This window comes from Spea bombifrons, chromosome 6 (assembly GCF_027358695.1).
Source record: "Spea bombifrons isolate aSpeBom1 chromosome 6, aSpeBom1.2.pri, whole genome shotgun sequence".
Classification (NCBI taxonomy): domain Eukaryota; kingdom Metazoa; phylum Chordata; class Amphibia; order Anura; family Pelobatidae; genus Spea; species Spea bombifrons.
The window spans coordinates 8,461,329-8,605,507 of NC_071092.1; the positions used below are offsets into that span (position 1 = coordinate 8,461,329).

Sequence of the window (144,179 nt, forward strand, 5' to 3'; positions counted from 1 at the left end):
CATCTGTTTTAAAAATCAGCAATTGGCGAGCACAGAATCTTTTTTGCACCTTTGTAGGGTGCTGGAGTCCATATTACCCAAATACGTATCCAGGCATGCAGGAGGGAATGGGGTTGGCTTCGTATAATTCATCTTCTAATCGATGAGTTGACTTGAACCCACAAGTTCCAACATTGGCTAAATTATTCTGTATTAATACTAGATCTACAAAGGAAAGAAATGTTCTTGGCGTGACTCCTTGAGAGCCATATTGGACACCCAAGTTCTACGTTGGGTTCCATATGGAAATTGTCTCTCTACACCTTAATTACTGATAATTATTATCAAAATGTGTAAACTAGGTCTCTATATTCTCCATAGCTCAAGTTTAATCAATGATTCTCGATACAACGATAATTAAGGTTGTCCATAATCATCTGAGGGTGAAAAAGCGGATATTTTTGTGCCATTTCTCCCTGACCGGCTTCTGATGGAAAACAATTACTTGAATTTCTGAAAGCCCGCCGTGCTGAAAAATTGAAGGAAAAAAAAAATGCATGATTATTTCAGTGTTAAATACTGAAACAAAAGCTTCAAGCGGTGCGGCTTAAGCGCTCCTTCTGTGTTCAATCGCACAGAAAATCTATTTCAGTTAGGACCAATTATTGTATTTTTTGGGTAAAATCCTACTAATATTTCATGGACTGCTCTCTAAGCCATTGGGTTTAAAAAGGCTAAAACAAAATGTTTCTGTAAATCTGTGATTGTATTTCTATAATCTCTGACGTAATCCAAGATGCCGCTCTTTCAGCCAATTATAAAGCCGTCGGGGTGGGAATCAGCAGCTCGGTAAATTCCCGTGTAGTTTCCCTGTTTTAAATCTTGTTACGTTACTAATAAAAAAATAAAAATAAAAGAATTTCAAGCTTGGTAGGTTTATTCCTGATAATTATTTGTATTGCAGTATATTCATATTAAGGCATGGAATGTCAGAATTGTGCTCCTTTTAAAGTTAGGTAGTAAAAGAGGGCTGAATATTATCTTTCTTGTAATCCGAGCCAAGACTTGCTTACAGTCGTTATTTATACTATAATACTTACTATAATCCTTCCAGCCGTCTGCATTGCCCTCCTAGACCCCTCTTATGTGTGTATACATGTCTTGTTCGTACCAATGCATCTTCTTTGACAATATACTCTCCCCATGCTCTATGCTGCCCCCTAAAGCACCCCTGTGGTCCTGCAGCTATACAGATTTCTCTAGCCTATATAACGCCCCACGGGCCCAACACTGGGGGGGGGGAAGCACATGCGCAGCCACTTGTGATTGGCTGTTTCTATTTATTCATTGTTGCCATTAGAGAAACTGCTGATTGGCTGTCCTTGCGTACCAATGTCAACCACTGAATATTGTTAATGTGTATGAAAATACTGATCGGACCGTGCATTTGGTCTGATATGCTAATGTATGCTAATGATGCCCATGTAGAATAAACACTTTGACTGGAATATTAAATAAATGGTGACTTTTTTTTTTAGAATGCTTTGTGATATCTTTGTGAGTTGTCCTCCATGAATAGAATGGTTGGGCCATTCAATGGTCATTTATCTACACTTCTGCTGAAAACACGCAAGAACGTTTCAGGAACGCTTGTTCACCTTTAGATGTTGTCTTAAAATGTGCGCACCTGTCCCCATGAGGAGATGGTCAAATGAGAGCTGTTGGGTGACTCTTAAGGCCCAGTATCCAGTTGTATACAAATCCCATATCTGGTGGCTGGAAAAGAGTTATGGGCTCATTTTGGTTAAAGGCGCTGTCTGGACCCCATTTTTTTTTTAACATATATGTATTGGAGTTCATTTTGAATACAAAGTGCAGGTTTTGGTCTGATTTTCTCGCTCCCCTTGGCTGCTTCTACTGAATCCAAGAGGTGTAAGCAGGAAGCACATTTCAGTACGCAGGAAACACATTTCAGTACACTTCCTGCACGTGCTCCGTGTCACTCATATTAAAGTATCTCTAGCCAATCACTTGTATGCTAGTTGAACATCAGAGTTTAGTTACCATACATTTCATTGGCTGCCGCTTCTTCACAGGGCATGTGCAGAAAACGTGCTTAAATAATGCTTCTTGGTTTCCATCAAAGTCCCATTTTCTAAACCCGATAACTAAAGAATGTTTGCCGATTGTCCCAAGCAAATGGACTCCAACATGAATTCTACACAAAAATAAAAGGTGGACCGTTAAGAAGGATAAGCAACTCATTCGTTTGAAAAAACAAAACTATATGGTTATAATCAGATAAACTCATTTACAAAAGCCAGTGCATAGATAGCCTGTAATGGGAGCACAGAAACGAGGACTTGGCTGCATCGTATTCCAGACACATGTTATATGTGGGACCTCCCCTCCCTAGGGTCCTCTACATCTGCAAATACATTTCCTTAATAACTTGGCTGTCGGTATAGGGATCCTGCTGGTGGAATGCTCCTCTGTATCTCCATCTTCTTTCAAGTTAAAGTTGCCGCTTCAGCCAAAGGTAAGGTTAGGTGAACAGAATTTGGACACAAGTAACTCGGTAAATATTATTTTCTTTTCAACCCCCTGTTGCTTTGGAAAGTAAAACTTGGATGTTCTCCTATTCATCTGTATTGACTTAGACCCATGAGCGAAAGTACCCCTTTTATCACAGGTCTGTCGTGTTACAAAAGTAAGTTTTACCTGCTTTTCTATAGTCCCGCGTTCTGTAATTCTAGTGATACGTAAACTTTATGAGTGAGTTCATTAGAGGTGGCTTCCTCCAGTGGGTGGATGAAATTGGCTTAGTCTTAGTCATGCCGTCAGCCCACTCACCTGTCCTGATATTGCAGTCCTAGGAGAATAGCAACCCTTTCATTAGGAAAAGATGCTATGTTGTCCCAGTTTTTTATTCCAACAGGTTGTTTACTCTGCTAGATTGATACGTTGTGTCTTTAGTTGTGTTGGAAATATCAATCTGTTCAATGCCTCATCGGTACATTCTTGATTGAACTAAATAGAACCTTTCAAGACTTCCGATCTGTTGTGTTCTAGGTTGCAGATAAAGGGGGTAAGTGACTATTTGCTATGTATTAATTACCCTTCCAGGACAAGAAAATATACCTATAGACGTAGGTTTGAAGGGACTTATTCAACGACATAAAGGAACTGGGGAGAGAAATCCGAATCAGTGGCCACTCACCTGAAAATGGGGCTTCTGCTCCACTCAAACTCCCCCAATATTGTGGATAGGCTTCCACTTGGTATTTATTAGATATGCCCCCAATCCAGAAAAACACGCTAGTTTTTTTTCTGTTAATCTCATAAAAAACATAAATTGAGTTAATACTGGAACTTGTGGAAGGGAGACACTGTCAGCAGATGGCACCAATGCTCCAGCTAAAGACCAGAAATCTGGAAATGCATTTGGTTCATCCTATTAACCCATTCTTTACCAATTGTACTGAAAATATTGATGTTCACGGAACATTCAAAAGTTTGCCCTCCAGGAACAAATTCACAGACTTGCATTCATCACTTTGTCATACATTTGGATAACATATTGCGCAACAATCTATTATATTTTTCATTTAAAACATATTCTAAATAAACGGGCCAGAGAATAATTAACTCTTTCATTGGTAATCAAAAAGCTCTTATTTTTTTCTTCATGCAGTGAATAATTCCATTTCTTAAAAAAACCCTAACTTTTCAAGGTTTCGAAGATTGTATTAAAAGAGTCACCTGAATGAAATCACCAAGGACTATATATCATCAACTCAATGAAGTATATGGGTGTTTTAACTCTTTATTTATTAAAATGATTCTTGAACAATAAAAAACACAGTTCTGTCTGATTTCTTTGTTTCTGTCCTGGTTACCCTTCTTTGATCTTTTTATCTACTGGAGTTTTTGGTTTGGTACAGACTCCCATCCCAGAACCCTTTGCGACTGCAGCTTTGAGAGGGTCTCGGCCTGTGAGTGAGGGGTCTCTGACAGCTTGCACTGTGTTGTATATTTTCAGAGGGCTGAGGAATTTTCTTCAGCTGGTTCCAGACTCCTTTATCCGCGGGAAGCTGGCATCAGGAATAATTTATACTGAAAGCTCAGCTCGCATAATTCCACAGACTCCTGGCAGGGGTCTAAGAGGAAATTGAAAAAAACGAGGACGGGAGATTCACCCATTCTTGTTTTCTTTGAATGAATTCGGAAATATACCGTATGTTGATTTGTTAACTCTATATGCTTTAGAGATGCAATAACATTGAGGAAAAAGAGGGTCCCTGGTTCCCTCCCCCATGGGGTTATTAATGGAAAATATATACCAGGAGTTTGCATCAAGTCATTGCAGCTCTGTGTGGAGTATTTCTGAGTTTCTTTGGCACAGCATAACTTTTTTCTTCTTTGTAAGTAGACTCTATCTGTGAAATCGGAGGGTGAGAGAATATATCCACTGAGCTAATACACTTACAAAAAGGTTTGAGAACCACTCAACATCCACTTACTAGCCTGCCCTACAGTATGTCCATGATGAGAAGCATTTCAAGTGTCTCCATCGACATAAGTTCTGATGTGGACCACAAGGGCAGTCCAGAACCGCTTGCTCTACACGATGGAGCCAACAACCCAAGACGTCCGTTCATTTTTGTATCTGAATATACATACGCATCCTGAATTCCATCTGTTGTTATTTACACGCTCTTCCTTCCAGTTTTCTCTTGTCTTCATAATTACACATGGCTAGCGTTTCCATTTCATTTGAAAGTTAGGTTTTAAGTGAACGTCATGCTTTTTGCTTTCAAGCCGGTTAAGCATTGGGGATTTCATTCCCTTTTCCTTTTGACACATAAGTATTTTGTTCTATTACGCCAAAGTTTAGTGTAGTCCTACATCTCTTTAAAAATTACCTACTGCGGCATCAAGGTGGGGGTCCGAAAATATCTCAGACTGTTATGTGTTACTCCTATTGGAAGCAATGGGGGGGCAATGTTTAAGTAAACCTCAGACCACATTTACATGTTACATTATATTGGAAGCAGACAATTCCCGGAACAGAAAGAGATTCTGATTTACTCTTGAACCACCACTGTTGTCATCTGTTATCATCTGAATACTATGCAAGCTTCTAATAACCTTCTCACGCGAAGACTCCCAGGTATGATTATGCCTCGTTAACTAATAAATCCCGTCCCCATGGAAGTTTTCTCCAGATAAGCCATTTTCTGCACTTTCCTAGTTTCTGTTATCAAAGACGTGTCTGGGGAAAGTTTTTTGGGGAAGGACACACTGATCTGTTCTCCCACATTACCATCCAGATGCTGAAGTATTTGGGAGCTGTTTGATGATTTGTTTTCTTTTCATTACAAAGAGGATTATTCACTTAGAGCGGAATTCATCCTCCAGGATCAGCCAAAGTCCTTGCTCAGGAGATTAACCCTGGCTTTGTGATGGAATCATCCACTTACTAGCCTGCCCGGGCAGGTGGATATGACTCGGTGTAAAATATAGGTGGGCAACTCTACTTTTTTGAAAACAGATGAGCAACTCATCGTATATGCTTATTATTAGATAGCTTCGAGCTTTGTGTGGAATAACTCAAAGAGAGGGACCATTAAGCAGTGTGAGGTTGGTATCCTACACAGGATTGAGTGCTTCCGCTATCATATATCCAAAAAAACGGCTTGACGGCAGGTGCAAGGACACCTGGGGACTCCTATCAGCCTCGATAAACATAGAATCTTGCCCATTATGCTCTACAAACCATGTTTTAAGCAGAATATACGGGGATAAAATGTTAACAAGGACATTGATTAATTATAGGTTTTTGATCCAGTGGGGAATCAGAATGCTATTTTGGAGACAGGAAAGAATTCCCCCTTTTGGATACACAATTGGAAATCGCTTCAATATGGTATTTTTGCCTTTTTTTCTGGATCAGCAGAAGGGCAAGGATAAATCAAAGGTTGATGGACCTGTGTCATTATTCTGCTTAAATTGCTATGCTTACTTTATTATATTTTTTGCTCTTTGGCTTTTGTATTATGTTCATTATAAGCCTTTTGCTTCATGTGTGTTTCATTTATCTCTGTCCAAAAAACCATTCCCTGGATGTGAGCCGCTACTTCAATGTCTAAAAGGGTCGTGTCTCAGATGGTCCTCTCTTACATGTCGTTGCTTTCTCTTATAGCGAAGAGCCTTAGTACTCCTTACAAATTTAGGGACTTAAGCAGCTGCCTAGGTGACCTGCATGTTATTAACTGCACCTTTAGTGTTCGTGTGTAGGGTATCCCAAAAGATACACACCCTGCACATATCTGTTTCATATAGAATCTATATATTGTGAGCATAAATGTTATCATCTGTCTGCATGAAGTTTTGCTTTCTTAACACTTCTCCTGATTCCCCCACCACACATCGACCCTTTGCCATCTGCTTCCAAGGTTTCTGAGACTCTGCGGGGTTAAGTAGCGAATATAGTTAAACTGTTTTTCACTGTGTTGTCATTTTTCATGGGAATTTAGTGGGCAAGATAAGGAGGGGTTTCTAGGAACGGAGACTCTGATGATCTTAACCTTCAGCCTTCATGAGGATAACCTTGCTTGATGAATAAACCGCAGCCGTTTATGAGTGATGGAGCGCCCAACTCTGGCTTCCAAACCTTGCACGTGTGGTCATTGCTGGCACTAATTATGCAAAATTCTTGGAATAAACCTACATGCCTATTCAGGAGCACGTACACTATTGGCCCTACACACACACACACACACACACACACACACACACACACACACACACACACACACACACACACACACACACACACACATATATATATATATATATATATATATATATATATATAGTTCTAGCAGTCCGGGACACCTTATAATTGGAAAAAAGCTCCACTCCAGCCATCGTATGCATAAAGAATCATCTTTGCTCCCTTTACAAATACATGGAGGGACTCTGCGGAATCCCCCCAATAGGCATGACTGAACCTTTAAATTAATTACATAACAAAATCTTTGGCCCCTGTATTAAAACCACCCCTGCCCATGGGTTGCAATTTGGGCTACAGTGTTGCAGAAGAAACAAACTTAGACAAGTGAGCGATGAGAGAGGAATCAACTTTGTTTCTTAGTTACCATTTTGCATTTAGATGAAATGATATAATATCAACTAAACATTCACAGAAGCTGCACATTAATTTCTGACTTCTGCAAGGAAAGAGACAAATATTTCTGAGATCCAAGTCATCAATCCTTGATCCGCTAACCCCATCATTTATGCCCTTTTGGTCTCTAAAATCTTGAATGCACTTTAGTTAACAACTTTGCAAGAGAAGATGCACTGGACGCAATACTCAGTGTGACAGACAAGGTCACTTTACTCCGCTGACATCAATGGAGCAGATGGGGAAGATCTGCTTAACTGAGCCTGTAAATGAGACAGTGTGCGGAGGACTCCTCGGCTGGAGGTGACAAGCTGCTTTTTATAAGTTCTCAAGGGGCAAGCATAAGGTCTGTAATTTATGAACAAGAGATGAATAAAATCACAGATGCTTCTTTGTCTCTTATAAAAGCAGTGAATGTGGAAAGAAATCTATTTCACCAAAAAAGAAAAACTTTTCACAGTTAATCATACCGAGGGAATTTCTAAATGAACTGGTCCTGAAAAAAAACAAACTGATTAGTAGTTCTATATAGACATTTCCCTTTTATACAAACTGTTTGTTATATAAATTGACATGGAAACCCTGAGAGGTGTATTCGATGGTTGGAAGTCTGCAGTGTAAGTTGGGTGCAGTTGGCCAAGCATGATGCACATATGATGAACATTATCTTACTGATTTAAGTATGCATTATACAGGGCTAGGCCAGCCCATTTTGCCGACGAACATCGCCAGGATAAGCCGTTTAAAATTCCCAGTGAAGTCAGGTCAATACATCTGCAAACTCTCAGTTGAGTCACTTGTTATGACCCTGATGAGTACCTGCAGTTGGGGGATCAACTGCAGATCTACTCCACAAATCTCCATTTAATTCAGCCTAAATGTTCAAACCCAAGCAAAACTTTTGCCAATTCAGTTAAGGGCCAATTTACCAGCACACTGAACCAAACGAGGGCTACCAGAGCATCATCTCCCAGCCATATTTCTTTTATTTCATGGCATTAATGCATTGGCTATGCCTCTCAGGGCCTTCATGCAAAAGAACTGTATTGTATAACTTGACACAGTAGCTACAACTTTCCTTCCCAACATTCCCTTTGGATTATTGTAAATCACTGTTCAGCTGATCTGGCTCCTAAACGCATCTCTTTTTTATTGTGATTACAAAAAAAGTGCAGAAATCAGAGCCGGATAAAGTGGTGAGAGTAAACATGCTTTCTTCCAAATCCTGGATTGCTGTCTTCTGATATTTGATAATGAATAAATTTTTGCCTGCGATCATTAATCAGGATTTGTGGTATGCTGCGTCCAATAACCATTGCTTTCTGTCTCCATCTAGCTTTCTTATTCCTGATCTATATCCCTTTCATTAATTATGGTTTCATTCATCATAGAAATAGAAATGGAGCACAGGACCGAGAATGTATTTTGTGACGTCATTCGCCTGTGCCCTATATAATTGCATTCACAAACTCCACAAAACACCACTGGCATACTACATCAGCATTTGCTTTGGAGTACTGAAGGAGTAAATTGATTTATTTGAAGCAAAGCTACCTGCCATTCTCCTTCCAGGAACATTTTGCCACGAATTGTGGCTCATTTCCTAGTGTAGTCCATAAACATGACATGATCCAAGACGGATGAACCACAAATTGGACAAAGACTATTGCAAATGTGGCTCAGACGGTTGCCTCTGTCCAATAAGCCTCATCAATGACCACCAGTCTGTAGGAATCTGGAAAATCTAGAGTTTGGAATGCAGTTCAGTAGAGAAGACATGTATGTTCACATATGTGCCTACCACAATATATTGTAGACCGGGTTTTTATTAGTTGTAGTAACGATTATGTTAAATGGAGTGCACCTACTGCCAATTTAAGGGTTTAAGGGGTGTATTTTTTTTTTTTTAAGAAAAAGTACATTTGTACTAGGTGTGCTTCTATAGGGTCTCAGATTTCTACCCTGCATTATACAGAATACTAAATGTACAAACCAGGCGGCCACACACAACATCTAGCTGCCCCGGGGGCAATAAAAACAGAGTTATGTATGTAGCAGATTAATGGTTGATGGGTTTCTTCAAGATTCCTAATTCCTGATGGAATGATACAATATTTCCACACAGTCTCTTCAACCGCAACCAAAAGCCATTTCCATCACGATTAATGTTATTCTCATCATTCAAGATACTAAGTAACAGTGTTACTTACATAAATAGTAACAGCAAGAAAAAAACATAAAAAAGAACAATCAGATGTGCAAATAATATTTTTTTGTATCATAAAAACTGATGGCTTACAGTCATCCAGGAAGAAAAGTTCTGGTAAATGACAGTTTTAAAAATAACCTTCATACCCGGAAAACAAATGCACACACAAATCAGTGTTGGGAAGTAACATCATACCGAGCCATCATACTGAGTCTAAATTCTGACACAATGTGAAACTCAGACAAATAAACATTTCATTGGATGCTGACAGAAAACGAAATTCAATGATTATCAGGACTTTTCTTTTGTTCATAACAAAAAAGAATCCCTAGCGGCATAGAGTTATAAGGAAGAATATATGTCTTCCCTCTTTCCATATATAGCTCCTCTGTATTAGTACTACAACATGACATCATACATGACATCATCAGTCCCAGAGCAGCAACAGCGCAAGGAACAAGCATACCTGGGAAACTTCAGGGTTTGACCTTCAGTCTCAGGTATTCCCCCCAATCTCATGGTCTCAGGCTGAAGGGGCAGAATCTCACGGTGACATAGTCTGAAGGTGACTCCTTCCTATTCTACACTGCTGGGATATATATAAAACTCCCAGTTGGTGCTTTTACTACCAGTGTCTTGTGGTTGATATCCCTGCTTGAATGCAGGTGACTCAATTAAGTGTATCTTTAAATAATGACAAGTCAATCTTTCCATGAGCCATGGTCAACACATTTGGAGAGTCACAACGTAGAATCTTCATGATGGTCTATTAAAGCGTTAATATTTCAAGAGCCTCAGGGTCAGGTCATTTAGAAAGTTCCCAGGTGTGGGAAAGAGTGATCTATGACATCATATGCAATGGACCATCAAAGACAAGGATAGAACGCCAATGACAAATGCTAGACAAATGTTAGACAATGAAATTCCTGTGGTTACTGAACATCGTGGTCTTTTGCCAGCTAGCCTCAAGCTTTCCAATATAGTAAGATCTTTACCTAGTAAGGCTGAATTATATATCTTAAAAATGTAATTTTTCTGAGCTGATTTTCATTGATTTGGTTTCATTTTTATGCAATGTGTTCTTTTATATGTACATAGAAACACAAACCTAAAAGATAAGTGGCCACATCTGTATATATAGCTGGGCATTTATACACATCTCATGTGCTTTATGTGTATTTCCTTGATACGGAAGTACTCTCATAGCACTGGATATAAAATGAATTTAAAGAAGATGGTAGGAGATTTTTCTCTCAGGGCCGGCCTTCACAAGGGTCCCAGTGGGTACATGGGACTCAGGTGGGAATTTGCCACCCCATAGCATGTTCTTTCTGGTGCTCATATGCGTTCAACATTATTATTATTATTATTAAGGAGTTAATTTTTTTCTTCCGCTCCTCCTTGCTATATCACAGGCATCACTAACCCTAGGCTCACTTCTGACACTCCAAGACTGACACACACTGACAGTAGCAGACACAAATACAATACACAAATTAACACACACTAATTCCATCCATATATATATATATATATATATATATATACGTATATATAGGATATATATACGTATATGTATATGACTTACAAGCCCCACCTTACCTCTCGGAGTCCTATCTTTCCGACCTGCTGCTGCATCACAGCTATAGTGGGATCACTTAATGCACTTTACGGGCAACTTTGTTACCGGGTGCCTAGGAGCAGTGCACTCTGGCCAAACAGAATGGCCTGACCCTCCTGCTCTCTTAGGTGAGCGACCAGGAAGGCTGGGCCCCTCTGCTGGGCCGGGTCAAGGGGGAACCAAAAATGTGAAAACGAGGGCAACGGAGAAAGGAGAGCAGAGGTGATCCATGCTTTGGAACAAATGTGGATTTGCCTCTTAAAGCCCAGATTGAGATCAGTCCTTCAAGCCATGACCTCCCAGAGGTTTCCCTCACAGGGGCTCTTTCTCTCCTATGTGCTGATGGACAAATCTTTGTGAATCCAGTGGCAGCCATTATTTTGGTTAGATTTATAGCACTATTAAGCTGATCTAAAACCCCAAAGAATTTGTGTATAATGATTTTACTTGGAAATTAACTCTAATGTTGTAATATAATAAATAAATAATAATACTCATCTCCTGTTTTCATTTCTTTAAATGTGTGTGCCTGAAACAGCATTAAAAAACAGAAGGATGGTGGGTGAGATTTTTTGTGGTTATGATTTTTGTAGTGGCCAATTAACAGTGTAAGGGAATAAGATCTATGATCTGTTATTAACTGAAAAGGGGCAAGAACATGGTTAAATCATGGATAAATAGATTGAAAAAGGGGACTCTTTGAATAGCTAATGAATATGAAGAGATGCGGTAAGAGATGGAGAACCCCAACATGCTATAGTATGCATTAAAGTGCATATGATGGCTGGGGTATCCCTTTAATAGCACACATATGGTGATTACCATAAACTCGGTCTTGGAGATGTTGAGCTTTAGGTAATGGAACACCATCCATGATACAATTCCTGAAAGTTAGAAGTGAATGGTCAGGAGAAGAAATATACATTTGGGTGTGGTCTGTATATAGGTGGTACACTAACATACTTAAACACACACAGTGACTTACTAACATACTTACACATACTAACACACATAAACTAACATAATTACACACATAGTAACACTGACATGGTTGAGGGCGGTCTTGTTTGCCAATCTTAATATGTAATAAGTCTCGGCCAACTATGCCAATGCACTGCCAAGTGTCTGATAGCTCTCCTTTGCTTTGTTTACTTATGTTGAACAGGAAAGCTCCATCTGTAGAAAGAATGTTTCCATCCGACCGCACAAGGATGCTAATGATCTCTCTATCTCGTGTCATCATCTGCTGTTCTCAGATGTCCTTGGCGCCTCCACTTGTTGAACACACTGCTGTGAATGCAGGTTGGCAGCGAAAGTGTCAGACACCATGCCACCTGTAACTTTTGGCTGTGTTCTAGGATTAAATAGAATACTCCATACACACACATAAGACAAGTTTTATTCAACGGACATGCTTTTATCAGAGCAGTATACACAAAAAATTAAGGGTCAGGCTACGGATTAAATTCAGCACTGGCACTCTAAGGCCAATGGCTGATAAATTATGTATGTGCAACTGGAGCCTGGATATATGCTTATGTATACTAGTGACAAGTGACAAGGTACGTGGGAGTCCCACTATGGTCAGTCCAGGCCTACACTCAGCTTTAAAACCTCTTATCGTTTCACACTTTCATACAACTATTGCTTTGACACACTCAGCCATAGAGTCTCTTGTCTTGTGCTTGGAGTGAAATGGCTATGGATATTGTACACGTAGCCACATGAGCTGGTCTTGCAAGTTCAATCATGTGCATAAGAACCTCGCACACTTAGCCACACCAGCTCTGCTCACACATACACTCAGCCAAGGCCTCTTCTTAGGCACACTCAGCCATATGGCCTCTTCCCTGGCATTAATTGAACAGCTGTCAGAGGCTTATGCCAAACCACAATGAACTGGGTTTCTCTTCGCTCTCTTTCCTATAATGACTTACTGATGTATTCCCGCAGAGCATTTACAGAAACTGTTATTATTAAAAGCAGAAGACTGCAGATCCAGGACATAAATTGCCATGAGTAAACCAGCGGCATGAATTAGTGCTAATTGTGTGTGCTGGCCTGTAAGGTTCTCCTTGGCTGCTCATGTCTCTCAGTCCATCCATCTAACTGTGCGCCTGTTTTCAATTAGCAAGGACAGAGAGCATAAACCAGGTGCTCGGAAAAAATCTCAGCTTTCTAACTTCAAAAGCATATTAAATGCCCCACAGGTGGCACATAGTTCATCTGCCCCGCCCCCCCATGTGAGTTTATGATAAAGGTAGCAATGTCCCTCTCGCTATTATTCATTTCCAGCAACCACGATTGGCCCTTATTGGTGATCTTATTGTTCTGACAGAGTTGAATGTTCTGAATTAACCCAAACCAATTAAACATTTACTTGTCATATAAATGAGTTACCCACATACATGAAGATCTCCACGGTTCTGTGTAGGGGAATTTAGTTGTATACACCATATACATGAACAGGTTGGTAGTACTATCTCTGATCTAGGGTAGAATGTTATTAACATACCATTATGTCAAGGAACCATAATGTGCTGTAAATATTCTTTATTCTACAATTCTTGAAACAAAACAAATCTACGTATAAAGTACAGGGTCTTATTTTTTTTCCATTCATGTTTCTGCTGTGTTTAATGCTGTTTTGGATTCAGAAATAGCAGATCAGCCACAGGGAATGAGGTCCGATTTGTGCCTTGAGGCACAGCAGAGATCTGGAACCAATAAGTATATTAGCTTGTAGCAAGGTTTTCTCTATCATTAATGTGTAAAGCTATAGCTACTGCAGCAACTAAGTGACTACACTTGTGCCATTCTTATAAGAATGGGAACTGTATACCTAGATGGATATGACCTAAGCCCCCCGTCAGCATTAAATGAAGAATACCTTAATATTAAGGTGAACTTTCTCACCTTCGGCTTGGGATCCATACTTTTGTGAAGTGGAGATTTGTAGATACCTTCCCATTGTTGGTTTTTCTACTTGTGTGTCCATTTTTATAACTGTACATCATTTGTGCATACCTACCGCTGATGTAATTATGTTCTTTTTTATCTGTTGCCTCATTTTGATCCTTTTCTCCTCTCCCACAGCTCTGATCATTTGTTATAATCGGAACACAAAAGTTTTAATATTCAACCATCGGCGGAATTTATACTGGTCATATATCTAAACCAAAAAGATCAATTTAATGCAGCCTAACCATCTGTAGCTTTTAGTTCCTCTATCATCGATCAAAATGAAATCCTTTTACCTGGAATTTTTGTTCTCTTTCTTATCTTATTGTCTAGGAATGCATTCAAACTCGCTAGTCTTTGCTTTCTTGGAATAGGAAATAATAAACATCACAAGACTTAAAATTTCCATTGAACAAAAAAAGGAATGCATTTTCATACATATGAGCCTTTTTCTGTATGTGAAAAAGGCAAGGTTAAAGCACCGCCCCGAGGAACATTCCAACACATGTTTAAATTAAGTGTTTTATGCCCCCAAGAAATAAAGTAAATATTAAATATCATTGCTCTAGGGGAATGGTAGGGAGCAGGGATGGTCAAAATGATGTAAATTATGTTAGTCAGCACTGATAAATAACATAGGGCCCCAAATATGATGTGTTATCGTGCAATAGGATGAATCATACCTAGAAATAGATAAGGAAAAATCAAGAATGTTCCTTGTATAAGTTAGAGGTACGTGGAAAACTTACTTTACATGTAGCATTCAAACACAAAAACTTTTCACATGCTGAGTGCTAATTGGCCGAAATTTGGTCCCCTTTACAAAACAAAATGGTCCATCGGTAACATTGTGAAACATGTTTATATTTAGAGTTAAGTGTTTTATGACCCCGACAAAGTAAATATTGAATACTATATCTTTTGGGCAATGAAAGCAAGCCTGGACTGGCCACCTGGCACATATACGTGCGCCCTATCATATCAAGCCGTAAACAACATTAAGCGGCCCCTATGCTTGAAGTGCCAGGGCCGCCTCGTGATCCCCAGTCCGTTCCTGAATTGTAGGAAGCAGGCATTTTCAACATTATGTAAATTATGCTAACTAGAGAAGGGTGCAGTTGTAAATATATGTAAGGCAGGGCCCTAAATATGATGTCATGTATTGATGTGTCATGTATGATGTCATGTAGTTGAAGAAATCATGTGGGTGGAAATTGTCGCGAAATGAGATGGGCAAACATCAAGATTTTTTTAATTTAAGTGGGAAGTGCAAAAGCCAGGTCCAGCAGTAACGTACGCAATGTAATCATGTATCTCCTCCTGAAGGCATGGGATCCAACTGTTATCCTGCATTTATTACACCAAATTGTTCAATGGGACCTGTGGGGTATGAGGATCAGGGGCTGCGCATGTGATTGGTTTACTGTTAAGGGTTTGCAATCTTTCTTTTATGGAACGTAACATAGAACAGTGTACAGTAATTATAAGATATGATCACATTCTGCTGAATCCCAGTCTCTCGCAGGCCCCTAATTACTGTCTGGTCTGAGAGCTGCAGTATGGCAACAATTAGACAGCCTAAATTTAAAATGGCCAATAGCTGTTATTATGACTTAACCGGTTCAATACTAGGGGTGGGAAAATCAAAATGTGAAGTCGAAATGTGTATTCTTGTTACATCGGTATCTAAGAATAGCAACGTTAGTAACGTAACATAGAAAATATGTTTTTAATGACAATGACATGGAATGACTACAGTGTGGAAAGAACATGTGGAGGGTCGTATATGGAGAGTGACCCTAACACAACATTTTATAACTGCTCTTATATCTGCTGCCGGCCATTCCAGTAGTTGGTACGGTGATAACGCCCTTAACTTTGCACCAGAATTCCTTTTTTTTAAAATAAAACCTATAATATTAGAACCATAGAGGAGTAACGTTGCTTGTAATATAGTGCAATGACTTCCTCCTCCCTGTGCAGTGAAATGGTTAAACGCATGCAATTTGATGAAGAATAAAAGCAGCCTGTAGGGGCTCCAAGTGAGAATACAATGTAAAAAAATGTTGTTTACTTTTCTGCGTATATAAGATTTAGTATTTAGTATTTTAATTCTAGGGTTCTTCCTCTATGAGATAATGAATCTTTCCCATGTCCTTATTAAAATTCAGATAACGAAACAAACTTGGAAATAAATTATATCCCAAACAAGAGGAACGGTAGCTATAATTATTTAAATGATCTCCACAATCAATACCTTTTGGGATTGTATGTTACACAACATGGCGTAAAGGGGATTTTTTTTGTCTCAAAGTGGGACACAACCTTCACTACCTACTCCATATAGTAATCTGCTAATGTACTATTGTATACTATTAGAATTAATAAAACATAATGATATAATAAGTGATGTTGTGCGTCACAAACTTAATCCATTGAATCTAGTAAAGGCGTTGTGTTAAATCCCACATTGTTTAACACAACGCTTTTAGTAGATTCCCTCATTGTTTTCTCTGTCTTTGTGAATTTGAATGTCAGGCCTGAGATTCTAAGCCATATTAATGAGCTGATAAAGACTTAAGGATATTGGAAAGATATAATAATATATTGTTTTAATTGTAGAAAAATCAGCAAGCCACGCACTCTAATACACAAGGATTAAAGGCATCAAACACAACGAGGTGGTTTGTAGCAAATTGTAAAGAAAATGTGGGCAGCACTTTTGTTTCATCCGAGTCTTACATGTAATGTGATGTAATTTTGTAGCATGTGGAGTTTGGCAACAGTTGTGAATGTAATGTGAAGTTACTCCGTTGGGCCAGGCTGGGAATGATTTAGCGACCACCGGCCGACAAATTAGGTACACGTGGCTTACGGTTTTATACTCACTCACTGGAGCAGTAGATCAGGTAAGTACGAGGTGCTTTTGTCTATTGGCCCACCGGGCGTTTGACCAGTGATGGCGTGTCTGGGCTTTTCTTGGATGCAAACATCCTTCAGCTGCCCCTTTTTTCTTTTTCTTACTTTTTATAGAGACATCGGTTAAAGGGGGAGTAATATTCTATTAAGTATTGTCAATACAGAGATGGTGAATCCAAGGGCCCCGACCCTAAATAAAAATCTAGCCTTCTAGAAAACCATGGATTCCAATCCCTTGGTCCCCCACCTACATATGAATGGGAAAAAGATTAGAAAAAAGCAGTGAGGAACTCCACAATATTTAGAGCAATGGGTTAACACAAAATGCTGTGCCACAACCCCCTTCTCTGTATGTATGTTTAGGACCTAGATGGCTGCATCACTGCAGATCTGTGACAGTGTGAGTCACTTTATGAATTAAAGCAAGGTCCCAATGTTGAACATCAATAAGCCGGTGATATTTCAACAAAAAAGGCAAGATAAGAAATAATTAAAGTTTAATTAAAATCATTAGCAGAAGCTATTATTAGATCCCTGCCTAAAGTTCAAGTAGAAAAAAAAAATATCATGCAGACTCAGATTTGCAAACAAACGGAGGCTAAAATAGTGACCTTATCGGTCATCAAAGTGTGAACAGAAACCTTTAGGCGAAAGAGAAATCAAGAAATGTGGCTGATCTCTTCTTCGGCGTTGAAGCATGATGATATCTCGTGCAGATATGCGTGTGAATGCGGGTGCGTGTGAATGCCATAATAAAAGCAAATTTAATTTATTAAAAAAAGATACTCCATTTGAGTACATGTAAAGAATTACAATTAAAAGATAGCAAAATAGTATGTTGTAAATAGAAAAGCTCCAGGCATCCTTATCAACCAGATAACCATGGTAACCAAACAGTTTCGGTCCAGACAAATATTGATGGTAAATGACATAGCAAATATAACAAAAGTGTTTATCCGTGATACAACAGAATATGCGTCCTTGTTACATTTATATAAATCATCACGGAAAAGGAAAGTTTGTAGGTCTCCATAGTAACATCCATTGACGCTATATATATAAATAAAACACAATAGAAATCATTATGATGGCAAAAAAAAATAAAAAATATTGCACAGTTGAGGTTACAAATGCAAGTCGGAACAAACAATTGTCGCCTTCCTTCCTCAAGAGGAGGCAATATAAAATGTGGATTTAACACTTTGCCTCTGGTTTATTTATACCAATTACGGTAAGTAAACAACTGCAATAAATGAATAAAAATTAGGGACACTGAGGACCTCGGACCATTTGACAACTCTTCAACCCCTTCAACCGCCCTGTGTGCGGGGTGCTGTATGCAAGAAAAAGTGAGAAGATAACAAGACTCAAGTAAGGGTTAGCACACTTAGCAGCAGCCTCTCAATCTCTTATCTCAGGTTAAGTTACGCTGTCACTCTCTACAGAATTCCAAAGTAAGCTGGCATCCTTATACATAAAGAGGATCTGTCAATAGAAAAAAAAGAACTGCTAACCCTTCACTTTTTAGATTCCATTTCAGTATTTCCATTCTCTTCTACATGGTTTGGGCCCCTTAGTTCCAGTGAAGTTCTTAGTTACAGTAATGTGAATACCACAGCCTACAAAGACATGTTGGACAATTCTATGCTTCCAACTTTGTGGGAACAGTTTGAGAAGGTCCTTTCTATTCCAGCATGACTGCGCCCCAGTGCACTAAGCAGGCATCATAAAGACATGGTTGGATACGTTTGGTGTGAAAGAACTTGACGGGACGCACACAGAGCCCTGACCTCAACCTCATCAAACACCTTTGGGATGAATTGAAGAGCTGATTGCAAACCAGGGCTTTTGGTCCAACATCAGTGCCTGACCTCACAAATGCTTTTTTGGCTGAATAGCCAAAAAATCCAAACGACCAACTCCAAAATCTTGTGGAAAGCCTTCCCAGAAGAGTGGAAGCTGTTATAGCTGCAAAAGGGGGGACCAACTACATATTAATGCCCATGGCTTTGGAATGGGATGTCCAACAAGCCCATTTAGGTGTGAAGGTCAATTGTCCACGTAGTTTTGGTCATATAGTGTATCAGGGGAACATACTAGTTATTGATAGTCCATTTCTTTAATAATTTTTCAGTCCCCCTTGTGAAATACCAATAGGTAAAGCAAAACTTTGAAAAATATACAAGTAAAAAAGGAATAGGAGTCGCTATTAGATACCACATGTCTTCATTTATCTACAGTATATGCATGTATGAACCCCCACCTTCCAGTAGTATTTCCATAAAGGGCTACAATTAAGAGGTGAGACTCTGAGTATTGGCAGATCTCCCAAACCGGCTGTCAGGTGTCAAGCTGTGCTTTTATATGTGCTATTCAAAAGATGTCGGATATGATAAACGGATAAAATGCTATGTTCCAGCACTCTTTGGCTCTCATTCTTTGGTTAGTTTTCCAGATATATTGTACGTTTTTCTGGAGTCACACGAAAAGATCGCCACTGTTCATGCATCGATTTTGAGAACTCAGGAGTTACTTCTTTGAATGTTGAATCAAACTTTTCACGTTACAGGTAACAGGAGTTCAGTTTAAGTTTCTGTGAAATACATTACTCACTTTTTGAAGGTTTTAACTGCTTGGGGTCAAGGGATTGACTTGGGATTGTGGGTTAAGTGTTTCGAGTCCCTGCAATATTTCTTATTTTATCAGAAATGGAAGGAAAGTGGCAGCCAAGACTCCAATCCATGAATCATTGGCGGATAAACATCTTTTTAATCCAAGGCTCTACGCAGGCTTGAAATAGATGAGGACATTTGGCAATGGGACATCAACCTCTGCATGAACACGGCGGGAGAATGGTTTCTTGGAGGTCATGGAAATGAGGAATGTGCGTTCCTGGTAATAAACAGAGTCCATAACGTCATGGAGAGGGATTGTGGCCTCTTTCCATTCAAGGTAACGTATAAAAAGTGCTTGGGCTTTGACGGATTGGAATATGATGCACAATTGGAAGTGACAGATGCCCACTAAAAGCTATATCAGGGCATACGGACCACATCCACGCGACCCATTAAGGTATAACTATAAGTACATTTTTATTAGATATATACACTTTGCGTCTGGGCTAGGGGTATCAATTCTGATGAAGACACTTGTAATGTAACAAGGCTTTCGGCAACAAACATTGTTGGCCAAGAAGGAATTGAAACACCGCTGAGTGAATCATATGTAGGACCACTGGCTGTGATCAGTGAACGTTATATACATAATTTGTGTCCTCTGATGCCTGTAAACTTCATTGCAGTAAAATATTTCTTTGTGATTGCTACAGCTCCCCTTAGATTAGATTAATTATTTTTTTATCTGTTTGTATTTACTTTGGTGCACAAAATTCAGATGAAGCAGAAGACCTGACAAGGTCAGGGGTGACAGAAAAGTGGGGTTCCTTGCCGGAGAATATGGCATTTTATTATTTCTCATTTTGTAAAAACGACTGTAAGCGTCTCTAAGACGGAGGAGGAAGGCTTCATTGATGTGCCGTGATAAACTCTTCATGCCAGTTGTGTGTGGGAAGATTTTCAAAATAGTCCAACTGAATAGGATTTAATTTCGGAATTACTGGTACCTGCCATTCTTACTCTAATACAGAATGTGCGTCTTAATTTAAACTGTGCTCATTTAACCCTGCTGCTGCCATTTGGCAAAACATTGAAAATATACTGTAGATTATTCAATTGTATCTATTATTGCAGGTTTGGTAAGAATATTAGTAGGTGACTGCCTTTAATTGGGGGCATGGACCCTTGTTTCAACCAGGATACACACCTCAAAAGGGACACTGCAAGCTTTCTGCTTTCAAGTAGAAATTTGTGTTTTTAACCAAACTAGGGGAATATTGGACCTGCTGTACATCTGCTGAGTGAAAGTACCCATAGCGTCAGTGCGGTTATTTGTGAATATCTGTAGTCCCTGATTCACTTTTATGTGAAACAGAGGTAATCAGAACTGCCCCACTTTCAAGCCCCAGGCTAATTCTGCCCCTAGCACCCTTTCTTGCATGCAGTTTTTAACATAAGAAAGAACCTCGTAGAGGTGCCCTATACCCACCCCATATGAGGTGATAACCATACCTGGGAACTCTCCGGGTTTGACGGGTGAGCGCTGCTCCTGCAGGTCAAGACCCCAATCCTCCCCCAACGTCAGTGGGAACTCCCACCAATGTCAGTGGGACCGCCCACCGTCGTCAGCGTGCAGTTCTGGCCGCGTCTCACAAGCGAAGGCTGCGGGTAGCTGGAGCCCAAAAGTTCCCAGGTATGGTGATAACCCTAAAATGCACGGGTGCTTAAAGATATCAGGTATTGGTCCATTATCCTAATGTACTAAGACACAATTCCAACTCATGAGACTCGATACCTTTTCCCTCCTGCAGAATGTCCAACGCCAGGAACGTCAAATAACATAAAATATTCATCGCAGGCCGTTGTGCTAAACTGGCCTTATATGGTCTCAGATCCCATTTGATGCAGCCCGAAAAATAATTAGCCAAAACCTCCCGCCAATTTGCACTTGCTCAGTGACTGAATGTTAATTTTTTTGGCAGCTTTCATCTCAGAAAAGAGTGCGTTATAAGAAAGAATTTACGCAGAAAGGTCCCTGGTAGAAAATAGATATACGTGCGGCAGCTGTTGTATAAGGGTTAATATAAACAGTTCCTCCACACACAGCAATATCTAACATTTGATATCAGTGGAGGTCTAAATGAATGTTACCATCTGCTCATGTAAACCATGTTTCCCAAGACAATAGGGAAAAGTTAATTAAAAATATAGTTACAGGCAACCAGGCCTTTAGCCAATAGGGTACCATGTGGTGTCTTATGCCATATCCTTGATGTCTGTTGGGAGGAAGCAATAAGTCTGGATCTTCACAGCATATTCTTGCTACTATATGACTGGACATGCTACATCTTCCAAGATTGGCCCATGATCACAGATTTACCTGTCCATCCAACTAGCCTCCAGTATGATCAGCGACTCACGTGTTCACAGAGCTGTATGTATGTATGTTCAAAAGTTTTTATGAACTTACCAAGTAGTGTATAATCTCTGCCATTGGAACTCAAGTCCATGAAAAGGGGAGACACTTTCATAAAGATTATATTCTACTGGAAGAATTCTAACAGACCTTATGAAAACCATCACTTGCCTCCAAGGCTGGACTAGGGACGAGGAGGTGGCTCTGGCACTTTAAGGCCAACAGCCGCCTATGACGTATGGATAAGAGGCAACATGCTACGTTTTTATGCTCACGCAACGTGCGGACGGGTACATCCAGCCTGTATCTGCACTCTGTATGAAGAGATGTTGGCCAGTGGCATTGGCCCAGCGCACCAGATGGCCAGTCCGGACATGCTTGCCTCAATTAACACAAGTATGCAAGCAGAGACTTTAGCTGTGATATACCAATAAGAAGGTCACTGATCGGGATGGTCACACATCATTTCTCCAAAAAGGAATCACCTCAGGACTGTGTGACCCTGAGAATCTGCCTATTTACCCTGACACCCTGAGATTGGTGTAAAAACCCCTCGATACAATGTTTTTAAAGTGCTCCTGCTATATAGCACTTTCTCAGTCCTAAAATTCTCCTTGTACTGGAATCACAAGTTCTGAAGATTTATTATTCCGATCAAAGCATATAATCCGTAGATAGCTGCTTTGTCAGTGACCTGTAGGGCTAGTCTAAAACTAATCAAAACTCCCAGTTCCAATAAAAACAAACACCCGATAAATGAGAACAGACAAATAATTAATCCTCTGTTTGCTTTGCCTCTTTGTTGATTGCTAACGAGCAGCTTCTTTTCATGAAGAAAACAAACATCAGGTTCCCAGCTGTGTGCAAATATCACAACATCCTGCGTGCAAGACCCTGATAGGGTTATTTATTGTAAGGAAGTGTAGCCAACGTTTACAAGGTAATATAATTAAACCAGTAATTATTTTTGGAGTGTTTAAATATAAACTAAGTAAATAAGTATAATATTCTTAAAACATACCTCCCAAGTGTCTTTTGAGGCCCAAATCCATATGTCCCTCTTTTCACCCCTGATCGTCCTCTTTTCCAGGACCTCAGAATGTTGGCTGTATTTGATTGTGTCACAAACATGTATTTACATGTATTTACATGTAATTACATATTAAATTACCCAACCCATCCTTGGTGGTCCAGCATGGAGCAGGGGGGGATCTGTGCCAGAAGCACTGGTGTATTGAAGGTCCTCGCAGCTCCCACATTGTGGGGACCTCCTGTTCAGAACGGGTCATCAACACCAAACCCATGTCACCGCAGGCTGGGCATGCCCCTGGATCTACAGGCCCAGTACGCCCTCTGAGCACCGGGATATGACGTCATTTCACGGGGCTCAGACATTGGAAGCATAAGAACTGCAAGGGAGGGAAAGAAGAGCTGTCCCCACCCAGTGGACTACCCACTCCTGAACTAACAAAGGTTTGTAACTATGTTAGTATGTTGTGTAAGTATGTTAGTGTGTGTAAGTATATGTTAGTGTGTGTGTGTTAGTATGTCTGTGTATGTGAGTATGCTGGTGTGTAGTTGTGTGTGTATCGGAGGAGCTTGAAGGCACCCATTGTCTTGCAGGGGGTCCCAGCATTTTTTGTAATGCCACTGGACAAAATAGATTGATATTCTTACACCCCATGTCCAGTGTGTAGTGTGGAGAATATAAATCTCTCCCCTCTCCACACTGGAGCCTCATGGTATGACTTCTCCTGGCATTAAAGGACGTCCATTTTTGTTTTCTTGATCAGATTCCTTCCAATACAAGCAGCCTGTCAGCCTTAAGGAAACTAAGCAGTTACATTTCAAAAAGCAGTTGGTCTGTATTAGTTGTTTGGAACCCTGGCAACCTGAAAGATCAGTTTCAGAGTTGAGCCCATTATGAGAAATCGGACAGCTTTACTATTCCTTTAAGAAAACACAATTTATTAAAATTTAATATGACTCATAAGGAAAAACAAAAATAGATTTCATAGTTGAACCATATAAGAATAATAAGTAATAACGCGCAGGACATTTTAGTATAACAGACAGAATCCTCTGCCTCCTGCCAGCTTATCCCAGGGGTTCTGTAGAAATGTTCAGCTGTTACCCTGGTTGGCCTTTTGCCCAAAATTTATGTGACATCTCTATGTATTCTAGAAACACATTATTTTCAGAGTGCTTGCCAAGACTCGGATACCAGCGCTGGTTTTTCATCAAGGACGTATGGCTTTGACAACCCAATTCGTATTATAGACAGTTGTTTTTTTTCTTATAGACAGCCATGCGAGGCTTGCTGCAGATTTATGAACACTTCTTTATCACGAATGAGACTTTAGTTTACATGGGACGGCAGTCAGTAAGCAGAGGTCCAAAGCCTACACAATGATAAGTGACGGAGCAAAATCAGACGAATGAAAACTTTACACAAGTTTATGAAAGTCTGTCCCAAAGAGTTATTATTGTTTTCTATCCTTATATAAAATAATTTTAATAACAGCAGATTTTTATAAATACATCTGAGGATTATTAAAAAGGTGTATGATGCCAGCATGTTACAAACAGAGGACGAATAATGCCACGTATTTCTTTAACAGAATTACAGAAAGCGTAATTATGAACTTGTTTATCTAGATTTACACATAGCCCTAGCCCATACTCTTAGTACTTTCATGTATCGAACACATGCTAAGGTTTAAAACCACATCTACTATTCTACTATTCCCCCCTCGTCGCAATTAACATAGTGCAGCATCAGACAAGTCATAGTTCTTCACCTAGACGACAGACAAGTAACTCCAGCCTTTCATGATTCTTTGTCCTGATATAAAGGAAAGGGATCAGTATTAATTACTGTCTGCTTCAATTTATTTCTTATTCTTTGAAACACAATGAATGTGGGAGCCGTGGTCAGGGGACTTGCTAATGATCGTGGCGTCTAAATTCTCTTACAGGGTGGTTTATGTTCTTATATGGCTTGCAGCCTAGACTGACCGTATATTTAAGCACGTTAAGGTTAAGGCCAAACTTGGCTGCATATACATCTGTCCATCGTTCATGAAAACCGCAGTTTTTTTCGATATTGAGTTGGTTGTCAAGACCGTCGAGTTGTTGATTAGGTCAGCTGGTGGTCAACTTATTGCAGGTCAACCCAACTTATATTTTCTATTAGATCTCAAACAGACATGGAGACGTATCCTGGCCTACACTGACCAGGCTTAGCTTTAGAGCGGCAGATCCAGGGGGCTGCACTAAAAGGCAATGCGGCAATGAGCGGCGGTGGGAACTGCCCCGGGCTATGCCTAGGGCAGCGCCAAAGGTAAATACTGCACTGCCTGGAGCTCTGTCGATCAGAGGCCAACATAGTTTGGCAATATGTGTGTGTCTTGTAGAGTTGACATTCTATATTATATATTATATAAACTGAACATCGCCCACCAATTTCAATGCAGCGAAAGCCATATCCACCTTGACAATCCACCTTCACATTATTGCTATACTTTCTCCAAATAAAACAGCTCAGTTTATTTTACAAATGGAATAATGACTACTTTATGACTACCAAGGAATATAATTTTGACAAAGTATATGGTGTTTCTTAATAAATTAAATTTAAAGGCACTTTGTAGGACCTTTACATAATATGCATGGTGAGCGCCAAAATTGGTGATTCGGGATATGTCAAACATATATATATACAATCATAACACACGGTTACAGTACATGTTTCTATAACATTGTATCATAATACGTGCTATTATGAAACAATGAAATCATTTTATGATGGGCTAGCTTTCCAGCTATGACCCTTTACTTTATAAAGTAATAATCCTTTGTTTCTAACAAAGTGGTATTTCTAGTTTTCAAGAGAGAACTAAAACATTTTCTGCCAAGAGTTTGTTGGCTTCTGGTCCTTGTGCAACCCAATAAAACCACCTAGAAATCCTATGTAGTTAGGAGGGCAAACGTATGCCTCTTTGCTATCTGTACATGATGAGAAAGCCATGTTATTTATTTTAATTTAGAATCTCTGTTCTTAATATGGATGGGCGAAGCCCTATGGCAGAGCTGGACAGGGCCTGTCCGTGAGAACTCCAAACCGTGGTGCCTATGCTTAAGCTGGGCTATCCATGCATTGTGGCAAGTTTGTAGCCCCTGGGGACTGGAGTCTTGTAGCCCTTCTGTAGAGTCAGCATCAAAGCTGTATGGAAACCTTATACTTTGTCTTTCTGTGGTATGAGTGGTCCCTAGAACGCATAGAAAAAGTAAGGTTGCCATAATTGTTTTTGTAACTAGTGGCCAACCAAGCTTATTAAAGGATATCTGTGACTCATTGTGATTGTTAATGGAAATTAATGCACAGCTCGGAGCTAATGATTGATTAAAAGTTAAAGTCTCTTGGATAAGCCAAGTTCCCGGTTTTGGTCACATTGTGCACAGTTTGCTCCTTTTCAACCAAAAGAACCAAAAGAACATTGGAAACCTAATTAACCAACCATTGTCCCAATCATAGAGCCTGTCTAACAGCAAAGTATATACTGTAAAGGGTGGGAGGACAGATATACATTCATATATATGGATACCTATTAACAAATCTCCTTAATATAAAGGTCTGTTTGAAGGGTGTGGTTCCGAGATATTTACTACTAAAAATGTTTTCTTGATAAGCACACATCTATATATATATACCGGTATATATATATATATATATATATATATATATATATATATATATATATATATATATATATATATAAAACCTTTCCTGATCTGTTGACTAATGTCGCTATTTTAAATGTCATTCCAATTTTAAGCGTACTTTTCAAAGTAATTACAAGAGTGTGGAAGATTGATGATAGAGCCCCTTCAGCAATGATACAGCATCCCAAATATATAAAAATAGTGCCACGTGGGAAATTTCCATGTCAGATGTTTAGTTATGGGGACGCACAGCCAAAATACTAACAATTTTTGGAAAGTACGCTGGAAAACATAAAATATCCTAAAAGAATTTAATATAATTAAAATAATGGGTAAGCAGAGGGTGATGGGTAAGATTACAGTGCCGTAAAAATGTTAAAGCAACGTAGACCATGATTATTTGGAACATAAAAATATTTTTAATGTGTCCATTTATCTCTGCATACAGTTTCTGGATGAAGCAATAGGAAAAGCACTAATCCCGTCTCTTGTGGTGATGAGAGATTTCAAAGTGGTCCATGTTGGGGGAATTGCACCACAAATGTATGCATGCAATTTCCTAGCTCTCGTCCATACATTAAACCAACGACGTCAGGAAGAAGGCAGGAGGTAAGTCCATGGAAATGCTGCTCAGAAATTTAGCTTAAAGGAAGGATATGAATCTAGTCCCTCCTTTGAACTTTATATATTCCAGGACACCATTCTAACCACAGAAAGGTTTATAACATGAGATGAATTTCACTACTTGGAATCCAGCTGGTGGATCTTACAGCTGGTGGCTACTTTGAAGTCTATATATCCTGCCTTTGCTGAGAAAACCACAGAAAAGTTGAGCAAACCCCGTACAATGCATAGCTATATTAAGAGAGAGGAGTTTTAGGGAAACCCATTTGTTAACTATGCATTCTATATGGCCAGCTCAGCCATTCTTGCAGTAGGAGCTCACTGAGGTTTGCCCTTGATAATGCCGAGTGATTTCAAGGAGTTGAAATAGTCAACTGTCCTGCAAACCCCCTCATTAGTGAATAGAGCCCAGTTTGGGACTTGGGGGACCCAGAGGTGGCTCTTAAAAAAATAAGCCCTAGATTTCCATAAAACACATTTGTTACAAAAATATTATAACTAAAAAACACATTATACCAACATAAAATTGTAAACAATCTATGTATGTGGACTGGTATTGTTTTCCAATATTAACCTTTTTTTGATCTGTATAATAAAAAAAAAACCCCAAAGATGAATTCCAAATAATCTTTAGTACATTTCTTAAGCAATGTTCCTAAATCTATAGATACCAGTAGTTGTTTAAGGTTATTTTTGGTTTGATTAAGCCATATAGCTCTGAGTAGACTGTACAATCCGATAATAGATGTTAAATTGTCACTGGAACGACATATACATATTTTTTCTTTGGAGGGTATTTTCCTTTCTGCTTAAAGTGGAATATATTTTAAACTTCTTTTTTTTTTACCATGTTTGTCGTGAGATTAAAAAAAATGAATATATAAGAAAACTATAACAACGGTTACGGATGAAAAAGGAGGGGACGGGGTCTGTTTGGGGAAAAATTGAAAACTTGGCCTTATTTAAACCACCTTGAGGCTATATGAGAAGTCGGGACCAGGAATAGCATTACATTGGTAGAACTGACTCATGGGATGTCTTAGAATTGTTTATCACGGGGGGATGTAGAACAGAACGCTGGGTGATCCTATGTGGGTGGGAGCCCAGAAATCATATCTCCTGTGACTCCATCGGCCCTAGAGACACTTAACTAAAGACCTTTCACATGACTTTGTGTCTTGTTTACACAGCGGACACCACTAAAGTAAAAATCATGAATATTATGGGAACAGAGATATGTTATAATATTTGCAAAAGATTGGTCCAGATCCTCGATGATATAGATAAATATTCACTATTCTCCGAAGGGATAGTAGCTCTCAGATGACGACCCTTGGGCTTGTCATTTAAAAAGATGACCATTTTTGTTGGCCATCAAAGTACTTTGGGAAATTCTTCATTTATTGAGTTGATGGAGCGCTGACTCTGGCGAGCCTGACAGCCTTAAGGCATAAAACTGCTGTTCTGCAGCAGACGGAGTTGAAATGATTTGCTTTCACAAGGGTAGAAATGTGAAAAGACGTTTTTGAAAATACACGGAAAATCCTTTTTGGCGTATATATATTTTTCAATGTATGAAGTTTAAAGCATGCAGTGGGAACAGCATTTAGGTATCCCTTTCGATGTTAAGGATTGGTATATGGCGTTGGGAAATGTGAAGGGTGGATCTCGGTGTAGAAACCACCGGGAGGTAAACCATAAAGTGCTATTCCTTGGGTACAGAACACACCTGGTTGGCGAAGATGGATAAAGGCTGCTCCGATAAAAGCTGCAGAGACTGCTCTGAACTGAGAGACATGTCTCATATTCTCATATTCGGTGGAACTGTAAGAAACTGACGCCCTTCTTAGAAGAGGTGTTTAGACTGCTAGATCACCTGATGTTAGTTGACCCAAAGATGGCATTTCTGGATATGTCCCACCCCAAAAAAAATCCACTTCACAGCATGGAAGGCTTTCTTGCCTCGGTTCTGTTATATTCTTTTATTTTTTCTCTTTTTCATGTATCTGAAAACCAATAAAAAGAAGAAAAAACAAAACATGCCGTTTGATGGTGAGAAGGGGCCAAATTGCATTGATGAAAGTTTGAGAAACTAGCGTTTCTCTGTACCTTTTTGAGAAGCTCTCTAGATGAACTGAGTTGTGAAAAGGCTAAAATTTAAGTTTATTAGTCAATTTACCTTTTGGCCAGTGGCACTGGAGCTTACAATGCATGGCGACCGGGCAAAAGCTGCATATTTTACTCTATTCCATTCAAGATTTAGTTAGAAGTCTTTAAAGAGTTAATAGCATAAATACTCAGGTACACCCTCAACAATAAAAGAAATAAGATCGCTCGCACCAGTTAGAAGGAATGTTAATTTAAATATAAATTCAACATAAACATAAGTCAAATGGAATTATAAATTATAAATGAATTTGTTTCTGACTGTTTTTGTGTGTTTTCCGTCGCTATCGCACAAAAAGAGACTAGCTTTTGTTTTCTAGGTAGTAGTGAATTGATTTAATATGGAGTCCTAGCTACGAGGAGCTCCCTATTATCTGCTCTCCCCTACGTTGATTGAATTATCATATTCTCTCAGAATCCGACACCAGATCCGAGCAACAATTCAAATTGTTGATTTCTTTTCAGCTTGTACATTGGGAGGGAGGTAAATCTATTCCTCGTGTACCAAGTATGCAAAAAATGAACTCTCAGAATGCTACACAAAACGAGGTATACATGAGGAAAATTCATTGTCGGAGGTTTGCTTTAAAAATTCTCGGCCTGTGGCATTTTATGGCACAGTCAGCATTATCTCTGACCTTTTCTGCCTTGGAAAGGCTGCTTTCCCCTATAAAATTCAGGAAAATGTGAAATATTTTTTTGCGCCTTTCATAATTATTTTATTTATAAAAAAAAATGATATGACATAAAAATATTTATGGTCTAATGATTGCTGCCAGCTTGCCATTAAGTTACAGTTCCTTTTTAATGGATACAACCACTATTCAATGCGACTTGGAAGACATATCGAGGTAATGCTTCCCAGCACTTACTAAATCGCCCCCTTTTATGATGCCCAGGGAGAATATTTTTGGAAGGGCCGCTATACAAATAAACCAAGGACGTTAGCGTGTTTCTTAGTGTTACCATCTGGTGGCTGCCTTTCTATATCTGAGTGCCAGTATTACTCAAACATCACTTCTGAATAAAATACCGCTATTTTTTTTTGTGATAATCCCACAGAAATGCCAACCCTGCTCTCGTGTCTGTATGTAAACACTGCAGTTGTTTAATTTCCATGGGCTAGATTTCCCTCCCTGGCAAATAAAACCTTAAATCTAGCGCCTCGTGTTTCCGAGAAGGAATGAACGACGCGGACAACTAACTTGTGGTTATAGTCGTAGATGCGAAGGCTTGTGGTTATGATTTATACATAATTATGAGTCATACTTGACGTATCATTCAGCTGAGCTAGACTGAAACATTTTCCCCCACTTATTCAAATGTCACAAACGCAACCGCATCTTCGTGGACAAACCTCAAACTCCAATATCAGTAGCGGATTTGTTTTATTTTTTCTTGAATTAGCATGGAAATTAGGGTTTGCTTTGCACAGAATGTTGAAATAACCACTAAATATTAGTTAAAGCTGTTAGACCAAATCCATCATGTTTGGCTTCAACAGGCATAAGGCTCGTTTAGGTGTTTCCACAACGAGGTTTGTATCAGCAAATATTTCCAAGGATTAAGCGAGAGAATGATAGAAGGTGACAGATTCAGTGGGCTAAACTTATTATAGATTAGATTATTTTTCCTTAAACCCATGTTTAGTGAGACTAATATTATTAAAAATACATTACTGCCAGAAAAAAAGGTTTTATCTTCAGATCATACGGACACGCTAGGATATCACCCAAAGCAACGGATGGACAGAATGGCCGCAGAATTAGTCACCTGACCTGGAAGTTACCACGTACTTTCATTACCTCCTCCAACAATCATCTTCAGGAGCGCTTGATGGTCTTCAGCTTAAAAAGCTTAAAAAAACCCAATTTTTTTTATTGTATACCGCAATAAGAGCAAACAATGAAACTAGAATGAGACATCTAAAGTGAGATGCTACGTCACGCGGACTATTAAACCTTATGCCATGGCCACTTAATCTGCCCAACTAGGGCTATAGTCCTTAATGGTGTTAAACTATTCAACGGCTGATTGGGCGGGTGCCGCTAGTAGACTTCATGAAAGGTTCTTATTGAAGGGCCGGATTTAGGATTTAAATTGGCCCTGGGTTTTTAGGGCCAGTCGCAGATGAGTGGGAGTAAAGGTAAGTTGCCTGGTTAGCCAGATGACCAGTCCAGGTCTGCCCAATTGTGCTAATGTGCTCTGTGAGAGACACGTGGAACACGCTATGAAAAAGTTGGCCAGCGCTCTATAGGACTTTCGGTGGGATGCAGAGAATTTCAATTAGCGGAGGCGATGAGAACAGATTTTGTTAACAAGCAGCTTCCGCAGGTATTGACTAATGGAAACATCAGTTAAGCCAACGGCTAAAATCTCCTTGGACCGATTTTCAGTATTTTACAGCAACATTTCAAGTTTCTGCTCACGTCTAACTTTTACACGGCTTTTTTTGATAACATGAAACCTGAAAGGTTTGTTGATGAAAACGATAACCCTTCTGCACGGGTTATAACATGACCAAGAGTGAGAAATTCAGTCTATTCCAAAACATAACTGTTTCTTGTCTGCCTTGGAGATGTTATTTTCATCCCGGTGGTTCATGGCAAAAATATTAAGAAGACAGATGATATAAATAATATAAGACAGATAATAAAATAAGAATATCGCAAAACAACGAGAAGTAAGTTCATGTAATGGTTACGCATCTTTAGTTAAGGCTGATATATTATAAATGATTTATGAAAAGTGGTTATTGATTACTCAGTACATCTCCTCGGGCAGGGAAATAATGTGGTCTGGCTTTAAAAGGAAAAATACTAATGCAGTTAAAACATAAATTCAGGTAAGAGGCTAGAAGCCTAAAAAATTAAAGATGTAGACAAAACAAAAAACGAGAAGGCATTCTGTAGAGCTCCAAAGCACAGAATGGGGTATCACATGGGTGCCTTGCAAACGGCAGTAAAACCAGCTATACGTGGCTATATTTCTTCCCTACGTCTCAGTTTTCAGCTTGGTCTTAATGTGTAGAGCCCGGTACAGTAAATCCCTTCATAGAAACAGGATAGGGAGAGGTGACGGAGTTTGTTACATGAAGTCACCTCCACTGGCACCTAATAACTGCCTGAAGAGCTGAGATGGTGGCATCAGGTGATTGATCGTCAAGATGTAGGACATGTAGGTCACGTAAATCCAGGAGAAAAACAAACAGAGAAGAGTTCGTCCAGAGTGGTTAAGGGGAAAAACGGGAAGCTTTTTGGTGTAGCTCCTTATGTCTGTAAACGTTTATTTATTCAGCGCTAACAAGTATGCTTGGTGCTTTACAGAGGAGGTACAATAAATGTAGTTTTATAATAAGTATAGTAGCCAACCGGGCTGTATGAATGGGAAATAATACATATGAATGCATTAGGAAAGGTGGTCCCTGCCCACCGGGTATTTGGCTGGTGTGCCAGTTGGCCAGTCTGGGCCTGCCTTCAAGATGGTGGCCGATCTCAAGGCAGAATTTCACCTCTTTTGTAATATGAGTCTACACAATGGGATGCTATAGAGTATTTTTGGATGACTGCTTGGGCTACCCTTTTAGATAGGATGGTTTCCACTGAAAGTTGAACAGGCTTCTTTTCAATGCTTAATATTGAGACATTAGAGAACCCACAAGGTTGGATATAGGATTTCTAGGGCAAGATAAAAACACAGAAAGAAACTATATAAAAATATCTTCACCAAATCTCCTTTTCTCTTCCCCAATACTATTGTCCCTCCAATCTCTTCTTTTTCAGCAATTCCCCCAAATGATGTTGCCCATTGTATTGAGGATACTACGAGGGGCATTGTTATTTCTGGAAGCATGAAGCTCTCCAGCATAAATAATTTGTGTTGTGAGAGTTTGGTGAAGGTTCACGAGAGTGCAGACAGCAGTAGTGTTACAAACCAGAACATACTGATATAGAGTTTTTATTATCAGAAGGTTGCCTGCAGCCAGTGCCATTCTAATTAGCCGGCTATGTTGAATACAGTCGCAAAGGAGCAATTGCAGACTTAATTCCTATTTATATCATGTGCCTGAGTCACCTCATTCAGCGTCTTCACAGTAAAGTAGAATTAGTCATAGAGCAATGAGACTATCATGCTGTGTTCTGCAATACAAATATAAATATATACATAACATTCAATGCCGTTTGGGTTATTATTAGCTGGGCTATAATTTCTACCATGGCATAAGGGGTTTATTAACTAAACAGTAGGCTGTAAGTAAATTGAAACCATGCAAGGGACTTCCTCGCGGTATCAGGGTCATTGGAAATTGCAAGGTGTCATTATAGCCGGGAGGCAGGGGTTATAAAAGAATAAGGGAAAATTATGACCGAAGCTGGGGAAGGGATATTACATTCTGTCCCTACATTGCAGGTGTCCAATCGGAAAACACTGGTGTTGAGAGTGTGGCAAGAGGTGGCAAGTGGCTGGAGACATAGACATGGTCACCCACCTTACCCAAGGAGCCATCCTTGTGGGGCTCAGCCTCAGAGCACCGTGAGGTGGCCACATGGGAATTGGGATGGGGGTCCATTTATTTGATCACTCTCTTGGACGGTTAGAGGAGATCAGAGGATCTCCCCAACTGGCCCATAATCTCCACTTCCAAAAAAGAAGGCCAGTGGGGCAGCTACCTGGGTCAGCAGGGCAGTGCCACAAAATCAGCCTGGGGCAAAAACTGGGGCTGTTATGAGGTATGATATTCCGGCTAGTGATGAGTATGGTTCCCCTTCAGCGTTGTTTGTTAGGAGAAATCTATCAGTCTCCCTATAAAAGTCCTAGTCTTTATCAAGATAATGGTGCTGTCATTTCTTCTCTCCTTTATAGAAAAAAGTTACTTTATCGTTATACGTTACAAGTAGCGGAAGCCGTAAAGCCTCTGGGCCGACCCTCAAGTTAACTTCTTCTGCTTATCAATCATCTTAATATACTCCGAACTCTCAGAACACCGTTCTATGTCCGGTCATGCACATTTCAAATCGCATATGAACCAGGCGTAAATCTATTGAAAACTGATTGGCATTAGGGAAACAGGGCATAAAAATGAAAATGCAGGACACCCCGGAGGCATCAGGGGAAAGTTGGAGATGTACGGTGCACTTTATCCGAGGCTCAGCACCCCGGAACCAGTACATTAGATAACACACCGAGTGGTCTGTATTCTCAGAGATAAGAAGCTGCGTGGGGAAAAGCGTGATTGAAGATTTAGAGCGTTTCTGTTTATGTCTTTCGGTTTGCCTGTGAGTAGTTAGTTCTCTCGGCTCCGGGGATTATCACCTGCAGGGCACTTTCCAGTACAAAGGCTCTCTTACAGTTTCCGTCTACCCATGCCGCGTCTCCATATAATGCCGGGGATTATTTCTAAAATGGGAATAACAAATCTCAAATCTTCGGGGAAAGGATTGATCTGTAAGAAATAATAGAGTTTATTCGCAGACTTGGGCTACCGTAGCCGCATGTACCTTCAAGCTTTACAAAAGGTATAGAATGAAACAACAATGACCGGAGGATTTGCCGTGGACTCCTTATGTCGACGTTGAAAATATTAAAAGCAAAAGCCAGAGATCAAATATGGAATCGATCTCTGAGGTCACTTTATGGGACAGTCAGCTATCGTGAATACTTGTAGTGAGGCATACTCTGTGCCAGATTTACTAGCTGAACCTTTGATGATCCAGGACTTTGCACATGGCTTTGTTAATGTGAGTGAAACCGACGTTCCCTCTAAGGTGAGAAGTCCCATGCTATTTAAAAATGTACTGTGCAGGCTTACTATGAAATTGTGTGATTTTATTAAATAATGGAAAGATGGATAGAGGGAACATTTGGTGGCCATGTGGTCATTGTCCCGTCCACTCTTTCTGGGTTGAGAGGTTGAGGCTAAGAAGCAACATCACGTCAGTGAAGCAGATAGCAGATCATCAAATTCAAGGCTCGTGGCGGTGAAGCAGACGTTTAGCCCCTCAACCGGTTTTTAAAATGAACGGGAATTATCTAATCCTCTGCAACCTACGAAAATGTATTATATTCTAACCCGTACATTACGTACTTTTTAATCTTACAAAAGGCTATTAGCAGAAACAAATAGGAAAGGTAATTCACGTTTAGTTTAATGAAGAATTCCGAGATAAGAAATGATTTTAATGAAGCGGTCTTGACTTTATCAAGATTCCTTTACAGGTAGGATGAGGCCATAAAGTTAGTTCAATAAAAGTCTTGATGAGCGTTTCAGATTTGTTTTGTATGGTATTTCAGCACTGGGGTGTAAAAACGAGTCTAGATGTGGACCTCCTTGCCCTCTTGTGCCTAGAGGGACACCAACCACTCCACTGACTCCACTGACGAGGCCAATGAAGGCTGAAACGTACATCTGGGGTTGTTGGTTCCCTCGACCAGGGGGAGTTTGTCTCACATTTTGCTTCCGGACTGCCTTTGGGGCTAAAAGAGAGCACACATTGTACAGTGCTGCGGAATATGGTGGTGCTATGTAAATCAATTAATAATACAGAGACATATTTATCTTTCTGGTACAAACAGTTACCGTTACACTGGGAGGGAAGAGAGGGGCTCTCCTGGATACCCCACTGGATAACAGGGTTTGGGGTCCCAGAGCACCTCTCTGCAGACAAGTGGGGGAGGCATATGAATGAGGGAAGGGTAAGGGGTCCAAACAATATATATAGTCCAAATAATATTACTATTATTTTGCCTTAAAATGGATCAAAGCAATTTAAGAGCAGTAAAAGAAAAAGAGACTGATAAAAAACCCTTTAAGTTAATAATTTGTATTAGCTACAATAGAGGTGGGGGTACTTGGCTTTGCATGCCCCCTTGGGCCAGAAGGTGCGAGCCCTCCCTTTTTCCTCCTCTATTTCTTCTCATTTATTCTACCCTTTCTCCCATCTCTCCTTCTTCTCCCTGTCCTCTATCTTTTCTTTCTCTACTAAAGCCTTAAATACATAGGTAGCTGGGGGGGGGGGTTTGGTGGTTTAGTTATAAGTACGGTTTTCGGGGCTTTTTGTGCAATGTATCTATGTTCTGCTATTTTCTCATAAGACAGAAACAATTACCTTGATAAAATAACTAATTAGCGCCCCTGCCTTCTTCCTGTTGATTTAATTTGGTAGAGAATGGGCAAAATAACAAGGAGTGTAACAATCAATAACGTGCAATTTATTTTATTTATTCAAAAAACGGCGACAGCAATAACAACAAATAAGTGTGCGGCGTGGCTGTTTTAAAAGGCAAACAAATAATCTCGACAGAGATTACGGGGGAGATACACAGAGAAATCATTTCATGCCCTGATGAGTTTACAAATAAAATGTTGTCAAGGAGCACAAGTGATTTACTGAGATTTATAACACAAAGTAAGAAGGAACAGAAGTCAACGCAAAACATGTCGCGTCACACAATAACGTTTTATATTCTGGGAAGCTGTTATTGCTGTGATACCTCTAGAGCTCTTGTTATTCTAGAGCGGTCTATTTTAACCTGCAGTATGTGCGCCCGTCTGGTACTTAAATGTGATTTTTTTTTAGCAGTCAGCATGCCTGGATTGGCCACCTGGCACACGGGGCAAATGATCAGTGGGTTACTGGCCGCCGGCGCCACCCGATCTACCGCTACAATGTATTCTGGTTATACAGTGGGTGCAAAATGTAGGAAAATAAAGCATAACTGGGCAAGTTGGCATTGGCTGAAGCTGGCTCAACAAGAGGGGAACATTTAGGATTTTTGGTCCCATTACGATCACCAGCAAAGATGTTTCTAATGTTGCAGGTAAGTGGGGTTTGGTGGCCAAGCATTGTGGAAATGAGGCAAAATTTTGACAAAAATGGGTAGAAGGAAGGTGGAGCTATGCATAAACAACCCTGTCTGGAGAGAAAAGACAAAGCCCTTTAATGTTGGCACTTGGCTATCAAATCAAAACTTTCTGGTCACAGTGAGAGGCAGCTTATGGCAGTCCAGGTGCCATGAGCATAGCTGGGAACTCTCTAGGTTTGATCCGGAGTACTCTTGAGAGTTCTGGAGAGTGCTGCTTCTCCAGTTCTCTGGGTCAACACTCAAATCCTCAGGGTCACATGAGCGAGGTCTTCACACAGCCCACTCCCTGCCCATTTCCCCTTTAAATGGGGGTGTTTCCCGTGATATCAACAGAAACGCCCCCAGCGTCATTGGGAACGCCCACTGACATCAGTGGGCAGTCCTGGCCGCGTCCTGCAAGGACAGGCTGCGGGTAGCCGGAGCCCACAAGTTCCCAAATACGGCCATGAACTTCTAGTCATCTGGTCTTGGCTACATTGTCTGATGCTTCACACATAAAAACCAAAAAATGTACATTTTTGGTAGCGGAAACATGGAATACATGGCTCAGGATGGAGGGGAAAATAAGTGGTATTATAAGTTGCAGGTTGAAGGGCACAACAAGGTGGGTAAGCTGCGAAAGGCATGAAATATGACTTAAAGACTTACAGAAAGCATATATGGGGTCTGGCATACATTTAGATATAACAGAATAGTTTTGCACCCCACCTTTGGGTATTCAGTTTGCCTAATGGCCGCACGAGCCCTGCAGTGGATTCAAGTATTAAAGCAGGCACCTTGATACTATGGGATTTCTAAAAGAGACGTGTTATTATAGTACAGGAGCGCGAATGTATTTGGAGGACGCCGGTGGCTTTGTAGCGCGCTCGCTTCTAGGCTTGTAAATTGCATTCATCATTGAGTCAGACAGATCTCCCTGGAGCTCACGCACTCTTCATGAATCTTTAATGATGACCTTTCCCAGGCTAGTAGCTTTTCATTGGTTATGAAGGATAATTTAACAGCACATCTCTTTATCAATCGCATATTTTGGATTAGGCGGTGGGTGGGAAACGCATATTCAACATCATCACCAAAACCTCAGAAAATAGATTCCGTTATCCCCCCGAAGGTTCGCACCCGTGTCCTCTCTGCGAGTTACAAAATATTTTTTGTTGCTCAGGATGCTAAAAGCTGTATTTAAAATGCAAATGATATTCACAGTTTCTTCCTTGTTTGTAACACTCAAGCATATTGCTAAAAAAAATAATAATTTAAAAAACAGCATTCCCTGTGAGCCAAAAGAAGCAAACAACCTGAATCTACCTTGATCTGACATTGCGCAATTTACAGTTTGTGGGCTAAGGGGGCAAGTAGCCACACATAAAACACTTTGCGGATGTGTGCTAAGAAACATAGAATAAGAACCATTCGACCTACCTATTCTGCCCATTTTTCCTGCAGACTCAGACCTTAATCAGTCGTTGGTCTCGTCTTAGATTCAAGATAGCTTTATGCCTATCCAATGCAATTTTAAATTCTCTCGCTATATTAGCCTCTACCACTTATGCTGGGAACCTGTTCCATTTATCTACCACCCTCTATGCTTCTAGCTCCAGTGAAGAAGAGCTACTCAGAAGTCTTGAAAATAACAGAAATAATCCACTGTGGATTCCCTAATTAAGGGTCATGGAGAACAAGATTCCTTTATTCCCTTTTTAGTTGTAACTGGAGAGGCTTATGGCAAATGTATGTTGCAGGGAAGTATCAAAATCCTTGCTGGACTGCATGTTGTATTTTTTTAGGCATTCTTGATTAAAGACCCCCCCAGGTTATATTACTGAACAAGAAAAATATGTATGTTTGTTGTATTGCAGCAAATAACTGGTTGAAATGCATTTGCAGGGAAGGGCTGGCACCTTCTGGCCTGGGGGGGGCAGGTAAAGCCAAGTGGCCCTATCGGTTCCTTGCACACTCTCACATTGGCACAAACTTACACACTCACCCTAACACATACTCCCTCTCACACACATTCATGCTCACACACATCCATGCGCACACGCTTACACATTCATGCTCACACACTCACTCTAACATACATACAGTAATACATACCTCCTCTACATTACCCTTTAACTCACTCCCTCTTTCCCCTCAACTGCAGCTTTCTTACTGGCTGCCCACACGCTGCGCGAGCGGACCCCCTTTTACCACAGGGGCACGTAACATTGCATTGCCCTACTGTATTTTGCAATTGTTCATTAAGGGCTGGTCCAGCACTTTATGAATAATTTAAGACTTTCAAAATGTAGTCTTATATGTCAAGCACAAATATATCATCAGAGCATGGCTGAGGATGACATGGTGGTGATGGCACTTTAAGGCCAGCGGCTGGCGGATAATGTAAGTGCAGCCGGCGGCCGGATAAGTGCTGCCGTGTGCTACGTTTTCATGCTCGGGTATTACGCGCCTGGGCATATTGTGCTAATGGCTGCACGCTGCAGCACCATATCTACTGCTGGAGTGGCAGATTGGGTGACTGGCATTTGCCCAGTGTGCCAAATTGCCAGTCTGGGCCTGCACATCATGTTGTTATGTTGATTTTGGAAACAGACGTAGAAAACAGTACAGTACAAAACAGCACACTGCCAGTCTCAGTTTACCTGGCTTCTTGCATTTGTCAATCCTTTAGCTTGTTAGCTCTAGTGAGCAACATCTTCTGTCTCCAACTGATTTGCACATTTCCTTATTACGTATAATCCCATTTATTTTTGGCTCCATATCAATGAAATATAATGATAATAAAAAAGACTTTTCAATGTGACACATTCTAATGGTTGGAGGCTGCCGTTACTGCAAGCTATTCTTTTTTTTTTTCATATTACAAATGGTGATGAGGCTGTCCTTGCCCTCCCCACCAGATTTTATAGTCCTGTTCTGTTTGGAGTTGGCCAGTGATCCTTAAACGAAAGCAATGTTTTACAAAATTACGTGGAAAGGAGTTTTCAAACATATCAATCTAGGCACTCCTGAGAAATGAAAAAATGTAGGGTCATTTCCAAGGGCAGATCTTGCCCCTTCTTGATAGATATATGTGAAATCGTATCTGAAGGTTTGAGGCTGCCCCCCCCAAGACATTCTATTCTGATAAGAAGTAACTCATTTGTTTCTGCAGAATAAATATAACTACTTCACTATGTGTCAGCGATGTTTTCTTAAGCTTTGAGCTTTTTCCTGCAAAAGTATAATTTGATCTGTTTGGTTTCTACTATGTATCCAATCGTTCATGTTATATGAAGGCGAGTGAGCGTGCCCAAGAGACAGAGCGGAAAATCAAGATTTTTCTTGGCATAAAGCTTTAAAATAAATGTGGTCCTATATAATAAATTGTGATACATTTAAAGTTACTGGGTTCCAAATCATTTTACCATATTAGCTTCTACCACTTTTATCTACCTCCCAATTAGAACTTCCTTACATTACATCTAACCCTCTGACCCTCCAGTTTTAGATTTTGGCATTTTGTTCTAACATTTCTCCTCCTTCGAAATAAACTTTCCTCCTGTACTTTATTTTAAATGTTTCCATCATGTCTAACCCATTGACTAATTGGGTGATCGACTCCCTAATTGACTTCCAGCCATCCAGACCGATGTCCGGTGTTAGGCTGTTTCTAGTCCAAGTAGCTTCTCATCAAGGTGGGAGTTTACGGGCAGACAGCCTTCCAGCAGACCCTGATCTAATCGCCAACAGACTTGTTTAAATCCCCTTCGGCGGCTAAGTATTAAGCTGAAGTCACGGAAGTCTGCGGAATAGGATATGTTTTTGATATTTGCCAAAGGCGATGATCCAGAGACTTCATATAGTGTTTTATCTAACAAGGACAGTCAGGCTTGGACTGGCCATCGGCACGTCGGTCAAATACCAGATGCCCAGGCTGTTCAGATCTCTGTTCGCATGCGTGGCAAGAGCTCCAATGGATTTCAATCAGAACACTTTTCTGCCTCTGATTGGCTGGTCCTGACAGCCAATTAGTGGCAATAAATGCTAGACCATTGAGTTGCAGGAGGGGAGCTGCATCTTCTACCGCAGGTAATTTTTATGTTTTTAGCACAGTGGGTTAAGGTTACTGCAGAGAGTAATGTACGCTTCTTTAGTGAGCTGTCAGCATACCTGGGAACTTCTGAGCTCCGGCTACCCGGAGCCTTCCCTGGCAGGACACGGCCAGGACTGACACTGACGCCCCTGGCGTCAGCGGGGAAACACCCCCATTTAAAGGGAAAATGAGCAGGGAGAAGGGTCAAGACCCCGCTCCCTGTAGGATTCGGGTCTTGACCCGGAAAACTGGTGCTTCACCTGGAGTTCTCAGGTATGCCCTGTCAGGGATAGTAAACTGTCCCTTCAAGAAGGACACTTGGTATGCATGAGCTTTAAATACACACAGATATTATTTATAACGCGTCTGTTGCTCTTTGCCTCCGTTAAATCGTGTTTTTTGCCATTGTGAACATTCTTCCTGTCACACCGGTCTCTGTAATGAGCGGAATGCGGTTCTCAGTGCACAACACATGATTGCAAACCGTTTCAACTACACTTCCCACGGTCCTCTGCGCGCCGTGCGTGTGACGTATCACGTACAGACCCGGCGCGCGCGAAAATTCGGAGGCTTTGGCTGCGCGTCTTGCTACGGAATCTATGGCAACCGTCCCAGTACCAGTCCCAGTACCGGGCCCCGGTGGCAGGGGCCAGCAGCACGTGCAGGTGAGGAGGACCACGTGAACTGCATGTGCGTGCGAGAGCCACGTGAACAGAATGAACACCCCGGTATAAAAGCTGAGCTGTATACACACAATGCCCCAGCCTGCCTGATAACCACTGTGTGCCCCCCCCCCGTATACCGAAAATGCTGAATTAACCCTTTATGATAGCCCCCACCTCACAGATACTATGGGGAGCAGGGCTTATTTTACCCTAAGGGTACTAGTCGGCTTACTGTGGGTGCCATGGTCTCCAAGCATTGCCCTGCTGGAGAAGTGGCGCTCCCGGTGCCCCCCCCCTATCGGTAGGATTCAGCATTGACTTTGTTGGGGTCTCAGCGCGCACCGGGGTTCACTAAGTAGCGTTTTGCTCCTCAGCGCATCATTGTAAAGTTTATAAAACTGTAACGATTTGTCTACTCCTTGTATGTGTGTGAAGCGGAACTCCAAAAAGTGATAATAATGGAAACCATTAATAAAGCAGCAGAAATTATACAATCAGGTGTGGTAGGGAATGTTTAAGGAGCCGTGCTGCATTGCTTTAGCGATGTGTCCGTTACTTGCCTACAAAGTCGCCCAGCTAATGCCCGCTCACGATGTTCTGGAGACCGGTTGAGGTTATGTTGAAAAAGTGGTTCTGGTGGAATTTCCCGAAATTCTTGTCACTAAAGAAACTAATGGAATAGTCCTATAAGCAGGAGGATTCCTTGCTATGGTTGCTATGGTGACAACACAAGCCCCCCCCCCACACACTTTTTATACATAAGCAGTAGCACAGTCAGCTTCCCTGTTAGGTAATAAGGATATTCCTTTACATGATAATGGTTTATCTCGCATCCCTAGTATATTTACCATACTCTGCACGGCCTTCTAAGGTGGAGCGCCTGGGTATGATGTCATAGGCAATCGCGGATGGAGTGGATAAAACACGGCTCACAACTTCTTGATATAGTCACTCGAGAAACCCAGAAATATAGCTTTTATTATTATGTCGGTAAAATGTGAAGGCGATTAGAGAAATGCCATTGTGATAAAGAGATAAAAGTGTACAATGACACGTTAATGTAATTTTTTTTATTCTATTGTTTGTTGTTAACATTTTGTTTGTTCATTAAATTATTTAAAATAAACGAAAAATGTTTTGTTTTGTATTGTTTTTTATTCGATTAATCGAAAAATAATCGGCCAACTAATTGATTGTGAAAATAATCGTTAGTTGCAGCCCTACATCCCTGATAGACTTTTGCAAAATGGACCACAATTATTTTGGACAAATGTTTTGTTTAGTGTTTGGTCCGTTGGTTTTCGGACAACAAATTTGGTTTGGAAACAAAATTTGTTGTCTCTCGCTCTCCCATCCTCTTTCACGATGTCACTTTCACATTCTCAGAAACAAAATGCTAATTCAAATCTGGAGCTCTCTGCCTCATTTCTGATTTGTTGGGGTTGCTCCTCTATTTCGGACATTTGTATTGATTATAGAAGTTGGCAAATTTTGTTAAAATTTAAATTCATCCAAATTCACAAGTCTAGTCCCTGACGTAAATCGACATTCGGGAATTCCGAGGTCTCGGTCCACAATCAAGAACCTTGCCTTTTCTAAAAACACATTGTCTCTGAGTGGGAGTTTTATGCAGAAAAACAGATTTTTAATGATCTTTTAAGAAGAGGATGTATCCATATTAATCAGTATGCTTTAGCACAAAACATAACATCTCGGGAGGCTGGGATACTCCAGAATCAGGGACCTCAAAGCACAATTTCATTTAGTCGAGTCTAAATACAAATTCTGTGATATTTAACGGAAAATGTAAGTTCTTCTATCACCTCTGTTTGAAAATGTAGGCCGTTGACAGAATATCCCTGTTATATTTAATTGCCTTACGTTTTAATTGCTCTTTGACCTGTATTGCAGGATCTCGATGACTTGTTTCGCTGTGGAATTTGCTTTGATTACTTCAACATCGCAATGATCATCCCGCAGTGTTCACATAACTGTGAGTATCCGGGGGTAATTTCCCGTAATGTCCTTTAAATGTCATCATTTCACATAATTGGGCCGGAAATCGATCAGTCACAACGGACACTTTTACATTCCTTGTTAAAAGCTGCTATTTTTTGCACATTACAAACTGGCACTAACCCCACAACTACAAATAATTATAACTGAATATTCAGCACCTTTATTTTTTAATATATGTGGTATCATTGGAATCATGAATTACTGACTGCTTGGTTCTGAGAACAGGTCATGATTCCTTAATACTGAATGACTCTGCGGTGTTGGTGCTTTAAACTTCTTTTAAATGTTTCTGTTTTTTTTAACACACAAAATGAATATAGTTGGCCTCTGTATCTATCTTTTGTTGGCAGCCTTTCAGTCCAGTTTTTGATAAATCATAAATAGTTGACTATATAAAATATGAAGCATTCTTAATCAGTGGCCAGTATTCATCGGTCGTAGATATAGATTCACGGTGTTAGACGCGTCGCAAGCGCTCAGTATCAGTCAATATAACGTCGAATTCTTGGCTACGGTTCACATATGTGGTGATTGAAGGAAAGGGGTTTTGCGTGAATCACGCAAAAAAACTTCATGGTCACATGACTTTCTGCTCCTTGTATTCTCCATGCTCATTATAAACTTACCTCCAATCAGCGTCAGCTGTATTTTCAGTGGGAGAGCTTCCCTGCCACTGGTTGGCTGCTTCAAGCAAGCAATCAGTGGCAAGATTTGTTGGACCACAGGGAAGGAGGGCAGCTGCAGCTTTAGGGCTGCAGCTGTACCTCAAGTCCTTTATGTTTGCTGTTTTGAAGAATACATATTAAAGATTGCTTTAATACGCATTGGTCTTCAGTGGGACTGTCAGTTACCTGTCTCTTTTTATGCCATGAGTTAAAATATTTCTTTTAGTTTGTAAACTCTTAATTTAGTGATCAGATAAAATAGATTATTAAGACAGCAAACAGTTTTTCTTATTATTGCAAGTCGGGAAAGAGGTGAATAGATAATCTTTTAAAAACTTATATGTATGTTAGGTTTTTGTGAACCACTTAGATGGTGTTCCTCTAATTATTGTGAAATTCTCATTCTTAAGGTATGGTTACCGGGGTGACGATGCATGCATGCCGACGGCTGGATAGTCTTCCGGAACAGTAACTTCTCTGTAGGGGGCAGTGTCTCAGGCATACATTTCAATGGTTTCCCAGTTACTGTTACGGATTATAAAATGTTTAATTTCATTAAGTAGCGATTGAGGAGGAGTATATGTAAAGTATATTTGTATAGCCATGTTTGAACTTGTCCATATGGTTCCACTGGTCTGTATCATATCCCCTTCAAGTGGTGCTCTAAAGTCCTGTTCGGCCTTGCAGCACAATTAACCCTTTGAGTGCCAGAGGATGAAGGTGTACTGTCCTGGCATTGAATGGTTTTAGGTAAAACACAATTGCAGTGCTTTCGTTTTTCCTGTGTCACAAACACTGTAAAGAAGAGTGTGGCAAGTGCATGAAACATCACAATTTTACCTTTATTTAACTCTCTGGATTCCAGATGCTCTGTAACTGTTGCATATACAACCGCTGTCCAAAGGCTTGTTAAATGTTCCGAAGGATCTAGACAAAATTAATTTGGCATATGCGCTCGATACCGCTGCCCTGGCCCTTTGCCACCTCCCTGTGGCTTTCCTTCTGTTTTATTCAGAATTGCAGAAAATATCTGAACTTGATGTGTACAACATGGGAAATTGCTCATTAAATGTCTGGTGTGCATATTAAACCCATTCACAGCCAGAGAGGAAAGGAGTTTGTCATGTTCTTCCCAGTAGATACATTCAGTGGGAATTACTCTCTGAAAGAAAGAAGACATGCCAAAGAAACCTTCATTTATAAAACTGAAATATACTAGTTTGTCTTGGTGACCAGTACGTGACCAGATCGAATGTTTATCCCATATGCCACTGGGCCATAGTGATACCGTACTACCAACTGTATCCCGAATACACAATATCAAATAACAGCAAATCAATCAGGAAAGCATCACTATTAACTTTTATTGTGTGTCTAAAAAAATGGAGAGATATCAATTATAAATATATTTAAAAAAACAGATCATTTTAAGTGTGTATGTGTATATATATAAATATATATGTTTACACTTAAAATGAGCTGTTTTGTCAAACAAATATAGATGTTAGTGCAGCTTTTGGTACTTAAAACAGTTAATACTGGGTAGCAAAGCATTTCTGGGCAGTCACCAGAGGATGGGTCTTTGGTATTATTTAGTCTGTCTTGTTTCATGTGGAGGGCAGTATCCTTCTAAGACATTTCAGATTATTAGTTTTTTTTCTGTTTGGTGCAGCAGAAAGGTTCAGAGTCATACAGAAACCCAAGAGGCTTTATAAAATATTAATAAGTATAATAATAATTAAAACAATTTTTTCTGTCTACCCCACAATTCGACGATTCAATGTTTTTTGCAGAGTATAAGGAGACACTTTTGCTGCTAGTGGTTATATAATTTATTTCCCCCTCTAAAGTATTTATCATTCGTATTATAAAGCTGGATAAGTGATCAAACTCTTCAAAAAGTGAAATGTTGCTTTGGAGCAGAGATTTGGACACATATAGTTGTCCTAGAACAGTCTAATTGGGTTGGAGCCAGAGAAGTGAGTTGTGTCCTGATTATAATCCTTCTGTCACCTTGCATGCAAACTGAAGTCTCATCTTTTATATCAAATACATTTTTCATTAAGGAGTGATTATGCCCTTCAGCTGCAACATTTTTAAGAACATCTGATATCCATTTAGTCTGATGTAAGTATAGAAAGACGTTGAACCATATTGCTTCATTTACCTACCACTTACTTAAGCAAACTAATATTGGATATTATCTAACCTTTAAAAAACACTTAGTAAAATCAGCTATTTTAAACTGCAAAAGCTGGGCCTAAATCTTCAAATTTATGCAAGTACAATTGGGCTGTGCCGATGCCACATTCGGTAATTTGCTCGCCAACACTTATAGGTTTACCAGTCTCACCGTAGATAGATGATTCTGCCCTGGAATTGTGATCAGTGATTTGCTTCATGTTCCTTATACTCTTTCACCAGAACACACGAGAGACAAGTCATTGCTGAACACTGTACAGTTATTAAAACATGGAAAATGCTCCGACTTAGACTTAGGTTGCAGCGAATATGTTCCTTACATCTCCCATTCCAGAACAATCTGGATTTTGAAGAGGGTAAACCAACAAAATCATTTGATTCATGGTGCGCCAGAGGTCCAACCAACATATGCCGCTTGGCTAATAGAGTAACAGAAACACCTCTTTGTATCAAGTCATTAGAAATCCATTCTGACCAACAGAATCGACCAATGGGATTACTCATTAGTCCAGATTTATCCCCACGGTTGTACCAGAAGACTTACCTAGAGCCTCCGGGGAGATTATTACATTGCTACCGGCTGCATTGTACGTTGTACAAAACTGTGCCTAGGGCTTAAATCTCCCCAAAAGACAATTTCTCTTTGGTACTAAAACACATAGTAAGAGTATGAAATGTGGGGAACCAGATGCTTATTTCTTACGTGGCTTCTGGGATTGTCCAGAATTGTATACAATTTGGAAACAAGTGCGTGATTTTTCACAAAATACCTGCCAGTTCCCTTTCAAACCAGAAGTCGCTTTACCATCTGACAATAAAATTAGGCTCAAAGCTATCACTCAAATTATAGCCGCAGTGGCTCGTAACCGGATGAATCCGTCCCTTCCAAATATAAATGTTTTCCATACAAAATGATTCTGTTTGTTCCGGATGGAATGGCTCCGTTTGTCCACAAATAAGGATAAATATACAAAAACAATGTTTCAAATGCTGGCAGACATCCATAAACTAACCGGATTCCCCGATCAGGATACACATTTCAGTATAAGGAATGGTATAAGGGGGTCATTCACCCATCTCCTTTACAGAATAAAAAAAAAACCGAATGGGTCGAGTGCTTCAGTGCTTCAAATGTTGCTGGGAAATGTATGGAATGCCTTAAGGAATTATATGATCTGTTATATGTCTTAGGAAGAAAATGAATCTTGTATGTCACGGGAGGGTCTCATTGACATATGGTAGATGGGAGCTACAATGTTGTATGTGAAACTTCCTTAAAAACCCAATAAAAAGTTTAAAAGTAAAAAAAAATCACATTGTGAACTGACAACCAGGAGAACAAATTCTCCCAGGGTCTGTTTATTCGCTATTAAATATTGTTTAAGAATGTAATGGGTCTCCATGAGGGCAGATAATGTGTCACTCAAACACTGAATAGATGATGCATTATATATATATATATATATATATATATATATATAGTATTGTGCTGCTGTAATGTGAACGTAGCTGGTAAGACATGGACAGGACTGGGTTAGTGGGGATACCGAATACCCTTATATCGCGTGTAATAACGCTAGATGTAAAATCTTTGGGGAATGTGGCAGGCAGAATCTACCAGGGCAGGAATTTACAGAACCGATGCGCAGTAAAGCACCGAGAATTTATTACTTGTGATCATGAAATTCCACCGTAGGAAGAGCTCAGGCCTCTGTGCCGGCTTCACGGTCACCGGGAAGCTTATGTTTTGAGCTTTGCTGTTCCTGAATGAGTAACGATCGTCTTCGGATTCACCAGTCTTGACACAGAGATGTAAATTTCCTTAATACCAGCTAAACTCTGATTTATGGTGACCGCGGCCATAAATCTTTCCTAACTGCTGACGCAAGCAGCGGCTAATTGTGTGCAATGCCTCACAAATCCGTTTAACATTCATATTTATTTATATTATGCTCTCGGTGTATGTATGGAATTGATGTGTCCTGTAAATAAGCAGTTAGCCGAATTAGGGAAAAAGCTAAATGTGAGGGATGACTCTGAGCCGATGTCTTTAAAGGGACAGGGTAGTTTCCCATACATCCACCCATATAGACTACTTACTAAAGACAACCTCTGTTATAAAAAAACAAAAAAAACAAAAACTATTCTCTTTTTTTTGTTTTCTTTGCCGTTTGTAAAATGACCAATTATGTGTTATTTTACACTCTTCCATATATGCTAGAAAATAAGAAATTGTGGAATTTCAAGCATATTTGTGTGCAGGGCTTTGCATACTTAGTATAATTTTACTTTCGTACTTAACGCCTACAGTGACAGGGAAGTTGGGAACTCTGTGCACTTTTATCTTTAAAGTTGCAAGACTAAAGAGCTGATTTCATTCCACCTCAATAAAGGAATTAATTCACGTCTTAGAGTCTGTTCTGACACTGCACCATACACTTTTATATTTTGATGTGCTCAGTCGTTACCTTCTTTTATATATACTAAAGAAATTAAGAATAAAAAAGAACAGCTATTTTTACTTTCTAAAATACCTCATACATATATGACATGTGGTCTTTAATAGGCGTTCTATACCCGGCTACGTAGAGCAGGCTACATCTCGACTGTAAAACTGTTGTCACAGGATAGACAATCCAGCAAAACCCTGAAAATCTTACTATGGTACCATGGGTACCTCTCAATTTGTCCTATTCAGCACCTAAATCCCTCTGACCCTCTTTCCTCCCCGATGCTCCTCTCTTTCTAGGAGACCAGAATGCTCGCTGGGCATGAGAGTATCAAGGTGGATAGAAACAGCATTGTATTTAATGCAGCAAAAAACAAATCGACCCCCTACGTAAACATTTGATGCTCAACTCAGCAGTACTTGTGTCTCATAGAGATCTAGATCAGGTTCTAGACTAGATCTGCCTATAATAATACAGTTGCGTTCAGAGATGGGCAGGGAAATGAATAGTAATAGTGCTTTTAAGAGTTTGTGACAGCGGCCGTGAGGAATTACTTCTAGTCATTATATTACCTGTTAATCCAATAGCCCGGCAAATCCATCCGGAATAACGTCATTTTATATGATTGAAGGCGGCCACTCAGGCCATTGCTTACATTATCAAAGTTTGGTTCTCGGGGCTAGATTGCATCACGACCTTCAGCCATTATATAAATTACAACCTTTCTGATACATATTACTAAATCTGTGGCATGAAATAAAGTCACTGACCCTTTTGGAACGTTAATGGGTTATGTGTATTGTAGTTTACTGAATGCATCGTGGTAATCTTTCTTTCTGTCTTCCTGATTTATACAAAGTGACCTTGTGTATGTATAACATGCTTTCTGATTTACAGACTGTTCCCTTTGTATCCGGAAGTTTCTTTCGTACAAGACGCAGTGCCCTACCTGTTGTGTGGTATGTTCTTCCTCAATACATTTTCAATTAGATGTCCTTGTCGCAGCCGTCAGTGTTTTTTTATTCCTTTATAGTAAAAAGACGTTGTGACTTTTCCAAGTCTTCGTCAAGCTTCTCGGGCAGACTTAGCGGTATCCAGACATCTGCAAGCCGTCTGGGTTTCCAGCATGTCCCCGGTGTACTGCTAGCACCACATACGTGTGTCATAGGAAACCACAACCCTCGTGTCTCTCAAATCACGATTACCGCTTTTAACTCTCACAGCTTTTTGAGGAACCACATTCTCTAAGCTGAGCGGTAAAAAAGTTCTAAACATGGACAGGGGCCGAGTTGGAACATTGACTTTCAACAAAATTGGTTTTGGAATATCAGGACAACTTTGTATCTAATATGAACATTGAATATTTAATGTGCGTTCTAAATTGGCTTAATACTTCACTGAGCCTCTTATAAGCTTCTGGAGCGGTAATAGAAATTTCTTGAGAAAAGTTGCTTGTTCCTTGCTCCAGTTATTTCCTCGTTTGCACACCTCTTACATTTTCTGTGCAAAAACATTAATTAAAACCCATTATCATTTTCGTTGATCATTATAGATAAATTTAATGAATTAAAGTAATTGTTTCCTAACTTTTTTCCTTTTTACAGGCAGTTACAGAGTCTGACCTCAGAAATAACAGAATATTGGATGATCTGGTGAAGACGTTTTACTTGGCCAGGTATGTTCACATAAATTATGTTCCTGCAAAAATGCCTACAAACCTTTTTAACCATTATGTTCGTTCCATGCGGCGTCTTCATTCTTTTATACAGTCTAGTTAATTAGGAATATCCTGTGCATTCTTAATTTGATTCTTAATCAGAATTAGTTCTGATTTTAGGGTATAAAATTGGTGTCAGGGAGCGATATTGTGCTCCTTTACCTGGTATAGGCAACAGCTTTTGCTCGTGACTCCTGTCAGCGCTACAGAGTATCATTTAAGTGATACATGTGACAAATGGACCCATTGTACTGCGCTACGGAATTTGATGGCGCTATATAAAACAATAAATAATAATAATAATAATATCTTGACTACATTATGCTATACATGCAAACAGCAGTTCCAGTAGAGGGGTGCACACACTGAAACTGCCCTATATCAATGCTACCTCTCGGTTACTGTGCCAAAGTCTTAGGCGTTATGTTTGAGCACCAATGATACCGCTCTAAAATTACTAAAAAGCACGAAGGGCCTAAATTAAGAGAGTTACCACCTGGAAAAATACAGATTTATATTCATAAAATAAAACTCTCGATAGACCATACAAGTGAAGTGACCTTACTGACATTTTAATACAATTATCCAATTAAATATTTTGGAGTCTCTCTCTTTGTAAGAGACAGCGTTTCATTAAAAGGGGGCTTTTAAAATGACCTACCTGTTTCTTGTGGTAACAAAAACATAATTACATTACAGTTTTTTTTTTATTTTTATAAAATTCAATATGCATTGTCTGCACTTGAATGAGAAATAATTGCAATAATTTGCCGTTATGCTAATGTATAAACGACCGTGTAATTTTCAACAGCAAATAATGAAATGAAAACTAAACACAGCAACTGAATTCTGCTCTGGAGGAGTCTAAAAAAAAAACTAAGCTCTAAAAATATTCAGTTTTAATTCCCTAATGTGTTTAATAAGACTTTTTTTTGTTGTTTTGGAAATATTTCTGCTTATTTGAACCTTTTTGGAAGAGCATGCCTCGCTCGGGGCACAGCTAAACCATTTATTTTGATTGCATTTTGTTTTGAGGTTAAGCATCTGTACATTTACATACTGAATTATGCAGATGGCCGCGTAATCTAATTTGTTTCCTCTCTGCGAATGAATGATGCTTTCCTACAGACTCCTGGACTTTGACGGCAGATCAGACCCATTTGGCCCTTCTAGACGGCCCATTCCTCCCGCTGTAAAGACTCAGACCTTAAACAGTCATGGTCTTGTCTTAGCTTCAAGGGCCATATGCCTATCCCATGCATGTTAAAATCCCCTTACTTGAGACTCAAGTTGACTTTGTATTATAATGAAGGTGAATTGATTTACTTTGTCCCTTTTAGAAAAGTCTTTTTTAATACAATTCCTCCATTTGCCTTATTCTCAAGGTTTCTTTTTCTGTGGAGAGCCACTTCCTAAAGCGTGATGGCAGTTTGACCCGTATAGTAGGCTGAAGAGCCGCTGGCGGTGACTGGTCACTAACCTTAGCTCTAGGTCACGATGTATTGGGAGCGCGTGCCAAACGCTGGAGACCTGTAACGCGAACTGCTTCTCCGAGAGACATCGCTCATTTAACTGAAGCAAACACGATTTGGTGTTGTATTTTCCTCTAGTCGAGTATCTTCAACAAGCCGTTGTTTGTGCCAGCGCACATATATACATATATTGGCACATTAAACAACAACAGTTTTTCACTCAAGCACCTTATAATAAAAGAGCGGGCAGTCGGAATAAGATGAAACAAATGTCAAGGGCCCTTCGCTTCATGAACTGTGCTTTTGCGATGGATTTATACGCATTTTTCAACATTCTAGCCTCCTATGTGTGGGATTCTAAAAGGATTAGAATATTGTCAGCTCAAGGACGAACAGGTTTGGCTTCAGCACTCCATAAGGACCAACAACGAGCAGCAATGGTTTATAAAAGTACTCGCGTGTTTAGAGTTCTGTATTAACCGTTTGTAGACAACATTAATGTTCGTCCTGGGAAAGTTCCCTGCTATGACTATTAGATCTCATTAGTATGTTTACCTGGCCCCATATACCATCTATTGATTACCCTGCTACACTGATTACCAGACCACTATGTCTTAAACCTTCACAGCTGATCACACTATCCCTCCGTATAATAATTACACTTTGCCGTACCCGGAGTGAAGCTGTCAATTCTCATTGTGACAAATGACATTGTTTTTGACAAATGTGATCCTATATTTCATGGATGGGTGGCTGGGTCTCACCTGATATTGAAGCCCAAATTGTGCAATTATTGCAAATGTATCCAGGGATTTCGGTGCTCAGATAATTGCAGGATGGATGTTTTTTTGTATTCCTTAGGTAGGAAAATGGATCTAGTTGAAAGTGATGTCTTTTATTGGCCCATTGTAGTAGAAGTTTTAGAGTTACATGCAATTTTGGCATCACAGACGTCTCTTCATCAAATAGAATCTTCAGTTAAAGGAAAAGTCACATGACGTATCCGCGCCCGGTCCGCTCCGGCGCTAGCTTGGTGAACGCCGTGCTTCGGGTCTATTCAGACCCCCATGAGAGTGCGCGTTCCCATTGGTTTTAATGCATGAACCGCTGCCATTGATTGACAGCTTTAAGAATTGTTGGGCAATGGAGGAGGAGGGCTGCAGCAGGGAACGTAGCTGCAGCTTCTACCTCAGGTAAGTGCTATTGTCCACTGTTTTTTTGATAATGAATATTAAAGTATGTATGCATTCAACTTTAATGGGGCTGTCAGGGACCTTAAACTGTCCCTTAAACACACAAACTTGTGCTTCTTCTTTGTCAGTAGAATTGTTTTTGGAGATATTCAGTTTAAAAGAGTTAAACTGGTATTATCCAAAGCACAAAGTCATGTAATGACTGACAGAAGTGTGCATGCGCATGGTTATTAAAGTAAATTTTCAGTGTAACAATGTGCTGATTGGCTCAGAGCTCTCATGTCACTGACGATGATGTCAATTATCTACTCAACCTTATAAGAAAAGGGTATCTTCCTAAACGAATGTCCTTTCCGTAAGGTGCCCTGTGCTGTGCGGTTCCGGGGAATAACTTGTTTTCATGTGAGTTTGGTTGCTGTATATTAGAATCACCCAGAATGTTACAGAAAATGTTCTACATGCCACAGAAATATGTGAAATGAGAGGAATTTAGCAGCTGGTGAGGAATACAATGTGAAAGCAAGCGGATGCTGTCAAAAGCATGAAAATAATATATAAATATTAAAGCACATTACTGTGGCATACAAACACCAGAAAATAGGGACGCCTGGCACCTCCTGGTCCAGGGGCAAGTTATGCCATAACCCGCCTCCACTAACTCACATTGACACATTCAACGCCGTGCCCCCCCCCCCTGCGCTCCGGCCTCCATGGTGACCTGTTTGAAAGATTTGGACTGACGCGGAATGGGCGGAATTAAGCAGTCCTCGTACACCATCATCGTATTCCCGGTAGAATTCACTCCCAGAAGGTTCTTACCCCACTTTACAAATGAAATGCCGAAGCTCTGCATGGCATCCTCCAGGGGCCACACAGCGGATTTCTTTGTAAGTGTGTCAAGCACTGAACTAATCACCGGTACCATGTGTTTTTCATTATAATATAGTTAGTTACAAGTTGCCAATTTTGTTTTCGATCGTGATTGTTGTGAAATGTACCCTTTTCGCATTAAAAATGAATACAGTTTTGTTTTTAGTGTTACTGTTTGTTTTACTTGCTAGTATTGTATACTCGTATATATCACAATGTTCAGATGTATATCCTGAATCAAACAAACATTCTCGGTCTTTGCTCAGAAATACGCAGTAACATTAAACTATGAAATATTCCATGCTAGGGAGGATTCTCGCAAAGTGACGTACATCCCCGCCAACAAAGAACGCAACGCCATGCGCTCTTCAGTGCATACGATAGCTTTGTGGTCTCTTTAAACTTTAATGGCTTTCCTTTTGTAAATACACGGGGGGGGGTGTTTAGAAATACGTATATATAACTTATAGTCGTTATACTTAAGATCGTGCTTTCCAGATTAGTCCAGAAGCTTTTTAGTTTATGGATGTGTATATCTGTTATCTGTCAGATCATGAAGAAATCGCCTCTATGTGTCAATATGTGCGCTGAATTGTCACATTATTGATAAATGTGGTGGGTTTGTGCGTTGCTGGAGGAGCGACGTAGACCCAGCGTTGCATATGCTGTGCATTAACTTCATATTCCATGGCTTTTTCACTTATTCTTCTAAGGCAGGAATTATTGATGTCAGGCTGTCTACCTATAAGTATAACGAAGCACTGGATGCACAGCAGCATCGCCTATCAGCAAAACAAGTGCTGATAACAAGCGGTGTTAACATATCAAGTGTGACTAATTATAATCCTCCCGAGACAAGCGCAAATTATGGCAAAATTAAATCTAGTGTGCCTAAATATAAATCTTTCTAGAACATTTTTAAAGTAAACACTGGAAACAGCTGTATAAAAATGTTTATTGGGTACGCATCTGGTTATATGACCATGCCATGTACGTGTGGGGATTTATTCACTAAACTGAGTGTTAGATGACTATTATAAAGCACCAGTCCTTGTGAGATTCTCCTGCAAGAAAGGGCTAAGCTGACCTAGATTTGGTCAAATTATATGTAGTTTTATGCCCTGTGACCATACCTGGGCCATTCCCAGCGCCCCTACCCGGGGCTTTCCTGCTTTTGAGGAGCAGCTTCACAAGGGGACAGGGTTAGCCACCCAATGGATGTAGTTAGCCATGCTAGAGATGAGGGCAGGAATAGCCCCGGATGGCACTAAAAGGGTTGGAAAAGGGAGGAGAATTTGGAGAAAGAGGAGCGTGACCAAGAGACCCCGGGAAACGGGGCTTCACCTGTAGACTCCGGGTCAGACCCTGAGAGTTCCGGTATCCCTGTGACTTGCCAATGTTAAGAGATTTAACATTTTGCTGAAGGCGGATAATCGCGGTTTCTGCTGTCTATCAGCATACTTGCTCGGCTTGAGTTCTTTGTACTTTCATGCTCAGAATAGCTATCATTTTCTGTATTTAGCATGCTTTTAGTACGATGACCTACCTGCAAGCGCAAGGATTTAAATGTTAAAAGAGCCCGATTTGCAAGAAAATGACAAGAAACTCCTTCATTATGTCAATAACTCTGAATAATGAGCGTGCGTGAAACGAAAATTCATCCCGGTAGCCTAAGCATCCATTAGCTTCCTTCCCTATGAGAGCAGGACATTTAATAAGAAAGATTTGCTGCTGCGACAGTAAATTTCATGCAGAGAGGTTATTGCTCCTTTGCTGTAACTTCACGGCTCGCTCTAAAATGTTGCTTACAAGGAGCTTTGTGGCAAAAAAAAAAGAGGGTAACAATTAATGGGACGGGGCGTTGGTGATGGCTGGAAACCAACATTTAGGATTGACATAAATAACATTTTTACTGCCATTTTTGTGGATATTTACTGACCAGATCATTAACCGTATTGTTTGTCCCCATCAAGATTAATGACGAGTGCCTCGTTTTGTTAAGGCTTCGTTTTATCCAGTTTAATTTGAGCTATTCGTTAGAATTAAGCATTGATGTGGCTTCACCCTAGTGGACACCAGGGCACTGTATTACAGAAATGGCAAAGAGAGAGTAACTTTTGGCAGCGTGAAGTTTTCTTTATGGATAAGAATTAAACGTGCGACACTGTGTCACTTCACATTGATTGCAGATAACTGTAATTGCCTCCCAGCTGAAGTGGTAGATGTTAACAGAGTAAGGGAATTTAAACATACATGGGATCTAAGACCAGACCAAGGACCGGTTAATGTCTGAGTTATTAAAGCAGATAAAACACACAGACTAGATGCGACCCCCTTCTTTAGAAGGTCGATGGCCAAATGGTACACCATGGGAGCTAGACATCGTAACACCTAATACATGAGAAAGCGCCTTTGTGTACGGTTTGTTTTAAAGCAGGCATCGACAACTTTGATTTGGATCTAGGAGCCAGCCAAAAAAATAGTTTCTTCCCCAATCGTGTTTTATTTTCAGTGCTCCCCCACTTTGTACAGTACTGCATTTAACCCCTTCGTAACATGACTTGTATATTTAACCATTATTCCTCTTTTTTGTGTTGGTAGCCCTGGCCAGTTTTCCCCCCCTTATCCTGCAAAACCCTGGGCACCCGAAAGTGATATCTAGTCGCAATGACGACCCGGAGCTGGGGTTTTTTGGACCCTGTTTGACTTTTTTAATGCGATAAAACTACTACCTTAAGTTAATAATACCATGAGTACTCTTACCTCATCAGTAAAAAATCAGTGCGTTTTTTGTTTTGGTGAAACTTGGTTTTTTAAGAAGTTAAATTAAGAATGTCACATCTGTCATCTATTTTTATACACACAAATTATCCGTAATTGCTGTTATCAAATAATTCTAGGTAAATTGTAATTTAGGTTTATGAAATATTCAGCGCCTTTATTCTTAATGATGATTTTATTTAACTTACGTTATCAATGTCACGTAATATCTGGGGGCCTCTCTTAACTTCCACGTCAAAGAGAAAGAATTCTGACCGACGGTTACCATGTCTTCATGTTTACTTAATAATTCGAGTGATGACATGAAGATGTTAATGTGTGATAGATGTCATAGCATTTTGTCTTCATTTCGCTATCCTCGCCTTTCATGTCTTCAGAGTTGAAATGAATGGCCCAGCACCGTGATGCTAATGATCATTATTATTATTATCTTCGTAATTTATAGTTCACGTTCCTCCCATTCGATCTTTTCTGCATTGGGTACATTTGTTGGGCAATAAGTTTGCATGTTTTCTGATTACGGCAAAACTCTTTTCTCAAGCACATTGTAACCACATATTACCATTTAGAATCAATGAACAAATATCTGTCATGTAAAAGACCGTTATAAATATATCCTTGTATATGTAGGCACTATGACTCCTAGCTGGTGACAGGTGAAGCGACAGTCTGATGACTTCCAAGAGCCTTGGCCACCTATTTATCCCACCAAACCAGGAGATGCCTCGACAGAAGAGTAACCATTACATCCCTCCAACCTCTAACCATTCACCATTGTCGATAATGCCCCTGCCCCTCAGTCCCTGCCCCTCAGCTTAACATTTTCATAATCGATTAGTTGGCCGATTATTTTTTCGATTAATCGGTTAAAAAAAATGAAAATTTTCATTTATTTAAAATAATTTAATAAAGTAATGTAGGATATTAAAAACAAACAGCAGAATAAAAAAACTTTGATAAAAATGCATGTCTTGTTTTTATTTCCCAACCTGCACCCCAGTTATGCACATTTGAGCCCAGGCTTGCCACACTGCCCTCCCAGGCTTGCCACACTGCCCTCCCAGACATGCCACTATACCCTATATGCCTTATACTCCCCTGATATGCCTTATACCACAGATATGCCACATCTTTCAAATACAAGGACATTTCTAAGTGACCCCAAACTTTTAAACATTGGTGTATACAGTATATATGTTTCCAATTCCAATACACTGGAAAGTGCAGATTATATGTTTTCTTCATTTTTATGTTTATTTGGAACCGCTGCTTTACCTGCTTCTGATAAATAAACATAATACACAGGATGTATCATACCTTCCAACATATTACATTTATGATTTTGTTTTATAGGCTTTAGAATTGTTGCGGATCTTTGTATCGTCTGCAAAAAGACATAACAGACTGCACCAGTTTCAATTTTCTTTGGGCCAGAGACATGTAAAAGGAACCAATCACACAAAGGAATGGGAGACAATTAATGATTTATTCATAACTATGATGTTTGTCTCAACCTGCAACCAAGAGGAGGTTCCGATGTTGTCAGGTGTTGAAGATGATAAGTTTTTCCTAACCAGTTCTTCTCACAAACTACAACCTAGATGGAGTTCAGTTGTGTTCAGGTGTTGAAGGTGATGTTAGGTTTAACGGCGTTCCCTGAGGTTCAGTGCGAGCAGGTGTGTCAAATGCTGGCACATTTGTGGCTTCCTCAGGTGTTTTAGGAGAACTTAGACGTGTGACTAAGGTTTCTAAGAACCTGAGCTCTGAAGGCCTAAGTCTAGGGGAAGTTGGACTGTTAACAATCCCTCGACTGATGTTCTGGTCGGCTGCTGGTGGTGAGAGGTGGGGTTTTTGCAGGACCTCCACTTTGTTCTTCAGGCTCATGATGACTCGATCGGCCCTTTGTAACTCCTCATGGCTGGTATTAAGCTCATTGAGGATGTCACTGAGAGCCGTCTGGGTGGCACTGAGCTCCCTGCGAAATTCAGCGTCAGCCTTCTGAGCCTTGTCCTTACACAAGCTTAATTCCTTCTCCAACTCACCCACCTTTTGCGTCAGCCCCTTCTCTACGCTCTCCATGGCTGTCATCTTCTTTTTTAACACCTCTGCTTCATCGTTGGCAGCTTTGGCCTCTGACTGCTGCTTGCGAAATGCACTAAGCTCGTCCATAGCAGCTTTGGCCAGCATTTGCTGCATGCGAAAAGCACATTGTTGTTTGTCCAGATCAGCTTTGGCCTCCGACTGCTGCTTGCAAAATGCACTAAGTTGCTCGTCCATAGCAGCTTTGGCCAGCATTTGCTGCATGCGAAATGCACTCCGTTGCTCTTCAATGCTGAGTTTGGCTTCCAACTGCTGCTTGCAAAATTCAGTCTGTTGTTTTGCCATGGAAACTTTGGCATCCAACTGCTGCTTGCAGAATTCAGTCCGTTGTTTCTCCATGGCAGCTTCAGTCTTCAGTTGCTGCTCCTCACAGCTGTGCAGTTGTTCCTGGAGGCCTGAGCATTTTGTGTCCATATCCCTGAGCTGCCTTTGTAAGGCCAATATTTCTTGGTCCTTCCTCATGACTGTGTTGCTCATGTTTAAAGACAGCTCCATCCATTCGTCCTTCTCCATCCTTGTTGAGCGAAGTTGGGCACTCAGGCTGTTCACCTGCTCCATCAGCTGTCTAGCATCAGGGATGGCATTCTCTCCTCTGGTGTCAAAATGCAGCCTTTGAATTAGCTGTCGACCGTAGACCACTTGGGTCCGGCATTTTGGACATGGTTTTGTCCTGGCATTGCCAAACCACTGCGTAAGGCACCTATGGTGGAATGTGTGCCCGCAGTGAGTCGCTGCCACATGGCTCGAATTATCGAAAAAATCCAGACAGATACTACAGCTTCCCTGAATCGGCATGGCTGCTGTTCAGAGTCACTTCACACTGTCAAAGAAAATGTGTGCGCACTGCCCTTTTATGCCTGCTGCGAGTGTTCTAATGTGATGTCATAGAGCAAACATTCTATGTCACATGGCTTACAATGTGACAAGTCAGAGCTTCTTATCGACGAGTGTTCTATTCTTTGTGATGTCATAGAGTAACCATTCTATGTCACACGACTTGTGAAAACTGAACCGCTTTTCTAAATGCTTCCTATTTATTGTTATTGAATATCATTGGTGATCATGTAGGTTCAAAGAACAATTACACTGCTGTCATTCATTATATATATATATATATATATATATATATATATATATATATATATATATATATATATATATATATATATATATATATATATAGTTTTACAATTAATGAGACATTTGGGAAGTACACGTAAAGGGTTAAGGAGTTAAGTTTGACAACAAACCCAGTCTAAAACTCAGTAATAACCCAGTGTTGGTAGTACGCTGGCGACAGGAACATGTTTGGGTTTAATAAGGAGTATGTGAGAGGTTCAGAGAACCTTCATATATTCCAAGATGTGTGCAGATTGAAAGCAGAGGACAGAGTTCTGGTATATTGATGAAATGCCACCCTACATAATACAATATCTTTTTTTTTTTGAAAGCTTCTTGAGTAAGGAATGTTTGCTGATGTTTTGGGAGAATGCGGGCGTCCGACCTGCCAGACACACAGAGATACATCACAAGTGGCTTTGTTTTCTCCCGTTTTAAAAAGTAATGTGTGCTGCTGGAAAGGCACACTCGGAGAAAGAAAATCCACTGCCTGAGCCACCTTTACTATAATAACAAATCACCTTTAATGTATACTGTATAATATTCTCATACATTGTTATTGTGACTTCAGCTGGATAGTCCTTTAATTGTGGTGTGTTTTAAAACTTTTTTTGCCTTAACATGAAAGAAAACAGCAAAGAGAAAAGGCACAAAAAGAATCAAAAACAAGAGAACATTAATAAAGGAGATTTTGTTAACATACAAAGAAAGCAAGTATTTTGTTTGGAGTAATTCTGCTTCATAAATTTTTTAATTAATAGAAGATAAAATCTATTAATTTTGCAGTGCTTTGTATTTTGTTCCTTGGTCAGCTTCATTGCATGTTTTTTTTTTCACTTGAGATGTCTATCATGTTGTCGCTATTTAATGGCAGATCTTAAGCCCCCGATTGATGAATCACTCCCCCCAAAAGACCAAAGTATGTCTGTGTGTAATTCAGGAACACAGAGGTTGAGCTCTATCATATTTGGTTATTTTCTTTCAAGAAAAGCAGGGTGGTGGCATCGAGGGACAACCTGCCCAGCAATACCTGTGTTCATAGTATACAGAGCTGTCGTCAGTAGGTGGCAGTAGTGACCTAAGGGAGCAGGGAGGCATCACCGACAACACTTCTCCGATCTTCATCTCACCTTTTTACCAACTGTTTCTTTCTCCCTACTGATGGAGAATTCAATGACTTCTTGCATCACAATTTCATCAAATATTTTATTTTCTTATGAGACAACTCTTTTTTAGCTATTGCTCCTGATACTATCCTGTAGCAGGGACGGGTTATATGAGATATACAACAGGTCAAGTTTCAGGCAGACAGCGCTTCATCAGCCTTTCAGGCTTATTTTGGAAGCTCAAGATGATCTATATTGATAGCTCTCTAAATGGACTTTCATATATCATGATGATAATAATAATCATTCTCCTGGTGTAGCATTCTGTCTGTAAGAAATGCACCCTGTCGGGTTCTCTGCAAGATTCTGGTTTCCCAGTGAGCGACGTGAGATGATCTGCCGAAACTCAGGAGCAGCTGTCTTGAAGATTGAGCTTATCCTTTCTTCTATCCCGGTCTTCTGGATTTTCAGCCTACTGCCTTCCAAAAATGTCATTTTAGGAGCAGAGATGAAAATACCGCGGCTGAATTTGCTCACATCACCAGACTCCCCGCTGCGACCTGGCCTGTATATTTTTGCATTTGCTCAGAATGCTGAAGCAGTAGGGAAATGTTCTATACTTCGGCCCGTGTTGGAAATGTATATGTGCCAGCGACGTTATCCACAATGCACCAATTTAAAAAGTAAAAAATCTTATGAAATGCCAGGAAATAACCAGATAAAACTGATGGAAGACTTCAATTCTTTTACTGATGAAATTCAAGTGGTTAAAAAAAAAAAATAAGTTGAAATTCCAGATTTTTACACGGAGTTCAATAATAAAAAAACTAATATAATATATGAATATATATTATAATATCACCTTTTTCCTTCTATTTGTTTCAATTGCGCTTACTTTCATTCATACTTTCTGTACAGTCAAAGTTCAGAGTTCATAAACTAAGTAGTATACACTATATGCTACAGACAATTATGTATTCTCAAAGACTGACAATAAACGTTCAGCTGTGATCGGGGCACAGAGATATTATTCTACCCCTTCTCTGTATTACCTTGTGTTGTGGTAGAGGAGAGTCAATCTGCTTTTAAACCTGAAAATAGAAGTGCTCCAACACAATCGCATCGTTCTCAAGAAAAAAAGTAAAGAATACAAGAAAGCCGAAGTGAACAACAGTGTATGGCATAGAGACGGAGGGCCGGAGGGCAGGAGAGACGAAGCATTTCTGTTAAGTGGCTGGGAAAGGAGCTGCTAAGAACCACATCGCACGGTGAGATACTGAAGATCTGCTCTTGTTCTCATGTGATTACAGATCACCGTCTTGAGAAATCCAAGTATTTTCTCGTAAGGAATACTAGGTAGAAGCAGTTACTTTGCTGCAATTCTCAGAACTAAGAGCAGACTAAGGGCGTTCAGAAACTTTTGGCAAGGAACTGCAATCGTAATAAACTCTCAGGCTCTGCGCTACCAGGGTGCGTGAATGGTTTTCATTCCCATTAGAGGAATCCCATGTGTAATAAGTGGTTGTGAAAACAGCTGTGGTCTGGTTTTGGTCCGTGTCGCTCCATGTGGATATTTTCACATGTCCTGTCTTTGGAGAGATGTGTATATTGCACCGAGATCTCTAAGCCCTGGTGAAATTTGTTTGCTTATCTTTGTCTCGTTGTTTTGTTCGGCTTGCGAGAGGTGGGAGGAGGTTGGAGAAGGTTACATGACAGGTTGGCAAAGGGAAATCGTAAACTGAACACATTTATTATAAGGCTCCTCTGAACAAAGCTCATGGCTCCGCATTCAAAATCCCATTCATCTCGTGGTATCTTATTTGTACATATTTCTCCTGCCATGATCACATTACTTTTTGCTGTGTAGATTCAATTTGCGGAAGGCAGTGAAGCTTGCTGCTTGAAGAACATCAGATGTAAGCATTCACTCAGACATTGTTTGCAAAACTACAAACCTGGTTACAATGTCACCATGCGGGCTTTCGACTGGTCTTACAGTTTTAGCAGTTTTTATCTACCAGCTACCATCGTGCTGCATCGCTTTGAAACCTTAACCTATGATATTTATGATAATACATTTGCAGAGGGACTACGCAATTATAACCCGTGTGTAGTCTTATAGGCTCTTTTGTAGTGTAATACAGCAATTCTTGTTCCAAGAAGCACGTTAAAGCTTTCTGTTTGGGTGCACAAGGAGATCCAGATGAATTTTTTACAAGGAAACTAAAAGGATTTCCTTGCAATGTTCTGGGTATGCTTTTGGTGGATGTTAGAACACTGGAAATATAAATCTGAAAAACATTGGGCTTGCATATTCATCATCCTGATGCTTTTATTAGCTTTTTTTCTGCTGGGTCTCCCATCTAATCTGGGCACGGGCCCAGTGACATCTAGTATACCCAGGATAGAAGGGCTGGTGGTATACTGGTAAGCCCTGCTGGTTGTAGGGTATACTTTTACATCTCCTTAATAATATTCTGTTGTGAGTAAATTGTGTCCTTATTAACATTTATATCCAATGAATGAATGAGAGCATACCCTTTGCAGGTAGTGAATTTCTCATCTTCATGGTTCTTATTGTAAAGAAACTTCAGTGGATGCAGGATTTATTTATATAATATTATATTCCCTTCTCAGATGCCTTTTTCTCTTATATAAAGTTGTGTTGTTTTTAGATGAAAGAATTCTACACATGCCATTCTCTAATAGATTTTTAAGGTTTGCTGATCAACAGCAAATGTCATCTCCCACAAGGACTAGGTGAGGACTGAGGAACTAACTGCTTTCAGCTGATACGCCTTTGAGCTGTAGTCCAAAGCCAGCAGGAGGTCCTCTGCTGGCCATCTTTAGCTTAATACCTTTGCTGTGTAGAGGATCTTACATATGTTTGAGGGTTTATATTTCTCAAGTATCTGCTTTATATCTTTCAAATGAATAATTCTGTTTTCTGTTTTATGAAGAGATGCTTTCCATCTTCTTCTATGGTTATTGACTAATAAAAACAGCTGGACAATATGACGATGTAAACTCCGAAAACAAGCATACATCCTCTTAAGATGCCCCTAGGACACTAATATTTAATAACTTCATGTCTCCTTGAGAAATAAAATATTTAAAACAAATACTTTATTCCTTATTACGTCTATATCTCTTTGACCTTTCAAAGGCAATTTATTCAAACATTATCCGAGGATGTTACTTTAAACAGTACAGAATGTGGGTCTAATTGGCTGTGTGTGCAATAGCAACATGTTTGAAGTAGATGTAGTTTGTAACAGAAAGAGAATAAGATACAAGCTTACCCGACCGACAAGGAGGAGAGAGATGTTTCAACACTAAGCTTTTTTAAAGATTATTTGCATCAAAACAAATCTTTTATGTAACGCAAATGTTTGTTTTACGCACAAGACGCACTCAGAATGTTCCATACGCGCCTTACGGGTTCTAAAGATATAGAAGAAGAAACTCAGCTATTGTGTTCATTGGCATAAGAAGAAACGTTATAAAACTCATCAGTGTTTTTGGCGGTATTTAAGGAATGGTTGGAAGCAGTCTTTATGCTCAAATCATTTTATATACTGAGCCTTTAATTGTTCAAGTTTGCATATCATATATAAAGGTTGCTGAACTAAAGGGAAGATGACATTGTGAATATATATATATATATATATATATATATATATATATATATATATATATATATATATATTCAGCAAAGGTAAAAAAAACGTATTTTACAGATGGCATGAATAATAGGTCAGAGGCCAGAAAACCTAAGGCAAATAGGAAATAATTGATACAGAAACCGTAGGCTGATAGAAGGTATCTATAGAAGGTGCATGAAAACCACAAAGTAGCAATTAAAGAAACAACAAAAGATCACAGAACAGAATGCAAATTGCAGAATATTCTACTAACAACCTGGACATGCATGCTGCTGCTTTAATGTACTTTCTAAGCATAAGAATAGGTTGCTGTAATAAAACTTGTCCTTTGTTTCTAATTTGCATTTTTAGGCTATTAGTGAGTCTTGCAAATTAATGACATATCATGGAATAACACTGCCTGCCAGCAGAACATCCGTCTGGCCGCTTGATGTTGGTAGTTATTATTCCGTATAAAATAATACTTACTTCTCGCGATCGTTTCACCCATCCTTCAAGTATAACTGTACATAAATTCCCCAGCATAAAACTACCGGGTGATTTTTACAATGACAAATTTTATTGGAAAGCTAAACAGCCTTCATAACTACTGTTGTGTTACTTACCGGCCTCTCTTTTTAGCCGCTATGTCAAAATGCTGAAAGGGTTTAATTGAATGGCACCTTATCGGTTGTCTGTCCACAGCGATATTTTTAATCTACTGTAAATATAAAAAACCCAGGCCATGGGATTATATCCATCAAAGGACAAAAATAAAGAAAACTGTCTCTTTTCTATCTAGAATGTGTCTTCTTGTCTCATGGATCTGATAGAGTCGAGGTTCCATCAAGGGAAGGTCAAGTGTTCAACTTCGTAGTCGAGGACATAAAGCTCCCACTACAAAGTAACGGCAATTCATCACTCCAGATTTTCGCTGATTAGCCTCGTTGCCGAGTAATGGAATTCTTTAGTTACGGGTTAAAAGTTCTCTCGGTCCATTAGTAATAAGGCTTGCTGATATTTTTAGAGCTGTGGGACCGGCAAACTCAATATTGCTATTGATGGAATATAAAATCATCACAGAGCCAGTTTTCAGGCTAGATATACTGCTCCTGTCACTGCCGCACCTGAGGACAGAATGTACTTCCTGGCCTATGTTTTATTCATTTTATTTATAGCAGAAGATGGTAGATGGATGATTCATTATAGCTATACTATATTTTGAGTTTGACGCTTGTCTAGAGATATCAAGCACCTGAGTTATGTTGACCATACTCAAATCTCCATACATGCTCACAAAGTACTGGATTTGCATCACTGTTTGAAACAATACTCTCAGACGTGTCGACCTTCTGATGGATGACATTGAGCACTTTGAGATGCCTCTGGAGTTTGCCCCTCCAACTTGCCACATCACAGCAGGCCCATTCATTATATTTGGTATCTGTAGACAGCTTCTTGGTAGCAAATTGTGTTTATTTGGCTGTAGAAATAAAGCAACTACGCATCACCGCCATTGTAGAGCCAAGCCTTGTTTTTCATAGTGCAGGAATGCAGTCTTTTCAGATATTTACAGATTAAAATAATATATATATATATGTATTAAATACCTCCTCTGTGGTGGCAGCCAAATTTAGCCGAGTTGGTGATTTTTGCTTGGTTCATGGAGCTTTTGTAAGCATGGGCTGAACAGAAAGGAGAACCTCAGTACAGGAAAGGGTTAGATAATGCTTATTGTGTCACATTTAGACAAAGATCTCAGCTCCATTGAGTTGATGGTTTAAACTAAATATCTCCAAAATAGTTACACTGATTGACACTAAAAAGTAAAAACCATATGTGTGTTTAATAAATACATTTTATATTTGCCCAAAGCTGTGACCATTTTCCTTTAAAGACACTATATTGCAACCAGGTACTGAGATCGCCGTGTGGTTAACTAAATCCCCCTGACACTGACCCCTTTCTAACTTTTATATATATATATATATATATATATATGTGAAAACAAATGGCCTGATACAGTGATTCATCTAATACTGTTCTTGTGATTTTTTCTTCTTTAAGAATTACGTCTGAACTGAGTACCTATAGCTTAAAGCCATGGATATATATATACTAGTAAACGTTTACATTTAATAGGGTGCAGGCATCTCTGTTGGCATATTAATAAAATCACTTTTTATGATCTCTGCAGAGCAAGGCTATCCTTGAAAGTGCTCTTGTTAATAGAAATATAAAGTGAAATCATTTCCCATAAATGTCACTTGCGGCCGCAGTCTCTGTATTGTTCTCTCCAGCACCGTCCTTTAGGGTGTTGGCGCTGTGGATATTAAAGGTCCAGTTGTTAACCCCCCCCCCAAAAAAAAATCATTGTAGAGGGCAAGTGATGCCTTAAAAAAACCATCTAAAAATAAGTAGTGAAATAATAAGTAATGAAATACTTTTTTCAAGTAAGCAAAAAACTCAACATCTGTGATATAATTATCCTTTCCTGTGATATGGACAAATTACAGTAATTTAATTGTTCTCAAGTAGAATAAAGTGTACTCACCACAGAAGGCCCAGAGTTGCTTATATTTTTGTGTATTATATAGAAACAGGTATGTGGTAACTTTGAAGGTCATTTGGATCTATTCACTAAAAGGAGAGTTTGCAGGACAGTTTTAACTCCTTGACCTCACTGTGTATTGTGAAGGTCCGACCCCAGTGAGCTTAAACTGCCAGGAGAGCTTGGCTGCCCCTCTGTGATGCAAACCAGGAAGAGTTCTTCAACTTCTCCTCAAACATTGACCTATGCGTTACGTAGGGCCAGCTCAGTTCTTTAGTGTTACCCCTTCAAAACTCTTCTGTCAATTCACCCTTTAGTGAATACGCCCCAGTAAGTGACCCTGTTACAGCCAGCATGAAGTGTGTTACATAGTCCTACTTGGCGTCCAGTGCAGTGTTTCCAGAGGAATCATGGCGAGAGGGAGCTGGTTCTGCCACTTTACAGATATCTGGCACGGTTCTGGAGACTCCATCTCCAGAAGGACATTGCCGTTCTGAAGAGAGCTAAGAGAAGGGCTGCTAAAATGCTGAATGGTTTGAAGGATAAAAAAATATATCATGAAATAGCCTCCCAGCAGCTGTGTTAGAGGCTAATACAGTAAAGGAATTTAAACATGTATGGTATATGCATATGGCTATTCTTAATACAGATCAAAGACTGGAGGGTTTGATGTTTTTACAACAGGAAAAAATGAGCAGACTAGATGGGCCGAATGGTTCTTATCGGCCGTCAAATGCTATGTTTCTAAATCAATGAAACTTGGAATAAAAGTATCTTGGCTGTGCCTTGGTCGGAGGGTGGGTGTCAGAGATGAAAAATGTTACCGAATAACTTTTAATAGAAGCAATGAAATAAAATAATGCCAGTACAAGTGATAGATGGCTTTCCGTGCAGGATTCTGTTGTGGTTTTGTCTCAGATGTGACAATTCCTTTTAACACATTGATGTATATCAGAGCATGGGCTACCTTTGCTTGGATATCTGGAGACTCTGGAGATCTTCTATTGAACAGAGGAGCTCCGTAGGAGCCTCTTAACGCTCTGTGCAGTTCATTTGCTGGCTTTTATAATGGATCGGTGATAAATCTAACAAGTTAATTAAACCCTGATGCAGTAAGGCCTGTCTCCCTGCTGGTTTCTTTGTCATAAAGTACATCAATTTGCACAGCTTCTTACATATATCAGTCAATTTGCTTTTGGTATTCATCATTGTGGGAATGCTTTCAAACTGACGTGTCTGGGGTTCTCCCTCATTCATCCATTTGGCCCCGCAGATAACGTTCCTTTCCTTGATATGCAGACACTTTTCCTCTCTAATGGCCAAAGCTAGTGAGCCAAAGCTATTTAGTGCTGTCCTGTCTTGGCCATATTAATCAACCACGGTTTTGTATTTTATCTTTTATTAAAGCCCTGCCTGCGATAAAGTAGAAAAAACACACTAAAATATCAACATTTTATCATACAACAATTATATAAACTTGATATTCTGCATTTGTCCTAAAAAAAGGAAACCGGTCGTAAATGTTCTGTTTACCTGTTCTTTTTTTACTTAAATATTTGCATTACTTCTTAGTCGGAGTCACGAGATGAGCCAAGATAATCTCACACGCTTTCTCCTCTTTATATTCAGGAATGCGTAAAATATTTTATTCGAAAACTATCCTGGTGTTTTTAATATGCTGTAAGACAGATGCATGAAGTGCTTTATGTCGGATTTTATGCTTATTTCGTTATTTATATTTTGGGTACACAATGAAATGCACGGCAAACAAATCTGTTGTATATTTTAGGCAGCATCTGTCCCAGTTTAGCTTGATTTCTCCACCGACACCTCCGCAGAATCTATCCAAGGGCAAATTGGATGCTACCGCATCCCAAGGGTGCACAGGGAAACAAATAAAGCAAGAGAATAAATTAATGGACACATTTCTGGTGAAAACAAGCACCCCAACATCCAAAAGAACAGCCGTCGCCTCTAGGAACGCTCCCTCCATGTCCACAGAGACGTTGAAAGAAGAATGTGTGGAGATACCGTGCTCGGAGAAGGACGCTTGTGGGCCAGCAACACCCTCCACATCTACCATGAAAGTACAAGTGAAAGGTACATTTGGGAAGCGTGTAATATGTCAAAAGCTTGTAATTTTAAAGAAATCTCTAACTTGTCCATAAGATGTAATAATTACATATTTGCCATAGCATTCTAATTGTGTTTTCTTTCTTGTGACGCGTCCGCCATCTTTCTGCTACAAGTTACAGATATGGTATTTTTCTTATGCAAATAAGTTCTGTATAATCTTGTAGAATGGGTTTTTGATTACAGCCATGCCCTTTATTATTTGGAACGGTTTAGGCATAGCTAATTGTTGTATGTTTTAATGTTTCATTCCTTGTACTTATTCTGGAGATATATGGTATAAGGGTAAATAATTGTTGTACCTTAGGGAAGCTGAACTGGGTGGCAAAACACACATATCAATTAGTTTCCTGTTCTGAGACTGTTTTCTTCCTTACACCCCTTAACAAATATGGGTAGAATCATCAAAAGAAAGTTCTGGAAAAGTTCCAGAGATGATACACACTGTCCCTACTTTTAGGGAAAGGTCAGGGAAAAGTCAGGAAAGGTCTCCCATCGGAATCAATGATTATGTCTCACGATACACGCTGCTCTGTATATGTGCAGCTGAACACATCTGATGTATCCATCTTTACATGTGCATGCAAGACAAAACTATGAGAAGAAGAGATGAACTATAATTCATTATAAGTTGGTCCAAACGTGATCTTGTTGGTCATCCAGTACAAGCAACAAGTAGACAAAAAAAGTTTATAAAGAACAAATCCGCACTTTGGGATTATATAAAATCTAACATCTTGAGTGACCTAAATACTATATATGTAAATGATCGGAGAAAGTTTTCAGTGTGTGGATACCGAAGATATAGATGGGGAGGGCTTGGAATTGGATGGCTTGATTTAGGAGTCTGGGCCCAGTTACCAGAATGTCCTTGGAGATGTGACATTAAGAAATGGTTTTCGGTCTCATGTGCAAACCCTTAGAGGCTGACAGAGATAATATCTCAGGAGCCGGATATCTATACTGCCTTCTGGTGCCAATTAATTGGGGCAGTACATCATTTTCTTGGTGCTTTATAATACCGCGTCGGAGCCAGAATTTAAAACTATTTTTCTCATTTCACTTTATGGAAATTTTATAAACTGCTCTTCTGCCTTCATTAAATAAATATTATAAGCAAAATAAAGGCCAGAGCAGCTAGTCTAATCCATATTTATTACCCAGGAAATTCCTGAAAGTCGTAAGATGTATTCTTGCATACCTTGCGTGTCTGTAAGACATATATACGTCCAAACGTCTCCTTGTCTACATTGCTGTTCCGTTAAAGGACATTTTTGCGATTAAGCATTAGTCTTACAGGATCTATTTTCTGTCTAGTGATGAGTTTCTTCTCCAAATCCATCGAATCATGGTTGAATAATTTGCTTTGCAGTGGAGTGCCCGGTGTGTGGTGTCGGTATTTCGGAGCAGTATATAAACAAACATCTGGATAGCTGCCTGACCAGTGATGAAAAGAAGGAGAGTCTACGAAGGTAAGAAAGTTTATTATTCAAATAAAGGACAAAGAGCAAAGAATGAGTTCTTAAGTAAGACGAGTAGTCAAGTAAGGCATTGTCAGCGGTAGGTCCTTTTATACGCGGGGCTGTATTTAGGCTTAGGTTCACTAGACTGAATTCCCCATAAAGTTTGGATATAACACCCCGGCGCTGGGCAGAGTGCGCCCACTAGAGGCTGAAAGAGGCAGGCTAGTTGGCACTGTTTTAAGTAAATGGTGGTGGGGGAATTCACACAGCACAGAAAATATTTTATTATTATTGACAGACGCTTCTTCATAAGAGCAGATTTGATTTGTATAGTGGGCCTTGTCTAATGAAGCTAATGTGCAGACGGTGTCTCTTCTTGAAGTTGATTAGAGTCATTTTACTCGCGGACATTGGTTGGCATTCTTTGGGAACTGGTTTAACAGACCTCGCGTAGCTGCCAGGCTTCTGATCCGCAGCGCAGCTGGTGCCCGAACCTCTCTTCATCGAGCCGTGTGTGTCATTCATTAGTTTTTATCTCCGCCATACGTGCTGCACCGGGCCCCGAATTAAATTCTCTATTCCAGCTGGGAATCGCCACTCCTGTGGCTTGCGTGACCTTGGCAATACGTTTGTTGTTAATTCCATACTGTAACATTTCAATTTGATAACAGTTTACATTCCCGGCCTGCTTCTGAAGGAAATATGTTTTGCTGCTAAATAAAGCCACAAGAATATTTTGCCTGTTTATATATTTACACATACAACATTTTTCTTTTGTTCAGGATCATATCTTGGGCTAATTTATTTTTCCAAGTTTGATACCAAATATTCAGATAAAAAAAGCCATGTATTATTTATTTTTTTCGTTCCCTCCCACATAGATTTTGCTGTATAGACTACGGAGTAGTACTTTTCCAGAACACGTGCTCGCAGTACATGTGCTTGATTATGAGAAGGTCCAAAACCAAGACCTCTCCGTTTACCAGGCACCCGGTATTTTAGAAGAAAGCAGATGTACCAGTCAATCTTCTACATCAGGGGTGTCCAACCTGCGGCTCTCCAGCTGCTGCAGGACTACATCTCCCATACTCCTCAGCCAGCCCCTTAGCTGAATGGGATATGTAGTCCTGCAGCCGCTGGAGGGCCGCAGGTTGGACACGCCTGTTCTACATGCTTCTTCCTTAGGCAAATGACATGTGGTAGCTGTGATAACTAAGGGCTGGCAATTTTCCACTTATCTACTCATTTGTGATGAGTATAGAGCTCCACCAAGTCCTACCTTAACTTTCAATATACCGTATATTCCGGCGTATAAGACGACCCCCAACTTTTACAGTTCAAAAATAGAGTTTGGACTATACTCGCCGTATAAGACTACCCCTCTACCCAGCATACAACAACCAGCCAATCACGGCAAGCAATGTACCTTACCGGTGATTTGCTGGTTGATTTGCTGACATATACATACATGCACTGCCCTTACACACACACACACATATATATATATATATATATATATATATATATATAGTGTGTGTATATATATATATGTATATATCTACACATATGCCTGTCCATACATACACATTTATACACTGCCCTCACCACACACCCCTGCCTTTACACACACACATGTATATGTATATGTATATATATATACACACACACGTGTATATATATATATATATATATATATATATATACACACACCAGCTTACAAATACACTGACCATATCACACCAACATACATACACTGCACTCACACCCCTTTCTCCCCATCTCTTACCTTATCTTCTGTCTTCTTTCTTCCATCCAGTTGTGGGAGCGCGAGGTCTGGCACTTCAGACCTCAGCTTCCCTGCTCCCTCATCACTACGCGCCGGCAATTGATGCCGAGCGCCGGGACATGACGTCATCCCTGCGCTCGGCATCAATAGCCGGCACGTAATGATTAGAGAGCAGGGAAGCCAAGGTCTGAAGTGCCAGACCTCGAGCTCCCTAATGTCGGGCTAGTTAGAGGGAGGTCGTGATCTCCCCAACCAGCCCTGCTGATCAAGGCTAGTTGGGGAGATCACGATCTTGCACCAACCTCGGCGCGGCCCTGAAGACCGGCTCAGGGGAGGCGGCTTCTTCACTCGCCCCTCCCCTAGAGATTGGTGGCTTCGTGGGAACCTCCGGCTTGGTAAGTACCCGGTGGATGCATTTCTTAGGGGTTTCTAAGTTAGTACCCGGCGTATAAGACGACCCCCCACTTTTAAGAAGATTTTCTGGGGTTAAAAAGTTGTCTTATACGTTGGTATATACGGTAACTTTTTGTATGATATCTATTTTCCCACGTCTGACCAAGTCAAGTTCCTTAAGTTTTCCTAATCATGGTCTAGACTCTAGAGCACTTGCAATCTGGGATTTCACTAGATTACATTTATGGTTTTGTTGGAGGTGCTATGTTTAAAGTACAACAAAAAAAATACAGATTTCCTGAAGACATTTGAAGTGCTGTGAATTGCAGAAAACGATGACATAAATATTAAGCCTTTGTGTACTTGAGAGATAAGGTGGTACTTAGTATGTCAGACAGAAAACAGTACTTGGCTTCTCGTCAAGTCATCGCCAATTTGTGACTATAAAATGTGCTCTAACGATTCATGCTAATTGTCAGGTTTTTCTCTCCGTGGTCATACTCTGCGTAGCTGTACATTAGATGTTGTTTTTTGTGTGTGGGGCCTTAAACATTCATTGATCTTTACAGCATTTTAAGTATCGCCATCAGATTGAATCATATGTAATTAACCCGGGAGCCTACACAGACGCCAAATCAAATGTTCAGGAAAATCTAATAAAAATTTCCCTCTAAGCAGCAGCAGATCGGAGACCAAAGCCGTGCAGTCTGCGGGAGCTGGGGCGTCTACCTGTACATCTCCGTGCTATGAAGGGGGCTTTTAATTTCGCGGTATCCTGGCCCCAGGGCGCTGAAGGATGCTGTCACTGTGTACGTTCATTACAGCGTCCCCTGAGCCTCCATAAGACAGAGACTGCTCCTTTTAACAATTTCTTTTCACTGCGTCTGTGCTGACTCACGTTGTGTAAAAATACCCTGTCTCCCTGGTATAACAGGACCGGTACCTGCAGCTTTGTGTAAAACATCTGCCCCTTTAGCAGGGAACTCAGCCGTTTAGCCCGCTTTGTCAGGTCTCCAATTTTCTGAATTAAATAAAATAGAAGGCGTCTTTATTTTCAAGCTGCTCGGGGGAGCCATCTGCATGAGAACCATGAGCCGTGCAGATACAATGTCTTGTAATTTGTGAACCTCCGCACACGCAGTAAATGGGTTATGCCGTATACACCATGTGAACCGTATTACCAGCAAATGCACACGCCAAGGAAAATGTGACATCAGCTCCTGCTGTGACCCGACATGCAAACGGTACACAAGAGAATTTTTGGTTCGTGAATTTGCATTTCCCTGAGATTATTGAGTTTAATTCCCATTTCCTAGTTTTCTAGTTAATTTACACTTTAACTTTCAAATATAGTACCATGAATTATAGATGCTTTATAGATCTATACCTAATATTCTGAATGGTAGCAAAGTATCATTTAAGGGAAAATTAAGTAAAGACAGGATTTTGTTAATTTAACGTTCTCTCCTAGGCTCTGTACGTTATTTCAGAGATAAATGTTGCATAGAATATAACCTACCCTTCACATGGTGTCACAATCTAATTGTCTTTCACAGACTTTTATTCTTCAGAAGTCTTATGGTTATGAATGTCATTTTGGCAAATAATCGATCAGAGAATTAGACAAAAAAAAGTAATACAATATTTGAGGATATAACATTTGTTTAGGTAATAAATCTGTCGTAGAGAAGTCCAGATCACTCTGAAAGGGAAGCTCCACGCTGACAACAGGAGAAGAGCTTTTGAGTTTATTCACTAAAGGGAGAGTTCACGGGAGAGTTTGGGGTTTTAGCTCATTGATCTCGCTATATAATGTATGTTGGGTCAGAATTCCCATTGTTTTTATTTCTTGTTCTGAGTTTCTCCTACTACTTTCTGTTTAGGCTTACTCCTCTCCCCTCTCTCCTTTCTCCCCTCTCCCCTCTCCCCCCTCTCCTTTCTCCCCTCTCCTTTCTCCCCTCTCCCCTCTCCCTCCTCTCCTTTCTCCCCTCTCCCTCCTCTCCTCTCTCCTTTCTCCCCTCTCCCCTCTCCCCCCTCTCCTTTCTCCCCTCTCCCCCTCTCCTTTCTCCCCTCTCCCCCTCTCCTCTCTCCTTTCTCCCCTCTCCTTTCTCCCCTCTCCTTTCATTGCTTTGTATTTCCGCAGACCTTCTGTTTTCTTGTAACCTTACAGCTATTTGTTGGTACCTTTTGGCCTGAAGGGGCACCTTAAGCTAAGTGGCCTGTTTGGACAATTGCGGCTGGCCTGGGGTTTACTGACCTCCTGCCCAATGTGCAAGCCTGTCATTGTAGTACTGGAACTGCCACTTTAACCAGTGGCCAGGGAGAAGCATGATCATAAGGTTTACTTCCTTATTGATAAAGTCAATTTACTGGATCATTGATATCATCAGAGTCGATAAGAAGCTCTAGCCTTTCTCATTGAAATGGTAATGGAATCTTGATTTGCTTCGACGTTCCATGAAAAACAAAATCAGATCTATTAAATGTTGATATTCATCCAACAATTGAAATATGAAAGTTTATGTCTATGATAACCAATAACAATGTTTAGAATTCCATCTCTTAGTCTATTACAAAGGTTAAAACATACAAAGTAATTTGTCAAAGAATAATGAAAGGATACTGGGAAAGCACTGTTGCTCCTGGGAGTGAGCAAGGTTAAGCTGGGGTAAATTTGCAATTATACTTAGCGGGGCATATTAGTCTTTAAGTGCATTTCCCCTTGATTTATGTGTTTTTTTTCCCCTTCATCATTTAGCATCAACATCACACTTTATGTTCGCATGAAGCTTATGTCCATTAAAATGTGTTAGTAAATTTAGGGATACATTCCCAGTCTGATCTGTGATTTGTACTGGGATGAGCTGCATTGGTGTAGAAAAAAAAACCCCATCCGATTTAAACTCCAGAATGTCCAAATGTCCAAACAATTACGCATCAATTTACTTGACAGAGTTTTCAGATGGTTGTCATAGTAACAAATGCCCGGATTTATATATATAAACATACTTATACATTAATACACTCCTGAAATTAGTGCCATTTGCCCTATTTGCTTTCCTAATGCCTTCCCGAAAAAATGTATTTAAGTCAACATATTTTTCTAGCCCAGTGACTTTTCATAGTTTACATCAACAAACACATTTTCAAAATAATTTAGTAACACAATTTAACTTACATTTCCATTTTTCTCTTTTAAAATAATCAGAATGTGTGCCGTTCTCTCCCCGACTATATATTTTTTTTACCATTTAAAATCTTTTGTAAATATTATATTGATGCATAAATTGTGAAATAGTTGGAAGTTTAGGCAAGTGCCTCAGATCGAATCTTTTTTGTTAAAACGTTTCTTAAGAAAGTATTTCTGAAAAAAGTTTTAAAAAGTATTATAAAAGTATTTATGCTTAATTGATTTTTTTTAGGGGTCAGCTTTTAGATGACTAAATGGAGAGACTTCTTCTCAATAAAAGCTTTGTTTAAATCGCAGCGAGTGTTAGTTTGTTGATGTAATTACTTTATTTTTGTCTATAAATGTGGTAGGGGAGGACTGACAAGCAATAAAACTAAATGAATCCTTAAAGTCAAGGTGCAAGTTGACGCTATAAACGTGTGCTGGGGCCCAGACAGTAGGAATCCCTGCTGTTCCTTCCTCTCTAGAAGTTGCTTTCATCTTCCTCTCCTGCTTGTTTTGTTATTAAAGTTAGAGAAGGGTGATGAATTCCCCTAAACTTAGAAGCTGGAAGATTGGATTCTGTTTGCAATGTATACAATAAATCTGCAGCTGGAGGAAAAGAGGTTTATACTAAGTGAGTTCAGACAGACTTGGCCTTAATTATTCTTGAAGAGAACCCAGAATTACGATAACGCTTTTATAGCATTGGCTGTTTTGAAGGACCTGCAGTGAGTGAGAGAAAACCTCAGTTACACAGGAGAAAGAATAATAAAGGACCACAAAACAAAATATCCCCTAGAAGTCTTTTCCAGCACTCTAGAAGTTGAATTTTCTCTGCAGTCAAGAAACAAGAGGACCACAAAAATTGTAGATGTATCGCCCACTAGAGGTCTTCTCCAGCAGATATAATCATGGTCAACTCAATTATTGCCAGGACCTGTGGCTGCAAAAGAAGCCAAACTCATCACCCCTCCACCACCGTGCTTGACAGTTGGTATGATTTGTTTGTGCTGATATGGTGTGTTTGGTTTTCGCCAAATGTGGCGCAATGCATTATGGCCAAACATCTCCACTTGGGTCTCGTCTGTCCAAAGGATATTGTTCCAGAAGTCTTGTGGTTTGTTCAGATGCAACTTTGCAAAACCAAGTCGTGCTGCTATGTTCTTTTTAGAGAGAAGAGGGTTTCGCTTGGCAACCTTTCCAAACAAACCATACATATTCAGTCTTTTTACTGCCATGAACTTGAACATTTAACATGCTAACGGAGGGCTGAGTTGGAGATGCAACTCTTGTTTTTTTTTTTTTTTTTTTTTTTTTTTTTTTTTTTTTTTTGCAATTTCTCTGATTTTGCACACTGTGACCTTGGGGTGAATTTACTGGGACCTCCACTTCTGGGAAGATTGGCAACTGTTTTGAATAATCTTTCTCACTGTAAAATGATGGACTTTAAATTGTTTGGAAATGCCCTTATAACCCTTCCCAGATTGATGGGCAGGAACAATTGCTTTTCTAAGATCATTGCTGATGCCTTTCCTCTTTAGCATTGTGAACACACACCTGAACCCTTCATACCAGCAAACTGCTAAAACATCTTTTTTTATAGAGGTGGTCACACTTGCTAATGGTAAATTAATCAAGGGCATTTGATTTTCAGCACCTGTCTCTTAGCATCTCAATTCCTATGAAAGCAGTAAGGGTTCACTTAGTTCTTCATACATGGCTTCTTCATTTTGGCTTTATTTAAAAAAAAAAAATCACACAATCTAATATGTCATGTGTTGTTGTATTTACCTAATTTTAGACCTCTTAAGGAACAACTGATTTCCTGATATGTAAAACCATTGAATTCAAAGAAGATGTACTTTATTTTTCACACTTATATAATTTAAAACACTACATAATGTATTCCAAAACAATCTACAAGAGCCTTGAACTGTCTTTTCAATGATGACTTGCAATTGTTAATGTAAGCTTGGGAGCTGAACCCTCTTTCCATAATGTATCCTTTGGTTTAGTCTGTCAGTTCTAGTTTTGCCAAATCCCCTGATTGTATGGACTGTCAGAAGCGCAGCGGAAATTGTTGGTGCCATATAGATGAATAATAATATGCCTTTTGTAATAGATGAGCTGACTTGGCATCTGTGACTTTTGGCTTTTATTTCCCAGACCGTTGTCTATATTGGATTGTTTCTTGTGTCATAGCTTATCATGACTTGTTTGTTGTTATAGGGGTTTGGCAGGTGGCTTATAATACCCCTCAATCATCTCTCAGCAGAGGCTGAGCAGTGTTTGCAGCTTCCTGGGAAAACAATGTTCTAATTATGGATGATGTGAGAAAATCTTTGCGTACCAGCATATTGCTGTGTCTATCTTTATTTTAGATGCAATTAGCATTAAAATTGTCTTTTATCTACCTTGATAGGGGGAAGCAACAGTCCATTGCATGTGTTCGTTTATACGCCATTTTTGTGTGTAATAGCACCAAAATGGTTAAGTGAAACAGCATTATTTTGAGCTGCAGAGGGCAGTACTTTATTTAATTCTAGCGGTCTGCATCTGCAAACCCATTACAGGAAAACACTTATTTAAGTACATTGAACTGGGATAAGCTCCTTTGTCATCTAATTCAAAACATTTCTGCCTTTTCTCTGCTGGCCGCGTTATTGTGCAGCTACCTTGGAGTAATGTGCAGATCCCAGAATTGAACAGAATCACAATATTTGCCGTCTGACGTTCACTGAATGTTTGCGGATTGTTCTGTTAGTAGGTGTCCATTTAGAAATTGGCTGCTGTTGAATGAGAACGATTCATATTGGAATCGCCATTACATTTCCAGTATAGCTTTTAGAATAAAACATTTGCATTTGTATGGCCTTCCAGCATCCATGTCTGATGCTTTACAATTCTGCTTCATTATATCGCTGCAAGCTATACGAACACGTTGGCGGTATTGGTTTATTTGTGGGTTTTGATGTAGGAGAATTTATAGGCGGTCAATGCTGATTTCTTGGACCATGCTCACGTCCTCACCAGTACCAAACCACGCTGCTCCGACCACCCGGTTCTGAATGGAGCTGCTGAGGAAGTTGGCAGAGATCTTCTGCTATCCCATGATCAACTAATCCATTTCTTGCAGCTTTGCCGTCGGCTGCTAACCGTCAGCTTCTTATCGTGTTCCCGTCAGCAGGTAGCGGTGTTCCATTCATCATATTGAAAAGACAAAAACAAATTGCTAAATGACAGTGTGGCAGCGATTCGATTCATTGTCAAGAGCGCGGGCTCGGCATGTGTGCCCAGATACACCGAGTGTCTGTACACAAATGGATGCAGCGAAGGCTTTTATTGGTAAAGATGTTCAGTTGGTTATAAGCGGCATCCAAGGTTCAGTTGGCAGAGAGCTAGCTGTCAATAACACTAAATCTCCTATAGTCATTTGGCAATGAGTTTTGGTTTTTAGAATGATTGTGAAGCTGAAATATGATGCAGAAATTAATTAGTTTCAGTCTGGGGGATTTCCATTCATTTTATTCTTTGTAGCAGTTAATTTGTGTATAGTCTATTCGGTAATGTCACAAAGTTGAAGTGTAGAAATCTAAAACCCTCTTTTTTTATCTTGATCTATATAGTTCATCGAGCTTCTAATGACATTTGTATTCCTATACTTTGCACCCACACTATTAGACACTAGTAGGTCTCATGCTCCTCTTTAGATCAGAACTAAACGTTAACTAGTCTTCCCAGTGGCGTTCTTTAAGATTACCGTTGAATGTACATCTTGTTTTGTCATTCAGCTTTCTAGAGTGCCTTCTTTATAACTCTGCTTTCATATTAAAAAAATGTTCAAATGGTTTAAAGGTGGATTTACATAATAGATTCACTTTCCTCAGTTGATTGTGTGACAGTTGTATAGCATTTTGTGACAGGTTTTTAATGTTTCAGTGCTGTTTAGCTCTCTTCATATTTTTTTCATATTCAGCTAAAGTACTGCGTTTGCTCGATATGCTTATAAGACAACCCCAAAGCTTTGGATCTTATTAAAGGATCCTGTCCCGTGTTCCAGTGTTCTCTGCAGCTCCGCTTCTTCTTTTGCCTCTTCTTGTTCTTCCGTCTTCTTTCTTCGTCTGCCTCTCCCGACTATCAGCTTTTTTATCCAGGTACTTCTGCAAAAGAACAGAGCCTCCATGCGCACCCTCTGCCCGATTCAAGAAACGGAGAGGGGATATCCCTGTGGTGCTCGCCATATCTTCTCCCTTTTGTAGAAGTACTCTAAGAAGCTAGAGTAATGCAGAAGGATTCACGGAGAAATAGAAGTGCAGAAACACTTTCCTTTCTCCGTGCATCTGTCTCAATATACTTCCGCAAAAGGGTGGAGCCACGGCACACACCACAAGGACAGCCCCTCCCCGTTCCTCCAATCTGGGGAGAGGGTGTGCACAGAGTCTCCGCCCTTTTGCAGAGGTACCTGGATAACCGGACCGATACGTGGGAGAAGCAGACGAAGAAGGAAGACAGAAGACGAGACAAGAAAAGAAAGAGAGCTGCGGAAAAGGAGACTGAGACACGGAATTGGTCATGAGGGTGAATGACAAGCCCCTAGGCTTAATCGGCTGTGCTGCTGCGGACCTGAGGTATGAACAAAAGACGACCTTGTTTATAAGACAGGGTCGTTTTTTCAGGTATTTTTTTTCTCGAAAACCCCCCCCTCATCCTATAATTGAGCAAATATGGTAATGTAATAAATATAACTTAGATATAGCTAGTATTGGAGTGAAAGTGGCCATTATATTAGAGCTGCTGTCCAAAAGCAATCTTTGGCCTTTGAGAATTCCATCGGTTTATTTTATAATAGACCAGTGATTGTAAAGATGACCTTGAGGACCACATCCTCATTCTGCAACTTTCAATTGTCAAACAAAACAAAACGGGCTTCATAATAACTAAATTTTACTTAACGCGTCTTTACTCGCCTGGCGGTTTATTTTTGTAACCAACTGTGACCCAAAAAGCCACAGTGTGAGAACCGATTTTGAGTGACGTGCCCTTATGCACCTAGGTGCAATGAAACCGTATTGGATTGTGCCTTCACCACTGAATAAATACTCTTACAAAATGATTTCATTATAATTCAATTAGAATTAATTAATTGTGCTATTCCATCTAGACAAAATATTCAAAGCATGCTCCAGCATTGAAATAAAATAAAGTAGACTGTTCATTTTATTCTTTCTTCAGTAGATTTGAACATGAGAAACTTGAGAACTTTTTTTCTACTGCTATGGGAGAAAGCCTGGGGAAGCAGTCCGTTTAAGTCAATTTGTGCCACGTGATTAGTCGCTATAGTTAATTAAACCCAGCGGACATGAGAATGATGCCCAATTGGAAGTGACACGGGTTTAGGATTAAGATTTTAAGTTATATGGCAAAGACTAGTTGGTTGTTACTGTGGGACCATCAGAAAGCCGCTGTGGGCTACATGCCTGATCGGAGACCCACACTGAGGGGTCACTAGAACCGTTTCAGAACGTCTAGTTATGTGGATGGTATTTCTAAAACACATAGCTTGGGAGAAAGGATGCCTTTATTCGGTGCTAAGTCTAAGATGTACAAAACTTGGCTTTGGGATAATTATGTAGTTAGTTTCAAGCAACCAGCTGTGAACCTTTCTTGGCTCTTCTTTTCTACTTGGCCTTGGAAAGCAAAATTAAGAATACTTTAATGTAAATATTTTACCATGTCTCCAGAAATGTATCGATTACATGTATGCCTCCCTTTGATGAGTTCTGTTGAGAACACGGAAAATATTGTTCTTAAGTTATCTTGTTCGATGTTTTCTACAGTTCTGTTAACAAAAGGAAGCCAATGGCCAAAGTGGTTTACAACCTGCTGTCCGATCGCGACTTAAGAAAAAGGCTGAAGGAGGTCGGCCTGTCCACACATGGGTCTAAGCAGCAGATGATCAAGAGACACCAGGAATTTGTGCATATGTACAACGCGCAGTGTGACTCCCTGAACCCCAAGTCAGGTACAGATTCAACATCTCTTACATCTGGGTTTCTGCAAAAAGGGACATTTTACTTGCCAGCACTTTTAGCACATATCACAACCATGCAAAATATGTTTACACGTACTGATGGATCTTGAGGGTCACAGAGAGCCTAGAATTGTAAACCTAAAAAACAAAATGCTCATACTAGGATTCTAATAATTAATGCAGGAACTGTTTGTTATTGGACGACTCGCAGAAAACATGCTTTTTTTTTTTCAAAGGAAGACCAAGATTTATTTTTCAAGGGCTTCTGTATTCTGTAACTTCAGAGAGAAAAGCTTTAAAGCACACATGCCACCCTTTTGAACTGGCAGTCTTTTTGTTCTTTAATACCTTTGGAGCTGGGGGGGGGCTGATTTCTACTAATTTAAACCCTGGGATCACCAGGCAATGTAGAAGCAAAGTAGCGCATTTAGACGTGCCTTTGTGCTCGTTGAATGTACGCAGCAGATATACATCCTTTTGCAGCAGTGCATTTCTGGTAGGTTACAAGAACAGGGTTTTAGAGTTTATCATTTTTTTTGTTTTTACATAAAAAATAGAATTTTAGACATATTTCACTATAATTGCATCAGGGGAAAACATCAGGGAAATCTGACATTAATCCGAGTGAATCTCATCGTACGGCGTATACACCAAGGTATTTTTAACCAGCCTTTGGAGCTGGAGACGTGCCTTTTGGCCAGCTCTGCCCTACGTTTTTAATAGAGTGACGGAGAGAAACTTGTTGATATTAGATTCCTTTCATCCCCTACCGCTGTCACCACTTCACGCATTGAACCCATCCAAGAGAACAGTAAGAAGAGTAAGAAGCCTAAATCTTTTTTTCCTGTAACGTGGTCTGTGCTCAGCTTTGTATACAAATCAACAAACGACTCCGGCTATAGAGTATTTTCTGCAAGAGTAATTCACAACAGCATCTACTTGTGCTATCCCTTTATGAAATTTTGATTTCTACCTTCTGCTTTCTCCCTTTGTACGCGGTCTTTGATTGAATCACTGTTATGAGTGTTGGTGTAATAAGCTGTGTTGTCTTGCTCAGCTGATAGGTAAGACTCCTTGTTCTGTGTTTTATTGTTTGGATGTTTCCAGTTTCAGCCTAATCAAAGCCTAATCAGAACCCTCGCATCCTTCACAAGTTGTGGGAGCGAGGTAGGACATGGTGAAGATGCGTGGAGCACAAAAGCAATCTATTTCTTCCAGATTGAAAAGGAAAATAATCTCCTTTCAGATGACCTTATCTGGCTATTACACATGCACTGAGCTAAGTACGAAGACAATAACCACGATGTAGCCTTACAGGGGCCGTGGACTGGTATCCAGGCAGAAGTGCATGCCAGGGTCGGTTTGAAAGCCGAACGCCCTTCTAAATACAAGAAATTTATATCATCTCTCTACAAATCTATACGTAAAAACAGGGCTGCCAGAGAGAACGCATTTAACACGGACAGAACATCTTAAGATTTTGGTTTCTCCCACAATGCACTAACAATAATTGCTATCCAATTGCAGCATTCTTGCATTTCAAAATGTTCTCTAATTTGCAGAATTGTAACCTTCAACATTTTAATTGAACATTTAAAGTAATTTTTGTTTTATCAAACTATAATAATAACAAATACTTGAATTTGACCCAATAATGGTATGTGGTTAGTGCTTGACATTACAATATGACATCATGATAGGGAGGCTTAAAGGTACAATGTATGAAATGTAAAAAACAATTATTAAGATTGTATATGGTCTCATATGACTACATAACTATGGATTGTGTTTCATCTGGGAATACAATTTCACTTGCATAACAGAACTCAGAATAGTGTCTTCATTTCTGTTATGTGCAACTTGTTCAACTTTGGTTTTCTCATGGTCATAACACCACATTCTCTAGTTTTCCAAGAGATCTTAATTTGTTCTGCATCATTCAGTCTCAAATATTCTTTCCATTGGATTCTCAAGGAGATGTATGGCAGACAAAGAATTTTGGTTTGTATGTCCTTCAGATTCCATAGGGATGGTTGCTGCTTTACATAGATGGGAAAATAAATCTCAGTTAAATATTTTTACAAGAGCAAAATCTCTGAAATGTTACCTCTAATTGTTTGGTCATTTGGGTTGAACCTAGTGCCTTCTGTGGAAACCATCTTGCTGTTGGTCACTGTTTGATCTACTTCATTTTCCTGCCTCAAGATTTGGACAAGAACCTCCAGTTTTGGACAGTTCCTGCACCATTAAAGTGTCTGGCTCCTTGAGAGACACCAATCCACACATTTATTGGCGACCCTGACTTTCTGTGCTTAATAGTTGTTCCCCAGGAGAACATGAATAGAAGTGAACCATCTTACAGATATGGATCCAGGTTCTATACAGACACCATGATTGGTGATGATTTCTGACTGCAATGTTGGGTGGTCTTTGGTTTTCATAGTGCTTGTCAGCTTCGGCAATCTTTTTTTTCTTTCTGTTGCCATTCGGTGTGATTGTCCTTGTCATCTGCATTTATCAAGCATATACAGAGACTTCGTATGTGGGACTTTGTTGACGTGGGTGCAGTTTTCTTTCCTATTAGACTTTAACATTTCTGTTTCCCATGTGAAATTCTAAATCGTTCTCTGAATTTATATGGTAATTTCCAGGCTTTCCCCAGAAAACAATTAAATAATAATAATAATTTTAATGTTTTTGTAATATGCCTTGTTTTTTTCCCATTTTTTTAGGTTTCCCAGCTAGATCTGCAATTTAGACTCAGAGCCAGATTAAAATAATACAAACAAATATTCACTCAGTCACTATGTTACTCCGTGTCAAGTATGTCCAGAGGGAGGCTTTGAAAGCACTCTCCATATTTACTGGAATAACAGTGAATGGGACCACATCCTCATAAAAAACAGTTTAGTTGTAATTCATTTATGAGAATTTATGAATCATACAACTAATCTGTGGCCTTTAATCCAGACCAAATGTATTATTCAGTTACAGCCGAATTTAAGGATATGTTTTACATATCAGAGATCATAGGTGACTATATTTGAGACAACTATGATATATACATTATAATGTTAAGGATTAAAGTAAACATTATATATGCCTTACCTTAAAGGTTTTCCTGTTCAAGGGATCTGCATGATTACCCCTTCTACTTGATTACCCCCCCAACACCTTCTCTTCTTTGTGGCAATCATTCTGTAATTCAAACTGGTAGAATACCCCCTTTCAACGCAGAAATCTTAGAAAAACAAAACAAACAAATGAAAAAGAAACCGGAAATCACAAGCTGTATATATTTTGTGTTGTGCTGAAAGCTGTGTTGGAGGCAGAGTAGCTTCTATGGCAATTGACTAGAAAAGTGGCATGAATTAAAGAGATTATGGCCACTGGTGGCACCACCACTCTACCTAAATTAGCACCGTAATTTCTTTGTAAACATGGGCATGACTCATATGGAGCTCCAGCATTAGAAGTTATACTGAGAAATGTTTATTTTTATAATTCTTGTTTTCGGTGGACTTTTTTTGTGTTGTGTTGAGGCCGCACAGTCTTGTTACTAAACCTCTGGCCAACATAAGCATTCATGGGTCACTTCAGATTTACTTTGGATGTTTCGCTTGTTTCTGCGCCCCCTGTTTTTGTTCCGTAGACTCTTTACCAGGTGATATGACCTTTTGTAACCCCCCCCATGGCTCAGTTACAGGGACAAATCAAATCGCTTGGAAGTTCAATGATTGTTTTGTCCCTGTTTTAGGTTTTCATCACAAAAATATGTATTCGGTTTTTTTTGTTGTTTTTTTCCCCTCTATTTTTCTTAATGGATTATTCTCTTTCCCCAAATCTCACATTTTACTATTTAATCCAGCAGCTATTTTCATTTCTCCTTTATTATTCTTGCTCCATTATGTTCTCGCTTTCCCGTTGTTGATTGGTTCAAGAAGCTTTTGACATTGGGAAGAGAGAAGAACATCAGCGCACGAAATGTATTATAGTTAATATTAGTAAATACATTCCGATATGTTAAAAGGTATAATATACTATATGCCTTTGGATCCTTCTCAGATATCCACTCCCATGTTCTAGAGCCACCCGACAGAACCATCATCTTAAAACCTGTTATTGTTGCTTAGTTTGGTAACCCATCATCCAGCTTTTGTAAAAAATAGTAAGCCAACTCAAAAGTGTGGAGGACGGAGGTATATTATTACATTTCAGAATTGTTTTGCTGCTTTAAAATAGCTTTGTATTATGCAAAGACTAACGTAATGTACTTATACGCCAACAAAACAAAACATTTTGCTGTAATGTGTTTAGCTTAATCTCTTTAGTCACATCCAATAAAACCATAATCATTTTACTCCAAAGCCAATTGCAATATTGCTAAATAGAACCTTTTCATGAACAAGATGTTTAGACGTTCATCGAATGTTAGCTCTGTCACATTTAAAACCAGGTCTGCATAGCAGGGGAACCACAGAGCTCTTTAACTCTTCATTTCATAAAACAAATAAAGTCTGCGTTCAACCAAAGGCCACCCAAAACTGGCTTTGTAGATGGACTTTTCACCACGTGTTTTCTCACAAGTTGGGTATGTGTTCTAGAATTATTCTCGCTTAAAGTACTAGTCTAGACTCTAGAAGATAAAATGATATCTTTATTTTAATAAATAGGAGCACTTACTGAGCATGTGCAGGGAGTTTACTGACTAATGTTCCCTTATAAGTCAGTCATTTTCTAATGCCAATAACTAAGGGATGCCTGTAGCCATTTGCATGGAGTAAAATGCTTGGGGACCCCAATATACATTTGAAGAAGAATCCAGTTTCTGATCAGTACCTCTCGCTTGCTTCTGTTCTACTTATTCTAATAAAATATTTGCTGAGTGTTGTTTTTTCTGAAACAGAAACTGTTCCATTGTCTGCTCGCAGCCCTTTTTTTCTTACATGCTTTGTTTGTTTTAATAGCTTCTGAAATTGTTTCCGAGATTGTAAATAACGAGAAGATTCGCTCATCTCTGGAGGCAAAACAAGAAAGTGTAAGTAATTAAAAAAAATAAGTCTCCTTAATCAGTGACTCCATGACTGATTTCTAAGGTGGCACACACACCATGGCAGCTTATGTGGCGTTATAGTCTGAAAGGATGGGCAAGTTTAATGCCCCCTACACACTTAATACCCCTACGCACTTCACTTAAGTTGCGTACCGCAGGAATGCCAACTCCAGTACATGAAGGCCATAAGCATGCCACAATTTATCACCATGCACAGAATTCCTGGCCTGTTTGCGACCCTCAGGGAGTTGTGTATCCCTATTGTACAGTATGATCAAGAATGATGTATTGTGTTAAACTAGCAAATGCAGCGTCTTGGTTAAAACTTTCCAGTGAAGGCCCAGGTTCTACCACATGCTGCCATTCTTCATGGCTTTCAGAGAAAGCGAATGATTCATTAGGCATGTTTACATTCTACATATTATAACATTACAATACATTACTTGCTAATGTCTTTCCAGTTTTTTTCACTTAATCTAGTTAGAGACCAGACAAATACTTAATTTTTAAAACATTCGTTATTAGTCTGTTACTTAGACTTAGACGTTGCCAGCATTCATGATAGCCCAGTTTTTCAGTTCAGCTACAATCCACTGATACTTTTTTTTTCTTTATCTCAATGCTACGAAAGATTGTGCACCGTACATACATCGACTTCATCCGCAGCTTTGGCAATTACATTCAAACAAAGAAATACATTTTGTTTGAGTTTTCATTTTATCCATGACAAAGGGCGTCCTTGCCCTTTGTCTTTGTCAGTTGCGATGCTATCTGTAGAAGAGATCTGCGTAACGGAACAAAATGTATCTTGTTTCCGCATCTACCTTCTGATCTCTCAAGTGGTCCTGTCCTGGAGCAATGTTTAAAATATGTAATGCTTCCTTAAACCCACACATCTTCTACTTACTTTTTCCAAACATGTAACAAAGCTTTAAGACGCTGTTATTTAAGTGGTCAGGCATACATTATCTACAGGAGAGACATGAAGTTGCACTTATATATAAAAAAACACCTATAAATTGGTACATGGTATGTCTAGTTTGGTACGTAGAAACGTAGTAAATGTCGGCAGATAAAAACCATTTGGCCCCCTCTAGTCTATATATCTATATCTAGCTTAGCCTTATCCCATACGTATTAGAGCTTCTGTAATAATAAGCTCAGCTTTATAGGATTCCTGTTTACATATTCGCCTGGGAGCATAATATATAAAAAAAGCTTTAAAAACTCTTTAAATTGAATATGAATTAATGAGTGTTTATAGCTGTATTATGCACCGAAAGGCCAAGCCATTTGATAGTTTGGATTAACGGATGCAGAAATACCCCAGGTTCACCGAGAATTCCCCTAACATCTGATGAGATCGGTGCAATCTGGAAATTCCTTCCCCAGAATCTGTGTAGCATGATAGTCAGAGCATCCTAACCTGTTAAACGGCCGCAGCGTCATCCTTAAATGTTTTTATTTGCTTTTATATGTTGTCCTGTGTTGTTGCTCTATTGTCTGAGCAGGTATGGGGGGGTTAAAAACAATATGTGCATCTCACAGCTGATGCATCTTCCTTACCGTTTGCAGGGTATGACCTTCAGCAAAGACCAAACCGAAGAAGAAATAGATGAAATCCACCAACAATACAGTGAGTAATACGCTGGCTCAAAGCCCATTCATTCTCCCTGCCAGAGAGGGGTCAAACTCACCTATGATCATATCCTGAAGATAAGGCTGACGTGATACATTTATATGATTAAATACACCGTATTAGTGATAAGTGCCTGCGCTGCAGACCTGGATTTGTTGTTACGTATGCTTCTATCATGCTGATATTGTCCTTTGAAGCACTTGGAACCGCTCATTGGTGTTCGTAGCTGCTCTTTCTTTCTTTTTCTACCTATTTGTGTTTTTTCCAACTTTTCCGGGACATGTATGCCTTGAGCTGGGATCTGGAGCCTACATTTATGGGTTGGCCTCATTGTCTGGAGTTTATGTTCATGAGCTGACCTGCTTATCTGCAGCCAATGTACATTGGTTGGCCTGCTTATATGGAGCCTATGTTCATGGGTTGGCCTGCTTATATGGAGCCTATGTACATTGGTTGGCCTGCTCATATGGAGCCTATGTTCATGGGTTGGCCTGCTTATATGGAGCCTATGTTCATGGGTTGGCCTGCTTATGTGGAACCGATCTTTATTAAACATTAGTAGGTCTTATGCCAATTATGGCCCTCAGTTTATTGTATGGGAAAACTAAGACAAGCTATTCTCAAGAAGTTCAATGACGCAATTCTTGACAGTTTGTGGCTTCAGAGGTAAACGTAGCCTGTCCTTCAGACACTGGTTTGCCACTGGTGTCTGTGATTTCACCCCGAATTACAGGCTTCAAGACAAGACACTTTCAGTCTGGCTGGCAGAGCAGAAGCTGCTTTATCAAAACACAAACACACTTCTGTTTTTTTGGTTAGATTCACAGTTTCTCTCTCTCTTTGGAAATGAAGCATTCCATTGAAACATAAAATATGCGGTAGATAAAAATAAGACTCCCTGTCTCGCCTGCCCATATAGTTTTTATTTTAAATTTACATGCTCTTCCCCAGACATATAAATCCTTTACTTTATGCCAAGCTGAAAATAGACATGGTTTATCCTATTGTAAATATGGACATTATCGTTATCCTAAAAAGATCTAGATTTTACAGTCCTGTTCGCTAAATTGAACATATTCTTTTTTAAACGATTAGAATAGAGCAGCCTGAGATTTACAGAGGTGAAATGTTATATGTCTCTAAACAGTTATTCTGACCAAAAGTACATTCTTTCTTTTCTTTTTTTTCCCAGCCATGATTTTTATTTGTTGTATTTTGAATGGCTTCTTGATTTTTAAGCCAATAAGAAAAAATAATAATAATAAAAAAATAATATAAATAAATAGATATATATATTTATATCGCGCCAATCATTGATGAAAACTTTACTGTCCCATTATAGTTATATTGTGAATGAATGCCTTACTTTTAAACAGATCACATCATATGTTTTTGTATTCATTCTATTGTGTATATTTTCTGTAAATGCTTCCAGGTTTGTTTCTCATTTTGTTTTATTTGTATACAATCTCTAGTCTATATACACATATATGTATATATATATATTTATATATATATATATATTTATACACACACACTACCGTTCAACCATTTAAGTGACCCATTAAAATAACCTAAAAAAATAACATGAAATGGATCAGAAATACAGCGCAGATGTTGTGCCAGGCCTGGATTGGGGGCTTTCAGGCGGGATGTGTAGACCCCCAGAAGCAGACAAAAAAACAATAATCAGCCCAGAAGGAGAAAAGCAGGCAGCATCTGCGCGTGGACAGGTACCACAGCGGGGGAATACTCGAGAAAAGTAATGTGGGCTCGCAGGGAGTAAATAAAGCTGCAGCCTGTTCACTCCGTGTGGTGGTTTAATGACCTCGTGAGGATGCGGCCTACTCCGCTCCTGTGACGCTGCACGTCGGACGGTGTCCCTTCTACTTGAGGCCGGGGATGCGGCCTGTTCCGCATCTTCACCTCTTGCTGCTCTGTCCTGGCATTTTTGACTGCTGCTTGGGAGCTATATGATGTGCCGCTGTATGATGTTACTGTCCCAAGCAGCCTCACTAAATTAAAGCCACAAAGTATACAACAATAAAAACTACAGTTTATTAAGGAGAAATTATACACATTGTATACTTTCTGCCTAACAGGTACTTTAACGTCATGGTAGAACTATACACGTTGCAGGCATTCAACTATAATATTACAACAGATCCCCAAAGTTTTGTTATTTTGTAGTTCTAGCAGAGATCTCTTGAAGTGTCACATCTCGTTATTCAAGTCATTAAGTAGCTGTCGAGGCTGAAGGAACCGATCACACTTGCAATTTCCTAATATATTTAAACAGAAGGCTCCTTGATTTTTGACAGGCCCAAGCAGAAGCCTTCTTGACAGGTATGCTGAGAATCCATATGTTCTTAAGAAAACCCTGTCAACACATCAAGCTTTTAGTAGCTCCTAGCCGGCCAGAATCTGTTCATAATAAATTAGTGAGAACTGCGCAATGGCCATTGAAAGAGCAATGACTGACCATAAAAATGAGTACATTCCCTACGGTTTCTGACCTCAGCTGTAGAAAAAAATAACTTAAAAATGAATGATACAAACACTACAAGTCATGAAGGGCATAGAAAATGTTGTGGCTAAAATACCCATAAAGTGGAACCCTAAAGAGTAAAGAGGTGGCAGAACCGGCATCATTAATTTAGCTGCCTTCTCCTTTCTCCAACCTTGCAAAGGCTCTTAACTACGTCTAAAGAGAGCCTGAGATCCACTTTAATAACCTAAAAGTTATTTTCGCTAAATAACCACGTCTGGAGGAAAATACTGCTCACGGATTGGCTAGCTTTGAGTAATTTGGTCTTTATTTTTCAGACTGCTTTGTGCAGACACCTGAGAACTATTTTCTTTTCGTTGCGTTCGTATTAATGTTTTTCTTTAGATAATTGCATATTTTACGGCAATGTATTAAAAAAGAGGAATAGAGCAATTTGTCAAACTAGCAGTTTCCCGTGTGTGAAATAATTACGCTAAAATACCAGATTATCTTCCTTTTTGTTTATCTATGCCGTCTAAAGAAGGGCTATATTCTTGCATCGGTATTGCGCTCGTTTAAAGTGATATACAGGCTGCCTCTGTTGAATGTTATAATTATAAATTTCTTCTGCATGCCGTACCGTGTAATTAGGCAGTTGAGGAGAGGGAGGACACTGTTGCCGATATAACAACTTCTTCCTCTTATTACAAACCTCTAGGCGCAGCCTGCGCTGTTTGTTAAGTGACACTCGCCGAGAGAGAGACTTCAGCATTTTTGGGGTCTAGAATTAAAGTCGATACATCTGCATTAAACGTGCTTAATGGGTTTCCTGGCCCGGATAAATCTCAAAGGGGAGGCTTAACGCATGTGATACAATCATTAGGAAATGAAGAGGGAGTTATTTATTTCAGCACTCACTTATCATAATCTCTTTTACACTCGCTTCTTGGTTGACGTTTGGAGGATTCTTCGTTGAGACATCATGTTGGACCTAGCCGTGTGAACGAGTGTGTATCATTGCTCCCAAGCAAAAGCATTTAATGCTGGATATAACATTCAGTTAGTTTTAAGTATGTTCTAAAAGCAAAATTATACTCTTAAAATAAACTTTTCACCTAAAATTATCTTTACAAGTATCAACCCCAAAAGGCGTTTAGTATTGTATTGTGTTAAAGGTTTTTCATATAGTTTACAATACATGACCTTTACATAGAAAGTCAAAAGTTACCCTGCACTTTTATAACTTGCTACAAAAAGATTTCAAGGTATTCCGATCAGCAGAATAAGAACCCCCACAATTAATATAATATAGAACAGAATACATGCCGTATTAAAAATGTAAACATTTTCACAATCGTTTTAATTAATGATATTTTTATATAGTGCATTCCAAACGCATTGATGCATTTTGGTCATGCGTCTAACCAGATACATTGAAGTTATAGTTACCAGTTTCAAAGCAAATTATGGACATAAAGGCCCCAACTGAAAAATAATTTAGGTCAAGTGCATCATGGGAAATGTATTAAGGAAGGACAAGTGGTGGAAATGTAAGTTTAGTAAAAGTCATGTAGAGCGCATAGAAATCACTTAAGTCTATTGAATGAAAATTAGATTATGGGTTCACTTAGAAGACATAAACATGAAAAAAACTTAAAGTAGTTTGGGAATCTGTTATTTCAGCCAAATTATTTAAATCTACCAGGTGTAAGCATCTATGAGCTTAGAGCTCTCTATGGTCTATGAGATGTATACAGACCAAATAATACCGAGACGTTCTTATATATCAATATCTGGGAAATGAGTGCATGAATCATGTTTTGGATCTGAAGAAAACCCACAGATTGGCAGGATAAGAGTCCATTTCCAGAAAGTGACTGAGTAATGTGAGCCGAGGAATTCTAACAGCAAGGGATGAGAAGAATCGCTGGCTTTGTGTAGATACTTCGCTTTGTGTAGATACTTCGCTTTGTGTAGATACTCTGCTTTGTGTAGATACTTCGCTTTGTGTAGATACTTTGCTTTGTGTAGATACTTTGTGTAGATACTCTGCTTTGTGTAGATACTTCGCTTTGTGTAGATACTTCGATTTGTGTAGATACTTTGCTTTGTGTAGATACTTCGCCTTGTGGGTTCCTGGAGTCTTGACCAATACAGAGAGACATCAAAACTTCACATTTCTTATGTTAACGTCCTCACTAAGAGTAATGCAAAGTATTAAGTGGGACTCATCAGATGTATGAACTGGTCTTCATGACGCCTTAAAATGAATTAAGCTTTTTAGAATCTTCTTTGGAGCATCAATGGAGTTTTCAGATTGACAGAGCCAGAACCGTTCCTCTTGTTCTCATTGCGTATTAAGTGGATATTCCAGCTGAAGAACTATATCGTACAGTGTAGATCTAGGGATAGACAGTGGTTGCATTATGTTAGAATTTCCTGGACAGCTGTTTTTGATGAAAGATGATATATCTTACTAAAACACATCACAACAAGGACTTTGGGACAAGGGCGTTAATGTATGGCTGTATTTGTTCATAAGGACGTAAATGTAACCTCTGCCTGAGGGTAAATAAGAATATCTTTGTACCCTAGTGAAAAACCTACACCGTAATACAGTGCTGTCAGATCAATAGATGATGGAGGAGAGGATGGAAAAAAGATCAGGGAAAGGAAATGAGAAAATTTGCTGAATTTAGTGCTTAATAAAATCCGCCATAAATTCTTGAATTATTATTTTATTTTTGCCTCTGCACCATTTGATTATATTTGTAGTTCCTGTCACCCTTTCTTCAAATAGTTGTACTGTAAGTAAATCTCTGCAATGGTTCATTGATATGCTTCCAAGGAATGGCACATTATGGTAAATCTCTTACGCTAAAGAAGACATGTTTATAGCAACTCGGTGGAAGTCATTAGATCTTGAATCTACTCCAAAAAGCAATTGATGCCCTTAGTATCCGTATAAGCAATGCTTCCCAATACTATATCCAAATCGGATTATATACAAAATTGCAAACTTGAGCAGCAGAATAGTTTTTCTGAGTTCTTCGAGCACCACCCAAGTGACCATCGTTTTGTTGATGGGTTAACAGGAGCCATGAAGGAGCCATGACCTTCTGGACACCATGTAGAGGCGCATTGTGGTTAGGAAGATTGTGTATAAAAACAAACAAGCAAGAAACTTAGTCTTTATTATTAACTTGCTGAGCAGTCTTGTAACGGTAGAATTATTGCTGTTTTGTACAGTTATTATTACTGTTAGGATTATTACTTTTGTATGTTGACAAAACTCCTGGTTAGAGACGCCATCAGTCACCGTGTTTCTATCAATCACAATTACATACTAAATATTTATGAATGCATCTGCTATTCAAATAAAAGCCCAAAGGCAGCTTTTTGTCATATTGTAATGACCGCCCCCCCCCCTCACACTCATAACAATAAAGAGAAAAATCCGTATTCCCCCTGGTAACATTGAATGTCTCTCGCTGAATGCAAGAGGAGTTTGCGAAGATACAGTAAACCTTCCTAAAATGTGGATTTCAGTCAAAGCCAGATAGGCGTAGGGGATGATGGAGCCCAAAAGCATCCACACAATTTGCTTTCCTGAAATATAATATTAGAAAAACTTCATAGTTGAAGGCTGTTGTTAGATGGAATGGGGGACTTTAGGTGGTATGTTGGCCACAATGGCCATATTTTGCAGGGCACACGTAATTTTCCCATATAACCAAGCACCAGAGATAAAGTGCGGTTCAGACTTTTGGATTTAGAATCTCCACAAACAAGCATATAAAGCCTGTATTATTTCAACCACCTGACAGTTGTTTACATTTATACTTAAATATACATAGTTTCTGTTATAGAAATCAGATATTATGCCCCCCCCCCCCCTGTATTAAGTAGATGAATTGGAGTTCCTCTATAATACTTGTTTTATTAAAAGTTTTTTTAATATATATATATATATATCATAAGTGGTCCAAGGAAGGAAAAGCAGTGAACCGGCGACAGGGTCATAGGTGAACAAGGCTGACTCCTGTCACAAGGTGCCCATGACCCCTGTCCACTGCCAAAAGGGCCTTCAATGGGCACGTGGGCATAAGAACTGGAGCACGGCGCGATGGAAGCAGGTGGCTGATGTGATAATTCATGTTTTCTTTTACATCACTTGGATGGCCGGGTGTGTAGCTTACTTAGAGAACACATGGCATCAGAATGCATCCATGGAGGCCGCACCTCGTAACTTACAGGACTTAAAGGGTCTGCCGCTTATGTCTTGGTGCCGGATACCATAGCACACCTTCAGAGGTCTAGTGGAGTCCATGTCTTGATGCGAAACGCAATCATGTTTCAATATTTTTAAGAGCTTTGTCTTGTAGAAAAAGCAAGTTTCAATTCATTCCTTCCTTTTTTAATATCATATAAAAAAATGTTTTTTTTACTCTTTTTGGTCTCGAGATAAACCCAAGGAAATGTCAGCAGGGTAGCCTCAAAAGAAAAAGATAAGCAAGATACTTGCTTGGGTTTTTCGTGGAACTTACCACACCAACATATCTTGGAAGTCCTTTTATCCCAGAGCGCTGAAGAATAAACTGTTCACTAAATCATTTTATAGGTCTGCTTCAGTGAGTGTCACCGGGAGGAAAAAGTAATTTTGCTTCTAAATAAGAAAACGCACAAAAGTATGTGCTGCGAATGCCCCGAGCCGTATTTAAATCTGTGTAAGAAGATACAAACTGAACAAACACATTGAGGTACTAAAACCTAAAGCCTCTGTTCAGTCCGCAGTTACATCTGTACACCAAATCTAGGTCTTTGGAGCGTCTATGTCTGATCATGTTTTAATATCTAGAAACCTTCAGTAATGCGCACTACACGCCGACTTTCAATCCGTGGCTGAAAACTAATTCTTTATTTCTGTATAGTTCTAGATTAAAATCTCGAGCAGCCGGGGAACTCACCGAAATGAGCATGGCTCCTGCTTTTTGATTAACAATAGGAATTTTTCTCTTCTATTTTTTTGTTTAGTATAATATAATATAATCTCGTTAAAGAAGTGGTCAGGGATTTGTTTATTTTCCGTTTTAAACAGGGCTTTGAGCTTTGGATAATGTATACGTGAAGGATGTTTAATATTTAGAATTGCATTCATGCGTCATGTATTGTCTTCTCGACTTGGGAAGGCAACCTGTTTGTTATTTTGTTAGATTTTTTATATATTTCTCAGGCGTAACTATAGTCTAGCCTTGGCTATTCCCTACAATGTCTTTGTCTATATTGTTATATTTGTCTCTGTCCTTCTTTACCGTTGTAGAATTTTGTCACATTGCTGCTTTTTTGGAATTATGTATGTAGTGAGTCGTGAACACTGTTATTTTGTAGGGTTTGACTTGACTCGTTCCATACTCGTTTGGGGATCTAGATTTATTAAACATCTGGAAATGCTTTTTTCTTGTTGCTCTGAGTGTACGATGCCTCAAAGCAGATGTTTCTGTTATTTTATACAAAATATAAACCGCCATTCTCAGCAGACAAATGTAACTATGTTACAGGAAAGAAACACAAGAATGAGTTCCAGCACCTTATCGAGTCAATGAAAGGCCGCTGGGGGAAGAAAGGAGGAAAACAAATAAAGAAGGAACCCTCTGAGGATTGCAAGAATAACGGAGGTAAGTGTCAATCAGAATAACATTGTAAGTAATTCTCTCTTCCTGTCACTATACGTCGGAGGGGTAAGTCATTAGTTTTTGGCAGCGGCCTTAAAAAAATATTTAAAAAAATAACATTAAAGTGGAGCTTCCCACATCACAGCTGTCGGCATGCATCAATTTATTAAAACTACATAAAAAACACTACTCTATTAACGTTCACATCATTGATTTTCTACCCAATAAATCAATCAAATTGGGTGATTGCAAAAGGATTGGCATTTTCATTTTTGCTTTCATATTTCAGAAGACTTACCCGTCTGACTTGTAGATCATGACCTGGTCTTGTGGGTATTCACTACTATCCGATTTATCCGGACAATGTACCCCAAGGTACTGTTCCCTAGAGAGTTATAACCATCCTAACTCTGGGCCATATTTTCTCAATCATTTCATTTAAAAAAAAAAAAAAAAAAAAAAAAAAAAATATTATCAAAAGCCTTCCAAGTAGATGTTATGTGTCAAAGATTAGCCCAAAACAGAATTTATCTAATCAGGTTTGTCATGCTGTACATTGTAGCACTATTTTCCTCTCATTTTAGTATTAGAATTAACAGTCCTTATGTTTATGTACTTTTTGTGTTTTCGCCTTCGCATTCAGACATCTTATTGACGTATTTTGATTCCCATAGCCGGTTTGCTTTGTAAGACAGTATGTTTCTTGCTGCATGTTGGCTTGCGTTGCTCATTAGTTTTTTGATGCTTTGACGAACACAATTTTCCTCCCTGCTCACATGAAAGACATATTGGGGCTGACGAGATAATGATCTTGGATAAGCTTACTATAATCTTGTTCCTCTTTGTTTCTGCTTTGATGTGCTTTGCAGGCATGGAACGTGAAAATAAACTGTATCTATTAAATTAAGGCTGTTCTTTGGTCACGTAGGCTCATCCTTCGTTTTATTAAGTACATGATAAGCTGGTGGTGGCCGAGTGCTCTGAGTGATCACAGCATCTGTCCTCACCCTTTTTTATCTCCGTCTCGTATATCTTGCAGCTGTAAGACAAGTGGAAGCCTAACTATGGATGGTACATTTTGTACTTATTGAGACATATGTGCGTTTTTACAAGCAAATGGTTTTGTAAGAGGTCCACCTTCTATGAGCTAAAATGTGTCTCTTGAACTTGTCCCTGTCACGTATTTGGAGTGTGTGATGTAACCCTAAATGATATTTAAGTGTGTATGTATGTGAGCTTTAGAAAGTCTGAAGAATTAGAATATATGGAAAATGTTATGGTTCTAAGTCCAAGGGTTGCTCGTTTTGAGGTGGCACATTTTGTTTTCAACGACTGGCACAGATATTTGAGGATTAGGGGCTAACACAACCAACAGGATTACCTATGGAGAAGCCCAAATCTTTTCACACTAAGTAAAAGGCTCCTTTAAAACCACGATATACAATGACATATATAATTTGGGATTCTTTAACAGAAATGTAGGATATTCTTATTACACTGGGTGCTTGTTTAAGATTTTTCCTTTAAAATGTTTTTATAAACCCTATTGCCACATGTATAAATATTAAACGTTCACTATTAAAGTATCCACTCCTCAGCATTTTGCAAATGGGCTTCTTACCCCAAGATATTTTTGGATAACACTAGCAGCATTTTTATGTAAGAATGTTTTGCCACCTGAGCAACGGTTGCGGTGTGAACGGAGTGCCGAAAAATAGAAAAATGTATGGAGCAAATTATTAGCAAATGTAAAGATCGACTGGCTTCAGCTCCTCTCATATCTCCACGCTGCACCATCTGTACAAGTGCTAAAACGTAGAGCAGGTGACATGTGGGGTAATTTGATGGTGTCAGGGGGTATCGGCGAATAAAGAACTGAATCATAACTGTTTGATGAGACTTAATACATAAAAGCTCTTCATATATTTTTTTTAGCTCTCGCTCTAAAATAGCGGAGTGACAGAAAACTGAGGATTCAAAGCCTTCTGACAAGCGAGTACAGGGTATTTTTGAATGGTCGCTTATTGTTAATAGAGCAGACATGCTCCAGCAATCACTTTAAGAGAACTCATGAACGTTTTTTTTTTTTTATCTTAAGACATCTGGTTTTGGTAGATAAAATTGGTTTTAGGTCAATCTAGGTAACAACAAGAAAAAATAATGTTCGTGTTGTTCCTGGAGTGAAATCAGGAGACAGATTTCAAATTTGGTTTCTATTAAAAAAACAAAAACAAGCAGTGGACAAAAGAATTGAATTGCGTACCACGGAACCCCAAGCTTCCTAGCCTTCCGGAAAGTAGTATTCCACCTCTTCACCTTCTGACCTGTGGCTAGTAATGTCCCAACAAGGTTTGGCCAAGCCACCCCTTTTGTCTTGAAGCCAAGTGTGCCATCGACTCACTTGCCATTAAACATAAACCTCTGGCCCGTGAAGTAAGGACTGGTTTGAGAACCTCTTTCATACGCGATTACACGTTCTCCCAGTGCAATTGTCCTGAACTGCTTGGATTCTAAGTGAAATAGGGAAATGAATGAATCATTAATTCACTATTTAACATGACTGCCTGCTCAGAACAAAGCTGTCCCTCTGGGTTACCTAGAGACGACAATTCCCTCAAAATGGCACTTTTCATATAATGTGCATTAAAGGATTATGCAGGAGATAGAAAATACACTGACTAATACTATGCAATTTCAAAGTCGTAGAACGTTTATAAGTACTAGGGGGGAAAAAAGCGGAACTTAGACTGAGATTGTGTAACCACTGAACAATCACGCGTTAAAATGTCATGATAATCTCTGTTTACACACAAACTTTAAATACCACGAATATCTCTCGTTCAGCGTTCAACTGCATCAGATTATGGAGTTTAACCCATTCCCTGCTAGAGGGTACTTTTGGGCTGTCATCTTCAAGACGTCGCAGCCTTCTCATGGCATCTGCAGTACTATGATGATGTTTTAATGCTGCGTTTAGTACTAAATGCATTAAATTCAGTTGGTGGATCAACCTCTTTAAACTAATTTGCCACACAAGCGGAAACTACTAAGAGATGGATCATCCCTTAAATTAATTCAATTCAAAGTATTCCATTTGAAATTGCTCTACTCATAAAGTTAACTTTGCTTTGGCATAAAACTCAACAAACTCAAGAAGAGTTTCCTGCCAGAACCTAACATTTTATATATAATATATACTTATAATAATATGATATACATATATAATATTGCATCTCTTGCTGATTTAGAAAATAAAAAATAATAAAGTTAGCGCCTGTTGCTCTTTGATTGTACAAATATTACTCCAGCAGTGATTTAATGACTTTTGTTAGAACCCATTACAAACTGAATTCCTGCAGTCCATAAACAGTACGTTCTGTTCATATTTAAACAAACAACTGTATGATCGTCATACGGAGAGTGTTAATATCCAAAAGACGAGCTAGGCGTTGATGTTGATATGACCATTGAAAGTTAAAACCCTGCCGCCTGTAAAGCCACTGATGGTTTTTATTAGTTTTCTTCTCTAGGCTTATTGGCTAAAGGAGAACTGCTAATAATTTTTTTTATTACTTTTCTTAAAAAGTATTATGAGGCTTTATTTTTTTCCCAGTAGTTCTGGTTTTTGTATAATATTTTCAGGGAGCTCCGTATTAGCTAGTTCTATTATTTTAGCTCAATTTTCTAGACAACCCCCCCCCCGTCGCTCCTTATCATACTGCCTGTAGTAGAATAACTCAGTCTTAATTACCTAGACTGATGCTGTCTAATGGAAGTAAATAATGAAACAGATTTGATTAGCATTGCCATAAAGTATCAGCCCAATGCGGTGCTTTAGCTGGGAAAGTCAATGTCTTAAAATATCACATCCATAAAAACAATGGCGGCCTCCATGGCAGATGAAAGAAATGTATTGTAACAAGATGAAAAAAAAAAAGATTATTGTTGGTTTTAATCTACATTACTGTATTAAATGAATTACATTTTTTTGGTGAGAATGTTCCAAGTGATTGTAATGATTGTTTCTTTATAGAAGATGAGGCAGAACCTGTCGCTGAGCCTGTAGACGGCGACCTGCTCGGAGAAGCCAATGTTTCTGTTGTGCGATCCAGTTCTCCAGTGTATCCTCTGTCCCCTCGGTCAACAGCCAGGTAAGTGCTGCACATTATAACTTTTATTAAAGCAGTGAGCATCCTCTGTCCGTTTAGCTGTTGGACCGTGAAATACGTTATGATGTCATAACAGAAACAGAGCAGAGCCTATAAGCCTTAGTAATTGGGGGAATCGAGTCTGAATACCCATTAAAGATTACTAGAAACAAATGTACACTAGCATGATTGGCTGTTAGTTTCATAGAAACAAGAAAAGTTCACAAACTTTATATTTTAAAGAACTTCACAAACAAGTTTGCGTCTACGCAACGATGAATGCTAACATTCTATGTAAATAGCGGTTTGCAGAATAGTTTCCTTAATACGGAGGATAGAAGAGGTGATTTTTCATAATTAGTAATGGGCCAATGTACAGTAACTCCACAGAATTTTCTGTTCTGCTTAATTATGGCAACCATGTAGCATGGCGTGTTGGGGTATGTATATCTGACGTTAAATTAACATAATGCAGCTCTCGTAGGGTAAAATGGAAAAGAAATCCATAACATTCTCGGATGTTCCTGGATTAAGACAGCAGCTGGCATATAAAGGGCCAGCTATATCTTTAGGTAAACAAGAATTGTAGTTATACTGTATTTTATCAACGTAAGTAATGTTACAGTTAGACCTGGAGGGCCGTTTTTCTCTTTGGCAATCACGTGGTTAATGTCTGGCGCGGCGTGGCAGTAATAAAGAGAGTATGCCCACCGGACCTCTCTTTTATCTCCGCCGTTCTAAGTAAATATCCAAATTCTAAATTTGGCTTGACTGGCGGAGTGCTGACGTGACGTCTCGAGGTTTGAATCCCTCATCCCGCTGTTCCAATATGTTATCCTTTATTAAACCGCAATATAAAATGAAGCCGAGTACGTTGAAGGGCAGCATGAGGAAAATGTAATTTCACTTTGGCTTATTAAATTAAAGATCAGAGTCCAGCGTGGACGACTCGGAGATGTTTCCTTCCTTTCTCTGGGGATCGCTCATGTTTGCTGCCAATCCTCTAATTGTTCCACGTCCCTGTGTCTCGTAAATTCGGTATTCCAGGTCTGTCCGGATACTCTTTGTGTCTCGGGCCCTCCTCAGTACTCCCTCCACTACTTGGCTCATTGATGACCGGTAAATAACTAGAAAGCAGTAGCAATAAAGATCAAAGCTTTTTAGCCATTCAGTCCCTTCGTGTACACGTACAGGGACTGAGAGTATTTTCGAGTTAAAGCTCAGTGTGTCAGTATACAAGGCGCTGCGCACAATACCTGATATACCGATTATCTGATAAATGTATCCTGGAATAATGGCTTCACATCTCAAGCCGTCCAGCTCTGTGCGTTAGTTTCTGAGACGTGGTTCCTCCTCCTGTATGTACCGTGGACTCTGAGTTCACCGAGTACCTACTTTCACAAGACTTGCCGTCACCAAGCCGACTCGCCAACTCCCAGCAGACCGCGTGTTTTCACAAACTTTCAAGGTCACAAACACCAGCTAATTAGCCGGTCTTGCAGAATTCAAGGATGCTTACGTCAGGGGATAAAGTCATAAGTGTGCTGCCTTGTTCCTCTGAATCCTGGAGGATTTACCTAAAAACAACTTTGCATTATTCAGCTTGGGCTTTAAGAGTCCTGTCCGTTAATTGCTAAGAGCGCTTTATACCCTTGTGCTTAAAAGTCTGCCTGCCCGATTGCTCCTAGTTGGTTTCTTATTTTACACATTTCTTTGTAGAAGCTCACAAGATACCAATTAAATGTGTAGACCATCTATACCACTAATAGATGTATGTCCTATGGGACAGCGAAGGGTTTGATGCCACGTCCTATATTTTATCCTGTGCCCTCCATTGAGACTTTTGTGATACTCATTAACGGACCAACATTTGCTTCTTGTGAAATGTTTTGCCTATTCTTTTTAGTTTGTTTTTAGTGTCGCTTTGTAGGGGGGGGTTGTCAAATAAAAGCATGTGTGAATCAAAATTGTAAAGGCAAATCTGGATTGCGGGTCTTGACTTCTGTACTCGGGCCCCCGCTTACCACATCCTGCGGGGAATATAGCGGTACTCTCTCTCTAATAGCTCCATCTTGTCAACAATGTGGCTATTGGGAAACAGATGTTGCTCTGAGGCAGTTTACCTCGTCACCGTGTCAGCTGGATAACTTTCAAAAACACAATTTAGATATGTGATATTTGATGAATGTGTCATTTCGATATACATCCGTTCCCATCAGGGTGAGTTAGATCAGCTTTTCCGAGCAGGACCCCGGTCGGGTAACTCCTCCTCAACCAGCGCTGGCGTAGGGCTTCTTTCCTTGGCTTGACTGTTTGCATATAATTTGCTTATTTGTTTAATATGTTGTATTAAAATATGAGCATTTTCCGCATTGTATCATTAGATAAGCGCTTACCGCTCATGACATGAAGTTAATCCACTTTATACTAAACTGGCCATTCTATCTCTTCTGGTGCAACCTTTTAAAAGTGTGTTATCTCCATAGCAACCACTTTAATGGTCCAATCAGGGAGAACATTTCTCAAGTGTTGCATGAGAGTTTCGATATATAAATAGCACTCTATGTTTTATTTTGGACTGTGTGACTATGAGATATATATAAAGATAGCTGAGAAGCCCCTTTAAATGTAGTGTCACTCCTACAAACGCATTGGCGGAACATCTTCTATATACATTTACCCTACCCCTGCCCCACAGCTATTTCTGGTGCAGGAGATGAGTTCAGACAAACACATCTCCCTGCGTATACTTATCATCAGTCAGCTCCAGCACATGCGCCGAAAGCTTTCCCATTAATTTAAATTGGAACGTTCCTCTTCCACCAATTGGCTGCTCGAAGCACCCATTCGATGTTAGACATCATCAGGCCGGGAAAGATGATGTCATCTGTACCTGCAGGGCTGCAGCTTCTACTTTCAGACAGGTCCTTTAATATGTTTATGTATTAAAGTACTCAAAGTGTTTTAGTGTGCATTAAACTGTCCATTTAATATGTCCTAAAGTGTTAAATTATAGCTTTCATTTTTGGAGTGAAATTGCGTTTATAAGACGTAGAATTCAATCATCCAAATTTGGAAGTGATAAAAAAAAATGTCAGTTCTGTATTTCATTTCTCTGCGTATATATTATATAAACGCAGGCAAAATCTTTTTAGAAGCTGACAGCCACGTTCAACTCACCTCAGAACTCACTCATCTATTTACATTCATGGCTCGAGCGATGAATTCATTTGCAGTTGTAGTAATTTTACGGAATCAGTCATCTTGTAAAATGGTTTATTTATAGCAGACCTCGTTTGCTGACAGCACCACCTAGTGAAGGCAGGGATCTTCCTTGGACGTGTATAAATTGCTTTCAAACGTTCTAACGTCTTAATGACATCAGGTCAATTTATTGATTGCCTCACACTGTTTACTTACCCTGGGGTTAATAAATGCCAGTTTGAAAGGCTTAATTATCACGTACATTCAGCTCCGAGCGAGCGAGTCTGCTTCTCCGCTAATCATTTCTGTCGGTACGTCAAGCATATTTCTCCTGTTCGTGGATATCTGGTAGGGATTTCTCTGAATCCATGCGTACGGAAATAGCCGTCCTTGTAGGATCTTCCATGAAACTTAGTATCCATCCCATAATAAGCAACAGATGTTTGTTTCAAAGGAACCCTAACATTTAACAGCCAGCATCGCTTGCCAGCAAACGCAAAATCCCATTTATATGCAGGCGGTGGGTTTAAAATGTGTTGGATGTACTTAGAGGTCCATGCGTTTGGGCTAAATGTTTTCACACCATATGAATTAGAGTACACGTATGCCAAAAGCTGTGTACCAAAACACGTAGCTGTCGCCCCATACGATCCGTCCAACTAATCTGGCCAGTAATCCTGACTCTGGAAGGATCGTAGCGTGATGTGCCATCTGTTAAAAGTGTGGGGCGGCCTCTTGCTATTCGATGGAGAACCGGAACCATCAGCTTGAGAATTTAGCTCTTTGGAATCTGTTTAATTATTTTCACAAGGAAATCAAGCAGTTTGGACCTCGCAGTCACTCAGTCGCAGACGACACAATGTACCAAACAAAAATAAATCAACGGTACATTCATACACACTAAAAGTAAGGTCATTAAAGAGACACAGAAATGTTTACGTTATTCAGTGACAATTTGAAACCAAATTACAGTTTATGGAAACTATGGACCTCGATCAGGATAAATGAGGAGTTTGCTGATTAAACGGAAGCGAAGTGGAGGGACAATCAACAGGAGCCGTTCCAGAATAAGAGAACGCAAAGTTATCACGTTTGTTATTTTTCCCTTGTAGGCCGGTGGGCAGACATAATGCTTGTATGGTATCAGGGCAAGCCATTCGCCCCACTGAACCGAAGCATTAGCAGGGTAACTAAAAATATACATTACGAGCGCAGAATTAACTGTGAACAACAGACCCCGTCTGTAAACACCAAGTGCTTTCATCGGTGGCAGAGGCGTGTGTTTTATTGGCAGATGCCAAAAACAACAGAAATCGTTAGTGATGTATCCGCTGCCAGGCAGCTCGAGAGGGCCTTTGACATAACGGCGTGTGATTAAGAGGTTTCCGGCACCGGCTTCACTTTCCCTGTGAGCATTAGACCTCATTATCACCTGATTGCAGCGAGCCAACAACACCTCCAGCCCTTTCACAAAACATCCAGCTTGCCACAATGTCTGCACACAGGTTTACCAACTGCAAGGGAGAAATATAGAGGCTATGTGCGAAGTCATGGCGGGACACATCTCAGGAGCCGGCGGGACACATCTCAGGGGCCGGCGGGACACATCTCACGAGCCGGCGGGCCAGGGTTCCTGATGTGTTGATCCCAACAAGTTTGATGCTTAGGTTGAATTCTAAATGATACAGTGATTTGCCCAAAATACACCATTTTTATGGTTAACAGATAATTTAAAGCATGTTTAGGATTTAAAACATTTTTTTGGGTGTAGCATAGCTTGCTCTACCTTTTCTTCTTGGTAGCTTTGTGTTAACAGGCGTAAAGATATATGCAAGGCGTAAAGATATATGCAAGCCAAAAAGACATTGATATCACTTAGGTACCCACTACTTCAAAATGAGCAGAGGGCAAGATCACAAAAGAAAGCAAAGTGATTTCTAACTTAAAATCTCATTAACAGAATAAAATAATATAAGTGTCTGATGTAAAGTACAGCAGGCAACTCTTGCAGATTTTATAATTTCATACAACTTGATACATATTAAATGCATAGAGTTTTGTCACTGAAACATTTAATGTAACTTAGAAATAATCAAACTAATTAACTGATTCACTTTTGTGATCTATTCATTCACAAATTCTTTTGGCATTTTTAAAAGGCCGACGATGTAACCTCTATTTGTCTATTAACCTCCAAGCTGTATTCACTAATTACATTGGCTCGAATGCTTTGTATGAAGGTTTGTTTGTCGATACATTGTCGCAACCTGCGATTGTGTGACTTTAATATACGCGTCGTCAGCAAGTTCTTTTTGTTATTTAGTTATTGGAGGTAGAAAGTCTCATTTAACTCCTCCTTGCAGGGAGCGTTCGGCAGTACTTGTATTACATATGCTCAGTAACTATGCGAGATCCCATTGAAATCAATAGGAATAGCAGCAGCCAATCACATGTATGTTACCTGAACACTGATGATTTGTTAGCATACTTGTGATTGGCTGATGCTCACAGAGCAAGTATTCTTCCTACTTACAGTTCCTGGTTTCAGAAGAGCCAGCCAGGGGAGGAGTCACATGACTCAGAAACTCCAATAACTAAAAAAATTCTGCATGACTGATTTGCGTGAGGAACCATGTACTGAAGTCTATGAAACAAAGTCCAACACACATTAAAAAAATAAGAATACAATTTTGGGAACCAGATTGTTCTTTTTATAAATTAAGTGGATCCCGCTCCTCCCATGCAGGCGCATTACCGCTCTTCCTCCCGAGGGTTTTCAGGTACGTTTATAGAAGGTCATGGCTGCCTCTGAACTCTGAATACTCTGAATACTGTACACGAGGCAACGCTTTTATCTTCAGGAAATGGACAGTTAATCATCTGTTTGCAGTGGAACAAATATTACCAAAAAATATCTTTAAATAGATCCAAATTATACAAAAGTGAGTGCCGGTATCCTTGAAAGTTTTTCACAAGGAAGCATAGAAGATGAAGTCCACGTTGGGAGAGGAAAACCTAAATGTGTCTATCCAGATAAGAGCTTCAAGATGGAGTAAGCTAAACAAAGCCCTCATTTAGATATGAAATGCCATCTTTTCCATTTGAAGAACAATAACAGCTCTTGTTTTAACAAAAACAAAAAGATTTCCCAAAACATTTTTGTGTAAAAATGTCTTTTTGTTCGGTTCCCCCTTTGCATTTTTGGTGCTACATTGTAACTTGTCCCAGGCTTCCATATCTCATTCAGGCAGCAGCGGATGCATCTGATGGGTTCAGCGGATAATACTATGCACAATTGCACACAAATCCTTGATCAAACAAAGGTCACTTCAACAAATAAGAGCATAAATTACTTACCAGACACTATAGGTTGTGCGCTGCTGCTCACATGAAGTGCTCCAGGTCCTCGATTTGGTAATTTCAGTGTAAATACTAATGCAAAAAGTGTAAGAAAAGTTCTGAGCGGGGACCTAGTGACATAATGAATCTGTTTGTTTTGGTCTGTGTGTTGAGTTTTGTTTCAGACCCCTTGAATGTATGGACTGTAAGAAGCGCTGCGTCAATTGACGGTGCTATATAAATATGAGATAATTTATAGTCAGCAACCAAAAGTAATTAAAAGCTCCTCTTATTGACAATAACAAGGCAGACACACACTTGCCACATCAGTAATTTCAGTATCCTTGGACACATGGTAAACATGCTTTATTATTTATACATAAAACATTATTTAACACAGGCTGGGTGGGGTGGGCCAAGCTGTCCGTATAGTATAATAATTTGGATCACCCTGCGGAGCCTTAAATAGGAGTCATGGCTCGGAGGTCCTGCGCCTTGTTGACGCCCGTTTCTGGAAGCTGAAAAGATGTCGAGGCATTGCTGTCGGGCAGCTCAGGCACTCCATTCACCTTGTGCCCCTTGGGGCAGCTGCCCTCTTGAAACCCAATTGTCCACCATAAAGTCATGCGCCGGAACGCTTGTAATTTGATGGACAACAGTAGCTTTTTGTAGAAGGTGTCGAAACAGAAGGGAAACATATGCACCTATCCCGTGTATAGAGAGTTTTTAAAGCAGAATTCTCCCAGTGTTTTCAAGATCAAATTCAAGTTTCCCCTGCCTCTTGATTCTTGAAATTGTTTTCCTTCAAAGGGCCGTGCCGCTTTCCTTAAGGCTCCAAAGTCACGCAACATCTTCCATTCATCTTATTGCATCACTGGCCGTATCCCCAGCTGGAGCTCAGGTTATCACGCTAAGCCCATCTATAACTTAATGATCTGTGTGTCTGCCTGTGGAGAAAGCGCCGAGCCTGTGAATTAGCAGCCTGATGTGCTTTTTATTTGCAGTTTCTGGTAATGATGCCTTTTATGGGGATAATACCTTATAAACGTAGATTGTGGAGAACTCCCTATTTCCCGCGCGTATTTGTTGAGCAGCACTCATGCAGTGTGACGGATCTGTGCAGGGATTATCGTGGTTTACATAATCTGGATGACTAGCGCTTTATCACGATGTGTTTTACTTGCCTTTTCTCTCATTGTAAATTATAAACATCCCCATAAAAAAAAGATTGTTAGGATTCTTTTTACTGATTTGTTTAAAAGCAAATTTGGCTTTGGTAACGTAAAAATTATTTGTCTGTGTTTTCCTATATTGGGATTAAAGTGGCCAGCCTGCTATTGACCATTACCTACAAGTAGAAACGTACCTGGGAAGCTTCTAAGCCAGGTAGCCATGAGACTCTTCCATATATTAACATTTTAATAGCCCTTAAAAGGATTATATTGTAATAACTTTACAACGTCACATTGGTTCCCCAGGCAGACAGCGATTTAGCATCAGGCTGGAGGTCATCTGGGGTGGTTGGCGATAAAGCTGCGATAACAGGTGTTGGGTTCTTGTTGCAGCACTCCATGGTTTGGCCACTTGTATTACCTGGGCACGAGAAGCAGCATTCACTACAGTATACTCAGGTACCTAGGCTATAGCATATCATTTTCTGGCAAAGTGCTAGTTATTGGTCTGATTCCCTAGACTTGCTTTCTACTTGCTCCTAGCCACGTGGGCAATGTAGGCTAGCTGCTTCTCTATGAAATACAAGGGGAGAAAGCACCAAATAGGGTACTTAGCTGTAGTTAAAAGTAACATAGGAAGGAATCATACTCTGTCCATTCACTGAAAATCCCCCTAAATCTGGGTGAAACCCAAGAGTTTAAAGATATTGGGTAAGCATATTTGGCTTATTGCCAGGGAGGGTTAAATATCCCGCTGGATCGTGTCTAGCTGATGTTTTCTCATCGCAGAATGAATTTATGCCGTTCTATACCCAAGGCCAGCTCAGTGTTTTACTGTCAGCACCAATTTCTGATCTCTGTGGGACTCTTGCAACATCAAAGAGACGCACACAACATCCGAGGGGCGCCTGTTGCTCCATATACGTTTTTTAGGGTTTCCGGTGTTTTCATGCAGGACACTGTGTGCCTCCACATTAACCTCCACCCAGAAACCTGGAAGCCATCCCAAACTCCTGAGTTAGGTTTTCTGTTTGCTAATGTGTATGTGATGTGGAAATCCAGCAATGTAGTTTTTAAAGTATTTAAAAGTCAAATCTGCTTTTTAAATACGAAATAAATTCAACTCTTTTGGGTATTAACTGACATTGTTGATAGATATATATATATATATATATATATATATATATATATATCTCTATCAAAAGATGTGGCAAGATTACCATTAGGACGTACCTGTACGTCCTGCGTTTCCCTCAGAGATCAGGCATTTCCTCTAAAGAGATCTCTATCCATATTGCACTGATAACAGTGAGTAGCCCACCTTTGGTTGTGTTCAGTACTATTAATTATATGTAAGTACCTAGTACCATGCCTAAATCAGGATACCCTTTAAGGCGTGTTGGCTCAGTCGGAAACCTGATCATCAGAGAAGCGGCCATTGGCCATTGAAAGAGATCTCTGTGCTTCTATAGCCTAGACTGGTCAAGATGCGTACGTGACAGCAGTATCAGCCTGCTTTGCATGTTAAGGTCCCAAGAAAGAAGTAATTAAGAATCATGCCCTGATTCCTACAGTCTGTCCCACGTGAGACGGACCGCTCAAAACGTTCTGTGCGCGACGTCTGCATCCCGTCATTGAGGTGCTTCTTATTAAGGCAGTCGTGCCCGATTTTGTTTTCATGGTTCGGTGATGCACACTTCTTATCTGTGTTGTTCTCTGCCCCTGCGTTAAATTGCTTGGCACTTTACCCAGTAACGTTTCATATCAACAGCTTTATGTATCTGCATACAGTCTTCCAGTGCATTCAGTCCTAAACCTGGTAGTACCCTATCCGTGCCGTCGCCATGGCGACCAAAGATACCAGCCTCAACTAAGATGGGCAGCATAGCGTTTCTTACTGAGTCGCTATACTTTACTATGTAAAAGGCTTGGCATGGGGGTTAGTATTTTAATATATTAAAATGACATTAAGGCAACTATTGCCTTAATAACAGAATCCTTCTTCATGCCAAGATGACCCAAAGTGTGCAGCAAACTCCTTACCCAGTGTAAGAGTGTTTAGAAAGCAGAGATACCAGGTATTTGGCCCCAAAACTAAAAAACAATTTGTCTATTACTTTTTAAATTAAAATGGTCTAGAATTCCTAGTGCCTTAGTCAAGATTATTACATATCATGTATTTATAACACAAGACTTCTACGCTTGGCCTCGTTCGGGCAAAGGATTATTCCTAATGTATTTTATATTAATCCTTGGTTTGCTGCCCATTGTGTCTAAGGGGACTGGTGAAGTTAATAGTTCTGTACAATGGACTTCTAAACAGCTCATAGAAAAGGTATTCCTGGGATTTATCTGATGTGTTTTTAGTTGTTCATATTTTTTCTGAGAAATCCAATAACACAAATGTGTTTACACAGAACCATCATCACTCTGTTGGGAACTGGCTGTGATGTTCGTGTTACTAATATCCCAGGCTACAATACTTGAATGAACTGTGAAAGTTACACAGCCCGGCTATAGGAAAAATCAAGCAATTAACTAAAATTGAAAGAATAAACATTATTGGCGTACCTTTTTATTTTGTTCCTATTAAATTGCATTTAAATGTATTTTATTACTAGACTCACAGAAAGGTAATCATAATACACACCAGTTTTCTCAGTTCTAGTGCTGCTTAGCACTCCTGCTTAGCGACTCCAGTCCCATTATTCTGGGTAATTGTTGCACTTCTCTTGGACCCTGGATTAATATCAGTCTGTGAGTGAGTGTTTGCCTTAAACAAGGCCTTGTGCATTTGTGGCTAACTGGATGGCACAGCGTGTGTCGGTCCAACATGCCCATGTCGGTAGCTGGCATGCCCCAAGGCAAAGCCTGATTCTGACCTTCTAGATCTGGGCTCTGGAAATTACTACTGGGTATGATAATATATAGAACTTTCAAAAGTAAAGGGCTAATGAGCAAAATACACATCCTTTTACTTAAAACGGAGCTGAGAAATGGTTTGAAAGCTTCCAGTAGTGTAGCCATGGCTGCTAAATCTCTGACGCCCAGTGCCCTTTACAAGTACATGAGGTGAAAGTCGGTGGCCGTATTGAGCATGTTTAATGTTTACCGAGGGAATCAAGTATGATTCAGAGAATGTCTGCTCGCTCCAGAATGCAGCAGATATTTGTAAAATGATGGCTGTTATCACATCGTAACCCCAACGTGCGGTGCCATAGAAACACTGACAAGTGGATTTACCGAAAGTAAAGTAGTGGGAAACACTGAGGTTTCATAAATATTACATCTTCAAACTGAGGAGAGGATTCCATGACCGTCTACTGACTTTTTACCGAATTTCTAACTCTTAAACTCTTCACCCTTTTGTAAACCTGCAGCCATATATATGAATTACAGCCCTTTTTCTTTTGTGATGTATACCTGATCCTGGGATTAATGGAAATGTCCCTGTCTCCCAGAAATAGATACTTTTCCTTCAGTTTTTATCGCTACCTGCAGATGAAGTACAGAAGCATATGTAAAACTGTAGTTTCCATAGTCTTAACGACACAGTCCAAGCACTTCCATCAGAAACAAGCAGTTTAATAAAAGCCACCATAAAACTTGACAGGCCGCTTTATGATCATGTAATAATTCTCACGGAGATTCGGTTTAAAGATATGGAGCTATTTTAAATAGATTGAGAGTTGTGGCAAAAGGTGACCAAAGTATCCTGTCATTTCTAGCACCCTAACAATGGCTTGCCCCAAAGGGGGGCAGTTAGCGAAAAAAATGGAACAGGTAACCTAAGATGTCAGATTTGGAAAAGCGACACATTTTAAGAATGGACCTTGTTTGGATTCCGTCTTTATTCTGCCTTCCCGCCCCATCGGTCTTCCGTTTTTGTTTCTAATCTATAGATTTATGTAGGTGATGAATGGATGTTGTTTTACAGCACAGAGAATGCATTTTTTTAATCAAAACCTTGCGTTGACACTCTTGCAATTTCCTGCATTGGGGGCACATGTCCACATTTTTTGCTCGAGTTGTGCGTAAGCGGCTACCGTCTACCATCTGATTTATGGATCTGTTAAATTCCTGGACAAAATGTCTTCTGGAAACACATTATAGGAGTGTAGCAAAACCAGGGCACTCGCATACTAAGCCTTCAATTTTAACTGACAGTTTAAATATCAGTAGTTTTGCAATTCGTATATTTCTGGTGAGCATAGTACAATTTGTATGTAAATATTCAGATATCACATTTTCACTCACACATCTATAAATTAAAACAGACTGTAAAAACACTAAGGTCAGACTGCTGTTGTGGAGGTGATTTTTTTCTGAATCATAAAGTCCAGGGTTTTATAGCAAAATTACAGATTATTTTACATGAAGATGAGGATATTAAATATGTTTATCTGCAGTACTGTCCAAAACCTTGTTTCAGCTTTTGTTTCTGTAAGCGTTTGGTTATCCATGTCACGTCTTCATGTGTATGTATATATTTATTAAACTAGGTGTTTAATTTTAATTACTGATGCCGGAAACAGATTACCAGTATTTCTGGTTAAGAAGCACCCTGGTAACGGAATAAAATTTATTTTTGGTGCCCTGTAGTATGAATGTCTAAGTCATCCCAATTATATTTCTCTAAAATGTTTTAAGGACTTATCTGAGGTCTCTCCACAAACCACATTCCTGTGGGTCTACCCCATGGGGTGCAGGAGCCCCTAGTACTTCCATAGGAGTCACTCTGGTCACCTTCCCTGTCATCTGCCTGCTTGCCTCATTTTATATCACATTTTTTTTCAAATTGTTCATATTTAAATTCAGGATGCTAATAAGACATTGTCCCTTCTTACTTAGCTCTTGTGGCCGACTCCAGTAGGGGTTTGTCCAGTTCTCTTGTTTCTGACCATACCTGTCCTAACGTTGGTGCACTCTGGTGGCCTGGCCTGGCTTGTCTTGAAGACCCTCTTATGTTGCAGCCTGACCTATCATGTCTTGTTCCTGAGTTCTGTTTCAGCTATATTAATTACTTCAAGCTCCTGGTAGAAAGCTGACTGTGCTCATGGGTTCCCTTCTAGGTTCTCATTGGAATCTGTGGCATGAAGGGTAATAAAACATGAATGTCTGATCATGTGATCGGCATTGCTTGCTGGTAGGCATCACAGAAGGACAGGATGTACTCAGCAGAGTCTAAACAGATGTCCAACTGCTCCCCCTACTGGCTGATAGCACGCATTGCGATAAGAAATGCTGGACTATGAAGCCTTGCTTGCTGATGACAGTGTGATCAATGCAGGGGAGATCAGAGGGATGAGAGTGAGAAACAATGTTTCTTCCTCTTCCCATCAATGAAAAATGTAAATGTAAAATGTTTATTTGTAAAAAGGAAAATAAACAATACAATAAGATATCTAAAATCCCTTGCATCACATTGCCCTAGCACTACCTGTAAAATTTTAAACTATTGTCACTGTTCACTACCCCTAAACCACTTAAGATAGAAGTATTGAAAATACTACCCTTTAGGGTACAATGTAAGGGGTGGATGTATAGAAAATAGAATATATGTATGTGGGGTATGTCTGTAATCAGGGGGTGTTTCTGAAAACACATATGTATAATTTGTGTTGGTACATCAGACACAGAAAAGTAAATCTTGGTTAAACGTGTCATTGTGTATAGCGCTGTTAACAGGTCGTCTCTTTTATGACTTATATAGATATTGTATTTTTTTAAATCTTTTTATCTACTGAATGTTGTTGAAACAACGGCATTTCTCCGGCCCCCATGAAGAAAGGGATATTCCTTTATTCCCCACTGTACCCAGTGGTTTTCTGGTTTGACGTACACTGTCTGGAATATAGTTTGTTTTTCATTATTATGGAACTGGTTTTAATTTTTAATGGAAATGTCCTTGTTTTCTTAAATATTCTTCCCAGCCTGAGTATTCAATCAACTTTTTTTTTTTAATGATAATCCATTTTCATTCATATTAAAATATACTGTTTAAAGACATTTATATATCCAAGTTGTTTTCACCTTGTGTGTTGGGGAAAAAAAGACATGTTGCTTCTTTAGAATTTATGCTGGAATTGGATCGTTTGTTTTCCTTCATTTTTCACACTCTACTACTGATTTATTAATTAGCTTTAAATGATAGAACTGCTACTTTATATAGTTTTAATCCATACATTATGACATTTGAAAACAGGAATGAATATTACGAAATACGGTACCCTATTTTTTTTTGATTACATATAAATACTGCTGACGTTCCTTCACACCTTTATTTTCCTTTTAAACATAATCAGTGTCTGTATCCTGGGTCCAACTTCCAAAGCAAACGTCTGTTTCTATTCTGTTACAGAATCGGAGTAACGTGTAAACGATTACCGTGTTTTGCCCGCTGTCCTTAGCCAGCCTCGGCAGCACACTTTAGACTTCACGTTAATATCTTGAATCGTCTTGAATTTGGAGATGAATGCCAACGCTACCCCGACCGACCAAATCTGCATTCTAGACGTAGAATTAAGTGAGACTGGAATGCAGTCACAAAATAAATGGCCATTTATATTGGAAGACAGGATAATTACGAGCTCGCAGTTTGTGATGGAACTATGTAATGATTGACCAAGCTATAATTACCAGCTCTGCTCATAGCAGATCTCTCGTTAATGTTCTGTTTACCCTCAAACTATTCCAACAGCATGTGTAATATTTTATTGATGCAGTTATCATTTGGCTTTTCAGTACAGGTGACATGTGTGTGTATGTATGTATATATATATATATATATATATATATATATATATATATATGTATTAGTTAACCGGAAATGGTTGGCGTGATGAGAAGACCTTTAAGGCTTTGTGGAAGTGAGGAGCATCATGTTCCTCCTTTACTAATAAATCAGTTTTCCACTGGTTGAAAAAAAACAAGAGGTGAAATAAATCCTGCCATCAGATTCTGTACTTTCATGTGGACGCATGACGCTGTATCTCTTTTTATTTCATGTGGTTTGGGGTTTTTTTTTTCTTGAGTTTTATTCTTTGCTGTGTTCTTTGCATAGTAACATACTGTGCTGGTATAATTAAAGACACATGCTAATTTTGAAGATAAAGTAGTTTCGTGGTGCTTTCAACTGAATATTAAATGATAAAGTCTTAGTTGAGGATTCAGAGTTACTGTCCTTATATGTCCTCCCTGTAGACTTTTGTAAGCTGAGTACCCTCTTAACGACGCTAATAGACGTTACAGTAATTAGTTGTGTATTGTGGGTTTGCGCAGTAAATTCCTGTCTTTAAATGTCTCCTTGCTGCTGGTCATTCATCACACTCATTTAAACACGCATGTGATAGGAATAAAGCTTTCCGGAATATAAGAAGAGACCAGGGACCGATTAAGGTCTTTATGTCGGGACAAATGGGCAGACTAGATGGGCCGAATGGTTCTTATATGATACGATTCTAGGTTTCTATCTTCAAACTCTTCCTGAGACACGCTATTGAATTTGTAGGTGTAGGTTTCATCTACCTAACTTCTCTTTGAATAATGAAAGGCCAACCCCAGTGAGCTTCTGCTCCAAGAACATCTTGGATGGTCCTCCATAAGTCGTATTTAAGTCAGGGAGATTTCAGTCACCTCACTGATCGAACTATACATTTTGAAGAGTAGCCTTATCCATTCTTGTTCTTTCCGCCATGCCAGGGATGGTCTTTCATAACACACAGCGAATTTGGGGATCTGAAACCACAGCTGCAAGCTCTCCTGCCGCTACCGCCTTTTTCATAACCTCCGACTTCTAGAGTTATAACTGAGACTAGCCGTGCCCTTTAGTTTTGCTGTTAACGTGCACTCAGGATTAAAACAGGCAGATTGTAATAACTGATTGCATAAAAGAGATATGAAAAGCTTTGGACCTCACAGGTGCTAAGCCACCCAGTTTGAATCTCAGACGACAGCGTGATTAACATCACATCAAGGCTGCGCGTTGGCAAACCCGACTGTTTGCAGAGAGACGCTTTATAGCCTCAGACTGATTTTACTTTAAAGAAGAAATGCATCCTTTTGATGTTGTGTGTTTTAAGGTCTTATTGTGGGCAGGATCCATCGGCCGAGCAGTTCTTACACGCTGTCAAAGTCTCTTTTTGTAGAACACTAGACATTTCACAGCCCGGACAAAACATGAACTTGATTTTGTCCCCGTCTTCAAGGGTTCGCTGACTTTGAAATCTTTCCATATAACTTTTGCCCCAATTTATTATTTATAATTTTATGCTTGAGGTTTTGTACGCATAGGGTTTTTAATAGCGACGACTTAAAATAGAATGATGTGCTTGCGAGAAGCTCTATAAAATAACGTATTTGAAGGTCAGCTCTCTTTTCTTACTGTGTCCTGACTTTGATGTAAAAATATCCAGATTTTCCAGGTTTTAAATGTATTTAAGGAATTATTTTCAGACTCTGGCAATATCCTTCATGAATCATTGAAGGGAAACTCTCGCATTCCAGATTCGTCCCTGATCCCAATCCTTATACCGTACAATAGACAAATCATTTTCTTTTACCTAAGTAATAACATAACATGATCGTTGCAAATTTTGTGTTGTGGGGTACAAGAGAGCCATCATACTACATGCTGATTACTTATTTGCCCCAATGTCTTGGAGATAGCAGTGTTACAGAAGAAGTGCAAACAGTCCCTAAAACTAGAGGCTCATGCAAAGTCCTTTAAAAAAAAAAAAAAGTCTGGGAAAGTTGTTGATTGGGCTGAAAAGAAACTTTTAAAGCAACAAAACCCGTTCTGTACAGTAAGATCAATAAAGATGTGGAATTCGCCACCTATAGATGTTGTGCTATCGAAATTCGATAACTGTCCTTGAAAATGTGTTGATGGAGAAATTTTTTTAGCAAAGAAGAATATACAGGGATACAGTTTTTTTAAGTATGTAATTAGTTATAGTTTGTTGATCCAGTGACAAATTAGATTGGCATTGTGGAGTCAATCATGTTTTTTTTTTGCCTCCTACGGATCAACACCAAGGCTGAACTTGATGAACGCTTCCTTTTTTACTATGTTACCACTATATCACTGAATGATATTTAGAAGGACAAGTTGCATGAAATGCCCCACTTAAGCCTTTGGCAAATTCCAGCGCAAACACAATATGAATAAAAAATGACTTGAAAAGAGGAAAGTACTGATAATAACACAAGTGATAGACGGCTTTGCTCGCAAGACCCTCTTCTCCTTCGTTAGCAGGACGCCATAGCATTCGTTAATCTTATTGTCAATTTTGTAATGTTATTGTTCATTTTCTTAACGGTGCTACAGAATCTGCTGCCGCTTTGTGAATAAAATGTGGGAGATTTGGTTACAGTTTTATTTCATGTCTCACAGTTCCCCATAACTGCCATATAATTATTTGTGTAAAATAACGTGGCTATTGAGGAGTAAACAGCAGATTATTTTTAGTCGTTCGACAGGGGATCTGGCTTTTAAATGAACGTTATATTTCTGCATCAGCGAAGAAGTGCCTTGTGGTTTCCACAAATACTCTTGAGAAGCAAAAGATATCACTCGCCCTCTTCTCGTAAAATAAACAGAGTAAGTCATAATAACGTTAGTTCACACTTTGCCGGAGATGTGTCCTTTAGTCATAACAGAGGACTGGATCCAATTGTTTCACGTGTGGCTACAGATGCAGTGTGAATCGGACCTACTGGTTTGGTTAACCTCTTGGGAAGACCCCAAACATCATATCCCTCCATCTTTTTTTCCAAAGTGACACATTGTCCTAAACTTGTTAGATTTAGTTGAAACCACATGTTCTGTCCCATTTGAGTTTTTTGAATCCATTAAACACAGTTGGAAAATGTTTCCACAAGCCAGACTATCTGTTGTGGATCTTGGAATTCAGGGAACATTGTAAGAGTCTGGTGGGATTCTCTTGTAGTATCTTAGTATACAAAGTATATCCTTGAGGAAAGAAACTTTGGATAAAGTCCAGATTCCATTGCCTATAGAGGAGCTCATTTCTGCAAATGATTCTGACCACAAAAGGCTTCCTTCCTTCTGATGTCCTGGAAACTTAAGAAACTGGCAGAAGGGAGCAGAGGAATGTCAGCATGGTTGTTTTTAGAAGTGCTGCATATTTGGCATAAAGAGACCTTTCAGTGGGTCCTTATAATTGATACCATGGATAGCGTTTATTTGGGTACTTCATTTCCATAGCTAGTTTTCCTATTATCAAATGTTGTTTTTCCAGTTATATGTGCCCATCTCATAGAAATTCCCATATAAGACTTTCTTCTATCCAACCACTTTGTCCCATGCGTGGCTTCCCGATATTCCCTTCTGTGCTTCCAATTCTTAGTAAACTATTATTCAAGGATTTTAAACATCATGGTTAACATCTGTGTGTAATGCGTTGGACTGCCCTGGCGTATTCGGGACCATTGATATCTATGATTCTGTACAGCTGTAGCATTTTCCATATGTAGACGGCACTCACACACCCATACGCTGTACAGATCCATTAAACATGGGTGCTTGTCTCTGGATCGGATTCTCCCGCATACCTAACATATTTGTTTCAAAACTTATATTGAATTATAAACTCTGGGCTTTTTAAAACCAAACTCCCCAGTAAATTATGGCACAGAGCAAAACAAGCATCGCAAGATTGCAATCCAGGAAGGAAAGGGTGCTTCGCGTTTCCGAATGTCTTAGATCCCCGCCAGGCCCTGCGTCTCATGTATTGGAATATGAAACATCTGCAAGAGCTATTGTAGCTGTTGTAGTAAGAATGCAAGTTATAAAGCAGACAGGTACACGGACTTGACAGACGTCTCGCGGGGAGCCAGATGCCTGCCTAATCCTGCTAGTTCTGAAGGGTGAAACAAAAAGTCGTAAACCTAAATAATCCTGACACAGAGAATCTGAAGGTAGCGAATATTTTACTGCCGCCTCGTATACCGATGGATCCACGCTCAGCTCAGTAATGCGCAATGCCTAACCTTTCAAATGCCTAAAGGGGGAATTTTGCATTAGTGGGTGTGGTTATGGGTGTGGCCAGGGGCGGGGCGTTCCCTCCTGAGAGGTATTTATGGAAGTTGAGCTTTTAGAATAGTTATAAAACATATTGTGTTGGCTGCATTATTACAGGGCGGTAGGACACTGATACGCTCCAAACCTACTGGAAAGGAGATGCATCAGAGGAGGAGAGAGGGACAGTGATATTTGGGACCAAGAAGGGGACTGTCTCTCCTAGGGAGGGACACTTGGGAGGTATGTGAATGTTTGAATTGTGAACTTTTTTGCACTGTAATGGTCCATCTGTGGAACTCAAACCCCACAGAATAGGGGAACACACTGCAATTATTTGTTGTTTTTGAACAGTACACGGATAATTTTTATATGTTTTGTTTTTTTTAATTGAAGATTTACCCTTATTTTATCAGATAACGAGCACTTTCTACATTCTGCCTCTCTGCCAGTGTCTGCACCCGTTTTAAACACTAAAGGGACATGAAAAGGATTAGGCAGGGGCGCACCGGTAACACTTCCAAGCACTTTAATTATTTGTGAAAAGGGTAATTAAGAATATCTAAAGATATGTTTCTGACACTTTTAGAAATTGTAGGGAATAGTGAGTTTTGCTGAGCTTCTTCGTAGTAACGAAGTAACCATTTCACAGAGTCTGTTCACAGGGTGACCGTGTACTTCCAAAAGTCACCATTCCCTATAACATGATGATGCGTTCCTATGTAAAGCATCGCACTGGTTTTCCAGAGTTGCAGATGATTGTCAGGAGCGTGCCCCTCAATACCCCTCGTGACATTTCCCTTTCAACAGTTTCTTCTTTGACGAGAGACGAAATGTTGTGGAATCCAAATATTTACATGCCTGACAGCACAGTTTAGTAATTGTTCGCTGCAAAGGAGAGAGGCTGTTTTCACAAAGACTACAACGAGTTTATTCCCACCTCACGCTTTTGTTTTAACTTCAAAAATCCAGCCACCCCATCATGCGACCTTAATTCTTGGCAAGTGACCAACAGCCCTTCTTTTTAATGGGGCATCCAGTCTGCAGATGTAACATTCTTGTTATTTGGTCATTCCCTTAATGGAAGTTTGGAATCCCACGCTGGACCTCTGCCCTCTCTTTTGCAGCTGGCTATAAATCTGGCCTCTCTAGGCTATACGGGGGAAGCCAGGAAATTCAGCTGCAATAAAGAATTCTGTTGTGTCTGTATAAATATTTTGTTTATAAGAGGTGGACTATTTAGCACATGGCATGGGTTGATGCGGACCATGGGAGAGCGGAGGCAGGCGGCCCACTGGATACAGACAGTTCTTCATGTACCATCTGGATGACCCAGTCGTGCCGCACAGTGGCCAGCTCATCTACCTCTGTCACAAAGAGGGTAAAATAGGCAAATTCTTGGTCTCGTCTTGATCAATACCTTTATACTTGCAATTATTGTATCTTAATAAATAAATAGATAAATCTTGTTCTCTGGAATCGCACGGTACGGATTATAGAACCCGTTCAGTGCACTACATCTGCTATGATTCTTACACATCACCTGCTACATCCTTATTAGATAAAAATGTGATTTATAATGTATATATATAATATAATATAAAATAATATAATATATATAATATATATATACACATACATATACATATACACACACAGACTTTCCATCAGCCATGCCAACACACAATAAGCCTTTAAAACAACTACATAGATTACCAATACATGTTCACTTTCATTTGTAACTTTTTTCCCCGAACAGATAAGAATTGTAATTGTGCAAAACAGATTGTGTGGCTGGTAGAACCTTGTATATATAGCTGGTGCGGAAAATCCATCATCTTATGAGAATAGTCGTGACATTACACGCACAGGTTTGGCCCATCAGTTTCTTCATTGCGTGCAAGGCCTGGTAATTCCCGTTTTATCTCACAAGTGCTCCATCATTGTGTGCTTCCAGCTGTCCTGGATGCCTTTTCTGAGAAATATACATTCACTCCAGATCAGTCAGCACTGGGGAGAAGAGTCGATATACAGCTGGAATGACCTTGTTACCGCAAGGCTTGTGTTTGGTCAGGTTTCACTTCATTTAGATCCCTCTTCCTAGACAACACGCCTGGTTTAACCCTTGTGCGTGTTCATTCCTTTAGTTGAAGGCAATGTCTTTTATTGGCCCCAACACAGATAGACCGAGGGATTTTGGTCTCCTAAAGAGACACGTGCCTTTATATTACGGTACACGTTAGAAAATCACGATCAGACCCCGGGAAGAACATTTGACTTATTACACTGCAGGGCACATTGATATTATTAATGCAATGCCTATATATGCTGTTCTTCACCCTATGGTGTACACGCGGGGTACACGCTGAAACCAGTCTCCAGGGTTTGGACAAATAATTTTTTTTTACATATTTCATTTTTGGTAACACATTGGGTGCTTAATACTTGTTATAAGTCCTGATTAGTAATTACTTTTATTGCCCCCTGTATTTGTGGCTTTAGTGTACGCGGTAATTTCACTATTGTAGCTGCGTGAGGTTGCAGAGCTTTGGTTAAAATTAGTGAAAATTGTGGGTCTTCCCAAAATCTGACACAATCCAGAAGCCCTACAGAACATTTTTAGGAGGCAGGAATTTTAGGTCTAGCTTTGACCTAAATATCAGCGAAAAACAACTGGCTCCTGGGATTTGCCGGTCCCTCTCTGAGGTTTTTGGACAGTGTCGGCGCCACCATAAATATGACTCGCTTAGCTATAGTGCCCCTCTGGCAGACCCGAGCGAATCTTCTTGTGCGGAGCTTCACTGCTCGGATGATGAGGAGGGAACGTCCTGAAGCCAAGTACAAGGTAATGATGGGGCAGCCGTGGTTCTGGGCAATTAGGCACGTGCCAGAAAAATAATAATGAAGACATCATCTTCTTTTAGAATTGTTGAGACGCCCGCCGGCTCCTCTGTTTTACTTCACTCTACAACGTTAGTGACATGGAATGACCGCGCATGAATAAGAACAATTAATTATATGCAGCGATGTTTACATAAAATGTTCCCTTTCTTGTTTGAATTTGAAACACAAGCTCTGTGTATATCTGTACGCTTTGTTTTCACGGGCCGTAAACGGTTAGATGTTAGAAAATGTGTTTTGGTTTCCTCTTGTATGATGTAGAAAAGGACCTTCGTAATGCATCTATGCCGTTTTCAGCCGAGCTCATAAATCTATCCGCAGGTATCCATGATCTCCAGTTCAAGGGTGAAAGGGGGGGTTAGTTCAAAAATATAAGACGAGTAGTAAGCCAGAGGCCTCCTGCTAAAAGTCACAGCAAAATAGTGGCCAGGACTTCAAAGAAACTAGCAAAAAGCCCCAAAATTATGTTAACTTTATGTGATTTATGAAGATACTGTAAAAGCAAGGTTTCTGCCCGAAACATGGGTCGGCAACATTCACCCAAAGGGGGCAAACCCAGCCAAAAGGCCTATCAGTATGTTGGTCCAAGGGGTAACATAGACCCAGGGAATCAGCTGTTCCAGGGGGCAACATTCACTAGGGGGGGGGCAGCCAAAATGCCTAGTGATATGTCGCCCAATTGGATCCATTTGCTTGACTTGCAAACAGAAAGGCAGAAGGGATTTCTGCATTCGGGAATAGTTCTTACGTTCTGTGTTGTGATATCTTGTTATCAGGGTGATCAGCGTCAGCCGGTGGTTTATTTTATCCCTGAAACTCCCTGCTTCAGTTTTTGGATGGGGAACAAAGCCGTGTTAATGAGCACAGTATACCCTGTACTGTACCATTGTGTACAGAGTACACCACATCAGGGAGTTGTTGCTCATGATAACTAGCGTTTGGCAGGGCCCCGTGTCGGTACAGCTTGTCAGACAGCGCAGCATCCGAGTCAAGCCCCTGCTATGTCTGCCGGGGCGAAAGAAAATGAACTCATCGGAGGCTTTAATGTGGAAGATTTTCTGAGACCTTTCTGTCTTAATAAAATACAGAGCAAGACACAAGAAGAATTCTTTGTGTTTGTTTTAAGTCCAAACTGTTGTCCAGTACCAATAATCACAGGATTACTTACCATAAATCACTTTTCTGCTCGTTTAGGATAATATGACGGATCCAGAAATAAGCAAGGCATGTACTAAAAAACAAGTCTTGAGGCTGTCTTTAAATACAAGTCTAAGTATCATCTTGTGCTTATAATATGCTATTTCCCAAGATGCATAGATTCCATAATTCTCCATATATCGCTTTTAATGCCTGGGTGGATAAAGTGGCCTCTAGCTCTGCCCACTGCTGGCTAGTCCCACCCCTCTCATTGTACAGCCCCACCCCCTTTCCTGGTTAACTCTGTACTTTCCAGGTCCATTAGGTAAGAAATGCAGAGTTTACGAGAAAGCGGCCTGGGAGTGAGCAGAATGAAATTGTTTTAATAAACACAGGGAACTGGCTTATCAAGTTTGCAAACCTTTCTAGAAAACATCAAAATTTGTTTTCTCTGTTCATTAAGTAAAGGCTGTGATTGGTGACATATTTACTTTTTGTGAAACTGACTGCACAAAAAGCGCTAATGTGTTCCTTACTCACTGTAATTTTTTTTTTTTTAGATAAGGGTAATAGTCTTATGTAACCATGTTTCAAGAGAGATTTAATCAGCCAGTGTATTATCATCATAAACAGTCCAGTATTTGCAGAAACATTTATCAATCCATGGATGAATAATTCATTTTTTTATACATTATTTTGCTTTACTCATTATGTACAAACAAACAACATAACTGCAATAAAAAAATACTCTCATAAAGAAGAGTCAACTTTCTGTGACCTTAAAATACCCAGAGAGCTAGACGATTCATGTGGAAATGTTAATAATGTGATGGTGAGAGGTTTTTAGTTCATTGCAGGTGAGTGAATAGACGCTGTACAGTGTGCATACGTTACTAAGTGAAATGCAGTTAGTTAAGAACCAGCATCCCATAAATTGTGCTTAATAATAATTGTATGACACGCCCCAACAGAAAGCCACGCCCCTGAGGGGCCAGGGCCGACCATCCTAAATGCTAATGCATTAACCAAGGCATGGTGGTGTGTGGCTGGTGTGCCTGCGCAAGTTGGATCTGCATGATACTTATCTCAATTATATATATAAAAAAAAGTTAAATCTAATCTAAAAGAATAATTGAATCCACCCAAGCCATTGGTCACTTTTATTCGAATTATCTTAAATTCATATGATGTTTTCAAGTTTTCCATCTAAGACATCACCTATAAGCATAACTTGCGATATTTTAATGCAACTATTTTTTCCTTTCCCATGATCCCATGATTTTCCTTTCTGGGTTCTGCCTGCGTTCTTTTTGAAGACTGCACAACTATAAAGCCATCATAGCTTAGGGTGAAGCACCAAGGTGGAAACTTTTATTAAAGAATAAATAAAGTAAATTATTATGCTAAATATAAATGTCAGCGTTAGATTCCAACCTGTAAAATTATACATATATATATATTTGTATATGTAATAAAATATGCTCTTAAGGAGAAGTCGGAACCATATGGTCTTGTCTCAGTTGCGCTATCAAAAATCATGAACGTAGGGTTTTATCTTCCCTTCGTCCGACTTTAGGGATTCACTGAAAAGTCCAGATTGATACTTAGAAAGCGTAAAACCAAACCTAAATGATTTTTGCAGAACGGATGAGAAAGTGAAGGCCTTTGCTGCAGATTAAAAATAAATTACACAAAATACATTTGGGAAGCACACGTGTCTCAGGGAAGAGTTTGTCTGAAAGGAAGATGTTGTGACTGTCGGGCTCAGGAGAATTTACAGTACGGGTAACGCTGTAAATAATATATATGTATATAATAAAGGAATAAGGGACTGTCTGATCTTATATATATTGTTGTTCCCCTCATTTACATAACCGTGGTTTAGTTCTTTTTTATTCTCTTGCGTCCCATCTTGGAAACCTTCCACATTTTATTATTCGCAGGTCCCGTGCAGGAGTAGCTCAAATACAACTCCTAGGATGCTCCGCTAACTATAAACAATTTTTCCAGCAGATCCTCATGGGACTTGTAGCTCCACAACATCCGACCTACCGTTTGTAAGCGCTTTTGCAGACACATGTACAGCACATCTTATATCAAGAGAAAAGCATGCATTCATTTGCTGGACCTGACCTACGTTCGCTGCATCGGCGTGTGCCGCCGTGCAAATTACTTATGCAGCTGCAGTAGTGTATTTGCATCCGATGCCTCGTGGTGAATTCATTATGAAAGGGTACTGGGGGAAATCATAGCCGATCAAAAAAACGATACATTGTGATCCGTACATTCACTCATAAATCTGTGCAATGTGCGGATCACCTTAAATGCCGTCCATGCATTAAAAGTGCTGTTTGGATGACTTAGGCTGAAAGGGTCACTCGAGTAAGGGACTCTTTGGCCCCCGGGAGGCTGACTGTAATTACTCCGGCCTGTGTTTATGTCATTCCTATTCGTACGATAATAGGATATGCAGGTAAAACAGTGATTTGGCATCAGGTTAGAACCGACGTAATCTCGATGGTTCCACGGGTAGTTTGGTTAAATAAGATCATTACATTTTACTAATATGTTTACTGTCAACGTAGAGGAGACGTATGAGAAAAATGCCTTTAAACCCTCTGGCTGGCTGGAGGGTTGTCTTTTTAATGATTTTTCTAGCCCTGCTCCAGAGGGTTGTTTTATTTTGATCCCCAAGACAGATAGTTAATTATCTGATTACATTTCTGTTTAAGCAACAGTGACTTCATGGCCAAACGATGACCTAGAAGCCAATGAGCACAGCTACCTTCGGATTGTCTTTATATTCGTTCTCCTTCCAGCGACATCAGGGCTAAGGGCTTTTCTAGCTGTGTTAATAAACTGTAACTAGAGCATCCACGGTGCGTTTCCAGCTTCTCCAAGATACTCATCTGAATTACAAGGCTACCTGTCAACATAACCTGCCTACCTGAGATTCACAGGGCTCCTCGGAGGATTTCGGCATCTTCTGCTTTCATTTTTGTTCTCCCCCCGCACAAACAAGCTCCTAGTAATCCTAATTGGATCTCAGGCAGTATCTAGATCCCTTCACCAACGTGAATACTTTGACTCTTTGACCTTCTTGCGGAATAGATGACAAAACAGGATCTGCAGTTTATTTTGGGGAATTGTTCCTTCGTGACTTTTCACTTTCCCGGGTCAACAACCACTTTCAGCTTTATAGAGCACTTACTTCATTTGTACCAGAAAGAAAAAAAAACATCGTTTTTATAGTCTTTAATAAAATTTAAAGTGGCTGAGCCACCAAAAAAACACGGAATTAATCATCACCGTGCAACAAGATTGTATATTATTTCTGATGTTGGAACGCTTTATGGTCTGGTGATTTAAGGGCAGCATCTTATTCTTGTTTACTCCGAGTTATCTGCCCATTACAGTTTAAGGTAAAAAATGAGCAGAAAAGTAGAGATAGAATATCAGGTGCATGCCGGGGAATGTTATGTTAACCTCACTGAGTCACAAATGTGTTATTTAAAATTACAAAAAAAGAATAGAATGTTAGGAAGAAACATTTAAATACTTAAAGGAATTTAACAAAGTACAGGAGTAAAGTTTATTTCCAAACTTGTGTTAGAACAAGAGGACGTAATCCGAAACTAGAGGGTTGGAGGTCAAGATGTAATGCAAGAAAGGTTTCCTTTATTTAGAGGGTGGTAGATAAGTGGAACAGGCTCCCATCTGGAGTGGTAGAGGCTGTGGATGAGGACAGGGAGATGAGGTACAAAAAAGTAAGTCATTGTGTTTGTGTGAGTCTGTTACTTTGTGTTAGCGTGTGTAAGTGGTACTGTATGTGTGTTAGTGTGTGTTAGTATGCGTAACTATGTTTGTATGTGTGTTAGTATAAAAAAAGCAAAAAAAAACAAAACAAAAAGTGCTCCTACATATTTTTGAAGAAGGGATATCCTTGAAGTAGAAAGCCCCTTAGCACAGCTTGGGAAGGGTCAGCGTTTTTTGTTACACAACTGCTCTACAACGCAGAAATACCGGTGCTGCGGGTTCAGCTCCGCCAGCCAAAGTTAGGCGCAGAAGCCTGACAACGTGTTGTTTCAATAGTGGGGAGCAATCTCCTGAAGACTTATAAATCCAGAGCCATGCATAATATAAATAATCCACTCTAGAGCCATAAATAATATAAATAGTTAACTGCAGGTTAATAAATAACGTGGCGCTGCTTAGTTCTTTGTCACATGTAAATTCTACATGTTGTAAATTCGTGTACCGAGTTAGATTATAATAAATTACAGAATGACGTTGGCATCTCATATATTTTCCAGTCCGGCCTAATAATAAGAAATAGAATATAAAAAGAGTAGAAAAATGTATACGTTGAGCAGCACCAGTTATTCCATCTGTCTGTGTGATTGCATTTTACTGCTTCTGCGCATACTTAATTTTTTTTCGTGATGGAAGGCACAGCAAAGATTTACGTTCGATCTCTGCGGAGGTTAAACTTCTTCCTGCCATTACTAAAAAAAACATTATATGCTGCATTTAATACATAGATTGCTTTGGGAAGATATGTAAAGAGCAACCTGGCTGCCGCTGTCCTTATTACAGACCAATTATCCAAAATGCAATAAGGCTGGACCTGTTTAGGACGGACCTCCTTACTCTGTTATACGAGGAGACGGCATGTTTTCTCCCTTATCTATGAAATAAAGCAGCATGCGCTTGTTCTCCACACAGCAATTAATCGGAGCGGTTAAAAGTATCCAAGCAAAGGCCCCAAGGGCCACATGTGGAGCGTTTTATCTTTACAGGACCCATGCTTCCATAGGACCAGGCATTGATCGTTTAGAAGCATTTGCTTTAAGCGTCTCCTGCCGTCTTCTTACCCGGCGCTGTTGAGATCTAACAAGGTGGAAGTTGCTGTACGGAGGGGGGACCTCTGACCTAACAGGCGTACGCAAGCAAGGGGGTCCGTATCACAGCTGGGAATCAAAAAGCAACATACTGTATGATAATTCTTGGTCTTAGAAATGCCCATATTCATATAAGTTTACTTTATTTGCTATCGTTTGAGGTCTTTGCCGGCTGTTTATTGAGGAATTAATATTAAAATGCTGCTGTAGGAGGCGGAAAATTCATCTTCAGGTCTGCATCGCTAACACGGAATATATTTTTGTGGTGGGTTTAGAGATGCGACTAGAGGGGAGGGCATTGTTCGGACTTGTTGCGCAACCGTTACTACTTATATTTATGTAAATAAAATTAATTATGTAAATAAATTAATATAAATATTTTATTTATATTATTGAGTCATTTGTTTAAAAAAAGAACAAGATAATCAAAAAAAAGGGATATCGGAGGATAAAAGAGGGTCTCTTCTAACAGGGAAACTTGGAAGATATGATGTTGATGTGACTTTATAGTGTTAAGTGCTTAAATAAACATACGTTTAACTCCTTAGGGTTATGTTTTATGACCTTTCCAGCTGTACAGGTTTTTATATTTTCACACAGGCATGTATATAGGGACTGTGTTACAGCAGACCCACAACCTGCGCCCTTTGAACAGACCATTCCTCACCATTGCTTTCTTTTTTTTTTTTTTTTTGCATATTGTCTCAAACCGCGGCCGTTCTGGAAACATGCCCTCATTGGCAAGAAACCAAAACCGCTATGTTCGGGCCACCATAATTACAAGCTCGTGGCAGAGAGCTGCGCTCATTAGTACAGGACTATAAAGAAAACGGCCAAGTGACTATTTCAGGCTTCTCCTTTTTTCCCCTTGACGTCTCTATCTTGTTACAATTGTAAGATATTATCGGTGAAATCATTTTCAGTGTTTTCAAACCTTCATTAATGTATCTTTTATACGAGATACTAAACATTCCCGTCTACACTTAAGATTTCTGTGCCAAGGGTGTAGAGAGTAACAAGGGACCAGACTAAATATGAATAGAATATCGGCTAATGACTATCAACGATCTGGTTTACACTCCTTTGTTTTGTCATAAGACCTACATTTCCCAGCAGACCTTTTTCCATAGAATTTTGACCTATTTCTGGAGTTAGCGCGCCTTCGGTATACTATTTCTAGAGTTCCAGAATTAAACTAGGGGTCTTCCCCCAAATCTCAAGCATTTGTCTGCTTTACAGTTATCAGGCTGGCAAATCCCGTTCTTCATAAACAATTCATTCACACCCCTCTCTTATATTCCTACCATGACCAGGGCTTCCGTGTGCAGCACCGTATGTACAGCCGTTAATCGCGGATGAAACAGCATGTATGTGATGTTGACATGTTTATCGCGTTGGATAAACTGTTCGATACGTCCATGATGGGATGCAGGTGTTCGTTCTTTTAACACAGCTACAGGAGAGTTCAACCGTCCGCCCTCAGACACCTGCTTCTTGTAAAGTGTATACATGCGCAGCGTGGAGACATGGTTGGAAAGGCGAGTGTTTAAATGTGTTACTGAAGCACGTCAGATTAAGCGTTGAAAAAATACTTTAAATATAACCTTGTCAAAAGACACAAAACCACTTAATCTGAGCAGAGGACCCTCCTGAATGGAAAATGCGGACATGGCAGGAGTCTGGGAGAAGTCTGTTGGCACCATTCCCGCCAGCCTTCATATTTAGAATTCCAGGAGGTATGTCTCTCCTCTGAAAAGTTGCAGGACTTTCTCCTGACTACCTGTGTTGTACATACAGCCTTATTTCCATGCTGACAGATTTGTTTTAGTATAGCCTTTCTTCCGCATGGAATTCTCAGACTGTATGGTGTTACGTCAGGGGTTTCGTCCATCTCCTTAACCCTTATCTCAATAATAAGGGTCTTTCTATGAGAAGACGTTGGACAGAGTCAATGGGTCTGTCGAGACAACCAATGTTTGCTCACTTCCTTGCTGGCATATACTTGAAAACGCAATGAATTGCTTCTCCTGTCCGTGGGCATTGTCATTTTCAATTCTATTGTTGCCAGTTTACAATCCATGCTCTGTAAATAGTACATTGGAGATCCTCCAAACCCTGACAGTTGAGTAGTCTGCGTCTATTTTCTGACGTGGCCCTGGGCAAAGATTGCTCTGTGAATTCTCTGATAAATATATACGGACAAATAGTTTGCACCCTGACCGTTGAGGTCTAGTTTAGAAGGAGTGTATATACAAGAAATCGGATGTCCGTCAGAAATACACAAGCGTAATTAAAAATATCTTGCCATTAAGGCTTCGGACTCTTTGAAGTCCTTTGACCCCACTGGCTTTATACAAGTGCAGCAAAAATGTGTCAGGCTCTTCAGAGCACATTATGGGATTTAAAACCATCAGTATACTTCAAGTGCTCTAAAGTAATTGATCTGAATACGCCTGGTAAAATTAACTCTATTCTAGTTTTTAGAAAAAAATAGTCATATTTATTAATGGGGCGTTTATAAGAAAAATGTAGTCTCTGGTCCGTTATTTTCCTGTTTGCAGAAGTAGCCTTTTGAGCTTGCCATGTGCGCTTCGGATGCGTGCTTTTGCACTCATGTGCAGACATCATGTCCAACTCTCCTGTCTGACCTAGTTCATTCACTCATTAAACGTAAAACATAGAAATGGAAACAGACAAGGAAGCCATTAATTGCCCATCTGATCCTAGGGAAATGTACCGTTCCTTCAAATCCATCTTCGCTCAGGGAAAAATGTGTGTCCTGTAAGCATAAATGTGTGTGTGTAAGTGTATATCTATAAATATATATATATATCATTGTACAGGAGAAAATCTTAATACAAGCATGCCTAAAGACCAACTTTTTAAGAATAATGATAATAAATAAGTTATAATAATAAATAAACATTATGCATCTGCGGGTCGGCAGTTGGGCAGCTCTGCGGTATTTTGTATAGACTGAAACCATTCCATCATCTTCTCACAGGTTCAGTCACCTTTCGGAGAAGCAGACTTGTAATTATGTTTATCACATTGACCATTTCAGTTCCAGTTCAGACATTTTACGGGACCTGGAGGAAGTTGTGGTGCGTGAAGAATCAAACTCTGCACAGTAAGTACCTCTCCCTGTCTCGTCAACTACAAAGTCTTACGCTTTGCCGCAACCGGAATGTTTTATTGGTGGATACGAGGCTTCGACTTGCGGGTAATGACTTTCTCTTTGAAGTGGGGAGCCCGGCTCTGGGAATTAAATTTGCTTTCCTAAAATAGACCCGATGCCTTGCAGTGATGCGTGAATTTTATGTACGGTTCAGATGATCCTGTCGGCACTATATAAAACAGAATTAATACTTCTGCGAAAGTTTTGGACTCTGTTAAAGATTCCTTGCGCCCACCTCCCGCCATATCTAATAACCTCAGGCTCAAATGTTTCACCGCCGCGGCGTGTGAATCCCTCCACCTTCTACGGGACTAACAAGATTTCTCCTTCCACAAAATAGCTCATTAAATGATCAATTTCTCGGGGAGCTGGGTAGGAAGCATCAGCAATCGCCCACAGCGCTATAAACAGCGACGAGCTCTGCTTAGCTTTTCTACAGACGTGACGTAAAAGTGGCATTTAATGGCTCTCACAACCACAGGGGAATATTTTTCACGTATACATACTGACAGCATTATATATATGAGTTGGATTGCAGGTGCAGACATCATACATTAATATTTTGTATTTATATATTACTGACAATCTAGGAGGAAATTTAGGAGGCCAACCATTAGGTTCGGAAAAGCGAATGCTCGATTAGGTGCCAGAATGTTATGTATGAGATAGTGAATGTTAGAAGGCTAGTTATTAACGTCCTGATCTGCTTTACCATCTGCTTTGGGGAGGTGGACATATGGTATGTCATTCCAGTTTTGTGGTTCACAGATATAAACCAACTTCTGAAACACTTGTCTTAAACGGCATTTTTAAGCTTTTATGGCTGATGGTATATGCACAAGAATGGTTCGTTTAAACCCCCTGTCTTTGTATTAAGGGCTTGGCAAACCTCTCTGCAATTACCTTATAATTTCTGCTGCATGAAGGATGACGAGTGGTGGGATGTGCAAATCAGATCACCTATTCCAGAAAATACTTAAGAATATAGTTGTAGTTGTTAAAAAGCAGTCACAGTGTACACTGCGAGTCATTTTAACACAAGAAAATACCAGTATATTAGTGAAAGAATTCAAAAACATCATACAAACTGCAGAATAGGACACTCAAGGGCACAATAGGTGCACTTGGTAGATGTGTAGATCCGATTAATGACCCTTTTGGTTGAGGACGTTTGGTGGGATTCTCAGCCCTTGTCTTAAAGATATGCGCAGCGGGGAGTGCCAGGTCTGTGGCTGAAAACCAAAAGAAAACAGACATTTTCTTGGAATCCAGTGTCTAAATAGGCCGTCTGTTGGTTTGTCGAAGATGCATTCGCATTGAAGTCTCAGACTCGCCTGTGTTCACATCTGCTTGAGTGCCAAGAAACCTGGGTCTTGACACGTGGCTGGCTCCTGACCCTGTACCGCTGATGAGTGGAGCTCACAGCTGACTTGGCTGCACTTCGATTCGCATCCCTCCAAGAGCGTCGGAGACAGGAATAACATTAAGCAACATCGGGCGAAGACAAAGGAGGTTAAACTAGCATTCCGTGTTTGTCTTTCCTTGCTGGATAGGAGCGCTGCATGCAACATGTGCGACAGCCCTGCGTATGTTTACACAGCAGAACTTATTTTTCTTGTGCCATTGTTACTATATTGTCTCAATGGAACGATATTCCAAATGAATGGAATCTGGGCCCTCTTTGTAAGGTTGTTATATGATAATGGTAAACTGCCACATATTGCAATGGCAATGTCCTGTCAGTACGAACATTTCATATAGCCATAGACTTGAAAAGTTATAAGCCCAGTTTCAGTGAGAAAATGTGTAAAGGGTTAATATTAACTGTTGCCCTTCTTTTGAAGCACCTCCAAGCATCGCCACCAAGACAGTGCAGCCGGATTGCAAGCAGAGTCCGAGGGATATGAGAATGCAATACAATATAATCACTAAGCCGTTACAGAATGAATTTGCTAATAAACATTGTTTTGTTCTATTCTATACATTTGTTTTCTGTGGCAGCTCGGCTTCAATTAATTGTGTGTACCTCAGCCTTTGTGTTGCCATCACACAATACTTATTATATTGCCAGTCCCTAAGAATGCCCCGAGTGCTGTGCTGTCCAAGAGCTGCTTTTCAGCAAGGCTTCTCCAGTTTGATGTCCCAGGTCTCTTTATCACTGCCTTTTACTTTATTCTTGCAATTAAAGTGACCTTCAGTCAACTTATAAGGCTTGGCATGTCATAAACCATCTAATCCACAAGGTATACATTTAATTTTACTGCTAATTACAGCTTGTCCATACGTTCCTTAGCAGCATTGATGACCAGTGCAAATATTGACGACCATCAATCTATAATCATTTGTTTTTCGGGGGGATGAAGTGGTGCCTTGTTTGGGCAAATATCTCTTTACAGCAATCAGTTTCTCCTCGCTGTGTATTTTCTCTGTCATCATATATTTTGTGCGCTAATAAAGTCTGCAGCTGAACTCCTATTAAGCACCATTTTGGCAAGTGGTTTATTGGCATATGCCAATATATTTTTTAGTTTATTTAGTTCTCCTGATTTATTAAGCCCCCCATTACAGCGTCAGCGCTGTTCTCACACTGGGTTTTATGGATGGTGTTATTACCAGGCTGCACGGCTAGGACGAGTTGGACAATCGAAAGCTAGAATGAGATCATCATTCACCATTAGACAGTTCCTTCTGTTTGCAATATTACTGAGATTGGGATGCTCTGCATCTTATTGACCTTATGGGTAGTCAGCACACATCTTTAATCTGTAAAAGGTTCCTGTGCGCGACTGCTTTCATTAATGGGTCTTTACTAAGAGGTGAAAAGTCAGCTAAAAACACCAATCTTATTGTGTGAATGTTGTTTTCATCTTAATGTATGGTGAACCATGCTGGTGGATATCAATCCGGTCTTCTAGGACCAATAATGGTCCTGTATGCCTGATGGAATACAGTCTTACTAAATCCAAAACCATTTCTGGTCCTTGAGGACTAGCTGTAGAAATGTATTCCAATAAGGTAAACAGCCTAGGTATCTGGTTAGGTGGTCCAGCCCAAAATGTCTTCCAAATGGGCTTCTATTTGTTGACCTTGACTATAGAGCGTGGTCATTGGGACCTCTGGTTTCCATCCATGTATTTGTTTCCCATGTAAACATAAAAAGCAAAATAACACAAAATAAAATGCATTTTTGTGCACACCTGGATTTCATTTGGTATCCAAAATATAAGATTCTGTTTTGGAGTCATGGTAAAAAAAAAGTACGGCTATTTTACTGTTTTGGTACTAATGTACAGGTTCCAGGCTTCCTATCTCTGGAAGTTGTTTATCTTTTTCAACATCTAAACACAGGAGAGATCAGATTGCAGAGGTATGGCAGCATCACTATGGAGAGCGATACACCAAGGGTTCTTGTGAGGCTGGAATGTTTAATCTTGATAAGGAAGTTCAGTGATTGCAGTTGTTGCATGTTTCCCCAGGCGGCGAGTGGCAGAGCAAAGATGGTTTTATTCATTTCTTTGCAGTACCTGGTGCCAAAACATTTCAGTTGTCCGTGTGTTTGTGATTCACGACTCCCTTTACATTAGAGCCGGGCCGATGTTTTCCCTCTGTCTCCTTCCATGACGTACACAAGATGCCGAGAGGTGGAAGTCTTTTAACTAGTCACGGTGCATTAATTCCTCACACATGTGTCTTATTTGTGTGCTCTCGAGATGCCAACGAGTCAAAACGCCAAAAACGGTCAGCCAGGGAATGAATGGCTCCTCACGCAGATTCAACACAAATCCGACAATGGTACAGATAAACAGAACAGAGCCTAGCGATCTCCTCTGCGTTCCCTTCATGCCCCGGAAGTGGATATTATTAGAAGAGTTATCGTCTTTAAACACAAGGAGCCAAAATGTTGTAACATTAGATGTGCTTTCTATGTGTTGCTCAGCGACATAATTACCCCCAGCCGCCCTCTCCTTGTCAGCACCCCATTAAAAGGAGCACCTTGCCTTAAAGACACGGAGCGCCGGTATATGACACCGTATCCTGGCACTCTGTGTCTCAAAAGCACATAGCGCCCTTTAATGCAGTCTGCGGAGGCTGTTCTCGGTCTGCAAAGCCTCATAGTGTGTATAGACTGGGTAGTAAGATCAAAGATCTCCTCTGTAACTGCGCCATTGAGCCCAGGGGGACTGATCGCCCAAGAGAGCGATCTGCCTCCGTGTTTGGCAGCAGAGGGCCTGGATAGATCACGGGGCCTGGATAGATCACTGGACCTGCCACAAAAAATAATTTTTTTTCTTTGGGGTTTTCCTTGAGATATAGAAATCAGAGTAAGATTTGGGTTTTACTTATTTATTTTTTTTGAGACTGCTGTATGAACAATGTTGATTTTCATAGAAAACACTATAAGCACCTAGTTTATAATGTCTTTATTGTTATACCCCATACTCACTAAGGGTTATAAGTTGTAGTGAATGTCATAAGCTGAAATGTTCAACTCACCTGCAAGCTTCTAGTTTAGTGAATAAACCCCAGAACGTAGAGCTTTTCTCCCTTTGATAGCGCTCTTGTAAGGAAGGTTCTAGCCTTAGGGTTTAGACTTATAAGAGGCATGTTGATTTCCAGACTTAATAAGCTAATTTAGGGGGAGGAGTAATGTAAATATATTTGGCTTCAAATAAAGCAGTCTGCTTCCCGTTAATAATGGCCCGGTCTGAGAGGCACATGCTATCAAACTGATTCCACATGTCGGAATGGCATCTTCACTGATCTTCCATCTACATTGTTTTTCTTTATTTTTTAACACATACCGCAGTTCATGTGCATCTCAAACATAGATCTCCCCGTCAGCACAGAAACAGGTCCTACAGTAGATACCATCAAACTCTCACCACAATGTACCATCCATTTTTCTATCATTTTGGCTCTATGGCCGTAGTCAGGATTTGTCTATCCTCAACGGCTGCCGAGAGGCCTTGCGTTAACGACATACCTACTGAAGTACAGATGGAACACTCCAAATGACCCGTTGGAATGTTCTAAGTAACATCCTGTAGGCCCCCCCCGAGGCCCGGCGTTGCCCACCCCTGCCTTTGTAGCTGAATGAAATTGTGTCTCCGTTTTTATTGGAATTAGCAGTAAACTCATTATTAGCTCATCAAAGCTCCTCTGCCTAAAAGCTCAATTCTGTATTTAAAAAATATAAATTAAAGATGAATTCATCTTCCTGCTGCTAGGAGACGCGCAGGCTATTGTGACTTGGTCAGCGTGCGGCTATGCTTCATGACTTTCAGTTGAATTCTCTGGTTAAACATTGTATTCGCTCTTTGTTGCTGAGCAGTCTGTGCCGTCTGCCAATTCATTGCCCGTCCAGAATTTCACCTCTTCGCTGCCAAAAGGCTGTCTTAAAAATGTTCAACGCAGACAAGTACATTGCTGGTGCATTACGGCATGTAAGTGGTTGTGCCGCATAGCGAAGGCTGAATAAAGCATGGGGTTTTAATTGGGTAAAAAAAAGGCAGATTGTCAAGAAAAGGTCACAGAAATCAAAGCACTTGTATAATTGTCAATATTTTTCGAGCAAGAACAAACAAACAAAAAAAAACAATATTTGTGCAGAATAAATGCAAAGATCAAACAAAAACATCAGAAAGGAAATCGCTTCATTCACATTAGTGACTGCGGCATGTAAACGATTTGTAGCAAGCAATCCATTAAACTACCTTCTTGCCCCCAAACAGGAAGCTGGGATATCCATAAAATACTACATGAGAAAAGTGATGGCTGTGATACTTTCAGTATCACATACAGGAGTAATATGTAATGCACCAGCGCATGCCAGAGCAGGTGCCGCCAATACATCTCCCACGCCTCTGGCGATCAAAGAGTTAAATGCCTTTGAAAACCAAAACTCTTATTTTTTTCTCCATAAAATTGTCCTTACAGTCGATAGTCCCTATTTTCCACTTGCGATTCTTCCGAATGGGCAGAATCTGACCTATTTTTGACTTTTGCACCATACTAAGCCCCTTTCCCTACATCTATACGTCTTGTGTCGTTCGTCCTTATGACATTCGTGTTCCAATCTGATGCAATCCGAGATGTTTTTCCAAAAAAGTGGCCCCCGTGTACTTTGCTATCATCTGGAATCTCGCCAACAAATTACGGTAATGCGAAAGCGCTAATTTGTAACAGTAGCTCCCTGGATCTTATATTTACTTTTCAAGCGGGGGGATCGAATTTTCAAGAAGAAAACCTGCCCTTTGCCGTAACCACACAAACACACACGGCGAGCCACGTGCCACGCTGATCCCACAGTGTCTGACATATGGTATACGTTTTACCACATGGCTGGATATGAAATGTTTGAAGGAAGATAAGCCATTTGCTGTGCTCATTTAACAATAAATCTAATTTATATGCCTAGACAGACCGCGTGCTTTCTGTGAGTTGCCAGCTCATGATAAAAATCTATCAGGGTCTCTACATTAAAAGAGGAGCGTTGTTGATTGGGAAAGAGTTGCTGGATTTAGTGTTTTTCATTTGAAAATCCTATGGCTACATTGATGCGTTGTCAGATTTTATATGTTACTACTTTCTCTTGTTGGGTGGCTGAAATGCCAGTAAAGCTGCTGTTCCACTTAGCAGGTGTATTCTCTCCTTTGAAGGTTTAATAGTAGAGCAACGAGGGAATGTCTGTCGGTCTCCATGGTAGTAACCTATCAATGCCTGCTTTTGTTTCACATGACAATTAGATGTTCCCTGATAAATTATTGATAAGGAAACATTTTATTTTATCTGGACAGGGATTCAATCAATTATGTTTCTACTGTCCTGTAGGGTTGCATCGGTGTGTCTCTAGACAACAGAAAGCTGTCCCTACCATCTGGAATAAAAACCCCATAAAATGTATTCATTTAAACAATATATATACTTTATGTATAATGTATACAAAGCTGCTTCTTCTATTTCTGTGGAAAGGTCCTTTTCAGTTCTCCTTATTCCTGGTGGCTTCTGATTTGACACCCTGGGAGTTTCCATTGCTTATGATGTTGTTGAGTTGAGAATATATATCATTGAGTGACCAAATCAATTAGCAGAAATATTGCGCATGACGACAGTTTTAGAAATGTTCCCATCTTGGAGATAATGTATTAAAGCGAATCTGACACATCTGAGATAAACTACAATTAAATAGAGAACATTTTATTTTATTTTGAACATCTCTCTTTTATTCCGACATATTTTCCAGCTCTGATATCACTTCTGTCTCCACAACAATCTTCTCATGCAAATTTCACCTCCGTTTCCCATGATCCTCAGTGAAGATTGCATTAGAACCCTACTGCCCAAGTACTTGCTGCTCTCTTGTTAGGTTGTGGTGATTCTGCGCATGCGCCCCTACCACTAGAAACGGTGCCTTCGTGGTTCTTCTGGAAAGTTATTTAAAATACAGCACTGCAGAAAAATATATATAAAAAAATACATATTATTGATGTAAAGAGCTGCATCGTATACTGCTGCACCGTTAAACACAATGCATGTAGGTGTAAAGTCTAGGATTGGGTTTAATCTAGAATGTGACAGTTCATCTTTAACCCCTTAATGACAAAGCCCATACATGTACGGGCTCAAAATGCATTGTTTTCAATGGGTTTAGGGACCGCCCATTGTCCTTAAGGGGTTAAATTATACTTGTTGATAAGATACATTTAGGGGAGCTACATCTGTATAAGGGCTTTTAATATATCACCCAGAAATTATGGACACATTACCATGGAATGCAACCACAATATTATTCTGTGGCGTTCCAGAAGAATATTCTTGCGCATTTCTTATTGCTAACTTTGGAGACAATACATTTTTTTTTTAGGTGGAAGGAGTTAAAGTGGCACTATGAATCTTAGTCATATAACTGACAGCTAGGACATTAGGCAATATGTTTGTATAATAAAGAGCTCTTCTCCTCGCTGTGACTCTGACCCTTTGTCTCCTCCGATAAGCCGAGGCTTGGGTGGAATGCAGAAGGCAGCGCAGGTATTATACAGAACAATGCGAGAATGAATCACAGACCTCTAATTACCAGCTGTGAACCGTAATGAAAGCCTCTGTCTGCATTATTAAATCACTAATGATATCAACGCATCCCTGATACAACTATTAAGGGTAACACCATCTTTGTGTGTAATATAAGTGCTGAAGAGCTTGCATTCTAAAGCCGCACACACCCTTACACTCTATTAAACGACACCCTGTAATAGTTCTCTATTGGTTACAATCCAAACTCTGATTTAAGGGTTTAGTAGATAAGCAATGAGTTGACATACAATGAAGAATCTCATTTTATAAGATTATTGTGCTATATTGCAAGAGAAGCTGAAGTGTTATTTGCACTATAGTGAATAAATACCTTAATAAAGACAACAATACCCCAGGACTAAGGGATTGAGACTGTTGAGGCTTGGGTGGCTATTTTTTAGCATTTAGTCCAGTGCTGTGTACACCTCAGTTGTTGATATAGCCAATGAGAACCAACCCTCAGTGACTATTCTGCTCTATAATTTTCTACTCCTTAATGGTGATTGATTGGTCTTTATCTCAACAAAATGTTCCTTTTTGCTGCCATTTCTTATCCCTGCCAATATCCACAGCCAAGGTATGATGGCTGCTTAGTACTTAAGAGGTCAAGATTTGCACCTCAGATAATGTATCAAGCTGCGGTGACCCAAGGATTCCTTCATAACTATGCCTACCTTGCAGTCATCCAACATTCGCAAAATATTCCTGTTCCCTAAAATCTGTAGTTAAATCTGCGACTTAACTCCTTTTGAAGGTTCAACCTTCATAATGCATGTAGCCAAGAAGTTTCACCGAGTTACTGGGTAAGGACGGGGTTGATATTATTGTTAATGGTGTCTATCATGGCTCACATTTATCCTCCAAGATATAAGCGCCATGCCCTAACAACATGATGTTCCAAGTCATGCAATTGCACTGTAAGTGCCAGGAACCCAAGTGCCTAGTGGTCTATAGAGTACTGGGGAAATCTAAGCCGTAGTTAGCATATCTGTATTGTGACTGCCTCTCAGTCCTAGTTATGACATCATAACCAGTTGCTGTGGACCTATATATGTGTGCATATGAATGGCCACCAGGTGACAAGATCCTTGATGTCAGATTCCATGCTCCTGTGCAAAGACAAATGCCTATGGCCCTAGACAGCTGCTCACCTAAAGGTAAACTATGAGGACAGGAGAGTGAGTGCAGGTTGGGGTAGACATTGGGCTTTGGAGACTGGGTGTTAATGGTGTCTTCACCTGAACAGTCATGGTGATTCATTTCAGGTGCCTCTGTCTGCGATTCGGTTACATTGGCCGTCGTAGGCCAGGAATTTTGTTCTAGTCTGGAACATTGAGATACAATGCTTAACACACATTGCTCTGATGTCCTCTGCAGCGAGGGGCACACAATGCTTTCCCCTCCACTCATTGTCGTTTGCTTTTGTGACATTTGAAGTGTGTCTTAGAGCAGGGAAAGAATGATTAATGAGCCGCAGTCAGAATGAGTGTTTGATTGCAGAGTGGCAATACCCGTGCCGCTGCGAGGCTTTGGCTTTTAATGGTCTCTCCTTTTGTTTCCCTGGTATTGCGGAGCCAATACTTAGTGACTAAAGCAGGTGCAGGAGCGCGTGCATCGATTCGGAGCACTCACACATCAGACACACAGCGGTGACTAACAAGTGGCCTTTCCCACCCACACAAAGCTGTGGGATAAGACGCTCACCTTTTGGTGCTCCTTATTAATGGTTCACAATTAATTCCTAGCACGGCCCAAGCAGAATATTAACCCGTAGTTAGTCCTCAACATCATGTGCAGTTGTTCTAGATGTCTTCATGATTCAGTTGGGCATGGTCCGTTTTCCTGAAAAAAACACACAAAAAAAACCAGATGGAATGGATATATGGTTTTTACTTGGAAAAGCGTGTGGTTGGTGGTAGTAAGTCATTATAGACTGCAAGTGGCTACTGGTTCTCATTGCATTGACAATCTGAAACCCTTGCAGTGTGACGTAATTGGGGATGTATATTGGGGATAATTGGGGATGAGACCAGGCCCTGTTACTCTGACCCCTATTCCTAGTGGTCCAATGGGGGCCTTCATTGACACAAACCTCTATTCTCCAGCAGTCTGGTGCTAAATGTGTTGCAAAGATGTGAAGGCACCTCTGCTCTCGAGTCCCAAACAGTTCACGGACCAGCCAGAGTCCTCTGCTAGAGGTTCCTGCAGTGGCTCCTCTGCTAGAGCATCAGGAATACCAGACCCCAGAACCCCCATCACCCGGTTCTTAAAGTAAAAACAGAGGTGGAGGAGGATGCCTTTAACCCTTGTGCCTTTTTTCTCATTGCAAGATCATGGGGTGATGAAGGTATTTTGTTGCTGTGTGATTGTTAAAAAATGAACACTATTTAGGTGTTTTCGGCAGGATTGGCTACAGCGCAGTTTAGGGGGCTGCCTTCATTTACGCAATCTCGGATGCAATGCAAAGATGTACCTTTTATATTTAAAAAGTTGTGCCATTTTGTAATTCTTGTTCTTTGAATAACCGAACTGGGGGTTTAAAAAAACCTCAAAATCTATGAATCTGTAATTACTTTTTATTTTTATATTGACTTGTAAAGCCCAATGATTGTGTGCTATCCAATGGTGCAGAATACTGTTTCAGCATTAATAAAATCCTCTTTTGTACCTCCCCGGGTTTCCTCAGTTATTAATTAGCCTTTACTTCATGCTAAGAACAGCAGATGTATTTAGCGCAGACGCATTTGGTTAAATATTGAGCTCCCTTGGCACAGTTTTCTATGTGAGTATCCGTCACTCTCATTGCTCAAACCTTCGATGTACCAGCTTTCCACAAACATTATTAATACCACCACCCTTATTAATGAATGAGTCTTATTACTTAATGAGTGCCGTGCTAATAAGCAAAACTAGCTGAATTCAGTAAATACAAGTACTGTTAATGGTGTTCTAAAGAAAATAGCTTGTATCTACAATGCACTGGCTTTACTGTAGTGTGTACTTATAACACTGTGTGTGTGTATATATATATATAAATATCTATATATATATCTATATATATATATATAATGAATGACAGCAGTGTAATTGTTCTTTGAACCTACATGATCACCAATGATATTTAATAAAAATAAATAGGAAGCATTTAGAAAAGCGGTTCAGAGTTTCACAAGTCGTGTGACATAGAATGGTTACTCTATGACATCACAAACGATAGACCAGTCGTCGATAAGAAGTTCTGACTTGTAACATTGTAAGCCATGTGACATAGAATGTTTGCTCTATGACATCACATTAGAACACTCGCAGCAGGCATAAAAGGGCAGTGCGCACACATTT

The 144,179-nt window shown here is 39.8% G+C and overlaps 1 protein-coding gene across 1 annotated transcript; it reads left to right on the forward strand.

Moving 5' to 3' along the window:
- The first annotated feature begins 41,926 nt into the window (after nt 1–41,926).
- RAD18 (RAD18 E3 ubiquitin protein ligase) lies at nt 41,927–97,830 on the forward strand. The gene is made up of 10 exons (XM_053469947.1): nt 41,927–42,030; nt 43,942–44,023; nt 50,264–50,325; nt 50,971–51,041; nt 69,709–70,019; nt 71,425–71,524; nt 82,704–82,888; nt 87,865–87,935; nt 89,526–89,586; nt 97,636–97,830. The coding sequence occupies exons 1-10, from the start codon at nt 41,965–41,967 to the stop codon at nt 97,770–97,772; spliced, it is 1,146 nt and encodes a 381-aa protein (XP_053325922.1). The 5' UTR covers nt 41,927–41,964; the 3' UTR covers nt 97,773–97,830.
- The last annotated feature ends 46,349 nt before the right edge of the window (nt 97,831–144,179 follow it).

Bases quoted from the DNA above. Each gene is read 5' to 3' on its own strand.
- RAD18 (XM_053469947.1), top strand. From the start codon at position 41,965: ATGGCAACCGTCCCAGTACCAGTCCCAGTACCGGGCCCCGGTGGCAGG. The intron at 70,020-71,424 runs GTACATTTGGGA...TTTGCTTTGCAG, and splicing joins CATGAAAGTACAAGTGAAAG to TGGAGTGCCCGGTGTGTGGT. The intron at 82,889-87,864 runs GTACAGATTCAA...TTGTTTTAATAG, and splicing joins CTCCCTGAACCCCAAGTCAG to CTTCTGAAATTGTTTCCGAG.